Source organism: Adiantum capillus-veneris, chromosome 4 (assembly GCF_014529385.1).
Source record: "Adiantum capillus-veneris isolate H3 chromosome 4, ASM1452938v2, whole genome shotgun sequence".
NCBI classification, from domain to species: Eukaryota; Viridiplantae; Streptophyta; class Polypodiopsida; order Polypodiales; family Pteridaceae; genus Adiantum; species Adiantum capillus-veneris.
This window is the reverse complement of record NC_140934.1, coordinates 59,256,750-59,400,928: the sequence shown is the minus strand read 5'-3', so window position 1 is coordinate 59,400,928 and position 144,179 is coordinate 59,256,750. Positions and strand designations below refer to the sequence as shown.

Genomic DNA, 144,179 nt, shown 5'->3' with positions numbered 1-144,179 from the left:
AAGGAAGTAGAGGTTGAGAGCCTACACCAACACTCTTGGCTATGGAGTGAAAATCCAACCAAGAGCCATGCTTCAATGCTTAAGCTTGCCATCTCCTTCTTCTTCATTAATATGCTATTATGTATGCTAGCAACAAGAGTATGATAAGTGAGGAACTAATTCTTTCTCGTATGAAATGTTTCTTATTCCTCTTCCCTACCCTCATTCCCTGCTAGCTCTCTCCACCTTCGAAGGTGTTTGAGGTCTTGGGACTGAGGCTTGGTATAGTTAAAGCTTTCTTCAAGTTTAGGTTATGCTATGATGGTGATGCATGAAGCTTTCCATCTTCATTGCTTCACCTAGGTCACAAGGAACACAAAGAATGTATTGTAACAAGTCTCTCTTTATGGGAGAAATCATAATACAAATGCCTATTGGAGGGGGGACCGGCTCCACATAAATCCGGTCCTCAACTGTTGTCATGTTCTCTAAATTCTCTCTCTTGCAAAAGTATTGTCTATGCCAAGTTAACTAATTGCTATGATTATGTTGCTATCTTCAATTATGTCTACCCGCTATGCTCACAAAATCATTTCTTGAAAGTATTCTCATTAAATTCCGCTACTCTCAAATTGAATAGGCAAATTCCATTACATTGGTATCAGAGCATTTGGTTTCTCTTTTCTTGCTTAAGAAGAGAGGTCCTTAAGTAACCTATAAATGGTTGATGTTGTTAATTATAATAGAGTAAGTGGAACTGGGATCTAATATCGGTTTTGTTAAGCCCACTATGTAGGGGATGGTGCACACCTCGGGAGCTTTGGACTTAATAATGGAGTCTTTTTAGACTTGCCTACGGCTTTACCATTATTGAGCCATAAGAAGTCTGAAAGGAGCTAGCCCTTGGCAACTCTGCTATGTTAGACCTACTCCTCTACTCTCTATAATTAACCACTTTGAGCCGTGGGTGTAGATACTTAAGAGCCGATTTTCAAAGGCTAAGAGGAGTGGCAACTAAGGTTTTGTATTGCCAAAGCATACACAATAATCAAGAGAGTAGAATGAACATTGATAGCTTTGATTTTGCACATGAAGGTGCTAATGATGATGCTCCCATGTTTGTAAATTATCTCGTCGCTAGGTTGCAGCAAGCTATGGGCAACCCTGCTTTGCAAGCCGAAGTTACTCAACAACTTCGTGCTTATGGAATTTCCCTTCCTCTCCCAGAGGAGAGAGAGCTTAGGAGGCCTCTTGAAGAGACCCCCAAAAGAAGACTCTCTCCCATTCGAGAGGAGGAATCCAAAGAGAAAGAAAGCAAGGAAAGTCTAAGTTCTTCTGAAGAGGTGGCTCCACGAAGACGGCGGTCTAGACGATCGCCTACTCCTCCCAAGAGGAAAAGAGCAACCTATAGTCCTTCTCCTCATCACTCTGAAAGGCAAGAGAGGAAACAAAGGAAGAAAAGGGCTAGGGAGAGGTCACCCTCTTCTCCTTCTTCTTCACCTTCCTCCTCTTCCGATGAAAGTTATGGCTATTCTCCTAGAGAATACAAGAGGGGAGGACATCGCAAATCATTTCCTGCATGGCGAAGGTCACAAAAGCTAAAGAAGTTCAAGGAGGGAGGAAAGAGTATCTCTTTTCTCACCTATGATGGCACCTTTGGTGCTACCGACAAAGTGTTGGCCTTTATCCAGCAATTTGATGCGGCCTTTGGGGACGAGGGCTTCACAGAGTCCTCCAAGCTACGCCATGTAGCTATGCACTTCCAAAAATCAGCTCGTCAATGGTGGGCTAGCCTTCATGCCAATGGAGAAGCCCCAAAGACATGGAAAACTCTACGAGTTTCCATCATGAAGCAATTTCTTCCAAGCGATACTAAAGATAAAGTTCTTACCGAATGGCGCGGCTTGAAGCTTCTCTCTCATGATTCTATCAACAAGTATGTAGACAAGTTTTGGGATTTACATCTCAAAGCTACTGTCTTTCAAAAGATAGACTTTGCCGAGCAAAGACAGCAATTCTTTGCGGGATTACCTGAAGAGATGGCCGAATACATCAACTCTCAATGGCCCGGTACTATTACCGAAGTAATCCACCACACCATGGTTGCTTCACGCATCAATTTCCATCAAGGGGCTAGACGTAATGTCAAGCCCATGGAAAACAAAGATAAAAATGATGCAAAGGGGAAATCCAATGCTCAAAATAATTCCCAAGCCACTTCCAACAACAACAACAACAACAACAACAATCGGTCCAAGGAGAAGGGAGTTTACAAAGGTAAAAACAAACTCTCTCCTGAAGAGCTTGAAGCTTTTCGCAAGGACCATAAGTGTTTCAAGTGTGGGGAGCAAGGACATGGCTATCGTTCTTGCCCCAAGAAGAATACTCGCAATGAGACTCCTAGGGCTTCCACCATCGAAGCTCCAAAAGAGGATGCTCATTGCAAAGGATCATCACTCTCCTATGCTTGGGGAAAGGTAAGAGAGCATGATGCCTTCATCTTGTTTGACCCTGGCTCTACTCTCAACTTCATATCAATAGAGTTGGCCACCAAGTTGGGCATTCAAGCTTTTGAGATGGGAGATATAGTAACAGCCGATGCAGCTTTCAAGGGACAAAAAGCCTCCGTTACTCCCTTGATTGGGAAGTTGAGGCTTCATGTCCAAAGCTATGTCGACAAAGAAGACTTCTTCATCTCTCCTCTCCAACATCAGGATGTTATCCTAGGGGCACCATGGTTTGATCGCATGGCTGCCAACATGAAGTTCCCTGAAAGGAGAATTTACTTCACCTACAGGGGAAAGAACATGTATATAGATGCTAGTGAGCGTGGTCGCACTATTCCACTTGTAAATCCTCTTTCTTTTGATAAATCAATGAAGAGCTCAGTTTCTGCGTACATGATTTATGTCAAAGAGTCTTTAAAAGCTAATAATGTTTCATCAAATGAAAAGGATAGGAATCAAGAAGAGTTAGACTTTTCTACTTTTCTAAAAGGATTCCAAGATGTGTTCATCGATGATATCCCTATGGACCTACCTCCAAAACGAGGGGATGATGACCATCGTATTGAGCTCCTTCCAGGAAGCTCACCGCCTAACAAACCTCCTTATCGAGTCTCACAAGCTCAACAAGAGGAGATTATGAGGCAAGTACAGGAATTGGTAGACAAAGGGATGGTGAGGCCTAGTTCCTCTCCCTTTTGTTCTCCAGTCCTTTTAGTGCAAAAGAAAGATGGTACATACCGTATGTGTGTGGACTATCGAGCACTAAACCATATCACTATCAAAAACAGATTTCTCGTGCCTCGAGTAGAAGATCTGTTTGATAAGCTACAAGGCTCTACCTACTTCAGTAGGATTGACCTTAAGAGTGGCTATCATCAAATAAGGATAGTGGATGAAGATATCCTAAAGACCGCGTTTCGCACAACATTTGGTCTTTATGAATATCTAGTCATGCCTTTTGGCTTGACTAATGCACCAGCTACTTTCAATCGTCTCATGGAGAAAATTTTTAGACCATATCGTAAATTCACTGGAGTGTTCTTTGATGATATCATCATCTACTCCAAGTCTTTGGAGGAACATAAGCAACATCTCCAAGTGATTTTTCAAGCCTTGAGGGAGAACAAACTTTTTCTCAACCAAAAGAAAAGTGAATTCTTCCTTCAACAGATTCAATATCTAGGTCATATTATCTCTCACGATGGTATTCGTATGGATCCATCAAAGTTAGAGGTAATAAAATCATGGCCTAACCCAAGGAATCTACATGAGCTAAGAATCTTTATTGGTATGTGTGCATACTATAGACGCTTCATAGCAAAATTCTCTCAAGTAGCAGGACCACTACACGACTTAACAAAGAAGAACGTTAAGTTTGTATGGACTGCTAAGGAGCAAAATGCTTTTGAAAAACTCAAAGAGAAGCTTGCTTCCCAACCAGTCCTCGTGCTTCCGGATCTCTCAAAACCATTTGAGGTCCAATGTGATGCTTGTGGTGATTGCCTTGGAGCGGTTTTGCTTCAAGAAGGGCATGCCATAGCATATGAGAGCCGAAGGCTCAATAGTGATGAACGAGTCTTGGGCATTTATGAGAAAGAGCTTTTAGCTGTTCTACATGCCCTAGACACATGGAAGCACTACCTATTGGGGACTCCATTTATCCTACGAACCGACCACCAAAGTCTCAAGTATTTCATGACGCAAACCAAGCTTTCCGACAAACAAATGAGGTGGGCAAATTTTCTTTCACAATTTAATTTCCATATTGCTCACATAGCTGGTAAGCACAATCAAGTTGCCGATGCACTTTCACGACGACCAAAAGTTAATGCGGTGTCTATAGCTACTCACAATGATCTATCCTCTATGATAGATGAGTATGCTACTGACCCTGACTTTAGAGACATAATGTCAGCCCTTGCTTTGGGGAAGAAAGAGGAACCATTCACCTTGCAGGATGGTTATCTTCTCCACGGCAATAGGCTATGTGTTACCCATTCCCTTCGTGAGAAGGTTATGTATGAATCCCATGCTCCTCCATATGCAGGGCATAGAGGTATTCAACCTACTCTCCGAGGAGTAGAGACGTATTTCTATTGGCCTTCCATGAAAGTGGACATACAAGAGTATGTTTCAAAATGTGTAGTATGCCAAAAGACCAAGTATGATAGAGGGAAGCAACCTGGATTACTCCAGCCATTGCCTATTCCAAATTCACCATGGGAGAGTATATCCATGGATTTCATCTTTGGATTGCCCAAGTCTATCCATGGGAATACAGGAATATGGACAAAAGTCGACAGGTTTAGCAAGCAAGCACATTTTATTCCTATCAAAAAGACTATTAAGGCACATCAAATGGCAACTCTCTTCATATCTCAGATTTTCAAGCACCATGGATTACCCACATCCATCGTGTCAGATAGAGATCCTAGAATGACCAGTAATTTCTAGAAAGGTCTCTTTGAAAATCTAGGAACAAGATTGAATTTCTCTTCGGCCTATCACCCACAAACGAATGGCCAAAGTGAGATAGCCAATCTTACGATACTCGATCTACTCAAGACTTATGTTACCGAAGTAGATCAACACTCACAATGGGAAAAGTATTTACCTCTAGTAGAGTATGCCTACAATAATACTGTACATACTTCTACGGGGAAAGCACCTTTAGAGATCATAGAGGGAAGACCTAAAAGTCCCTTGCTACTCAAAGTACATGGGAAGATCTTCGCTGCCGATGAGTATAGCCGTGACCTACAAGAATCTTTTCAAAAGATTAGGGAGGCTATAGCCATCTCTCAACAAAGGCAAAAAGCTGCTGCTGATAAGCACAGAAGAGCCTTAATGTTCAAAAAACATGATTGGGTCTTACTCAAGTTTCCTAAGGCTTGATTAAGACAAACGACGGGCAAAAATCCTACGAGCCATCAAAAGTGTTATGCTAAACTAGCAAAAAGATACTATGGTCCTTTCCAAATCTTGAAGCCCATCAATGAGACGGCTTATCAACTCAAGTTGCCCAACCATTGGCTTATACACAATGCCTTTCATGTAAGCCTACTTAAGCCCTACAAAGGAGAGCCACCAATTGAACCAATTATTGAAGACCCTCCCGAAGTTGAAGACCAAGAAGAGGTGCTACAACCCGAAGCTGTCCTTCGGCATGAAGACAAGGTACTATGACATGGTAAGATAATCCGACGGTATCTTATTAAGTTCAAAAATTATCCTTTTGAAGATGCTAAATGGATGCAAGGAGTACAACTTAAGGATAGTATGAACCTTGTCAATACTTACAATGCTACATTAGAGTAAGAAAATGTACAAATTTCTTTAAAATGACTCATGTTTTTGTCTTATAAGACTAGTCCTCTTTTTAATTGTGCACAAATTTAACTAGTATGCATGCTTAGAATCATGTTTGTGATGACGACGTCTCTCAAACACCAAGTAGAATTTGTCACTCTACTTTGGAAGAATGAAATAGACTAAAGAGAAGACATGCTTGCGGCAGCTATGTCTCCCAAGCACCAAATGGATTAGTCATCCATCTTGGAAAGATGTCGTAGGGTAAAAAAGGGATCCTCTACCCGCTAAGTACGATTGACTAATGACTAAGGCTTTATCTCTTCTACCTCATAGTCGAGGACGACTATAATTTCAAGAGAGAGGTAATGTCATAAAATCTAATATCTAACCAACCCAAATGATTTTCTCATATTAAATTGATCACTTAATGTGGGAGAATAAATGGGAACAAGTGCTAAGATATAGATATGTGCTTATAGATCTATCTCAACAACGGGGCCAATAGTAAAGGGGCCCAAATGGGAGATGGTCTATCAAGAGCAAGGCTAACCAATGGAGCATAAGACCTTAGGGTTAGCTTCATTGAAGACCTCCAATAATGTGTGTAAAAGTCCTTTGACCTTAGGTAAGCTAGGGTTGAGCTTGAGGTGGGAACCCGGCCCAAGCTCGAGGTGCTTGACCTGCTTGAGGTGCTTGTCGTGCTTAAGGTGTTTGTCCTGCTTGAGGTGCTTGATTAAGGTGCTTGAGGTGCTTGACTTACTCCATGCTTGAGGTGCTTGACTTGCTACATGATTAAGGTGCTTGAGGTGCCTTGAGATGCTTGCCTGAGATGCTTGTGGGAACACCCCCTAGTCCAAGTGCTTTGTCATGCTTGATGACTAAGGTGCTTGAGCTCCTAAAGTCAAAAGCATCCCTACAAGAGGGGGGGCGAGCCCTTTTCCTAGGGATTAGAGAGAGAACACACACTCACACTCACAAGGGAAGCCCCAGCTTGAAGAGGCAGCAAGGATACATGTCAGGTCCCTACCCATGTTACCTTCATGTGTTGCTTGAAGCCTATTGGCTAGGCTTCAAAGGGGTCCAATGATAAATTACTTGAATTATCTAATTGTTTTTGCATTTATCAAGTCCTCTCTCTCAAAGGGGAAAGGGGGACACTTGTCCCAAAGCTACCCATGTTGCTTGTAATGGCTCCTGCTTGTGATTGGCTAGGCGTGGAGGGGTCCAATGAGCTTCAAGCATGAGCTACAAGGAGGGGTCGACCCAAGCAAGCTAGGGGGGTGCTTAGGGGGTATACTCACCCACACACACTCACAAACACTCTCATTGTGTGCTATGGAAAGTGCAAGAGCTCCCTCTCCAAGGAAGTAGAGGTTGAGAGCCTACACCAACACTCTTGGCTATGGAGTGCAAATCCAACCAAGAGCCATGCTTCAATGCTTAAGCTTGCCATATCCTTCTTATTCATTACTATGCTATTATGTATGCTAGCAACAAGAGTATGATAAGTGAGGAACTAATTCTTTCTCGTATGAAATGTTTCTTATTCCTCTTCCCTACCCTCATTCCCTGCTAGCTCTCTCCACCTTCGAAGGTGTTTGAGGTCTTGGGACTGAGGCTTGGTATAGTTAAAGCTTTCTTCAAGTTTAGGTTATGCTATGATGGTGATGCATGAAGCTTTCCATCTTCATTGCTTCACCTAGGTCACAAGGAACACAAAGAATGTATTGTAACAAGTCTCTCTTTATGGGAGAAATCATAATACAAATGCCTATTGGAGGGGGGACCGGCTCCACATAAATCCGGTCCTCAACTGTTGTCATGTTCTCTAAATTCTCTCTCTTGCAAAAGTATTGTCTATGCCAAGTTAACTAATTGCTATGATTATGTTGCTATCTTCAATTATGTCTACCCGCTATGCTCACAAAATCATTTCTTGAAAGTATTCTCATTAAATTCCGCTACTCTCAAATTGAATAGGCAAATTCCATTACACTAGGGAAAAGGAAATTGAAAGCTTACACAAGGCGGAGCAACGAAGAGAGTTAAAAGCGAAAGCCCCTATGTCAATATCTTTGCTAGGAGAGCAATCGAGTGCTCTTGAACTAGCGACCACTAAGGGTCAACCCATAGAGAGCCACATTGCATCTAGTTCAAAGGACACCCCCTAGCACCTCAAGCCTAGATGGAGAGTTCGTAAATGAGAACTGAGAGTACGAACTACAAACGAAAACTCTAACCGACCTATACACAGGTCACACCTATCACGTGGGTTGGTTAGATGTCCTACAATCCACAATGGGTGCTACTAGCATGGAGGATTGACAACAAAGAGTTTGTGAGGTCATCCATAGGGTTATTGAGCTAGAGAGACAGAACAAGGGGATCCATATGCCTTCAATGGGTCTCATGAGATTCTTGGATACAGGGAAGTCTAAACAACCAACCTTATCGCAAAAGGAGACTCCCTCGGTAAGTCCGATGGATCCCCCATATGTTGTTTCGCCAGGGGTCTCGGTGCAATCTGAGCCTACAAGTGATAGCTTTACTTTTCCAAGTCTAGCTCATCTTTCCCTTGATGACACCATGGCTACCATGCCTACCCCAATGATGGGCATGCCAAAGAACACGCCATGGACCTCATTTGTTAGTAAAGCACCACTACATGGTAGCTCAATGCCGACAACGGCCCCTACAAGTGTGTACCAATCGTATGCACCTATGGGTCATTGCACTCATGTAGCCCCTACCCCTCCCATTGTTTCAACAACCTACGCTCCACAACCACAACACCCAAGCTCTTATTTCCATGGGACCATACCGGCTAGCATTAGCATCCGACGTCTGTTTTGCCTAGGGCCACACATATGAACTTTGGACCGCCACATGGCACAACACCGTACCAAACGTGGAACCCAAGGACTTCCTATGTGCCAAGCCCAATGCCAACACCTACTCCACATGTAGTCTCTCGAGCACCTCCACCCACGGTTCCTGCTCACTTAGGTGACTTGGCAACATTTGCTCAAGCTATCGGTCGATCTAATGCTGAGAATATGCGTAACACACCTGATAGAGAATCTAGAAGTAAGGCATTACAGATAGCCAAGCTCACACAAAAAATTAGTGGAGATGGGGATGCAAGAAAGCATATCGAAGTGCTTGAACAAATATGCGATTCTCTAGGAGAACACAATGACCTGCATAAGAGTAATGCTTTAAGCCTAACCTTAAGTGGGAAGGCTGGGGATTGGTATAGAACCCTAAGGGTGCAAGAAAAAACGATTTACCCTACTCTTAGGAGACTGTTCTTAAAAGAATACATACGAGAGGGAGTGCTTTGGGGTGTAGCCTCTCAACTCCAGAAAGCCCAACGAGAGGAAGGAGAGTCGGTGAAAGATTTTATTAGTCGCTTGAAGCATTTGAATTCTCATTGTAATCCAAATGAGTGCTTCAATAATAATCAATTTCTTGATAGATTCATTAGGGTATTATGACATGAGGATATCTATAATAGCCTAGTCATTAGAGGTATCACCACTTGGGAAGCAGTCACCACCAATGTGATCCAATTGGAGGATAATTTAATGATTCAAGGAGAAAGAGTGCCTGTTGAGCCTAAATCTATTAGCTCGCAAGCATCATGGCATCAGTCGATGACCCTAAAGCCTACTGCTAAGGAGCCAAACTTAGTTTCGGAGAATATGGCATTAAAATTTGTTCAACGGGTCATATTCTATATTAAACCATTGAGGGCAGCCCGCCGAACAAGGCTCGACGCCGACAGAGAATTTCTCGTTTCCTCCTCCTCCATCATCTTCGGGGCCTTCGTTATGATACCTGAGATGACTTTAGCAGATCTCACCAAGGCCATTCAAGACAGTCTTAGAGACGATAGTGCTCCACAAAGCAATCATATGTATCCAAGAAGGGAGCAACAATGGTGCTCAGTATGCTATGGACTGCATAGTACCAGTGAATGCCCTACTTTTAGAGTAAAATTCAATGGGAACTGCAATACTTGTGGGAGGTATGGTCATCAAGCTAAGGATTGCATAGTATTTAAGCGCGCGATGGCCAATAGACCAACCTTAGCATGGGCAGACACACCTCGAGTGCCTTCATTGATGCTGGTCCCACCTCTTGAACAAACGTCACAACACATGGTCCCTAGGGCCCAAAACGTTGTTCAAACAACACCCTTACCACCTCCAATGCTAGGACCGCAACCACCACATCCGAGAATCACTTATGTGAATCAAGTGGGTTGTGAGTCATCTATTGCTTGTTTGGAAGGCTGTGAGGAAGATATAGACCCTAATATTGCCTATGGGATGGATGCGCTTGAAGAAAGTCCACAATACTACATGGAGGACTATTGGGGACAAGTCAAACATGTCTATCAAGTAGCTGCTCTTACTGCAAGAGTCCAAAATATCAGTTACACTGCTAAGAGACCACCTCTTCAATGCTATGAGTATGGAGGTCCACATCGTGTGGCCGAGTGTCCTATTAGGCTACAAAAGAACGCCACACTAATGCAAACCAATCAAGCGAGCATGCCTACAATGCCGATACTCATGTGTAATCGATGTGGCATAGATCATTTGATTGCCCAATGTCCAAATAATCCAAATGTTCCGAAGATCACACCATTAAATTTGATTGAGGTTACCGAGGAGCCATCACAAAGTACACATGTGGTACTGGTAAACGTACTCACACGATCGATGCTCCAAAAACAAGATTATATTCTTGAGGAAAGAGACACGGCATCAATTGCCCAATCTCAGAAAAAGAATAAAACACGAAGGAAGAGATCGCAAAAAGCAGCGAAGTCAGCAGACCCCAGTCCAAAGACCAGTTTAGGGACTGGTGACAACCTCGTATATATGAACGACGCTGAAGAGGATTCTAACTCAAGTGAAATCATGGAGACCAAAATGACCACTAAGATAGAAACCAACACACTAAGATAGAAACCAACAAGGAAGATCTTCATGAGCCACAATGGCCAGGATCCAAGAAGAAGATAGGAACTTATCCAAACCCTACAGAGGAGATCGAGCGAGTCAAGCAATTAAGGAGTTTAGTAGAAGATACCCAAAGGGATCTAGAACTAGAACCTAGGCAGATCCAGATTACAGACATCATGTTCCCTATGCAACAACAACCTCACCAAGTCCATAGATCCTTAGCCATACCTAGTGTCTGTTACCATATACATGCGGTAGTGATGTGTGTGAACACACTAGGACTGCCGGGGCATTTTTTCCCTCTTTAGGAGGTTTTTTCCCCCGTGCATTGTATATACGCCCATCACTCTAGGGCTATCTATCTTTCCATTGCACACCAAGTAATACACTCTCTATTGTGTGCCTTGAGCTTCCTTTGTATTCTCCAAGCTGTGTGTGTTTCTCTGCAACCCTAATTCCAACAATTGGTATCATAGCAAGTCACGCCCTCCCGGGCTTAGTCGCCAGTTGCTCCAGCACACGCCTGCTCACTTTCTCCGATTTCAGTGAGCTTTGGCGAGCGTTTGTAGGTCGACAAAATTTTGATTTGGGCTCATTTCGGCCTACGTTTCCACTACAGGTAGTACTGCACAGGCTATTTCATCATTTTGTGCAAAATTTCTGTCAGTGCCGTTTTCTGCATAACAGGTGCCTTATAGTCTTCTACCGTTTGTGCTATATAGTACTGGTTGTTCCCGCTCCGTTTCTCCTATTTTCGGTCAGTTTTCACATCAGGTGCAGCATTTACCATGGCTAACAACAACAACACAAATGTGTTCAAGATGTTTGCTGCTGAGGACAGGTTGGATGGGGACAACTACCCTATGTGGGCTTATATGATGCAACATGTTCTTGTGTCAAAGGGTGTCTGGAACATTGTGCAGGGCATTGATGTACGTCCTGGTTCTGAGGATGTAGGCGATGTTGAGGATGTTGCAGTTCTTGCTGCAAGGATTGCAGCTGTTAGAGTTGTTTTGCCTACGGCAGAACAAGCTCGTTGGGATGTTAAGGATGCGCAGGCTCATGCATTGATTGCGTTGTCTGTGAAGCGCACCATTTTTCCTCACATCCGCTCAGCAAAATCTGCAAAACATGCTTGGGATATTCTAGGAGGTCTTTATGCAAGCCGCAATGAGGCTAAAATTGCTTTGCTGCATAAGGAGCTGGAGTCGAGGATTATGCATGAGGAAGATGATATGGACACTTTCCTTGCTAGTGTCGAGGATATCAATGAGCAGCTTATTTCTGCAGGTGAAGTCATTTCAGATAGTTCCCTTGTGCAGACTGTTCTTGATGCCTTACCAGATTCCTACCAGACTTTTGCTAGTACTTGGAGACTGATGACCCAAGGAAATCCTGAAGTTGTCAAGTTTGATGCATTATGCACATTGATGTTGCAAGAGTCACTTTCTAGAAAAAACAGGACTAGGCAACGTGCAGTTGAACAGGCTTTTATTGCTTCTCAAAGAAAGGGTGGTAACAGTAATGCAGCCACTTCTTATGGTTCTGCTGCGAGTGGCAAAAATTATGTTCATAATGCTGCTACTGGCAGTACTTCGTCTGGTAATTCTGGTGATAAGGGCAAAAAGAAGATGCGTTGCCATTATTGTAAAGCCAATGATCACTTGATCAAATCGTGTCCCAAGTTGAACGCCAAAGAGGCTAAGAAGAAAGAGGGTGGTTCCAATGCAAATGCTGGTTTCACTACAAATGCAGCCATTGTTGAGTCTTCTGTGAAAGGAGACTGTGTTGCTGATGTTGATGCAGAATGGGCTTTTAGTGCAGAGTACACTTACAATCCTGTTGTCCATGATGCATGCTTGTCAGTTGCTGCAGATTCACATGTGTGGTATTTCGACAGTGGTGCTACAAAGCACATTACCTCACATCGTGAATTGTTTACCTCTCTCGAGTCTGTCCCTCATGGGAATTCAGTCACTTGTGCCAACAACGCCTCTTATCCAGTTCAGGGAGTTGGAAAGATTGTGCTCACTGCTGCTAATGGCAGTTCCTTCACACTTGTTGATGCACTTTATGTACCTAGGATCAAGAAGAATCTCTTGTCTGTATCCGCACTTGCTAGACTTGGACTTGTAGTCAAATTTGTGGATGACAGATGTACTGTTCATGACCTCAGTTTTGGTGATGAAATTGTTGCATCTGGGCTTTTGTGCCGTGGGCTGTATAAGCTCACTTTGTATGACAAGTGTGGACAAAATTTTGCAAATGCTGTCGCAGATTCAAGGGCTATTTCAGATGCAAAACTTTAGCATGCACGTTTTGGTCATCTAAATTTTGCCAGTTTGCTGCGTTTGCAGAAATCTAATATGGTTGCTTCTTTGCCGCCTCTTGAAGCACCTGCCAAACATGTTTGTGAAGGCTGTATTTTCGGTGAGATGCAGCGTTCTAAGTTTCCAAAGGATGGTTCAGTTCGGTCCACATGCAGGTTGCAGCTTGTGCATAGTGATGTTTGTGGGCCCATGCAAACTCCATCCTTGGGCAATTACCTGTACTTCGTGACTTTCATTGATGATTACTCCAGGCATGCATGGGTATTTCCGCTTAAAGCAAAGTCCGAAGTCTTTATGTGCTTCAAACAATTTCTGGCTATGGCTGAAAATGTCTCGAAATGTACTATGGGCACCCTCTGTTCAGATCGAGGGTGGGAGTATATGTCTCATGAATTTAATGCATTTTTGGCTAGTCGTGGGATAAAACACCAATGTACAGTGCCTTATACACCTCAGAAAAATGGTGTTGTTGAGAGGAAAAACAGGTCACTGACGGAAATGGCACGATGTATGGTCAAAAGTCAAGCTTTACCGCATTCTTTTTGGCTTGAGGCCATTATGTGTGCCACTTATGTACTTAACAGGTGTCCTACGAAAGCTTTGCAGTCTATTACTCCATATGAAGCTTGGCATGATAGAAAACCTTCTATTGAGCACATGCGTGTTTTTGGCTGTTTGGCATATGCTTTGGTGCCACTAGTGCAGCGCTGAAAATTGGATGATAAGGCTGTCAAATGTATTTTTGGTTGTTATAGTGCTGAAAGCAAAGGTTACAGGTTGTATCATCCGCAAAAAAAACGTATTCTGGTTTCTCAGGATGTAGTGATTGTGGAAGATTCTGTTCAGCCCTTGTTGTCATGTACTAGAGACAGTAATGTAAGCTCACAGGACATTTATGACACTTTGTTGCCTCTTTTCAGTGGTGGAAATACGAATGTAAGCTCCAATGAGGCAAATGTACAGCCTATGGGGGTTTCTGAAAATGTTTTAGATTAGCCTATTACTGATGCAGATGTACATGATGTACTTGATGAGGAAAGGGCTGAAAATGAGCAGGCTAGAGGTATGCCAAAATGGCTGGTGCACACTTTGCGTGACAGTAAATTGGATGCACCTTTGTCTAGTCGTACTCGTTCAGGCTCTCGCCATGCATCTTATGCATCAGATTGTTATGCTTTGGCTGTGTCTAGTTTACATGATCTTGAGGAGCCTCTGTCTTTTGATGAAGCACAGAATTCAGAAAATTGGATGACTGCCATGCAATCAGAATATGATGCACTTATAGAAAATGACACATGGACTTTATGTGATTTGCCTCCTGGCAAAAAGGCCATTGGTACAAAGTGGGTTTACAAGTTAAAACGCAAGCCGGATGGTGAGATCGATCGCCATAAGGCTCGACTTGTTGCAAAGGGTTATGCATAGCAAAAAGGCATAGATTATGAAGAGACTTTTGCTCCCACTTTTCGTATGACTACTGTGTGTTTTCTATGTGCATTGGCAGCTCATTTTGGTTGGGATGTACATCAATCATACATTGTTACTGCTTTCTTGAATGGTGACATATTTGAGGAAGTTTATGTAACGCACCCTCGCGGTTTTGTCATAAAAGGACAAGAGGACAAAGTGTGCAAATGTAACAAGGCTTTGTATGGGTTGAAGCAATCTCCTCGTGCTTGGTATGAGAAAGCTGACACTCATTTGGTCAAACAAGGCTTTCGTAACAGTCCAACAGAAAGCACATTGTATGTAAAGCGTGAGGGTGATGTATTTCTCATCGTGGTTCTTTATGTTGATGATTTGCTGATCACTGGACCAAATGAGAGACATATTGCTGAATTTAAGGCTGATTTGAATGCTACTTTCAAGATGAAAGATTTGGGGCTGTTGCATTATTACTTGGGTATACAGTTTAAGCGGTGTGATGGTGGTATTGCCTTGTGTCAGAAAAGTTACATAGAGACATTGCTATGTAAGTTTGGACTTGAGGATTGCAAACCTATTGCCATTCCCATGGAAACAGGTTTGAAGTTGAGTCTACATGATGCTGGCGATCCTGCTGATGTCACTCTTTACCAAACTGGTGTTGGCTGCCTCATTTATGTATGCAACACGAGGCCGGATATTCAATTTGCAGTCTCACAGGTCAGCAAATTTATGCATAGCCCAGGGTCTAAGCATTGGCAGGCTGTCAAGAGGATTTTCCGCTACCTTAGTGGCACTTTACATCTTGGCTTGTTTTATCCCAAGGGGGGATCATTGCCGCCAGACTTACATGCTTTTTCGGACTCAGATTGGGCTGGTTGTTTTGACACAAGAGTGTCCACAAGTGGTTTTTGTTTCATGCTTGGCAGTTCATGTATATCATGGTTGAGCAAGAAGCAACCTATTGTGGACACTTCGACTTGTGAGGCTGAGTACAGGGAAGTCTTCACAGCTACGGTTGAGTGTGTATGGCTCAGACGGCTTATGGCTGATTTGGGTGTTGGACAGGACACTGCCAACACTATCTACACTGACAGTCAGAGCGCATTGGCAGTTGCGAGGAACTCAGTTTTTCATGCTCGCACAAAGCACATTGAGGTGCATTACCACTATGTCAGGGAGAGGCTCTCAGCAGGAGAGATCAGCTTGGCTTATGTGCCAACACAGGACAACCTTGCAGATCTTTTCACAAAGGCATTGTCTCGTGAGAAGCTTGAAGCTTTCCGCAAAGCTTTGGGCTTACTCCCCTTTGTGGACTGATCCTGTCCTCATGGCATGGCACTTCCCTTTACTCATGTGCCAGCTCTCGTTCACCGCATCACTCCAGGGGGGATTTGTTACCATATACATGTGGTAGTGATGTGTGTGAACACACTAGGACCGCCGGGGCATTTTTTACCTCTTTAGAAGGTTTTTTCCCCCGTGCATTGTATATACGCCCATCACTCTAGGGCTATCTATCTTTCCATTGCACACCAAGTAATACACTCTCTATTGTGTGCCTTGAGCTTCCTTTGTATTCTCCAAGCTGTGTGTGTTTCTCTGCAACCCTAATTCCAACAGTGTCATCCAAGAAGAAAGCGACTTAAAGTCATGGGAAAGTGGGCATACTCACTTCTTGATGGAAAGAATGTTTACAGAGGAGCTACCTCATCCTATCAAAGAAATGGAGATCTCATCTTCCCCACGTGAAGGGGTTGAAGCCCAAAAGGTGCCGTTAAACATTTCCAAGTTGATGGATTTCATGTCTTCAGAAGTTAGAACCACCATCATGTCCAAACTATATAAAGACCCTAAGCTAGTCTCAGCTCTTCGAGCCTTCCTCAATGGAGAACTGAAGTTTGAGCTACCACAATTTGCACAAATGGATGGAGCTGGGGAGATTCCAATAGAGAAGGAACACTTAGATCCACAACCCAAACTAGATGAAAACCTTGTTATAGAAATACATGTTAACAAGTTGGGACAATACTTTGAGGGTGATGAATCCAATGCGACCATACCAATCACTACTAAGGGATTAACAGTGAAGGGAATCCTTGATGGTGGCGTTGGGGTTAGCATTGTGACTAAAAATTTCTAGGAGACTATGGGAAGACCTCACCTTGCGACCACAACCATAGTAGTGAAGATGGACAATGGGTCTATTGTTAAACCTATTGGGATGCTAGAAGATCTCAAGATCAAGGTCTTTAGACATAAAATAAGAATTACCTTCATTGTTATGGATTTCTCCAAGCACACTATGGCATCGGAGATGATCTTAGGACGTCCTTTCATGAGGGAAGCAAAAATGGTGCATGATTGGTCTAAAAACCATGTCTACTTGCAGTTCCAAGATTCTGTCATTCGAGTGGATCTTGTAACTGGTCAAGCACATCCTCTAGGAAACAGGTTTATAATTAATCATAGATCTGACACCACAGTTCACTCGACCCCATTGCAGTATTGTTACACGTGTAAAGCGGACACTGATGTTGGGGAAGATTCTCCTTATATGGATGTACTACTTGGGATGGCTGAGTCGGACAATGTGGATTAGGTCCACCTAGCCACAACCATAGACACTTGGGGAAACAAGGGTACAACCTGGGTAACACCTGAGGGGGATAAAATGCCACCACTCGTACCCTTAAATATGCTAGAAGCAATGCATATAGCTTCTGACAAGACTCATCCTAATATAACAAAGAAAACATACAAGTGGGTCCCTAATGCTTCTTTAGCGACTGTAGCTAGTGCCAAAAAATAGAAGCCTTATAAGAAACGTCCTACTCGCCCCAAAAAATGTAAGGAAACGTGGCAGTGGATTCCTAAACGACTATTGGAAGCCCAAGGCTACTATCAAGGAAATGATCAAATCTGGGTGCCAAAACGTAGATTGTGTTCTTACCTGTCACCTGACCCATGTGAGCCCAATCCTGTAGCTCCAAAACGAATTGACGATCGCGAAAAAAAAATCGCAGAATGCTACACACCCGCTCCATAGCTAGTTTGGGTACCGAAGAAAGAACGATTTGTTCCACCTAGCTTAGAAAGGGGGAATCCTGTGAAGCTTCTAGCTCCTCATGTAATGCATCCATAGAGGTAAAAGCTTCTCCACATCCTCCACCTACAATAGTGGATCTCTATGAAGCTACAAAGGAATCCACACCTCCCATTGTTCAAGATTCACATGATGAACCACTTCAAATTCGATCCTGGGAGAGTACCTTACCACCCTTGCAACTCAACGAGGCACCTAAGGTAATAGAAAACTACTGGCAAAAATCCTCACCTATTACCAACTGGAACACTTGGTTTCAAAGGGTGACGAGCACATTTCAAATAGTATGACCTACCCAAGGAAGGGGGGAAGTCTTCATTCACGTCAGCCTATTGAATTATTTCCCTCTTACCCTTCTTTCCCTGACCTCTCAATCACCAATCTTAGGGAATGTATATATAAAGCCTTATACTCACAAAAAACAAAAATAGTAAAGAGCAAGAGCACTTAGCAAACGAGTGTGCACAATAAAAGTCAAAGCATTGACTCAGACCTACACATTCACATCCGGTACACTGAAACAAAAACCTATGTCATCAAACACCTTTGATCCTCATCACTCGAGTGATGGAGGGTAGGTAGGATTAGTACAATAGGAGTGTTTTTGTTTTAGAGTTTAGTGATTAGCAAAGTTCTTTTTTCTCACTGATGTGCCTCATAGAGGTATTCTTGTGTTTCATAGTGTGTATAGGAACGTGTTGCTGTGGTTAGGATTTGGACCTTCATGGAATATTTCTCTCGTTCACTCTTCAAATCAAGCACAATCGTCAACACAAACATGTGTTTCTTGTCCATTAGCATGGCCCCTTATCTTTTTTGCATCCATGTTTATCTCCTTTAATTGTGATTGGTAGCATAATATTCAGCGCATTTGCTTAGTATCAAACATTAAATTCAATGTAATTTTTTGTCATAATTACTTGTCTAGGTTTAAAAAGCAAGCAGTTCGACTAAGCTATTTTGACCAAGCTAGAGGTTAGAGATCTTCTCTTAATACCATGGGGAATGCCTTCCTAATAATCAATGGTTACTTAGGTTCTTAATCCGATTTAAGCAGCATTTTGTGCAATGTACTAGGGCTTTCTAGTGGGCTTAGTCTCTATCGACCTGTAGCATAAGTATTATAAAAGGAGTTTACTAATGTGATGAGCCTGGGGAGGGTAACAGTGTTATATGACCCCCCAAAGTTACAAAATTAAAATGTTGAAAACGAACAAACAAAACAAAAAAATCAAAGTGCCACAATGTAAAATCTTAAGCTAGAAGCGAAATATTAGCTTGATTTGGTACTTCACTCACATGTATCGCCTATGGTACTAGAGCCCTAGAGGTTCCCAGTGTGGGCGCTTTTCCTTGAAAAGCAAAAAACCCAAGGCATACAAAATAAGCACACACATCAAAATTGAATCATTGTGAAAAGACTTTGGGGGGTCAAAGAAATAAGTTAGGCGATGATTTCATGAGCAATTCCTTTTATCGTTTCTTAACTACAAGGTCTTCTAGGTATAGCCTCTAATCAGCTCTCGGACATGAAATACTTGGCTCTCACGATTAAACAGCTTAATTGACCAGAGGAAATTGAGAAGCTTGCCCATGGTATTAATATATGATCTCCAATGCCTTTCGACTGTTAAATTAGCGACCCCAGACTTGTTTAGTTTTTGACCGTTTCAACTGTTTATGCGTTGGATCATATTACAATTTCATGTTTACTACTGACAAATGGTTTAAAATTTTGTTACCGATCAATTTGTCTGCCTACAACTGCATATGCTTTTCAATTGTATATGAGAATGAAATTACTGTGCCAATGTTGTTTGCTTTTGCAGTGACTGAAGAAGGCTAAGGACATTCATCTCAAATGCTCTTCCACCTCGACGAACAAACTTCAACTCAATAGCTTCCGAGGACGGAATCTACATCAGGAAGGGGGGCATGTTAACCACTTCTAGTAGTCATGTTAACCACTGGCGTCCACTTCTAGTAGTCATGGGCCGGGCTTATCGGTCCAATAGAAAAAGGGTAAGAGTGATCGTCGATGAGAGGCGCACTCTAACAGGAACATTCAAGGGTTAGTTGGCTAAGTATGGGCGCCCAAGTGTGAATGGAGCGAGCTCATATAAAAGTCACCTAAACCTAAAAATCATTCATTCTCTCATTTGTGCAATTGAGGAGTGCTCTTGCTCCATCTCCATCTTCTTCTTCTTCATCTCCTTGTGTGCGTGTGTGTGTGTGTATGCGTGCGAGAGCGAGAGAGCGAGAGAGAGAGAGAGAGAGAGAGAGAGAGAGAGAGAGAGAGAGAGAGAGAGAGAGTGAGAGAGCATTACGACAATAGCATGGTGGCGGCGAGGCGGTTGAGTGCAGCACAGCGGTAGCTCCTTCTTCTTTGCGGCGAGGAATCCTCCACGAAGGCGAGCGTAGGGGGGTGAGTGACACACCCTTGCTCTCTTGATCTTGCTAGATTAGTCTAGTTGTGTGCTTGGAGCCATTTGTGGCTCGCACACAGTGTATCGGCAAGTCCCTTGCATTGACACGTGCGATAGACGTGCACACATCGATATGAATGGGATGACTTAGGTTGATTCGCAATGTTGCATTGAATGTTTTTGCCACCTTGGTTTTGAACGATGGGCTCCATGTCAAAGAACACATCCAACATTTGTTTCATCTCAACTTCTTGGATTGTGGCATCGAGTCTTGGTGGGGTAGACTCCACCGGTGGCTGTTTGTTTGATATTCACCTTCTATGTTATTAAATTGGAGCAATATCTATTTGTGGGGGTTGACCACAGCAGCCTCTGGACCATGAGATCGACAACGTAGATCTTGCAATTGCTCTATAGGGAAGAGAACGTTATTGCATATGTGCTGATCACAGATTTATTGATTTCAAAAGATCTGATGCTTGCATTGCGCACAAGGACATAACATCCTATCATCCATAATTAATCTACCAATGATGCAATAAATTAACAAAACCCTCTTTTCATAAACCTTAACACATAATGCTCTATTTTAGAGCACAATTTAGAACACACCAAACTTCTATTTAAAGCAGTATTTCTTTAGAGCAATTATCCCTAAGCAGATTAGGAAATGAACGAACGCTATGTTTTTTAAGTTGATTTGCGTTATTTTTTAAGTCCTAAGAAAACCAAGAAATGGTCGAATGTTTGCGTTTCTGAAGATCGTTTGCGTTTCTAAAGTTTATTTGTGTCTGTGCGTGTTATTGAAGTACAATTGTCAAGGTCTGTTTGCGTTATTGAAGTCCATTTGCGTTTTTGAAGTGCACAAGCCATTTCGGAAGTGCGTTTGTGTTTTTTATACTCTAACCGCCCAAACACAGCCACATGCTAGCAACCAAACCATAAGCATCTTCGTACCGCCAAACCGTGATTGATGATAACCATTTTCCGCTAGCTCTAACTACCTCACATTATCTAGCCATGCCCGATCGCACACCTCGATCTAGAGGTGCACAAAGATCAGGACCGTCGGCTAATACTTTCATCTTTATTGGTCAATGCCTATATTCGAGGGTGCAACATAAGTACCCACCCATGTCTACATGACAATGCATGTAGATCCAGTAGAAACCCTAATCCAGTAGAAACCTAAAATTTGCAACCAAAATCTAAAGCTGCTAACCCTAGGTGGTTGACCCTAAGTGGCCTAAAACAGTCAAATTTCAAAGTACCAACACATAAGTGGCATGCCCTAATCGGATAACCCTAAGCGGTCTGAAATAGCCAGATTGCAAAGACCTAACACCTAGGCGAGTAGATCTAAGCCCTGAATTGTAAGCGAATTGAAACAACCCAACCGCTTACGCGCTATATACCCAAAGAGGATTAAATTATTGAAATGGCTAAAATAATGCGACACTAAGTTGATTTTGAGCGGCCAAATCTAAAGTCGCTAACTTTAGGTGGTTGGTCCTAAGCGGTCTGAAACGACCAAATTTCCATACCCAAAGAGGATTACTGAAATGGCTAAAGTAATATGATACTAATATCAACCGATTTATATCGTCTAGCCCTAAGCGACCTGAATCCAAGAACTAACACCTTAACAGCTAACCCTAAGCGGATTGAAACAGCCCAACCGCTTACCCTAATCTATCTACGTTAAGTAGATTACTTTAAGAGGCATTATTAGCACAAGTGACTGTATTTCCATGAGGGACATCCTTGAGAGAGGTAAACAAGTCACAATGAGAGATAATGTGCTTTGTAGCACCGCTGTCAAAGTACCACACATGAGCATTTGCAGCAATTGCTATACATGCATCATGGAAAAAAGGATCGTAAGTGCACTCTGCATTAAAATCCCATTTTGTATCTACATTAGCATCAAAATCTCTACATAGCTCCATTTGTAGTGGAACCAGCCTCTTTCTTCTTAGCCTCTTTGCCTTCGATTTTGGGCACTGCTTGATCAAGTGATCGTTAGCTTTACAATAATGGAAACACATCTTCTTTTTTCCCTTTTCACCTAAATTACAGACAAAGTGCTTCCAGAAAAATCATTAGGAACATGTGATTTACCACTTGCAAAAGAACCATGAGAAGTGGTTACATTGTTGTTACCACTTTTTCTTTGAGCAACAATAAAGGCATTGTCAAATGCACGCTGTGTGGCCTGGGTTTTTTTTTAAAAGTGACTCTTGCAATAGCAATGTACATAATGCATCAAACTTGACAACTACAGGACTTCCTTGGTTCATAAGTCTCCAATTGCTAACAAAAGTCTGGTAAGAATCTGGCAAAGCATCAAGGACAGTCTACGCAAGGGAACTGTCAGAACTGACTTCACCCCCAAAGATAATTGCTCATTGATATCCTTGATGCTAGTAAGGAAAGTTTCCATTTCATCTTCCTCATGCATAATCTTTGACTCCACCTCTTTACACATCAAGGAAATTCTAGCCTCAGTGCGGATTACATAAAGACCATTTAGAATATCCCAAGCCTGTTTTGCAAATTTAGCTCAACGAATGTGAGGAGTAATCCTGCATTTCACAAATAATGCAATCAATGCATGAGCCTGGACATCTCTTACATCCCAACAAGCCTACTCGACCGTAGGCAAAACAGCTCTGGCAGCAGCAACCCTGCCACCAAAACCTACAACATCCTCAACATTGTCTGCATCCTCAGAACTAGAGCACAACATTCCAAATCCCCTTTGACACAAGTACATGTTGCATCTTGTAATCCCACATTGGGTAATTGTCTCCATCAAATTTATCCTCAACAGTAGCAAACATGTTGAACACATCTATGTTGTTGTCAGTCATGGCGAATGCCTGCACCTGATGTGAAACTTGCCCGAAAAGAGGAGAAACGAAGTGAGACCAACACGTGCTATGTAGCACAACCCGTAGAAGAATGTAAAGGGCTTGTTATGCAAAAAACGGCACATCGACTAAATCGATTTCATGACCCAATGTTCAATATGGTTGTGGCAAGGAAGCTCTGGGTTGTCTTAGTTAGATGCAAACAGAAGGTCTTTCTCCAAATGCATTCACCCATGCTTGCACCTTGCAAACATGTGGCCTTACACAAGGCCTTCATAGGTATGTGAAAATTCATGATAAGATTGCTACTAAGCGGTTATTGGAGCGTGCTTGGTGGTACTTTGATCGATATGTATGCCAAATGTGGTGCACTCAAAAAGCGAGGTGTCCTCTCTTGAATCGCATTGGCAAGGAAGCTCTGGGTTGTTTTAACCGGATGGGAAGTGAGTGTTTCTCCTTAGGTAAAGTCGCTTTGAGTGTTTTTGTAGGAGGATATGCCCAACTGTGCTCTTTTATTGAGGAGGATGGTATCAAGGTCTTCACAAATGTTACATCCAAAGGGGATAAGATCTGCTAGGTTTAACGACGAGTAATTTTTTGTTGCTGATGTGGATTGGATTTAGATCAATTAGATTGTTCTAGTACATTCAATCTAGGTATCACTCTTCAGATGACAACAATGGTGGAGCACAGCTTGAAGCATATAATACCAGCCACCACTTGGCCATCGCTCAAATACAGCATGGGGTGACAATCTGCAATATCACAAGCCTACATAAAATCAACGGTGATGAATTCTATCCTATGTAATTATAATCTTTTTATAATAAGAAATCCCCTTCAACATAAACAAGAAGCATAAGTCCCCCTTCAAAATTGGAGGGGATAAAAGAGGTGGTGGAAGGGCACGTTCCCTATGGTATTATTATAAATGTGGAGAACAATGCCAAATCCACACCATACATATGTATCATGTGTATGGTCTTTTCTTTTTTTGATGTCCACAAGCATCCCAATGAACGAAATGCATCTCCCTCTATCTATAATTACAATGTAAATTTTCTCATCCACACATCTGCTAATGTGAAATTTTATGTGTGCTACAAGGTCGTAGAGATTTTGGAAAACACTTCAAGGATAGATGTTGCAAATCTTCAAAAATAAGTGATGGTATGAGGTGAAAGGTACAGCATCACTTTGCTTTTTTGATTCACACCATTTCCATAACACAACAATCAAGGCAAACTAGTTTTCTAGATAACATGATCGTGTGCTTTGTAAAGAGGTTAGACAATGGCAATATGAGACTCTTCATTGCTGAGACCACCTCTAATGCACTAATAACTTATTGATAGAAGTTGCTTACAATTATTCAGGACTAGAGAGGTGCCCTAATGACATAACATAGATTATTTTAAATCCCAATAGAGTTAGAAAATACTAAGCACCTAAAGGGCTCTAAAAGTAGTTGCCATCTACAATGGATAAATGACAGCGTAGTGTATTAACTATAAATTAATGACACCCAAATCACTTGATCAAGTGAAGTCAAGAAAAAACGTAGACAAAATATAGTTTATTGCATGGGTCATACATGTGCTCTCTATCTTGTGTCTAGAGATAAGAGACTTGTATATGAAAAAGAGAGTAGCTAGGGCTTCCATTGATCATGGGATGCTGATACCAAAGTGTAGGGAATCAAGGTAAAAAATATAAGTGGTATCCACAACATTTACAAGTGGATTTAAGCATGTAAGGAATAGACCTAAAATGGAAAGGGAGTGCACGCTTCATAGGTATACACAAAATTATATGAATGGAAAAATCGAACAAGAAAACACATGGTCTAAACACCCCTAGAGAGAGAGATATTTATTTTATTAATTTATGAGCAAAGCTTGTGAAGCACATGTTTGATTAAAGAGTGTTTGCATTCCTAAGTGAACCTACGTTACATGGCACACATATGGAAACAAATATAAAAAAAATAAGGAGATTCCACACACTAGCTACTTTCACAATGGTATTCAAGGTAGGTGGCACAATCCTCCCCAAAGGTTGTAATAACAAGGAAAGATTCGCTTTCCCTATATCTACACAAAGATGCAAGCTTGATCAAGCACACATATCATGTTCAAAATATTAAGAACTACTCTATCTAACTTACACACATGCATGCACGTGCGCACGCACACACACACACACACACACACACACATAGAGAGAGAGAGAGAGAGAGAGAGAGAGAGAGAGAGAGAGAGAGAGAGAGAGAGAGAGAGAGAGAGATAATTCTCTCAACCAAGTGGAAAACATGATCCAAACATGGACAAAAAATGCAAAGTAAGGGTGAACTCATATCTACATGTTTGGGTACTTTGAAATTACTCGTGAATACACAATGATAGAAGTCCCAGTAGAGACAATGATGGAGATCGTAATGGACATGATCAACACGATGATGGAGATTATGATAGACATGGTCAACATGAGAGAAGGTATGAAAAGCGAAGGGACCATGACAGAGAGGATAAATATAGAAGGGATCGTAGCTACTAGGATTGTGATTGAAAGATTCACAGAAAGCATGATGATGGGTATTCTAACAGTGATAACAATGATGAACATAGAGACTAGGAGGGATTAAGAGTATAGAAATCCTAGCTCTTCAAATGAGCAATTCAATGTTTATAGGAAAAGATATTCTACTCATGAAAAGAAGCTCTTTGGGTGAGGAATCTAATCTCTCAAGTATGAATCAACCTTCAACATGTTGCAAAGGGATTTCCAGGATTATCATCATGAAGGAGGATGAAAATAGCTCTTTTAGGCCACCATTAAAGATAATGAGTTCACCTGAGAGATGAGCAACTAACAGCGTCAGGGGCTTGGATGTGAGGGATTAGCCCAATTTTGATGATGATGGAATCATGTATCAAGAAGAAGGCAGTGAAGATGAGTTTGAGATTGAGCTCAATGAGGATGAATTAGCCTCTTAAGAGGGAAACAAGGTACTCCGTTGATATGGCATCCGTGAAGAAAAGGATATAAAATCCAGATTGTTCACTTGAGAGAGGTGCAATGACACAATGTGATTTAGCCAAAGAGAGGAGAGGGTTGCAAGAGAACAGCAAAGGATCATACATAATTCTACCCTAAGGGATGTGAATCATCCTTGGGAAGTTCCCATGGCATAAACTTCTTTAGATAAATCTCGAACCATCTACCTACATGGCAAAAAGTCCCTGTAACCGGCTACTAGGAATACTTTCAAAAAGAACCCTACAACCCTAGTTGTTTGAATATTTCAATTGTTCATGCAAGGTTCAATCCTAGCGAGTAGGCTAAAAATGTTGATCATTGTACTCTGTACGCACCTACGTGGGTTCAAACCTCACAGATCGTTTACATGCCTCCATGATACGTGGTGCTTAGTCACAATATGCAATGCTTAATCTCAATGCGTAGTGCTTAAACATTGATAATGATTATTAATTTTTTGAAATGAGCAGTATGTGTTTGTGCATCTTCCAGTTTAGGAAAAAAATCAAGTACGAAAGTGGACGACTTGCTAATCGGCCATCACGTTACCCCAAATGATACATAGTGGAGTAGGTATTTCCATGGCTATACATGGCTATACTAGATAGTGGAGTAGGTATTTCCATAGCACATGTATTGCCATAAACAACCAAAAATAGTTTGGGAATCTTGGGAAAAACTTCCATTTACGAAAACTAGAATGAAACTTCAACTTGTGGATGGGAATGCCAAAGAACCTATGGGATTACCAGAGAGATTTGTGGCAAAATTTTGTGGTATTGACTACCACATGTGCTAAAGTGGATTTCAATAAAAAGACCAACTATGATCCTATATTTGGAAGAGCTTCCATGAGGAAATTGCAAATGATTCAACATTGTGGAGATAACTACATACACCTCGGGCAAGTTGGTTCTATGAAGAGGATTAATTTGGAAGATCATTACTTGAAAGATTTATTCAAAACCCCAACTAAGGAATTTGACTCAGTATTACTGTAGATATAACATTACCATCAAGGTTGAATGCAAAAACACATCTTTGGATGTGTAGGGCTTTGGAAAATGGTAGTCTATAGAAGGAAGATTGCATCTTAAACTAAGAAGTCAAAGATAAAGCATATTTTCCAACCATTTGATTGGATTCAGATCTTGACAATGGATACGTGTGCTTTTGAATTCAAATGAGATTCCATGATGAGAAAGCAAATAAAATAACTTTAGATATAGTAAGTGACATGGGTACTCATTTCTTGAATGAAGTTCTTGAATAGTTGCTAAACAATTTATTATTATTCCTAACATATTGGCAACCTATCATCTACAAGCTAATGGCCAAGCAGAGTATACCAACAATATCTTAAGCTCAATCCTAGCTAACATAGTCGGTTTAAGAAGGACAGACTGAGAGATGCAATTGCAATCCACATTATCAAATTATAGAGTCACATATAACATTTAATTCTATGGATTAGATGCTATATTGTCCATGGAATTTTTGTCGCCAACCTTGAGAGTGGAAAACCAACTTGAATGGATGGGTCATGAACTATCAATCAAATTAGAAGAGTTAGAAAAATAGAAATTATAGGCACTGCTTATATCTATGCTAAAAAGGGAAACAAAAACAATCCTTCAATTCTCATATGATTACAAAAGAATTGAAAATAGGGGACTTAGTTTTAGTGTATCCTTAAAGCAATATAGCCCAAAATTTAAAAAGAAAGGGAATGCACCATTTGTGATTGAAGATGTCTCTTGATAGGGATATAAAGCTAGCCACTATGGTTGAGGATATCCTGGCCAACTAAATTAGTGGATGTAGATTACAAAAGTACCATTTTCCACTAACCAATAAGATGCTAAGTAGATTACATGCAGTCATAGAGCAAAAATTAAAGAAACAACATGTTATAGAGTACGCTAAAAAAGCATCCATCATAAGAAACTTGAAGCATAACTAATATTAAAGTCCGTGAGCTCAGAAGTCACATCTTTGGGCCAACAATTACAAAAGTAAGAGCCTCTCTTGTGGCATACTTAGCCATTGAAGCGAAGAATTTCTATAAAAAATGATCCATACTAAAGAAGGAACAAAGCCGTGGAAAAGCTGGAAGCACGGACTCAAGTGGCTCAACCAACAATTGCGAGTACAACAACCTCGACATTAGGCATGTCAAGGATGACATGACCTACTAGGAGGGGGGAATGTTAGCATCCAAGCAAGCAGTAGCAACCAAATGGAGACGTTGTGGAAATCCTCTTGCAATTATTCCATCTTATATGAGATTGGTCCCACCATTTCTCATCTTGAATTTTGTAATTCTCAATGTTATGGATGTATATCTGAGCCATTAGTGATTACTTTGGAGCATCCAGATTGCAATTACCTTATTTTTTGGCACTTAGATTTCTAGTTTGTTGACCCATGTTGTCTTGGGACTATATTTTAGACCTAATAACAAGTATAAAGCTCAAGTTTTGAACCATAAGTTTTATTGAAAAATATTTTTTAGAATATGACCATTGAGCATTTTGTGTTTGTGCAACCTTTATCTACTTAATTCTCCAACCTGCATAGTTGCATTTTTGTGGCCATGTTTCAATACATTGTTTGTGGCTCTCTTCAAGTTTTTTTGCATCATAACCTAAGATCTAAGTATCCATTTGAGATTCTGTGAGTCTCTATGGATAGAGCTCGACACAACTAAGCCATGGGATGCCTTGGTTGTGAAGTTGGACTTGCGGTTATAGTATGGCATGACATCTTCAAACATTCCCATCAAAGAAGAAGGAAGTCCTCAAGTGGCCCGTTTTATTGAGTCAAACACTAGGCATATTGCAAGAAGTTGAGACAAATGCCTAGTTGACCATGCCAATGAACAAAGTCTTGCTCTTACATTTACCTTTTTACGTGTTGTGTTTTCTCTTGATGAAGCTAGATCTAGAGCCTCCTTCTTTCCACTAGTAGCTCATATTGGCTCTATTTTCCTCCATTCCATTATAGGGAATCTACACAAACTCCATTTCACTTTCAAGCCTCGCCAAAACATGCACACTTGTAGCTTACAGAAATCGAGCTTGCAATGCACATTTTCATACAAGGCATTCTTCCTTGAGCCAATCCACTGCGAGGACGTCCTTACCTATTGTGGAGTGTCTTGTGCATTAAAAGAAAGCCTATGCTACCCTCACACTGCCTTCCTTGCCACATACGCCTTCGTCCCTCCTCACTGTCATGTGCTAGCTTCCCACCATGTTCACCCATTTTCCATCTGGCACTCCAATTTGTTTTGCTATTAGATCCAAAGGGGCACCTTCCAAGATTCCAACCAATAAACCTCTGCCCCAAAATCACTACCACATGCTGTATTTTTTAGTTGCCTTGGGTGTATCTCTAGTCATTAGTTTCATAGGCACAAATGGCTCACTCTGTAACATATCCATTGTAGGGATTACATCTACTAGGTTGATAGTTGCCTTGTCCTTTTTGGAAGAAAGCTTAAGGTATTGTGGAACTAGATGGTCTATACCACTCTCCCTAAATATTCTATTGGGAAGGTTCACCTTTGAGAAATATTTTAGTTCACTTAGAAACCCTTCATACTCATACACTTTCAAGAAATAAATGATCCCTTTTCCTTGATAAGCTACACCATTTGATGCCATATCCAATTTTTCATCTTAGTGTGGTTAATGTGCACGAGTGAGACCTGATTTGGCATTTGGGACATGTCTTTTAAATGGTTATAGAAAATTGTCCTTTGAAGCCAAAACAATTGCATCTATAATTATCCACACTCATGGGTCGTTGTAGTTGACGACACAAAAACCCTTCCATAAGTTAGTGTAAGCTTGAGCGTAGTGTAGGTTGCCAATATTGAATCAAGAGTTTCTTGTAGTTTAGTGATGTCACTTGGGAATAGCATCACAAAGTCACCTTGGTGCACATCATATGGAGAATCAAATCCTTGCCTTGATCTATCTCATTGAGTCCCACAAGAATAATTAGCAAGGCTGAAGAACCTTTTTGCATCTATTAAAAATTCAGCATAGCCTGTAGGGATTCTTGAGTTTTGGGCCAAAAAGCCTTTTCACAATAATCCTCGATATGTTATCGGTTTTCCAAGCCCTTAAGTAATGTATCATAGGTCTATAATCACTAAGCACTTTGGAATCATTTCCTAACCTGATTTAATACTTTAATTTTGAAAGAAAATAATAACTTGGCATGCTATAACCCTTCCCTAGTTTCTTCCCTCGCCTTAGACATGAATGCTCCCTCTGTCCCACTGCCACAATGAGCACACATTAAATCGAAACACTGCTTTCACTAACTCTAAAGGCTGCTCGCACACTAAATATGGTGAAGGTGGCCTTGGAAATCAGAAGCATGGATGTGACAATGTCATTGTCGTCACCTCTGCCATGCAGTGCATGTCGTCGGTGAACCTCGTGCAAAGCATCCTCCAGGTGATCACTTTTCCTCTATGCGGCCTCTTCTTGCCTAGTCTTGCCTCGTCACCGTGCAATGCCCTCCATCTGCATCTGCCTTCCTTGCCCTCTTTTCCACCATCTGATGTAGCCTACAGCCCAACACTCGCTCACTTCATTGTCTACCCAATGGAAACTCCAATTGACCACTGACCAGCATGATCAAACACGGCTGCCAACCATGGCTGCTTATTTCATCATCTACTGCTGCTGGTTACTTGGTTCACCTGATAGAATTTTTCAAATGCTACCATCATATCTTTAGGTTCTAAATCATGCAAAATTAAGAGAAGAATGCAAACAAATTTGTACCCATTCTTCACGTGCATTTTCATAATTGGATAAGCACTTGTCCTGTCAATACTGAATTTTAACAAAGTTTGCATAGAGTTGATTACCTAACATTCACACGAAACCATATTTAGGCATGGCAGGGTGATTGTCGAATCCCACCTTAAAAAGTGCTTTACCAAGTTTTAGACATAGTCGAACAAGAGAGCATTCTTTGCTCTAAGAGGTTAAAAGTCTCTCTTGATTGACATGTCAACAAAACAGGTGCTTAAATATCACTAGTCTTGAATATTGACTTGTAACAAAAGCCCGTTTTATCTCGCTATATGTGAAACATCAAATCCATATTGCTTCAATACAATTTGCAAAGCATCCAGTTTGGAAAATCAAAAAAAGGACTAGTAACGTTCTTTAAGAAGCTTTCTTCATCAGGCCATGTTGGCAGGAGTATATACATCTACGCGACGACACCAATGCACCATGTCCCCCTCCCCCGCCCAAATCCACACACACTAAAGATACAAATGTTATTAAAGCTCCAGAAAACTCCATCTTTGTTGGTGCATGTTCAGAGTAGGTTCGGCGAAAATCCTATTTAGACTCTTCTGGTAAGACATAAGCTGAAATTTCCGCCCCAAAAGATAATGTCTCCATAGCTTATGACAGTGTATTACATAGGTACAGCTAAGCCCGAATTTGATAATTATGCCATTACAAGCATGGGGTGGTCACACCCAATTGATGGCAAACAAAACTACCTCTTTCAATCCAACAAGAATCTGTGCAACGATAATCCTTTGCACCCAAACAATGCAACTGTGTTTGTGCAGAGTGCCCCTTCCTTTATAATGATACCAAGCCACCTGCAAAGAGATCAACACAATCCTGTATAAAACCTGACGAAGGCGCGAACAGTACCAAGGATCTCCACTCAGTGCTTGTTGTCCTTCTCAAAAGACAAGGAGTCTATTCCCTTTACAAGAGGGTCGTATTGCTTTGAACTTGATGCATTCTTGGCTACAGACGGTCTCTTTGGATCCGATGAGCTGACAGTAGACCTTTGTGCCGATGGTGTCCTCAAACTTGTTGGCATCAACCTAGTTGCTGACATACGAGACGGCTCCGCCGTATCACCAGATGTTGGCAGTTGGATGCCTGATACAGCTGGCTTCCGAGACGTACTTCCAGACCGGGGAAAGATTGTAGCGCGTGCCCTTGATGGCTCCCCTACCTATGAGAGTCAATAATGCTGGTATCACAACAAAGTCCGATGACATGCAAATTAGGGTTTAAAGTTGTTTTATAACAGAGTTTTGCATGTGGTTATCAATATGTGTCATCGAACCGCAAAGATCTCTGGACAAGCTTATCACAACAGAGTCTGATGCCACTTGCAGCTTATACCAAGCACTCTTGCTTTACAAAAAAATGTGCATAGCAGACCTCTTTGGGCACCTCCGCATCATCCACGCCTGAAATCTTTTGCTTAAAAGCGTCGCTTGTACCAGCTCCAATATTTGCTGCAGAGTTTCTCCTGCTTCCAGTGTTCCAAAGAGATTCTCGAGACTCTCTCACCTCTGTTCTTTTCATGAAAACATGAAACAAGAGCTAACTGAGTGCAGCTGTTATTCAATCCATTTCCGACTTCCAGAAGAGTTTGAAGGTAAACCTGGGGGCCTCTCAACACCAGCTGTGTTGGCAAAGGCAGCGGCAATCGGTGCAACATTACTAGGGCCTGCTGTTGCTCCACCCTACACAAGAAGGAAACAAGGCTAGAGCTGCTGCAGGAAAACCGAGGTCCAAATCTATGACCTTGTAAGTTGACAAAATCTGTACCCCTAAAGTAAATGGACCACCCGCTATTTGCGTTTGTTGGTACTTCAAGATAGTCCAGTCGAATACGTAGTCAAACTGGAAACCTGCAAATACATCAACACTCAATTACCCCTTTTGCCAGCACATTAACATGAAAGTCTGGACAGACCGACAAAAACTTTGGAAGTACTATCAACCTTCTCTAATAAAGAGATCACGAAAGATTCTTTTCAAATATGCATAATCCGGCTTGTCATCAAACCGCAAAGATCGGCAATAATGGAAGTAGGATGAGAATTCTGTAGGATAGGACTTGCATAATGACTACAAAAATACGTCAAACTTAGGTCAATGATTTGTCTAAAGCCCACGTGAAAAAAGTCTTAACCTAAATCAATATGTCACCTCAATTGATGTTGACGTCTTCTTCTCACAGATCCTCTCGTACTTTTGCTTCTTTGTATTAGCCTTCAGCCCTTGCCAAGGCAGGCTGGCTCAAGAGGAAAAACAAGTTTATTACCACACCAAAAGCAGCAAGCTTAATAGATACTGGAAGAGTCAGAAGCATACCTCCCCTTCAGAAAGTACATGAGGACGTAACCAAGTGACTCAAGGTCATCTCTGCGGCTTTGCTCTATCACAACATTTAACACAAGAATGCAGAGTCAGTAATTACACCTAGCAGGAAAGCACAATCTCCCCTCCCAAAAAAAAAGATGAAACCTCACCTATGCCAAGATGTGTGTTGACACTAGCATATCGAGCAGTACCTGTAAGGTTCTTGTTGTCCCTGATCAGGATAAATGAGAATTTTCATTATAAGTAGGAAACGCTGGAAGGATGCTAGATGAAAAGGCATTTAAGTTTTGTTCGCCCTCTTCAGGACAAATCTTGTAGAACCTTGAAAAAATGTCGGGCTTCGACTTGAAGCTTTAAGCCAAAAAAAGTTCAGAACACAGACACCTGCATTATACACCTGTAACACATACCTAGTTTTTATGGACATAAAAAAAAGTTTGAGCAACAAAATGGGTCCATGGGACTAGTTTCTTCCAAAGAATACTGCATACGAGCTCTGATGATGATCAAAATCAATTTCAAACACCACAATGTGCAAAATTGGCACAAGAAGAGGGCTGCCTGAAAAGATTACACGTAGAGAGTGCACGTGTAACGGAAGGGCACCGCGTGCCAATGGAAAAGAACAGACGAGACAAACTTTTAACCACTTCAACAACAACCGAACTGAAAGAGATGCGCGACACACGAGATGCGGAGTGGCGGAGTTCCACCCCAAGTGAGCACACCCCAAATGATGGCACCCCCTTCAGTATTTCTTTTATTGCTTCAACTCAATACACAGGAGGTGGCTCTGCTCTAGACCTGCTCCCGCAAGGATGCCAGAGAAGAGAGCCCACCCTTGTCGTTTAAGGCCCTAGGCCCATCCAAAAGCAGAACATGAAAAGCATACAATCTAAAAGCATCTGGTCTTCCAAAAGCAGCCAGCATATTTTCAGCAATTCCATACAACTGCCACATCATCAGCCAGTGACTTGGGCCCGATCGGACATGGTCCCATATGTTGGAAAAACTTTAATATGTGGCCCACTCAACCAGGATCTATAATTTGGTGAGAACTTCGTCTTCTGCTGCTTCTTCTAGGGTTTAGGACATCTGTAGAAAGGCTAGGATCTTCAGTGACTTGCACACTCCCTTCTTGAAAGAGAGTAATCGTCCGCGATAATAGTATATCTACAAAAAACTCAAGTTAGCTCAAAATATATATATATATGAGGGTCGTTCAAGGGACAATCAGTTTTCTCATTCCAAATCAGGGCTCTTGATATTCCGGCATAGCAAAATTAGCTATCACACCCAGACCACGTTGATCTTTAACGGGTGTCTTTATGCACTAAATTGCATACCCAAGCAATCTCACCCAATTAGGAATATTTAGTGTTGACACATCACAATGCACCACAAATGCTCACATATACATGTTACAAGACACAACGAACAGCGCTGTTGAGCACTCCTCCCAAACAGACAATCTTAGGCATGAAGCTACTCAACGACTACCTCGTCACTCCCCCCGCAAATAACCAAAAAAGGTTGGGCCATGAGCTCAGAGGACTGATACAACCAAACGCTCCCCAGACTGCAGCTTGAGTTGCTTGGAGGTTTCAAGCTCCAAGACACCCGGTCTACATCCTTCAAAGGTTTTCCATACAATGAAACACTCCCCAAACACCCTATCTGCGTCATTCCAAGGTTTTCCAACATACAACGAAACGCTCCCCAAACACCCAGTTTGCGTTGTTTCAAAGTTCAAGCATTATCAAACAACAATTCTTCAATTCTTCAATACTCCACACGAGAGATAACCCCAAATCATTGAAACCAGTAATAAAACCGTAGTCAAACAATTGTCAACTCGGCACCAAGACAGGTTTAAAACAAATTTTATTCATTCGGGGTTTTGTATGGATAGCCAAACTTTGAGGACGACTGGCTTGTCCTTCTGCATCAAGGTAGTCGTACGGTTCCGAATGTGGAGTGTTGCATCATTCTTGTCGTGCCAAGGCATACCCAAGAGAACGTCGCATATGCCCAACTTCATGATACGAAAATCTGATTTTCCATGGTACATCCTTGGATGGTTATTGGAAGAGCACCAATGAGAGGTACCAAATTCTGAGTTTTCCGAGTGGCTAACTCGGCTTCAATTTCTCGTCCTTGGGAATCATAATCAAGATCATAGTAGTCTCGTACGGTCCCGTACATTTTGTACGCATACGATGATGTGCGGTACTAAACGAACTAAAAAAATTTATGATGTACGATGACGTTATGTACGTTCAAATTTAAAAAAACAAATAATTCTCAAGTCTAAGGGCCTAAGGCTTAGGCCTTAATACTTACTTATAGAAACTTGACATTTGTATAGATTACAAGTTAGTAGTTACAATACTACAATGTAAAGAGTCAAGACTCAAAGACTAAAGAGAATGAGCATTACATAAACCAAAATGATCATTGAAATTTGATAAGTAGAGACCAAGTGGCAAGGGCTACAAAGTACTCAAAAAGTGGCAAGGGATACAAAAAAGTGGGGGGACCAAGTGGCAAGGGCTACAAAGTACTCAAAAAGTGGCACACCATAATAGAGAGACTAAATAGTAAAGTCACTAGTCACAATAGCCGCTTCCGGAGCCTCGCCGCACATAGGTCCTAGGAGCCTCCGTGGGTGTTGTTGATGTTTTGCCTCTACCTCTTGTAGCCTTGGCACCTCTGCCTCTTGTAGCCGATGTAACTCCATGGATGACGACCTTCTTGCGTAATCGTGTGCGAGAAACCCGGCGATCAATCTCCTCAAGCTCCAAGTAGAGCTCACGAAAAATCATTTGCTCCTCAGGGTCTTGCTCTTTATTGACACTCTTTAGAGTGTCAATCGTAAGTGTGAGCTCATCCACGTTGACCTATTTGACATTTACAACATTGGACAATGAAAACATAATTAGTATATTCAAACTAATTAAAGACTAGACTCTAGAGTATAGAAAATGGAGTGAGTCGTGATTATAATTTATAATTTATACCTGTCGAGCCATAGGCATCTCATGCATAGAGCGCAACATGCGTAAATTGGAGCGACAATAGATAAGTCGCTCTAATTGCTTCGTTGAGAGCTTGTTTCGGATTTTGGTGTGGATGAGGGAGTATGCGGACCAATTACGCTTACATGCTCCCGATGAGCAATCCTAAAACACATCAAGAGAGGCATAAGCTATAAGAGACTATAGTTGAACTTTGAAGAGATTAAGCACAAAATGTAAAAGTTTGAGGCTTGTCGCTTACTTGGCCAAGAACCCTCAAAGCAAGTCGTTTGAGAGTAGGCGATTGATAGCCAAAGCTCTCCCACCAAAATAAAGGCTTCACCAAGGATTGCCGCTTCCAACACAAGTTGGAAGTAAATGCGGTGCCTCGTTGGTCGCTATAGTTGATTACCTCTTGGAGAAATGCTCCAATGTCCTCTTCTTTTAGCACCTTAAAGAGGTAATTGTTGCGCTCCTCAATAAGCTCTTGATTTGCAAAGAGTTCGGGCTTCTTGTAAGCCGGATGCAAGAGAGCCACAAAGTAATGGATAGGTCTCTTCATCCAATCCCACCGCTTTGTGATTAGGAGGAGAATGTCGTCTCTCTTGGGAGAGTCCTCGAGGTAATCACTACAAGAAGAGAGAGGAAATGTACTAAGTAGAGAAACAAGTATGTAGAATTTAGATATATAGAGAATATATTATGTAATAATAAATATGTAGTTATACCGTGTTCCATCGGAGCCCCATCTAGGATTGTAGACTTCTCAATCTCCTTGTAAGCTTCCTCCATGAAGTGCCATAGAAGCCCAATAGTTGCCCCTTCCATGTCGGTCATGCGGAGAGCCTTGTACAAGGGCAAGATCGCAACGACAAGACCCTTAATTTCTTGCCAAAACTCCTCCTGCAAGCAAAGCCGTTGGATGGCTTTTGCATCTTGTTGGGAAGCGGCGGACTCTCCATTCATCCACTCCTTAAACTCATCGGAGACCATGGTCTTTTGTATTTTGTTTTGCACATCATAGAGCCGCTCTAGAAGTAGCCACATGGCGGCAAAGCGAGTGGCCGATGGCTTCTTCAACTCAAGGTCGGAGTAGGTGCGGTAAATGGCAAGCACCCTCACTTTGCCATTGATGAAATTGATGATGGAGAGTGCTTGGTTGAGGATATCTTTCACCCAACCTAGCTCCCCTATGTCTTCAAAGAGAAGGTCAAGGCAATGAGAGGCAAATGGAGTCCATACTATGGATGGAAATTCCTTCTCTAGCCTCTTACTCATTGCCTTGCAATTTGAAGCATTGTCGGTAATCACTTGCACGACATGCTCCGCACCAACCTACACAAGAGGCATTTGTGACAAGAAGAGTTAAAACTTAAAAATTAAAACATAGGACTCATTGGCAATTGCTCAAGACATAAAGGCTCGATTTTCGGTTTTACCTCAAGAATGGCTTGGCGGATGTGCTTCCAAATGAATGCCCCGGTCACTTTCTTCCCTCTCGAACCCGCATCCACCGCCCGTAAGAAGTACGTACCAAGAGGACAAGAAACAAGAATGTTGATGATGCCCCTTTTCTTGCGGTCGCTCCATCCATCGGAGAGGATAGAGCATCCATACTTTGCCCAACCCGCACGTACGGGCTCAAGTGACTTGTCAATCCTTGCCCTCTCTTCATCAAGCTTCTTTGTTCTCATGTCATGGTATGACACACCCGTCCACCCTTCGCATGGACCAACCGCCGCAATTGCTATGATCATCCTCTTCCATCGCTCCAACCGAAGAATGTTGAAGGAGAGATTGCATTCAATCACCGTGCGGGCAATCTCTATTTCCGCGATTCTTTGTCTCTCCTTGAGGAAAGACAAGGGGCCGGAGCATCCACCCACCGATTTCGCAAGAGAAGTTTGCTTTGCCATCTTCGGAGACCGGCCACCATCACTTGAAGACCCCTTGGACTTCTTGGACTTCTTGGAGGAGGCACTACCATCACATGAGGCCGCGGTGGCACCGGTAGCCATGGACATAGTTGGAGAGGCCTCTTCCTCCTATAATCGGAGCTATCAACATCCGGCGACACGAACTCATCCGAGGTGACTCTACCCTTGCGTGTCTTCAATGGAAGATACTTTCTCTTGCATTCCGCAAGGATATCTTCGGGGATATTAGGACATGGCCCCGCTTGTCCTCCCATCTTTGTCAAGTGGATGAGGAGACGGGTGACGGAAGAGGTCATAGCTTTTGGGCAATATTTACACCACCACTTGCAAGAGTTTTGCTTGCCCCCCACCCGCTCAAAATATCGGCAATGCTTCTCAAAGGCTTCATGAAAAGGAGGCGGCATTATGTAGTATGTAGCTAGTAGCTACTAGTATGATGTATGATGTATCAATAGATTAGAGAGAGAGAGAGAGAGAGAGAGAGAGAGAGAGAGAGAGAGAGACCCAAGGAAGCTTGAAGGAGAGACCCGTCACCCAAGGGAGCTTGAAGGAGAGAGATGGTAGACCCAATGGAGACTCGAGAGCTTGAGAGTTTCAATGGAAGCACATGGAGATGAGAGGGTAGAGCATTGAGAGGCTTAGGGCTAAAGCTTGTAGCTTGTAGTTGTAGGTTGTGCTGGATAACAAAGGGGAAGGGTTGCTTAAATAGGAGAGGAAGAGCATGTGAGGCTTGACTCTTGAGCAATGGGCATTGGCCCTTGGGCAATAAGCATGGCAATGGCCCATGGACCATGGGCTTGCATTTGGCTTCAAAACTGCCCGCAAACGGCTCCAAAAGGCCTACAAACTGGACGTTGCAAAACGGTCAAAAAGCTGCCAACGGTCATAAACTGCCGAAAAAAGTCACCGGACGGAACGAACGGAACGCACGGGACGGGACGGGTCCGGCCGGACGGAACGAGAGGTTCCGTTCGACGTACGAAAACTACCCTGATCAAGATCCATCTGCTTGAGCAAGTCGGGATGGATGAAATTCTCTATAGCTCCTGAATCAAAGAAGATCGAGGCTTTCAAGCCATTGATTTTGCCATAAGCTCGGCACAATTCATTTGAACTTCAAGGTTAATGCCTTAAATATACGGCACAAGTCCAATGATAGGTCGAGCTCCCTTAGCAGGAGGTAGTCGTGCGGGTCTATCTGCTGTCAGAGCTGAGGTTGCTCTGAGGATGTCTAAGCTCTTTGAGGACATGAACTGAAAGTAGGCCTTGTCTGAAAGCATTCAATGTAGCGGCTTTCTTGTAAGAGAGTTTCTCGTTGACGCTCTGTCAAACGAGGCCTTTGAGATTGACTTTCACGAGATTCCTGCGGATTCGTTCGTTGTTGCAGAGAGTTCTGATTATTTGTTGGGAGTTTCTTCTGTGATGAACTCTGGCTTCCCTTTCATGAGCTTGTAGCCGACTGTGGCATGGTCCATAAGCTCTCATATTGTCAATACTTGTTTAGACAAACAGTATTCCTGTAAAGATGATGGCAATCCAATGGTATAACGCTCGCATTGGTCCTCCAAGGAAATCAACTTAAAGAAAGACACTGGAAGGTGGACAACATGGTCTTCGTAGCAAGCATTTTCAAGTTGCCCCATTCTGATAAAATTTAGACTTCAAACAGGGAGGTCATATAACTTCGTGCAAAAATAGTCTTGAAAGCTTGCCAAGTCCTTGGAGCATGCGGTTGTGTCGCAATTGAACTCCACTGCATTGTTAAAGGTGGCAGCGGAAGATGCAATGAAGACAAGAACTAGCTTGTGATCTGGTGGGTACCTCGACTTTGATCTAGAACACCTACAAAGCCAAGCACATGAACAAGGCACACCTATGGGAAAAGAGATCACTGAAAGTGAGAGGACATCAGAGAGAGAGAGAGAGAGAGAGAGAGAGAGAGAGAGAGAGAGAGAGAGAGAGATCTCGGAAAGGCTCTCCATGCTGATAACAATCTGCTCATACAAGTGACCAAGGGTGGTCCGGCATAGAACTGCCATGCCCAATGGATAGACCCGAGGTGCACACAACTGCAACTGCCACTGACACTGCCAACTGCTCTTGCACACAAGACCATTGACACATCTCAACATGGGCATCACCTCCTACATGCTCCGAGAGCATAGATCTGGTGCATCTCCTCTTGGCTAGATCTAGATGTGGATCTAGATCTTGGTCGAGGAAACCTGCCATTGCATGATCGCAAGGGACACTGATAGGCTTCCCTAAGATGGTATTGCACCGTAGAGATGCTCTCCAAGCTCTGCTATTGTTGCCCACCAAAAACGCTAGGGCTGAGTGTTGCCCTCTGGCTGGGAGAGAAAAACGGTGAGCTGCAAGGGAAAAACGCTAGGGCTACCTGCCCCCTTTGCCCACTGCACATCCCCTAGGGGCGCCCTGTGTTCCCCAAAGCATGCACACACACTGCCTCCTCTTTTACTCCTGCCCTCACCTATATGCCCCACAAGGACCAGGTCAGCCAGCCAGCCCTCACAACCAGGTAATAAATGGAAAAAACAGGGAAAATATGGTGGAAAGGCAGTAGATGCCCAGGGAAATATATCGGCAGGGATGGGAAAAGTACTCCTACCCTGCAAGAGCTTAATGGCCATGGAACACAACCAAAACCCAAGGCTAAAAATGGCTAGACCCAACCCGACATGAGAAACCTACCTCACACTGGCCAGGCAGAGCCACAAAACAACCCCAAGTCCCTACCACCTGTCCCTGGGAGAAACTGGGACCGGCTGGATGAACCAAGAGAGATGCCTAAACTCTTTAACACCCCCTCTCAGCTCCTGGAAAGGAAGTCGGACCAGAAAGTTGGAGTGAGCAATATGCAACTATAAAGAGAGGGTTTCGTGGACGACGATATCTGCTACAAAACTGTGAGCTCAAACAATACAAGGTGCCATAGTATCATCCAACCACAACCCCTTAAAGACATCCAGGAAGTATTATGTTGTCTACTAAAAGTAAATCCAGCTCTAACAAGAATCTCCTCAAGCCAAGCGACTCACAAGTCGCACAACCAACATCTGCAGAAAGGTATTGTTGTTGACCACTCTAAGAGAATGCATCAAAACTGAGGGTAAAGGCATAAAATACTGGTATCGGGATCATTTCCACCTCTAAAGTGTCCACCTTCGAGGAAAGAGTCAAAAACCTACACCTCAGGTCATATACCACATGCCAAAATCTCCAAACTGCTACAAGAAGTCCAAGGAAAGGGACAAGCGAGGCTGCTATGTAATTATATGTCCAATGACGAAGAACCAAAGAACTGCACCAACCAACATAGACAATGATGAACTGCAAATTGTATTTCTAGGAGCTTCATCAAAACTGAGAGTAAAAACTACTATTAATCTTCCCGAGGGAGTATCACCCCACTCTCAAAGTTAATCGGAACAAACATCCAGCAGAAAGGAACACACATCAATACTGAGACTGTAGCTAACATAGCAAGATCAAGAGAAGATCTTGCTCCCAAGCTTTGCAAGAGAAGAACAAGGTGTTGTACAAAGCCACCAAATAGACTATCAATCATGTCCGCTGCACATGGAACCACAAGGACTGTAAGGAAGTAGTCCGCGAAAATTGACTCCCAAGCTGGCTCCACATCCCCCTCTGAAGGGAGAACACCCAAACAATGGATAACTGTCATAACTCTCCAACAGTCTCTGCCTGTGTAACTGGGTCACCCGTGGTAGGTGAACCCAAAAGGAAAATAATATGCTTGTGCAACCTGGAACCAAATTTGGGAGAACCAAGAAGACTATCTCCCCTCTTTGAAGAATGCAGGCTAACTGTAACTGATTCCTAGTCCAAGAAGGACTACTATCCACCTGTACAAAATAACATACCAATCTAAGGATAAGGGAAGTAGGTGTGTCTTGAATGGTACAGTCTCCAAGGATCAATCTGGAAGACGAGGCATAAGTATTGCTTGGCAAATGCACCCGAAAGAGAAACGGTCACACCACAAATCCGAAAGACGAGGCAATCACTGAATGGCTAAGAAAAACATCCGCCAAGATAATAATTGCACTATGGGCTCAAGCACACCATCCAAATCCGCAAGAAATGGGTAAGGAAACCAAGCACTAGAATACACCGTGCATGGTATTTCGATGAATGGGGCACTGGAAGGCGACTGAAGATAATAACCTGGAAGCCCCCTCTGAAAGATAAATATCCTCAAAAGTGCGCTCTAAGGTAACAATTGACTCAACCCAAAAGCTCCATAGGTAAAGCTGAGAACTCCCCAAAAGATAGGAAGTCCCCCTCTTGCTCAATCCTGGGAAAAGAAATGAGTACCACCAGAAAGAAATCTCAGATAACATGGAGTCAAACTGCTTCCTCTGTAACTGAATAGCAAAACCTGAATCTTATGAAACTCGAGACTCAAAGAGAATCACACCATCAGTAAACTCAGATTGCTAAGAATAGGAAGACCTAAAAGGTCATCACCTAAGGATCATGTTTACCAAAGAAGCAGTCGAGGTCCAAAAGAGAACCTAGCTACTCAAGCAAACTCCATGAGATCACACCAAATGTCCACCACTTCTCTGCATCTGCCAAGATCAAACCTGTAGGTACAATCCAATACAATATGCCAAACTGCATACAGAATCAAAAGAGCACATATACTCCCACTATTGTAACTTGCTTCCTTAACATCTTCATCAAAAACTGTCCTTTGTACTTGTGTTGAAGAGAATATATCCACAACTAAGTTGTGCAATCAATATCGAATAGACAACATGACTCCAATACTCAAAGTAAGAGTAAAGGAACCCGCTCGGGGAACAAGCCCGTGAGGAACACTCGGGCTGATTTGTAACATGCCAGAAAACTGAGCAAAATACTGCAAGGGAAGAACCTGCTATACTAGCTAGCCGTGGCCAAATCTACACACCTGAAGAAGGGTTGCCCCCAAGGTTGGAGCTCTCCAAAGGGATGTATGGAAGAAGCATCCGAATGTTGTTGACTACGGAAGTAGGAACTATATGTCCCCACCAACTGTCGACACTACCTGCAAACCTGTCATCCAAAGGATCTCGACAAATCTGTTGTCGATCATCAAGAAACTGCCCATAGAAGGTTGTAGACTTATCCCGAAACTGGTACTGACAAGCTCACAAGAAGTTGTAAAGAAGTGACCAAATCTGTAGGGCCACACTACCACCGAGGAAAGGAGAGAACACGGAGAAAGGAAGGGTCCACACTCCAACAAAACCTCCTCAAACTGGTGTCATTGTTGGCTAAGGGTCTGGCACCACATGCTCCACCTCTAAACCTCATCAAGGGAAGTCAGATGATCCATTTGTCGTACAATACCCTTCTAAGGTTAAAAAAATCCCGTCAACGTTACACAAAAACTCATCCATTACCATATCATGCACATAACCACTCCTCCAACATGGCATTTTATTTTTCCTCAACCTTCCCTATATCCTCATGCATAACCAAATCATGTTTTATTCTACCCATAAAGCATGGATTTAATTCAAGCATACTATGCTTGAGAGGCAAGTCATCACCTACATATGGCTTTTGAAGTAACTGAGGCACGAAAAACAAATCTTCAAAACTGTCCATTTTCTCAAGAACTGCCAAATTCTTTTATCAATGAAGGCATGGCTACTTATATCACCATAAACGCAATCATGCCATTCCTCATGGATAGTGTCCTCATCAACAAGGCCCACAGGATGCTTAGTAGCATCATCACTCTCTAGCATAGACTCAAACTTAGCGTGACAAGCTGCTGATGTTGTTGCACTAATGGAGTAGCAGATGACAAGCACTCTAAAAATCCAAATCAGCGCGCAATCCCGCAGCGGCATTTTCACTGCAAAACACGAACAGTACATGGACTGTTGTACAAGATCAAGAAGCACTCAATGTATTTGATCTTGGAACCATGTGTCACAGACTTGGGCACCCCAAGTCGGGAATCTGACACAACACACGAGAGAATCACTTAAAAATACTTCACTCTTTAATCACATTTCAATTTGAGTCGACACGGCCCGGCATAGTTCCGTGCCCAGAAATATTGGCCCCAAAATCTGGCGCCCATTTCGGTATTTCTTTTTTTATTACTGCTTGAACAAAGTACAACACCCGCGGGACCTCTGCTCTCAAACTCTGCGTTCAGACGCTATACAGAGTGAGGCCCCAAGGGTCTATTTATTCTTACAAGGAATGCCCCAAAAGCACTTGAACTCAAAAGCAACTTGTTCCAAAAGCATATGGTCCCAGAAACTGCCAACGCAAATTACGGAATTCCATACAACCTGCCACGCCATCAACTATCAGCATATAACACGAAAAATCCGTACGACAGCCAAGTTAGCAGTCAGCACAGATCGCGGACAATCCGTACAGCCTGTTCACGTCAGCATCCGTACTGTCTTTCATCAGTCCTGCTCGGGTGGTCATGCCCTCAATTACGCGTGCAGAATCAGACATAAGCCATAAACTAGTCTAGTAGGCACTGACTCTAAGTACCGATGCACTAGACGACACAAATCCAGCACTTGTACAAAGAGGACACTTACATCACATTCATATCATATCACATAGAATCCATTCTAATCTAGGACCATGATTCCTGGCAACGTATTTAGCAATCGCATCTAAATCTGCATCGGACCTCACTGATGTCGGACTGATTAATCCTACATTGCGATCATGTCCATAGACTTCTCAAGACCGAAATGCTGCACTCATTTCGTCAATCATTCCATCTGCACTCAGACGCAGTCATGTGTGAGTAATCATTATCCATCAAACATTGAGTTCATACTGAACAAAGTGTTTCAATCATTCAATTCTAGTTGTGTGGCCATCTCATCCCTCAGGAACTCTTGATGTGCTCACGACAATTCCATTCAATCATTCATCATGATTCAAAATTCGTGATTCTTATCGTTATCAAGTTCATTTTTGAGTTGTCATTGCTCCCAATTCGTTGTCGTCATCCATTTCACGTGTTATCTGCACATAAATAGCAAGTTTTTTCAAAAAACATTAATTTCATACAAAAATCAGAATCATCTTCGAAAATTCATAATTCAAAGTTCTTCATTTACACACTTAGTTCAGACTGAACACAGTGTTTCAATCATCTAGTCATCTCATCCATCCTGAAGTCTTGATGCACCTAGATCCCTGTGTAGCCATCTCATCCCGCAGAAACTCTTGATGCGCTAACCACAATATCCAGTCATCTCATTCATATGAGAACCTTGATGCACTAGAATCATTCCTCATGCATCATCATTCAAATTTCAAAACAAAAGTCATCATTTTTATCTTGAATCGACATATTCACTCCTGAGTTGTCGTTGCTCTCGATTGCTTTCAGATGTAAATTCCTTGCCATGTCATCCTCGATTGCATCTACAGGACAGGTAAAATCTCAAGTAAATGTTTCACCTCATTGCAAAAGAGTCGATGTCCGGCTCCATGCTTCCAAATGCTTTCATATGCATGTTCCTCGTCCCTAGTAGTTATCTGCACACAGATAACAAGAGCTTCCAAAACATTAATTCCAAATTTTTTGCAAAAACCCTAATTTCCAAAGTTTTTTGGATATAAGATTTGTTCGTGTCAGTGCATAGAGCTTGTTGAGAGGATCAACTTTGCCTTTTGTCGCATATCCAAATTCTAAACCGTTGAAGAGATTTTTATAGATCTTCTGGCAAACTTCCTTGCCGAAAATTTGTCATATTCTTCATTTTGCTCTTCAATTCCCGTGTCGGATTTCAACTTTTCTTTGCCTGCCCACTGAGAGATGTTATCTTTGTCAGATTCTCCGTGAAAACCCATGTGTAATCTTGGGTTTTTGATAGCTTATGCCCTGTAAGACAGAGCGATGAAGACGGGAGCGCGCCCAATGCACGATGAAGTAAGGGTGGGAGTCGCTAATAAATCCGGGGTCAGGACACACAGATTCTTCAATAACAATTTTCAAAGTGCCAAAGTGCTCTATCTGCTCTTTGATAGAACCGGTATGCTTTGAGAAAAGCACACACCTGATACTCTGATATACCACTGTCACAGACTTGGGCACCCTAAGTCGTGAATCTGACATGACACGAGAGAATCACTTAAAAATACTTCACACTTTAATCACATTTCAATTTCAGTCGACACGGCCCGACGTAGTTTCGTGCCCAAAGTATTGACCCCAAAATCTAGCACCCCTTTCAGTATTTCTTTTTATATTAATGCTTGAGCAAAGTACACCACCCGTGGGATCTCTCCTCTGCGTCCAGATGCTCTGCAGAGTGAGGCCCCAAGGGTCTATTTATTCTTACAAGGGATGCCCCGAAAGCAAAAAAACTCAAAAGAAACTTGTTCCAAAAGCATATAGTCCCAAAAACTGTCAAAAAAGCAGCCAGTGCAAATTATGGAATTCCGTATAGCCTGCCATGCCATCAACTATCAACGCATAATGTGAAAATCCGTACAACAGCCACGACAGCAGTCAGCACAGATCACGGAAAATCCGTACAGTCTGTCCACATCAGCATTCATATTGTATGTCATCGGTCTTTCTCGGGTGGTCATGCCACGTCATCAGTTTGTGACACCATGCATAACCTTTTTATTGCATAAATGCAGAGAAATTTGGGGTAGATGAGTATCTAGAAGGAAGCACAATCATATACACAAAGCATTTCTTGGCCCACTTCTCCATTCGTGGGTTCTCTTCACATACGTGCTCAAGGGTTTGTAAGACCACTGGACTTTCACATACAAAATTAGCACGATGGGATGCCTTGCTATGCATACCATGGTTTCACAAATATGATGCATTTCTTTGAGCCAAAGATCCCCATATCATTCCTTATTACAAATAACAGTGATTCACTTAGATGTGAAATTCAAGGACAAATTTTTCCTCGTTGTATCTACATATTTTAGTGTTTGGTCCACGTCAAAGATAAAGCTAATGATAAGCCACTAGAGGCCTCTCGCTCAAACAAGAAAAGACTAACTTTTTACTACAAAAGATTGTTTTTGAGGAGCCACCTCTTGAACTCCTAGTTTTGAGAGGCCCAAAGATGATGAAATCCACCCAATCCCCTGACCTCTTTTTTGAACAAGGCACCATCCAAACAGTAAAGCTCAACAGGATGAAACATTTAATCAGGCGACTGAACTCTTACAGCAAATACATCTAGCCCAGTTCTTCTCCATTTTGCTCTGAGTTCTACTTGTGCAGAAGGATGGCTCTTGGCAAAAGTGCTTAGATTACTATGTACTTAATCAAATCACTATAAAGAAACAATTTTAAGTTTGGCCCCTTAACAACATTTTGGATTGACTTCAAGGATCCTCTTGTTTTTAGTAAAATTGTGTCACAAAGTGATGACGTGGCGGACAACAGAAACCCTAATTTCTGCCAGAAACCCTAAAATTCCTGCAAACCCTAATTTTTGCCAAAAACCCTAATTTCTAGAAATCGCAGAGGCGGATTTTTTTTATTATTATTTTTCTTTTTTTTAAAAAAAATTTGGAAAATGATGAGCGACGCGAATTTTGCTTTTGCTTTTGTTTATAAAAAAAAAGAAAAGACTCTCTAAGAGAGAGAGAGAACTGATGCTTTTGATTTTAAAAGCTTTTGGGGCTCCGCTTTTGGGCATCCCTTGTAACCTTTAAATTAGTGGTGAGGGCCTCACTTCTCAGAGCATCTGGACGCAGAGTCTGAGAGTGAAACCCTAACCGCTCTCTTGTACTTGATTGATTAATACAAAAAGACATACCGAAAGGGGCGCTAGTCTTTGGGGCCAATATCTCTAGGCATGGAACTCCGCCGGGCCAGTGCAAATCTATTGTGATCTGTGAATTGTTTTGAAGTGGTTATTTGGTGCTGCCGCAGTTGATTCTTGACTTGGAGTGTCCAAGTTTGTTACAGTTGTATCAGAGCACGGCCGATTTCTCTTCTACGGGAAATCCGATCCCCAAATTTTTTTTTCCGCGGCACCTATGGCTTCAGGCAATGATCAGTCGACTCCCTCTCCATCTGGAGATACGGGCTGGGATCACAGCGAAGATTCAGACAGAGAGTATGGCCCGCCTCGGCCTACTCAGGCGGAGCAAAGAGAGATGGAGCGTCGTCAATTGATTGGCGATGCAACAAAGATGATGCTCAATTTTGCCAAGGACCCGAAGATGGCAAAATATATGAACCAGACCTCTTTGAAAGAGGTACAGATGGAGTGGCAGAGAACCACAACACCACTCCCGAAACCCGCTCTCAAGAAACCTTCTGCCTCCAAGAAATATACGGAGAAGGAACTGGAGAACGTGGTTGATGCACGGATTGCTCAGCTTTTTGACACGCAAAAGAAAGCCAAAAAGCACGGCAAAAAGCAGAAGAAAGGCACTGACTTCCCGGGATATTTGGGTCGTCGGTCGACATTTGACAAGGCAAAGAAATTGAAGAAGCGCGTCAAGTTTGAAGACCTACCCAGTTCTTCTTCTTCTTCTTCTGACAGTTCTTCTAGCTCCTCGGATTCGAGCGAAGAAGACAGAAAAGGTAAAAAGCGAAGCAAGAAGCAACGCTTTGGAAAGGGCAAGAAAAAGGCAAAGAAGGCTACATCTCGCCCAGAGACTGACAGTTCTACTGAGGACTCGTCTACACACAGCTCAGATTCCGATGACGGAAAGTTTTATGCGAACAAGAAGAATTTTTACAAAGCCAACCAGTATGACTTTCTCGAAGATAAAAGCAAGAAAGTCCGAGAGTTTAAGGAAGGTGGCCACTCGATCACGTTTGATACTTTTTCAGGATGCTCGGATGCTTCGAAGGCTGTGTCTTTTTTCAACAGTTTGACATCACTTTCGCGGGAGGACGCTATTCAGAGCACTCCAAGATTCGGAGAGCTGCCTCTTACTTTAAGGGGAATGCTCGTACTTGGTGGTCCACGCTTCTATTAAGCAAGACTGTGCCAGTTACATGGCTGAAATTCAAGAGGCTTTTTATTTCTTCTTGGTTGACTCAAGAGTTTGAGCGAGATATACGAGCTGCTTGGAACCATCTCCGGATGACCAAGAGCGATACAGTGAATTCTTATTGTGAAAGATTTTGGAACTCTTTTCTACCCGCCTCTTCATTCAAGAAGATCTCGTTCAAATAACAGATTGAGCGGTTTACCTTGGGTTTACCTTGGGTTTACCTACAGAGATCCGAAATCACTGCTTGGAATAGAAGTCAGCTTCTATTCAGGAGTTGATAAGTCATGCGAAGCGGGGCTTTGCCATTCACTCTAGCAGTTTGACCTACCCCACAGATAAGGCCATGACACAACGAGCCGATCAGACTTCTGGGAATGAACGTAGAAAGAAAAAGAGCAACCCAGAGAAAAAGGATGCACAACCCAAGCTTACTCCTGAGGAGAGAGCTCGCTTCATCAGAGAGGGGAAGTGCTTTGGATACGGGGAACATGGACATATTTCCGCGAAGTGCCCTGATACGGCACAGAAAGAACAGAATGAAAAAAACGACGACAGGTCTAAGAGTTCGAGAGCAGCTGAGGAATGTGGCAGAAAAGGCAGATAGAAAAGCAGAACTGATACCACATGGCGTGGGACCTGCACCGAATCTAATGAATGAAAGTACAAACTTTGCCGCTTTCGGGGCAAAGTGAAGGATCAGGAAGCTCTTTTGAAGGAGCCAAGGCCAACTTCTTTTCACTTGGAATTGGCGGCTCGATTTGGAACTACGCCCGACAGACTGACGCCACAGGCGGAGGTAGTTCGACTTGCACCCGGATGGGATGTTGCCATTACACCGAGCATTGGCAAACTTTGTTTGCAATGACAGGGGTGTTCAGGGCACGCGAGTGACGTTCTACTCGGGATCCCTTGGTACCACAAGAACTACGCCGTGGTTGACTACCGGGCCGAGAAAGCGACTTTGATAAATGAAGGGTAAAGCGACTTTGATAAATGAAGGGCTTAGAGATTGTACTTGATGAGCTTCAGTTTTCTTACTCATTCTTTTGGGAGAACTGAACGATGGATAAAAGTTGAATATGTTTTGACCTGAAGAAAAGAACGCCAAGATTTTTTTTTCTCCACGCTCATGCCGATTGCTTTTGAGAGGGCCTGAAGATCATACCATTGATCTGATATCTGGAAGCACGCCACCGAATCGGCCACCTTATCGTGTGAGCCGAGTACAGAATGAAAAGATTATGAACCCAGTGAAAGACCTCTTGGAAAAGGGTCTTGTCCAACCTAGTACTTCACCGTATTGCTCTCCAGTGTTGTTGGTTTTTGAAGAAAGACGGATCTTGGAGAATGTGCATCGATTATAGCACTCTCAACGAAATCACCATCAAGAACAGATTTCCGATTCCTAGGATCGATGATATACTCGACAGGTTACAGGGATCCTCGTGCTTTAGCAGGATTGACTTGAAGAGTGGATATCATCAGATCAGGATAGCGCCAGGAGATGTCTACAAGACAGCTTTTCGGACGACTTTTGGGTTATTTGAGTTTTTGGTGATGCCTTTTGGCTTAACCAATGCCCTGCGACATTTAACCGGATGATGGATAGGATTTTTCGAGAGTACAGGCTATTTGTTGGCACTTTCTTTGACGACATCATTGTTTTCTCCAAGAATGAGGCAGAACACAGAGATCATCTGCTTCAAGTCTCTCAGGCATTACGAGATCACACGTTAGTGATTAATGCAAAGAAAAGTGAATTTTTCCTACCAGAGATACATTTTTTGGGACACATTGTGTCAACAGCAGGAGTGCAAATGAACCCGGCCAAGATAGAGACTATCCGTGATTGGCCCGATTTGAGGAATGTCCATGAAGCTAGAAGCTTCTTGGGACTGTGTTCGTACTACAGGCGGTTCATACGAAAGTTTGCAGAGGTTGCTTCCCCTTTGCATACCTTGACACAGAAAGGAGTACCTTTTCCGTGGGGACCCACAGAGGTGACTGCCTTTCGGACATTGAAAGAGAAATTGACTACGGGACCAGATTTGACTTTGCCAGACTTGCAGAAGTCATTTGAAGTATATTGTGATGCTTGTGGTCATAGTCTAGGTGCGGTCTTGATGCAAGAAGGCCATGTCATAGCTTACGAGAGCCGTTTGTTCTCTAGGCCGGAGATGACAACACAGATCTATGGGAAAGAGCTTTTGGCGGTTATCCATGCTCTTACTCAGTGGCGGCATTACCTACTCGAAGCGGATTTTACTGTCTTTACAGACCATCAGAGTTTGCGCTACTTCTTGTCACAGAAGCAGCTTTCAGAAAAGCAGATGCGGTGGGCAAACATCTTGTCACAGTTCCACTTCAAGATTGTCCATGTGCAGGGACAAAAGAATGTGGTGGCAGATGCTTTGTCTCGGAAACCGTTGGTTTTGGCTATTTCCGCGATACATCATAGGAGCTTCGAGGATATGGTCGATCAGTGTGCCATAGATACAGATTTTGCAGATATTTTCACACGGATACGGGATGGGGAGACAGTAGCTAGATACTCCCTTCGAGAAGGCTACTTGATGAAAAAGACTATGTTGTGCGTTACACAGCTGTTGAGGGAAAAGGTTATGACTGATTGCCACTGTCCACCTTTTACGGGTCATCGCGGCATTGCTACCACCATGAAAGGGGTAGAGAGAGATTTCTTTTGGTGGAGACTGAAGAAGGATATGGAAGAGTTTGTGCGCAGTTGCTTGGTATGCCAGAAGGTCAAGTTTGACAGGCATAAGGCACAGGGATTGTTACAGCCTTTACCCATACCCACCCGCCCCTGGGAAAATATTGAAATGGATTTCATTTTTTTGATCTCCCGAGAATACAGAATGATCACGATGATTTTCCGATTACATGGCACGCCTGAGACGATTGTCTCCGACAGAGACCCCAGATTTATGAGTTTGTTTTGGAAGGCAATTTGGGAGAACATTGGCACGCAGTTGCAGTTCTCATCATCGTTCCACTTGCAAACTGACGGGCAATCTGAGATTGCTAATTCAATGATTTTAGATTTATTGAAGTCTTGTATCTCAGATCAGAAGACTCAATGGGAAAGATATTTACCTTTGGTGGAATTTGCCTACAATACCACGATACACTCGTCGACAGGGAAGGCGCCATTTGAGATTGTTTAAGGTGCAGCAAAGGTTCCACCCTTCCTAAGCACGAAAGATAAGATCTTTGAAGCGGATGAATATACGCGAGATCTGGATACGGCTTTTACCAAGGTTCGCGAGACTTTGCAGAAGTCTCAAGAACGACAAAAAAAGGCAGCGGATCGCCATCGTCGCGACATGAAATTGAAGGAGGATGATTGAGTGCTCTTACGTTTTGAGAAGGCACGCCTACGAAAGAACAAGGGAAAGGAGAGGCTTTTTCCAAAGCTTAGTATGCGATACTACGGACCTTTCCAGATTACTGAAAAGATAAATGAAGTCTCCTTCCGACTGAAACTGCCAGATACTTGGAGGATTCACAATGCATTTCATGTGAATCTCTTGAAACCTTTTAAAGGTGATGTGCCTGATGATGGGGAGCCTGATGAGCAACCCGAAGTGGAAGAAAACGAGGAGATCCTTGTTCCTGAACAGATTTTGACACATAAGGATACGAAGAAAGGTAAAGTCCGAAGGCAGTTCTTGGTTAACTTCAAGAACTTTCCTGCATTTGATGCGAAGTGGATGGAGGAGGAGGACCTAGCAGATACTCCTCGGATTGTGAAACTTTACCTCAATGTTTTGGTTTAGCATAGTCTACTCCAAACGGAACCCAGAATTCAGCTTGGCCGGAGATCTGGTGCAGTGGGATGCACAAGAGGGGAGTCACTCCACTCCTTTGTCAACAGATGCCTCGATTTTGATACTAAAGTCACTGATGTCTCTATGAGCTTCAGGGATACTGAGAGCTGACAGTATTCTGCTGGATGACTTTATGAAATGGAATTCCTGATTATGATACTGATTTGTTCTTGACTTCTTGTGAGTGCAGGAACTGATAGCCGAAATGACTGCAGCATTTTGGTCTGATTGATCTCGAATAGACATGGTTGCAATAGGGGTTAGTCAATCGGACATCGATGAGGTCACGATTGGACCTAGATGTGATTGCTAGCTACATTGCCGATAAATCATGGTCTAAGATCCGAATGAATGTTGAATGTCATGTGATGTCCTGTGATGTCTGGTGATGTCCTGTGATGTCGTGTGATGTGACTGTCGATTTTGTACATGTGCTAGATGTGTGTTCCTAGTACGTAGGTACTAACAGTCAGTGTCTGCTAAGACGGTTTATGGCTTTTGTCGGTTTTGCAGGCATAATCGCGGTCGATTACAATGCTTTCAAGAGGGGGGTATGTCACAAAGTGATGACGTGGCGGACAACAGAAACCCTAATTTCTGCCAGAAACCCTAAAATTCCTGCAAACCCTAATTTTTGCCAAAAACCCTAATTTCCGGAAATCGCGGAGGCGGATTTTTTTTTTATTATTATTTTTTTTTTTTTTAAATTTGGAAAATGATGAGCGACGCGAATTTTGCTTTTGCTTTTTTTTATAAAAAAAAAGAAAAGACTCTCTAAGAGAGAGAGAGAGAACTGATGCTTTTGATTTTAAAAGCTTTTGGGGCTCTGCTTTTGGGCATCCCTTGTAACCTTTAAATTAGTGGTGAGGGCCTCACTTCTCAGAGCATCTGGACGCAGAGTCTGAGAGTGAAACCCTAACCGCTCTCTTGTACTTTGATGATTGATTAATACAAAAAGAAATACCAAAAGGGGCGCCAGTCTTTGGGGCCAATATCTCTAGGCACGGAACTCCGCCGGGCCAGTGCAAATCTATTGTGATCTGTGAATTGTTTTGAAGTGGTTATTTGGTGCTGTCGCGGTTGATTCTTGACTTGGAGTGTCCAAGTCTGTTACAAATTGACATGAAGAATGGCTATTGTCACAAACCTGATTTCTCAAATAAATTACCACTTTCTTGAACTCACGTAGTATTTGGAGGGTTATCCCCCAAGGGCAAAAGGAATCTCTAACTTTATCTCTTGCTACAAAAGCGTGCATATAAACTGTCTTTGGGATAATATGTTAGCTTTTTATAGCATACGTTTATCTTACATAGAGATAAATGAGCTCAAAACCTAAAATAAGATAAGAGCACCCCGTTAATTGGATTTTTCCAAAGTGTTTGACAAATATGCGCTAGGATTTCATGACAACGTGTTGAAAAGCCCTTCATGGGGACCTACTTCAATGGGGTATAGGATAAGGGTTGTGTGTGCGCGTGTTCTTTCTTATAGCTTACTAGACTACATTACACACATAAATACAATGAGTTTAGAAGGACAACTAACTGTTGACAGAGGTAAGATAGACGATATGTTACAAAGCCTCAACACCCTACAAGTTGATTTAGCATAATTTTTGCAGCTACAACTATGTTAGTTGAGGCTCTCTTCAGATGGGCACAGATCTTTCTGGGCTCACGTAGACGTTGACAAACAGACCACCGCAAGGGCTATAGAGTCCTCACAATGACTGGTAGCATTGCCGACCATGATATAATGAGGTGCTACAATGGTTTTTATGATACATGACTAGAGGACCGAAGGTAGCCAAAGCCATAGAGATGTTGTAACAAACTTGGACACCCCAAGTCAAGATTCTACCATGACACAGCAGAGATTCACTTCAAAATAATTCAAAGATCAAAAGAGAGTCGACACGGCCCGGCGTAGTTCCGTGCCAAGAGATATTGGCACCAAAGTTTGGGCCCCTTTCAGTATTTCTTTTATATTAATCTTTGAGCAAAGTACAATTGCCCCGCTGGTGCTCGCTCTCAAACTCTGCATCCGCATGCTCTCCAGAGTGAGCCCCTAGGGTCAATTATAAAGAGTTACAAGGGATGCTAAAAGCAAAGCCCCAAAAGCTTTTCAAAATCAAAAGCAACTTATCCTAAAAGCTGCCAGCCCTCATAGCATAATTCCGTACACAGCTGTAAGTGCAAAAAGCGGGCGTCCGTAGAGTGCCATGCCAGCTGTTCATACACTGCAACGTCAACAGTCAACGCGTATCACGGGATTCCGTACAATTGTTGCCTCAGCTTGTCAACGTAAATGTCGGGAATCCGTACGGTCTACCACGTTACCCGCGTGTGTGTTTGGGCGCTGCCACGTCAACAGTTTGTGACATACCCCCCTCTTGAAAGAATTGTAATCGCCCTCGATTACGTCTACAAAACAGACAGAGGCCATAAACTGTCTAAGTAGACACTAACTATTAGTACCAACGCACTAGACACGACACATCTAGCACTTGTACAAAACGACAATCACATCAAAGGACATCACAGGACATCACATGACAAATCACAAAAAAGTCATTCCAAATCTCAAACCATGACCATCGGCAACGTATTTAGTAATCGCACCTAGATCCATTCCGGACCTCACTGATGCCCGATTAACTAATCCTTAATGCAATCATGTCCATAGAGATTTATGAGATTGAAATGCTGCAGTTATTTCGTCTTTCAGTTCCTGCACTCAAACAAGTCACATGAGAGGGTACAAATCAATCATATTCATTTTCGGGAAATTCGTGTCATAAAGTCATACAGCACACTACTGGTCAGCCCATTAGTATCCTTGAAACCCAAAGGGGACATCCGTGACTTTATTCAAAAATCAGGGTAATCTCTTGACAAAGGAGCGGAGTAACTCCACTCTTGTGCAAACCCGCTACACTAGATTCACCCTCGCTGAATTCGGGATTCTATCAGAGTAGACTATGCCAAACCGAATGCTTCAAGGTAAAGTTCCAAAATCTGAGGAGTATTTGCTAGGTCCTCCTCCTCCATCCACTTCACAGCCAATGCACGATAGTTCTTGAATTTAACCAAGAACCGCCTAATCACTTTACCTTCTATCTTTCTGTCCTTGTGTGCCAAAATCTGTTCTGGTTTCCTCCACTTCGTGTTGCTCATCAGGCTCCCCATCAACTGGTACATTGCCTTTAAAAGGCTTCGATAGACTCACATGGAATGCATTGTGAATCTTCCAAGTATCGGGCAGCTTGAGTCTAAACGAGACATCATTTATCTCATGCTAAGCTTTGGAAAAAGCCGCTCCTTCCTTTCCGTTTTCTTAGAAGTGTCTTCTCAAAACGTAAGAGCACCCAATCGTCTTCCTTTAATTTCAAATCTGCCTTCTTATGTCGTTCTTGAGATTTTGCTAAAGCCTCCCGGACCTTGGCAAAAGCAGTGTCCAAATTCCTTGTGTAGTGGTCAGCTTCAAAAATCTTATCCTTAGTGCTAAGGAAGGGTGGAACCTTCGGAGCATCTTCAATGATCTCAAATGGCGTCTTCCTCATCGAAGAGTGTGAATCATGTTGTTGTAGGCAAATTCCACCAAAGACAAATATTATTTCCATTGAGTCTTCTGATCAGAGATGTAAGACTTCAATAAATCCAGAACAACTGAATTTGTAATCTTTGATTGCCCATCTGTCTGCGGGTGGAATGATAACAAGAACTGCAACCGTGTGCAAATGTTCTCCCAAATAGCCATCCCAAACAAACTTGTGAATCACTGATCTCCATCGAAGACTATTGTTTCAGGCATGCCATGTAGTCGAAGATGAGTGGACCACCATGTTCGAGCATATCCTTTAAGAAAAGATGCAGCCCTCCTAATCTTGGAGTGCTCTGAGTAGTGCCCTCCAGAGAAGGCTATGTCAAACTGCCTAGGAGCATCTCGGAATCCAGAAAAGGATTCGAATTTATCGACTGTCCACCTTCTTTAAATTCTTTTGTTTTCGTGCTCGTCCTCGAGAAAGTCATATTGGCTGACTCTGTAGAAGTGCTTCTTCTTCGCATAAAATATGTGGTCATCGGAGTCCAACCTGTCAGAGGATGACTCCTCCGTAGAGCTATCAGAAACTCGTCGAAATCTCAGTTTCTTTGCCTTTTTCTTGCTCTTTCCGAAGCTTTGCTTTTTGCTTCGCTTTTTGCCCTTTTTCTCCTCCTCGCTCGAGTCAAAAGAGCTAGAAGAACTGTCAAAAGAAGAGGAAGAAGAAGAACTGGGGAGTCCTTCAAGGCGTACACGCTTGTTCTACTTTCTATAGATGCAAAAGAAGATTGACGGCCCAAATAACCAGGATAGTTAGTCCCCTTCTTGCACTTTTTCAATTGCTTTTTCAAATTATTCTTCGTGTCCAAAAGCTGACTGATCTGGGTCTGAACCACCTCTTGAAGTTCTTGTTCTGTAAACATCCTCGGAGAAGGAGGTTTCTTGATTGCCGGTTTGATTGGTGGTTCGGTGGCTTTCTGCCACTAAATGTGCACTTCAACGATGGATTGCTGAGACAAAAATTTTGCAAACTGAGGATCTTTAGCAAATTGAATCATCTGCTTTGTGCACTCGTCAACCTGTTGCCAACGTTGCATCTCTTGAAGTTCATACTGTGTAGGCCGGGGTGGCCCGTACTCTTCTTCTGTTAATTCATTTAAATCTTTTGCGTTGTCTCCTCCCGCCTCAACGGTTGCAGAAGAAGTCAATTGATTCGTTTCGGAATCCATAAGTGTCGCGAGAAAAGGGATCAGATTTATTGGTAGAAGAGAAATCGATTGTGCTCTTATACCACTGCAACAAACTTGGACACCCCAAGTCAAGATTCTACTGCAACACAGTAGAGATACACTTCAAAATAGTTCACAGATCAAAAGAGAGTCGACACGGCCCGGCGTAGTTCTATGCCAAGAGATACTGGCTCCAAAGACTGACGCCCCTTTTGATATTTCTTTTATATTAATCTTTGAGAAAAGTACAATTGCCCCGTGGATGCTCGCTCTCAGACTCTGCGTCCAGATGCTCTGCAGAGTGAGCCCCTAGGGTCACTTATAAAGAGTTACAAGGGATGCTAAAAGAAAAGCCCCAAAAGCTTTTCAAAATCAAAAGCAACTTGTTCTAAAAGCTGCAAGTGCTAAAAGCGGAATTCCGTACACTATTGCTAGCATAAAAAGCGGACGTCTGTAGAGTGCCATGTCAGCATGTCCGTACGATGCCACGTCAGCAGTCAACGCGTATCGTGGGATTCGGTACAGCTGTTGCGCCAGCCTATCAGCGTAAATGCCGAGAATCCATACGGTCTGCCACGTCACCCGTGTGTGTCTGTGTGTGTGTGTGTGTGTGGGCATTGCCACGTCATCAGTTTGACAAATGTGAAAGGAGATGCCACACCATGGGCCATATCCTCCTCGCCTCCACATGAAGAGACATCACCAGGCAGACAGCCAAGAGTAGCCTTTGCTGATAATGTGACCCTAAGACTCTACTTCAATATACGTCCTTCAATACATGCACTTAAATAAGGGCCCCTTGTCTCTAAAAGCGTGATAATAGGATGCACAAATCATATGCTCCATGACATCTCCAAACTTTCTATCCGTGTGCTTATCGACAACACACCTCCACTCCAAAAATTCACACTACATATAACCAGTATGAGAGAACATACATTCTCTGTTATAGCTTTGAGTTCAACAATCCTCTTTCTAAGAGAATCTTCGTAAAGGGCAGCCTCACCCCATGAAGAAGCTCCCAAGTAATGGTTACAAAAAAGAATTCACAAGCTGACAGTTTTCTACACTCTATAGGCATCAATCGCTGCTTTAATTCCTAGAGAGAGAAAAACTTCAGACACGGCCAGATGCAACAATATCAATCTTTGTACTTAATTAATTATTTACCAAAAATAAATATTTAATCAGTTGTATGCACATCAAAATAGAACTAGTAGTCCTAGGGCCTCATGTATGCCTAAATGCGGGCTAGAACACCTCAGGGAGGCCCTAGCACAAAAATACACTGAAGCCTTAATGATTGGGAAATTGGGCCTTCATAAGGGGTAGACAGTTGCCTCACATTTAAGGCTCAGAAAAATTATGCGCGTCAGTGCAAGCACACGAATGAGATGGGATCCTTAGAACAAAAATCCTAAGGCCTTCATTATTTTTAATAAGGCCTTAGTATAAGCAAATTAAATTAAGGGAAAATTCAAAATTACCAAAATACCCCTCAATTTTAAAAAAAAGTTCCCAATATACCCCAATTGTTTGTCTCATAAAATGCTCTTCCAATTTTCCAAAATTCCCAAAATACCCCTAGTTGTGAGATTAAGTTTTCTAAAGATTTAAAAAATATATATAAATATATAAATAAATAAATAAATATATATATATATATATATATATATATATATATATATATATATATATATATATATATATATATATATATATATATATATATATATCAATATATCATATATATATATATACTTCATATATATTTATTTATTTATTTATTTATTTTTATTTTATTATTATTATTATTATTTTGTAGCTTTTTATAAGGAGATTGGTTGTCTATCAATACAAGATGCTAAAACTTAAAGTTGAGTTGGTTATGTAGGCTTTGAAGATGATGAAACCTGCCCATAGGACGGTAAACCTTGGCTTTCACCCGAAATTCTTTATTTTACTTCAGATTTTCACACACAGAGAGAACTTTGCAAAGGTAACTTGCGACGGGAATTAACACTTAAAGCACACATGGCTCGGAAGCTACAATGCTCCGAGCAGACACCGATAACCTATAGGCCCCAAAATTGGCACCCCTTTTGGTATTTCTTTTTTCTTTAAGAGGGTAAATTACAAAGAAGAGTTCTGGGAATTCTTTACTTGTATCTAGCTAGATACCACCTTTCTGGTAAAATTTCGATAACATAACAGCCCCAAAACTTGCCCGAAACCAATTCCCCTGCTGGAACTCACTTCCACCGACAAAAACAAGACGGGCACCACGTGCCAATACAAAAGAACAAACTTTTAGCACTTCAATAACAACTGAACTGAAAGAGAGAGACGACAGCGACACGGAGTGGCGGAATTCCACCCCAGAGAGTATTAGCCCCAAAACTTGGCGCCCCTTTCGGTATTTCTTTATATTGCATCAACACAGTACAAACCGGTACTCCAAACTCTGCACCTTCTCCAAGAAGCATGCCAGAGAATGAGCCCTAGCCTCATATTTGAAGGCCCTTGGCCTGAAAAGCAGTTACACTAAAAAGCCTTTAAAACTCAAAAACTTCTGGTCCAAAAAGCAATGCCAAAAGTTGCCAGCGCAATTTACGAAAATCCATACAACCTGCCACGTCATCATGTAAGTGCAATTTTCGGAAATCTGCCACATCATCATTTTTGGCGTGTGTCCGGATCCTGCTTTATTTTAATCCTTTATGTCACTTCAGGCCCCATCGGACGGGGTCTCCATAAGTTAATAGGACTTCTTCTTCTTCTGCTACTTGTTCTTCTTAGGGTTTAGGCCCCTCGGCCGCCGGCATATGTAAGTTGGCTCCATTCTTTAGGGTTTTGCCACGTCAACAGTAATCGTCCGCGATTACAGCATATCTGCAAAACAACTCAAGTTAGCTCAAAAAAAAAATAAAAGAATCCGAGGGTCATTCCTAGGGACATTCCGAGGGACAATCAGTTTGCTCTTTTTATTAAGGAGTTAGCTTCTCCTTTCTGCTCTTTTGATTAAGGAGTTAGCTTCTCCTTTCGGCTATTTTGATCAAGGAGTTAGCTTCTCCTTTCTGCTCTTTTGATCAAAGAGTTAGCTTCTCCTTTCGTCCAGATCGGAACTCTTGATATTCCGACATAGTAAAATTAGCCATCACACCCAGACCGTACTGATCTTCCACAGGTGTCTTGATGCACTAAAAAATTACATACCCAAGAAATCTCATCCAATTAGGAATATTCAGTAATTGGAACATCACAATGCAACACAAACGCTCACATATGCATGTTACAAGACATAGAAACATAAAGCCGCCGATGAACACTCGCACCACAAATAACCATCCAGGTCCAGGCCATGAGCTGTTCAACGACTTCCTCATCACTCCTCGCGCAAATAACCTAAAAAGGTCCAGGCCATGAGATATAGAGGCCTTTTACAACCAAACGCCCCCCAGATCGCAGCCTACGTCGTTTGGAGGTGCTGAGAGTAACCACTACTCAGACTTCTTAATACTCCTCTCGCATAACCATCCAGGTCCGGGCCGGGAGTCAAAAACAACAATAGTCCCCCCGTAAATAACCACAAAGGGTTCGGGCCATGAGTAACAACAACACTTTTCAATCATTCAATACTCCCCACGCAAATAACCACAAGGATCCGGGCTATGAGTATGAGCAAGCATTATCAAACATCATTTCTCACTACTCCACCGGGGAGTAAAATCACCAATCAATGAAATCAGTATTAAAACCAGAGTCAAACAATTTAGATCGGCACCAAAACAGGTTCAAAACAGATATCATACATTTCAAACAAATTTCAAACAGGATCACCAAACTAGTTCTCAAATAGATTTCAAACTTAAAAAGCAATCTCGACATCAATCGAGCTCGAAAAGTCGACTAGCTTTCCATCCTGAAACCTGCACCAAAAAATAGGGTTAGGTTCATTCCATAAGGTCGTAGCCGAGCACAGCATGGTCCATTAGCTCTTGGATAGACATTGTTTCTTTGGCGGCGATAGTAGTCCCAAGAGGTAGCAATCACACTGAACCTCCAAGGTTATCAACTCGAGAAGAGACATCTAATGAGAGATGTCCAAGATATAATCTGCTAGGGTTTCGTAGCAAGCATTTCAGGATACCCCCCTCTGCCAGAAGTTGCACTCCAAATGAAGATGTCAGAAACCATATAGCTTCGGGCAAAATTTTTTCTTGAAAGCTTGCCAAGTCCTTGGAAGTGTGCAGCTTGGTAGCTATAGACATCTGCATGGTACTATCTCTCAGAAAAACAGCAGCTCGAAACAAATCTTGGATACTTCTCTTGCAAGCGATCTTAATGGCTTATTCCCTGTAAGACATGACCGGTGAAGACGGGAGCGCGCCCGATGCGCGATGAAGTAAGGGTGGGAGTGGCTAATAAGCCCGGGTTGGAGAGCAAAGATACCGCAAATAAAGCTATGTCTACTCTTTTGTGGGACCGGTATGCCTTCAGAAAAGCACACGCCTGATGCTCTGATACCACTGTCACAAGACGAGCACCACGTGCCAATAGAAAAGAACAGACTGAACAGACTTTTAGCACTTCAATAACAACTGAACTGAAAGAGAGAGAGACGACACACGACACGGAGTGGTGGAATTCCACCCCAGAGAGTATTGGCTCCAAAACTTGGCGCCCCTTTCGGTATTTCTTTATATTGCATCAACACAGTACAAGCCGGTACTCCAAACTCTGCACCTTCTCCAGGAAGCATGCCAGAGAATGAGCCCTAGCCTCATATTTAAAGACCCTTGGCCTGAAAAGCAGTTACAGTAAAAAGCCTTTAAAACTCAAAAGCTTCTGGTCCAAAAAGCAATGCCAAAAGCTGCCAGCGCAATTTACGGAAATCCGTACAGCCTGCCACGTCATCATGTCAGTGCAATTTTCAGAAATCTGCCACGTCATCAATTTTGGCGTGTCTCCGGATCCTGCTTTATTTTAATCCTTTATGTCACTTCGGGCCCCATCGGACGGGGTCCCCATAAGTTAATAGGACTTCTTCTTCTTCTGCTATTTGTTCTTCTTAGGGTTTAGGCCCCTCGGCCGGCATATGTAAGTTGGCTCCATTCTTTAGGGTTTTGCCGCGTCGGCAGTTTGTTACACCCTCTGTTTTCTGCCCAAAAACAGTAAATTCAGCACGCTGTATTTACTGGGTTTTGCCCTGTTTTCAGCCCTAAACAGTCCTTGAGCTGTCCTCTAACAGTGGGGCACTGTTCCCAATGATTCTGGCATCCATATGGCTGAAAAACAGTCCAGATTCAGTGCATAACCAGCGCTGAAAACTCACCTGTACGGTGAGATTATCACCCTTACCGTGCCTGCTTTTGGAGCAGCAGTTAGCTACTCTTGTTTCTGCTCAGAGAGGCTCTTGCCTCAGCAAAAACGCATATGCCCACACAACTGTACATGAGTCAAATGAAGAGCCCTCTTGTGGGGCATCACATTACTGCACATAGGGGAGAGAGAGAGAGAGAGAGAGAGAGAGCAGTGTAAGGTGTGTAGGAGATGACTTCTTGCACTACACTGTACATGAGAGGGAAAGCTTGTAGTCAATAGCTCTTAACCTATGACAAGCTTGCAAATGAGGCTCTCCCAGCTAGAAATCGAGCGCTACCTCTTGCTGCATGAGGAAAGTTCACCACAATGTGCCACTTGGCACATTTACAAGCAATTTCTCGCTTTGGGCTTCCCACTTAAAAATCTCCCGACCGGTTGCCCAGTTGACTTTACAGTAGAGTTCTAAAATGTTCCCCTTGTCATTCCAGAGGTAATGACGCGAGCAGATTTCATGGTCCAAAATAGCAGTTCCCTAAATTTTAGGGGATGCTGGTCATCTGACCATCTATCCCCATTGGGACCGAATCCAAAAATGCAATGTAGCCCAGCTGTCGGGTACTTTCCTTTGGTGACCCCACCTTGGCATTGTGCCTTTGTTGAGTTCACTTCCTAGTATCCACCAACATGCTAAGTGCGAGGAGGGGACCTACATGATCTTGAACTGAGAGTGGACATCCTTTTACTATACGAGTTCCAACGACGACCAACTTTCCGTCTACGAGTGAAACTACTGTTCACATTGGTCATACAATGTCCGACCATTTGCAACTTCAAAAAGAGTCTCAAAAATTAAACAAAAATCATTAGAAAGAAACCAACAACTAAGGTTAGCAATTGCCACATCCTCGTGATATACCCCCCTCTTGAAATCGCAAACGTCCTCCATTGCGTACCATAAATACGTGCCATTGATGATCTTGTGTAGTTAGCACTCTTTTATCATCACATGTATCCGCAAGAAAAGGTCGTAACACATAGATAGAAATGACTTAATGAGACCTTCATGCTTTTGCCATTTTCATCTATTACACTAAATTCATATGTACATTTGATGTGCTAGCTCTATCATTACCCCTCCTTTGCACACGTTGGGTTGGGGCATAAGTAGGCTGTAACCCAAAGGCTTCAAGATAAAGCTGCAATACATTTAGTGACTCTGAGAGTTCATGCTCTTCCATCCACTTTGCATCCATAGGTGGATACTTCTTGAGCTTCACCGAGTAGCGTCTTCCAACCTGTCCTTTAACTTTTCTGTCCTTATGTGCCAAAACTTGCTTAGGTACCAGGATCTCATCAAGTTCCTCAACTTCTGGCTTATCCTCATCTGGCATATCTTCTGGCACATAACCCACGAAGGGTCTTAGAAGACTCACGTGAAACGCATTGTGAATCTTCCACGCATCAGGCGATTTCAGCCTGTAAGCTACATCGTTGATCTTCTCAAGCACTTGAAAAGGCCCATAGTAACGCATGCTGAGCTTAGGGGACAGTCGTTTCTTGCCCTTCATCTTCTTTAACCTTGCCTTCTCCAACCTTAACGGAACCCAATCACCAGGTGATAACAGCAAGATTTACACGAGGTGATAGCCTTTTTCTGATTTGCTTGAGTCTTCTCCAAGGCAACTTTAATTTTCTTGTAAATTTCATCCATGTTCTCAACATGTCGATCTGCCTCAAAGATCTTGTCCTTTGTATGCAAAATGGGAGGAAACTTTTTGCAGCCTTCAACAATCTCAAAAGGTGCCTTGCCAAACGACGAATGCTGTCACGAGGACGTGGCAGTTATTAACCATGTCACAGAGATGTGGCAACTGCTAACCTTGGTTGTTGGTTTCTTTCCAATGGGGTTTATTTTATTTGTTTAAGACCCTCTTTTTGAAGTAGCAAACGGTCGGACATTGTATGGCCAATGTGAACGGTAGATTCACCCGCAGACGGGAAGTGGTCGGCATTGGAATTCGTATGGTAAGAGGATGTCTAGGCTCAGAGCAAGATCATATAGGTCCCCCCGTCGCACTTAGCAAATTGGTGGATACTAGGAAGTGAACTCAATTAAGGCGTAAAGTCAAGGTGGGACTACCAACAAAAAGTATCCGACAGTTGGGCCACATTGCACTTTTGGATGCGGCTCCAATGAGGATAGATGGTCAGGAGACCAGTGGGAGCCCAACGGAAGCATCTCCTAAAATTTAGGGAACTGCTATTTTGGGCCGTGAAATGTGTTCGCGTCATTACCTCCGGTATGACTAGAGGAACACTTCATAACTCTGCCGCGAAGTCAACTGACGCGTTGGTTGGGATATTTTTTAAGCGGCGAACCCGAAACGGGAAAATGCTTGAAAATGCGCCAAGTGTCACTTTTTGGTGAACTTTCCTCTTGCAGAAAAATGGGCGCTGATTTTTATGCTGGGAGAGGCCTCATTTGTAACCTGTCACAGGTTAAGAGCTATGGAGTGCTTCCTTTCCCTCTCATGTACAGTGTGGTGCTAGGAGTGATGCCCTGCACACTACACACTGCTCTCTCTCTCCCCTACGTGCAGTTATGTGATGCCCCACAAGAGGGCTCCTCATTTGACTGATGTACAGTTGTGTGGGTTCATGCTTTTGTGCTGAGGCAAGAGCCTCCTTGAGCAGGAACAGGGGTAGCTAACTGTTGCTCCAAAGCAGGCACTGGTGAGGGTCATAACCTCACCGTTCAGGTGCAAAATCAGCGCTGTGTATGCGCTGTAAATTCACTGTTTTTCAGCCATACGGACGCCAGGACCATTGGGAATCGTGCCCCACTGGCAGAGGACAGTTAGGGGACTGTTTGGGGCTGAAAACAGGGCAAAAACCAGTAAATACAGCACGCTGAATTTACTGTTTTTGGACAGGAATCAGAGGGTATACGCCAGTGCAAGCGAGTTCCAACAGGGGAATTGGTTTCGCGCAAGTTTTGGGGCTGTTATGCTGCCGAAATTTGGCCAAATCAAATGGTATCTAGGTGGATACATGTGAAGGATTCCCAGGACCTTACCTTGTAATTTACCCTCCTAAAGAATAAAGAAATACCGAAAGGGGCGCCAATTTTGGGGCCTACAGGTTGTCGGCGTCTGCTCGGAGCATTCTAGCTTCCGAGCCGTGTGTGCGATTAAGTGTTAATTCCCATTACAGGTTCTCTTTGCAAAGTGCTCTGTGTGTGTGTATAAAGTAAAGAATTTCGGGTGAAAGCCAACGCCTACCGCCCTACGGGCCGGTTACATGGTTCCTTTGCCGGGATATCAATCACTTTTTCCTTAAAGAGTGAGCCTGGATTGTTCAGGGTAAAGACACACAGTGCAAGAACGCGGGGATTACACTATGGCCGACAAGGGGAAGGGAATTATGGAAGAGGGTTCCTCTCCAAAGGACAGGCAGGAGATTCCTATGGTTTTTGAGATTGGCGAGAGCTCACGGCCACGTCAGTCTGTACCTCTTGTCAACGTGAATGTCCCTCCAGTAGTACAGGGCTTTATGACAGGGCAACTTGAGGATGATGCGTTTAAAACTCAGTTAGTTGCCGCGGTGAATGTCTTTTCGCAGCTGGTGCAGAATCCGAGGTTTATGGAATTCTTGCAAGCGCCAACAGTGCAACAGCAAAATAGGCAACCTACGCCGCGTACGGAGCTTGTTGAAGCTCAAGCCCAGGTACTTCATGAGGCGCAGGAGGAAAGGGAACACTCGCATGTTGCGGAGTCGGGGGCTCCAAAGCAGGTTCCTCCCGTGCTTGAACAGGTGGCTAGAGCGCCTATTCCACAGGTTATGCCAGTTCAGCCCGCCACCTTTCAGAGCCAGCATGCTGTCTTGAATGGACAGGGAGCTGGATACCAGGCTATGCACTCAGTTTTTCCACCACCCACGGTACATCCTGGGTATTTCGGGGGTGGATCAGTGTTCCAAAGTATGGCTGGTTATGCGCCTGGAAGTCAGCCGTACATGCCAGGAACAGTGTTCGGGGGTATGCAAGGCATCATGCCAAACCCCATGTATGGTACTATCGGCATGCAGCAAGGTTTCCATGGCAACCAGGGCCAGTTTGGGGTGCCACAGGGTCATTTTGGCATGGCTGGTTTTTCTGGACAGCAGCCAGATATCGCACCTCTTACGCAAAATGTGAATGGCCAAGGCGTGCCGATCATGCCTAGTACAGTGCCCATGTTGCAGACCATTCCGTATGACAACTTGGGGGCACTAGAGAAGCCGAAGGCTTACAAAGAAGGTGGTGCAGCAGTAAAGTTCAGTACCTTCAGTGGTTTCGAGGACAAGACAAAGGCACTCACTTTCCTCCAGCAGTTTGATACAGCTTATGCGGGAGGGAATTTTACAGAGGCCTCGAAGGTTAGGAAAGGTGTCACTTTCTTAAAGGACAATGCGCTTACATGGTGGACGACATTGTTAATGCAAGGACAGGCACCCGCCACTTGGGTTTACTTCAAGCAAATGTTTGCATCTGCTTGGCTATCAAATGAATTTGAAGCCGATGTCCTGACAGATTGGCACCAGCTTACGGCAGCTTCGTGCAAGAGCTTGCTGGAGTACAATAGGAGGTTTTGTAAAGCGTTACTCTCAGTGACCTCCTACAGATTTGTGCCATTGACAGAGCAGATAGAGAAGTATTGTTGTGGGCTGCCTAAAGGGCTTCGTGATTACTGTACAAAGAACAGAGTGGCTACCCTTACTCAGCTTATGGAAGTTGCGAACACTGGTCTTGCCCTGTTGAAAGGAGAGGACAGTGGATTTCCGAGCAGTGACAAAGGAGGGCAGCAAAAGAAAAATTCAGCGAAGAAGCCCTTTGTGAAGACGGCTCCTGATGCGTCACAAGGGTCAGAAAAGGCCACCAAGGACAAGGATTCAGCTGGGACTTCTGGAGCGCAGGCAAAGAAACAAAAAAGGAAGCCTTTTGTGCGCAAGTCGCTCGAGGAAAAGAAGGTCCTAATGGCTGAGAACAAATGCTTTATATGCGAGCAGCCTGGTCATATTTCTATCAATTGTCCACAAAGGAAAAGGCCAGCTGACTCAGAGGATAAAGAAGACCAGAAAGGCAAGAAGCCTAAACCCACAGCAGGTTTAGTGCCAGACATGGTGGGTGACAGGCCCAGCACAGATGCCAGTGAGTTATGCAGGGCATGGGGTAAAGTTAGGGATCAGACGGCACTCATCTTCTTTGATCCAGGTGCCAAAGCCAACTTTATCTCACCAGAGTTAGCTATGAAGCTGGGCATTAGAGCTGAAGAGATGGGGTACACCGCAGAGGCAGGGTTGGCATGTCCTGGCCACTCAGAGTGTGTTACTCCCATCATTGGAAAATTGCGTCTGCATATTCAGTCGTATGTGGACACTGAAGAGTTTTACATCATGCCGCTGGAAGGTTGTGACGCCTTGTTGGGGATCCCGTGGATGTTCCAAGTGCATGGAGTCTTGGATGCCTACAACAAAAAGATCACTGTACAGCATAAGGGCCAAACTCACATCTTGGATGTAAAGCTTAAAGGAGAGTCAGTCCCTATTGTATCTGCTTCTGCTATCACTTTTGTAATAAAGAATCATCTTTCTGTGTACTTGATTTTTGCACGTGATGTCTCAGATAGGGATCAATCAAATTTATCTGTGTTAGATAAAGAAAGGTCAGCATTTTTGCAAAAGTTTAGTGACTGTTTTTCTGATTCATTACCGTCGCAATTACCGCCAGAGAGACCTGAGGACCATCGGATAGATTTGGTGCCAGGGTGTAGCCCACCAAATAGACCTCCCTACAGGGTTAGTGCTGCGCAGCAGAAAGAGATTATGGGCCAGGTTGAGGAGTTATTAGAGAAGGGGCTGATTCAGCCTAGTTCTTCACCCTTTTGCTCCCCAGTGCTCCTAGTGCAGAAGAAGGATGGCTCATGGCGCATGTGTATTGATTACCGTGCGTTGAATAAGAATACCATCAAGAATAGGTTTCCTATTCCTCGCATTGATGATATTCTCGATCGTTTAGAGGGTGCTGCAATTTTCAGCAGGATAGACCTGAAGAGTGGGTACCATCAGATTCGTATAAGCCCAGAGGATGTGCACAAGACTGCGTTTAGAACGACATTTGGTCTTTATGAGTTTCTAGTGATGCCGTTTGGGCTAACAAATGCTCCTGCCACGTTCAACAGAATGATGGACCGGATTTTCCGCCCGCATCAACAGTTTGTTGGAACATTCTTCGATGACATGATTGTGTATTCGAAGAATGAAGAGGAGCATAGGCGTCACTTGACCATTGTGTTCGAAGAGCTGCGCAGTCACAGGTTACTTGTCAATCCTAAGAAAAGTGAATTCTTCCTCGAAGAGATCCACTTTCTGGGCCACATAGTCTCAAAGGATGGTGTTAGAATGGATCCCGCAAAGGTCGAAGCTATCAAGACATGGCCAGACTTGAAGACTGTGCACGATGTCAGAAGCTTCTTGGGATTGTGTTCCTACTATAGAAGGTTTATCAGAAATTTTGCAGAGATAGCATCGCCTCTTCACGCATTGCAAAAGAAAGAGGTCACTTTCAGATGGACCCAAAAAGAGATTTCAGCTTTTAGTCTCTTAAAGGAAAAGTTGACTTCAGATCCAGTCATTGTTTTGCCAGATCTCAGGAAGTCATTTGTGGTCCAGTGTGACGCATGTGGCAGTAGCATCGGAGCAGTGCTAATGCAAGATGGACGGGTAGTAGCCTATGAAAGCCGAATTTTGCAAGGGCCAGAGAGGACTATGCAAGTCTATGAGAAAGAGCTCTTGGCCGTGATTCATGCGCTTTCTAGCTGGAAGCACTACCTCTTAGGTGCTGATTTTGTTGTCCAAACATATCATCAGACCTTGCGATACTTCTTGACACAGTCAAAGTTATCCGAAAAGCATATGCGATGGGCAAACATTCTTTCCATGTTCCACTTCCAGATTATGCATGTGGAAGGCAAGAAGAATGTTGTGGCTGATGTGTTATCAAGAAAGCCACAAATTTCAGCTGTGTCAATTCCTTATCATCATGAGTTAGATGACATGAAGGAACAGTATACTGCTGATGAAGATTTTGCAAGGATCTTTGAACAGTTACAAGAGGGGCAACATCACGAGCACTACCTCCTCAGAGATGGTTTTATGATGATGCATGGCAGACTTTGTGTCACTAGGCCACTGCGACATAAGGTCATGGAAGAGAGTCATGTCCCACCGTATGCAGGGCATCGTGGCATTGATGCAACAGTAAAAGCGGTAGAGACGTTCTTCTATTGGCCTACCTTGAGGAGAAATGTGGATGCCTTTGTGCGAGCATGCATAGTTTGCCAAAAGGTCAAGTTTGACAGGCAAAAGGCACCAGGGTTGTTACAACCACTGCCGATTCCGGATAAGCCATGGGAAAGCATTGCTATGGACTTTATCTTTGATCTTCCAAGGACGCCAACAGGGAATGATGGTATATGGACCATTATCTGCAGGTTCAGCAAGCAGGCCCATTTTATCCCTGTCAGGAAGAAGATAAAATCTGATCAGATGGCACGCTTGTTCATGTACAATGTGTTTAAATACCATGGTATGCCACAATCGATTATCAGTGATCGTGATCCTCGCATGACCAGTTTGTTCTGGAGAGGATTGTTTGAGAACATGGGTACTACGCTCAAGTTCTCGTCTTCGTTTCATCCACAAACTGATGGACAGTCAGAAGAGGCTAATTCTACTGTCTTAGATCTGCTGAAATGCTATGTGTCAGATAATAAAGGCAAGTGGGAACAGTATTTACCTATGCTTGAGTATGCGTACAATAATACGGTGCATTCGTCTACTGGCAAAGCACCTTTTGAAATTGTTGAAGGCGGCAAAAAGGTTCCTCCCATTTTGCATACAAAGGACAAGATCTTTGAGGCAGATCGATATGTTGAGAACATGGATGAGATGTATAAGAAGATTAAAGTTGCCTTGGAGAAGACTCAGGCAAAACAGAAAAAGGCTGCTGATCGTCACCGTCGTGAATTGTTACTATCACCTGGTGATTGGGTTCTCTTAAGGTTCGAAAAGGCAAGGTTAAAGAAGATGAAGGGCAAGGAACGGCTGTTTCCTAAGCTCAGCATGCGTTACTATGGGCCTTTTCAAGTGCTTGACAAGATCAGCAATGTGGCTTACAGGCTGAAACTGCCTCATGCGTGGAAGATTCATAATGCGTTTCACGTGAGTCTTCTAAGACCCTTCGTGGGTGATGTGCCAGAAGATATGCCAGTTGAGGATCAACCAGAAGTTGAGGAACTTGATGAGATCCTGGTACCTGAGCAAGTTTTGGCACATAAGGACAGAAAAGTTAAAGGACAAGTTGCAAGACGTTATTTGGTGAAGTTCAAGAACTATCCGCCTATGGATGCAAAGTGGATGGAAGAGCATGAACTGTCAGAGTCACCAAATGTATTGCAGCTTTACCTTGAAGCCTTTGGGTTACAGCCTACTTATGCCCCAACCCAACGTGTGCAAAGGAGGGGTAATGATAGAGCTAGTACATCAAATGTACACATGAATTCAGTGCCATAGACGGAAATGGCAAAAGTATGAAGGCCTCATTAAGTCATTTGTATCTATGTATGTTACGACCTTTCTTGCGGATACATGCGATGATAAAAGAGTGTTAATAGCACAAGATCATCAGTGGCGTGTATTTATGGTATGCAATCGAGGACGTTTGCGATTTCAAGAGGGGGGTATGTCACGAGGACGTGGCAGTTATTAACCATGTCACAGAGATGTGGCAACTGCTAACCTTGGTTGTTGGTTTCTTTCCAATGGGGTTTATTTTATTTGTTTAAGACCCTCTTTTTGAAGTAGCAAACGGTCGGACATTGTATGGCCAATGTGAACGGTAGATTCACCCGCAGACGGGAAGTGGTCGGCATTGGAATTCGTATGGTAAGAGGATGTCTAGGCTCAGAGCAAGATCATAAAGGTCCCCCCGTCGCACTTAGCAAATTGGTGGATACTAGGAAGTGAACTCAATTAAGGCGTAAAGTCAAGGTGGGACTACCAACAAAAAGTATCCGACAGTTGGGCCACATTGCACTTTTGGATGCGGCTCCAATGAGGATAGATGGTCAGGAGACCAGTGGGAGCCCAACGGAAGCATCTCCTAAAATTTAGGGAACTGCTATTTTGGGCCGTGAAATGTGTTCGCGTCATTACCTCCGGTATGACTAGAGGAACACTTCATAACTCTGCCGCGAAGTCAACTGACGCGTTGGTTGGGATATTTTTTAAGCGGCGAACCCGAAACGGGAAAATGCTTGAAAATGCGCCAAGTGTCACTTTTTGGTGAACTTTCCTCTTGCAGAAAAATGGGCGCTGATTTTTATGCTGGGAGAGGCCTCATTTGTAACCTGTCACAGGTTAAGAGCTATGGAGTGCTTCCTTTCCCTCTCATGTACAGTGTGGTGCTAGGAGTGATACCCTGCACACTACACACTGCTCTCTCTCTCCCCTACGTGCAGTTATGTGATGCCCCACAAGAGGGCTCCTCATTTGACTGATGTACAGTTGTGGGTTCATGCTTTTGTGCTGAGGCAAGAGCCTCCTTGAGCAGGAACAGGGGTAGCTAACTGCTGCTCCAAAGCAGGCACTGGTGAGGGTCATAACCTCACCGTTCAGGTGCAAAATCAGCGCTGTGTATGCGCTGTAAATTCACTGTTTTTCAGCCATACGGACGCCAGGACCATTGGGAATCGTGCCCCACTGGCAGAGGACAGTTAGGGGACTGTTTGGGGCTGAAAACAGGGCAAAAACCAGTAAATACAGCACGCTGAATTTACTGTTTTTGGACAGGAATCAGAGGGTATACGCCAGTGCAAGCGAGTTCCAACAGGGGAATTGGTTTCGCGCAAGTTTTGGGGCTGTTATGCTACCGAAATTTGGCCAAATCAAATGGTATCTAGGTGGATACACGTGAAGGATTCCCAAGACCTTACCTTGTAATTTACCCTCCTAAAGAATAAAGAAATACCGAAAGGGGCGCCAATTTTGGGGCCTACAGGTTGTCGGCGTCTGCTCGGAGCATTCTAGCTTCCGAGCCGTGTGTGCGATTAAGTGTTAATTCCCATTACAGGTTCTCTTTGCAAAGTGCTCTGTGTGTGTGTATAAAGTAAAGAATTTCGGGTGAAAGCCAACGCCTACCGCCCTACGGGCCGGTTACAAATGCACTATATTGTTGTACGCATACTCAAGCATAGGCAAATACTGTTCCCACTTGCCCTTATTATCTGACAGCAGATCTAAGACAGTAGAATTAGCCTCTTTGACTGTCCATCAGTTTGTGGATGAAATGAAGAAGAGAATTGAGCGTAGTGCCTATGTTCTCAAACAATCCTCTCCAAAACAAACTTGTCATGCGAGAATCACGATCGCTGACAATTGATTGTGGCATACCATGGTACTTAAACACATTGTACATGAACAAGTGTGCCATCTGATTAGATTTTATCTTTTTCCTGAAAGGGATAAAATGGGCCTGCTTGCTAAACCTGCAGATAATGGTCCATATACCATCATTCCTTGTTGGGATTCTTAGAAGATCAAAGATAAAATCCATAGCAATGCTTTCCCATGGCTTATCCGGAATCGACAGTGGTTGTAACAACCCTGGTGCCTTTTGCCTGTCAAACTTGACCTTTTGGCAAATCACGCATGCTCGCACAAAGGCATCCAAATCTCTCCTCAAAGTAGGCCAATAAAAGAACGTCTCCACTGCTTTAACTGTCGCATCGATACCACGATCCCCTGCATAACTTTCTACCATGACCTTATGTCGCAATGGCCTAGTGAAACAAAGTCTGCCATGCATCATTATAAATCATCTCTGAGGAGGTAGTGCTCATGATGTTGCCCCTCTTGCAACTGTTCAAAAATCCTTGCGAAGTCTTCATATGTAGAGCATATTGTTTCTTCATGTCATCAAGCTCATGATGATAAGGAATTGACACAGCTGAAATTTGTGGCTTTCTTAATAACGCATCAGCCACAATATTTTTTTTACCTTCTACATGCATAATTTGGAAGTGAAACATAGAAAGAATATTTGCCCATCGCATATGCTTTTCAGATAGCTTTGACTATGTCAAGAAGTATTGCAAGGTCTGATGGTCTATTTGGACAACAAAATCAGCACCTAAGAGGTAATGCTTCCAGCTAGAAAGCGCATGAATCACGGCCAAGAGCTCTTTCTCATAGACTTGCATAGTCTTCTCTAGCCCTTGCAAAATTCGGCTTTCATAAGCTACTTCCCGTCCATCTCGCATTAGCACTGCTCCGATGCTACTGCCACACGCGTCCCAGTGGACCACAAATGACTTTCTGAGATCTGGCAAAACAATTACTGGATCTGAAGTCAACTTTTCCTTTAAGAGACTAAAAGCTGAAATCTCTTTTTGGGTTCCCAATGCGGGATGAAGTATGGGTGGGAGTGGCTTATAAGTCCGAGCTCGAGACACGAAGATTCTTTAGTAGACTTTCCAATAAACTTTTAGAAGCGACACCTTGCTCTGTCTGCTCTTTGGTAGGACTCGTATGCTTTCAGAAAATCACACGCCTGAAGCTCTAATGCCACCGTAACGGGGACAGGCACCACTTGCCAATGGAAAAGAACAGACTAAACAACTTTAAGCACTTCAAATAACAACTAAACTGAAAGAGATGCATGACACGAGACGAGGAGTGACGGAGTTCCACCCCAAGAGAGCACTGGCCCAAACGCTAGAGATCATTGGAGCCCCTTTTTGCATTTCTTTATTATTACTCATTTCCAAAGTACAACAGCCAAGGAGCACCTCCTTTGCAATCTGCGCATTGAAGAGTGCTAGAGAGGGCTCCCAAAGCTCATATTAAAAGGCTCAAAGCCTAAAAGCATCAAATATGAAAAACTGAACCAAAAAAACTTTTCTAAAAGTTAAGGAATTTCCTAAAAATCTGCCACAAATTCCGGGATATCCGTACAGGTGCCATGTCATCATGTTTTGAGGTTATAAACTTGTTTGATTTCGTTTCATGCTTCAGCCACTTTCAGGCACTTTAAACAAGTTTTCTTTGACTTTTGGAATTTTTAGGTCCCTCGGCCGTTGATCTGTGAGTTGGTTCTGTTTCTTCTTCTTCTTCTTCTTCTTCTTCTTCTTCTTCTTCTAGGTTCTAGGCCACTCGGCCGGGATCTATTCCATTGGTCCGAACTTGGTGGGAACACTTCTTTAAAAAATAGGCCACTCGGCAAGACTTTATAAGTTGGTAAAACATCTTTTGTTGGTTCTGCTTCTTTTGCTACTTCTTAGGATTTAGGCCCCTCGGCTGAGCAGGTTGACTCCGTTCTTTAGTAGCTTGACACATCAGCAATTTGAGACAATACGCGACTCAGAGAGTCAGATCTCAAGGATTACCCAGACATCTTGCACAGTTATGTTGACGCTCTACAATTGAAGTCAACTATTTAGAACGAAGAGGGATGTAACAATATCAGTCTTTGTAAATACTTAATTTATTTACCAAAAATAATTATCTAATTAGTTGTGTGTACATCACAACAGGACTAGTAGTTCTAGGGCCTCAAGTGTGCCTAAATGTGGGCTAGAACACCTCAGAGAGACCCTAGCAGAAAAATACCCTGAAGCCTTGGTGATTGGGAAATCGGGCCTTCTCAAGGAATAGACAATAGTCTCAAATTTTAGGCTCAACAAAATTACGCGTGTTAGTGTGAGCACAAAAATGAGATAGGGTCCTTAGAACAGAAATCCTAAGGTCTTCGTTATTTTTAATAAGGCCTTAGGATAAGCAAATCAAATTAATTTTAGTTATTTGTGCCCAGGCAAATGGCCAGACAAGTGTGAACAGGTGATGCACAAGCAATGCCAGTGCGACATTGCATCGGGAACCTTTAATATTCTCATGGGTAGAATTAGTGTTAACATTTGTGAGTTAGTTGCACTTTTTTTTTTGAAGTGACGTGAACTTTTAAAACTTAAAAGTTGAAAGGGTTTCAAAGTTTTAAAGTAAGTGTGCCAAGTGCACACTTACCCATGCAAGCTCTCTCTCACCCTCCCTCTTCTCCTAGCGCTCCCTCCTCTTGCTCCTCTCTATGTAAGTACAACACCCCTTCCTCTTGGGAGGTTGACAGTGCTCCTACCCCCCCTAAGGTGAGTGTGCTCTACGCAGTGGAGCTCTCCATTAAAGCTCATCTCAATTAGGGCAATTTTTAGCGGAGCACTCATAGAATCTCAATCATCTCTACTTATCCTACACATACACAAAGTTTGGTGCAATTCCATCTCGAAAAAGGACTCCATTTCGGCATTGGAACATGCACAAGTAAAAATTTCAAGTTATGCGCAGAAAATTACAGCAAGCATATGAGTAGTGCACTTTGTGTGTTTCTCTCTCGTGTTAATTGCAAGAATGATGAAGTACGAAGGGAACCAGTTAGCGGAAGATAGATTCTCAGGTTTGTGGAAGATAGACTCTCATTTGAGAGAGCTTCCAAAATCTCATAGAAGAAAATCCTCTTAGCAATTAGGGAGTAGTTTTCTCTCTCCCTCAGTCAGAAGCAGAGAAAGAACACGAAAGAATTGAGGACGGGTGTTTGCCCCGTTCCTGTGCTAGTAAAGATTCTCCCTTAGTAATAATGATATTCTCTTTATTGGGGGGGGACCAGCCCATCTTCTCGTCCCAATGATGTGTCAAACTTTTCTCTCACTTCTCAGTTCTCTTGAGTATATTAATTTCATTTAAAAGTTAGTTTACCCTTTCGTCTTTTGTGACACCAGATGTGGTAGTTCATTGACCAACGTAAATGGCATCTACAAGATTAGAAAACATTCATGGTAACCTAGCAGCTACTACGAAAATAGAATCATTGATGCTGTCATGTTTGCTCCATCCAGATCTATAGTTTCAAGAACAATCGCCATTGTACATGCAATTTGATGCAAAATGTCATTCCTGATGCAGCTCAAACTACAAACAAAAGTGCCATATTGGAATGCATGATAACATCATGCTTCACTAGTACTCAAAGCAATAAGCATAATCTGAGCAAACCTATATGGAATGTGCTGGTGAGTAGAAGGATCACGATACTTCTTGGCAAGCCCAAAATCAATAATGTACACCTGTTGACAAGGTACAAAAGAAACAAAATCCATGCTCAGAAGACTTGTTGGCAATCCAAAAAATGCATGCCGCATAGTTATCAAATGATGCAGAACACACCAAATTTGCTCGTCTACCAAGGCCCATGAGGAAGTTGTCAGGCTTGATATCCCTATGCAGGAAGCTTTTTGAATGTACATATTCGACCCTGTTAATCTGCATAAAATTGCCGCTTCTCATGAGTATGATTAAGCAAGGTCTCAAGACATCATACACCCTTACTCTGTTTATGTTTCTCAAATTTTTAATGAATATTTTGATTGCAGATAAAATGTGTCCATTATTTCCAACATTGCTGCAAAATAAATATGGAAAAATAAATGAGCATTTGATGTACCCTTGAGAGGCTACTATTAGGGCTCTCCTAGATACCTGAACCTGGTTTCAACAAATCACCCCCACCACAGCCACCATAGAGCGATACCCGCAAGCCTGGGCAGAAACCAAAGATGTGGGCTAGAATACAGATAAACTCTTTCTATCTAATGCTTGTGTTCAGCACTAAGCTTCATAATGGTTAAGTCTGTCCTGCATCTCTAGGTCAAAGAAATAAACTCAAGTATGTATGCTCGTAAGTGTGTGTGCGTGCGCGAGTGTGCATGTACACGTGTCTTTGTGTAACTACCATGAACCTATAACATGGAAGCAGATTGGATTATAGCTATGAAATCCCTACTCATGTCATTTGTGCCAAAGAGTAGGTGCAGGTCTATAAAGAATTAGTTCTCACAAAGTCTTTGTGCAAACAAAAGGGAAGTGTGTTGTAATGCATTCACACAGTGATGCCATAAGAATTAACCAATGCTTTAGTCAATTCCCAATCCAGCTCAAAACAGACAGCCCTATGCATGACTACTTCCAGCACGTTGCTCTTTTCTGTGACACAAATTTTCTCAGGACTTAAAAATCCTTCACTCCAAGCTAATGACAACTGTTCATGAGCCATTCTGCAAGGCGTGGCAGTCCTCGTTGCATTCGAACTATGAAAATGGAAGACATGGATTCACTTGTGCATTTTTGAAAATTTTTAAAAAAACTGCCCATGGCCTATAGCTGTAATTTCACACACTGCTCACATGCACTGTATTTTTAGAAGGTATTTATATGTACTGAGTACTTAACACTCAAATATGTGGTGCTATAGTCCCCGAACTTGATCGATGACAATTCCAGAGAATTCACTGGCTTGCCGCACTAGCAAACGCCTAAAAGCCTCTTTCTCAATATGTTAAAAAGGTCTCTATTGTGAGCCTCAATTGCTCCAACTAGGCATTAGTACTTTCCGCTTGTTTCAGCAAGAAAAATAATCAATAGAGGCCTTTATAGGTGATCTGGCCGTAAAAATTCATGAAAATGGCCAAAAATGAGGAGGCTAAGTGGTTTGGGTGTTCACTTCAAGCCGCAACGTGTTGGGTCCAATCCTCACCTTAACCTCCAGGGCAACTAAAGCGCATTACCACTAAAAAGTCTAGAAAATCATCAGCAAGATCAGTGATGCATGTTCGTATATACCAACCGAAATTTAACTCACTGCCAAGCACTTGCAAGGTCAGCCCAGCATAAAGGTACGAACCATCTGATCAGCAAGCATAAGAACCGTTTTAAGAGAAAACTTGCGACTGCAAAAGTTGAACAAGTCTTCTAGACTTGGACCTAGTAAATCAAGGACAAGTACACTGTAATCTCCTTCAACACCACACCATCTTATGTTCGGAATGCCAGCTGTAAAGACACGAGAAAATCATTCAGTAAACCAAAGGTAGAACAATATCACATCTTCATTCAAATATGTTAAAATAGAAACATTCACTACTTGTACAACAAATATCACAGTAAATGGAGAGTAACATGCAATGTAAAAAACTTACTTCCCCCTTGTAGGATCCTATAAATCTTTGCCTCATACAGCAACTGAGGATGCTTCATCTTGACACTTTCCTGAAATAACAATGCGCTTCGAGCTGTCAACAGTGTGCATGTTACACCAAAGTCTCCTCAATACATAGAATGGAAGTGAAGAAACTTGAAAGGCCAAGGCTGTCAGGTTTGTGACTATGTTGCAGTATTACATACACTCCTAGTTGCAGATACGCAAAGTGCCATGCCAAGGAGAACCCTTACGCTTGGAGGGTCACGACCCTTCGCTCAAGAGACGTGCCTCTTTGATCACTGGTCACACCCCTTCGCTCTATGGTTGCAACTCTTCGTCCAATGGTTGCAGCTCTTCGCCGAAAGGATGTGTCTTTATGTTTAAAGTCGTGTATATTCACCATGAGACGTGTCTTTTTCTCAAAAAGTCAATCTGACGATGCCCTTACTCTTATCAAGGAGCAGATGGCCACACGTTCCACAAGCTTGGCATCACTTCACATTCGCTTGGATCAGATGCGAATGCAAAACTCAACGAACCGATCATACTGCTTCTCGAAGTACATGCTACTTCGAGCCAGATCCAACAGATCAGGTAGACAATCGCGAACTTCAATTATTTTATAAAAAATTTAATGTTGCACGAAAGAAGAAGCTTGATGTTAAACTACCGGAACCGTATATCAATTATTTTATAAAAAATTTAATGTTGCACAAAAGAAGAAGCTTGATGTTAAATTGTCGGAACCGTACAATGGTCGCCGCAACAAGCACGTGCTGGACCAATGGCTATTCAAAATGGAGGTCTACTTGTCCAACACTGACTTAGTAGAAAGTAAAACAGTTGCACTTGCTAGTTCTCTGCTCAAGGACACAGCATTTCTTTGGTGGCAATGACGGGTTGCTGATGGTAAACACACACCTTCTTGTGATAAATTCCGGAGTGCTATTTGCAAGGCGTCGGAACCTGCCAGTGCGGATTTTCGTGCCCAGTCCTCTCTTTGTTGCCTAAGCCAGACACGTTCCTTGGCCACGTACATCACAGAGTTCCAAAGGCTAACTCTGGAGATAGAGACCCTTAGTCCCTCTGATAAACTTCACAGCTTTATCGACGGACTCAACCTGAACCTGAAGGACAATTTTCACAAATACAACTCTACCACCTTGGATGCTACAATTGCCTATGTGGAGCGTCTTGGCGATAATTGCCACCCTACACTGAATTTTCTCCATGGTGACGGATCTTCAAATAGCGCTCGCTTTTCACAACGCGATCGCAGAGAACGCTATAGCCAAAGTCAGCAACACCAATCTCAGTTCAAACAACAAGCAACAGCACCTTATTCAACTTCAAGGTTCTATTCTCAAGACAGACAATCTCAAAGCATATCTTCTTCAAATGTTCCTCCACTTGATCGTGGTAAAGGACGTGAATTTCTCAAGATCGGAATTCCAATACTCAGCAAGGCTCTTCGTCAAATGCTTCTTCGCCTTCAAAGAAGGAAGGATTATGTACAATTTGCGGTGGTCACCATAGATGCTATCAATGTCCAAAGAGACCAAATCCATCTAATTTGAAAAGAAATTCCAACGCGAAAACATCATCGAATGCTGAACAACCAGCTTCTGCTCAAGATAAAGGAAAATCAGTGCCAATACAATTCATGTCTCGACAGATACGACTATTCTTATGAAGCATGCTCAATGTGGTTCTTCAGTTTTGGAGCCTCTTTCAAAGCAAGTTTTAAGCCTTCTTGGAACTCTCAATGGTCGCTCCATCAGCGTTTTGATGGACAACAGATACTCTAATAATTTTGTCAACACTCAGATAGTTCAACAGCTTGGCTTGCCAACTCAGAAGACATCTCACTTATTTGATGTGGAATTAGCAAATGGATCAATTTTGACTTGTAATCAAACAGTTCGACAGTTGTATTTCGGTATTCAAAGTTATGCAAATCAACTCGATTTTGAAGTCATGCCTTAATCTTATTACGACATGATTCTTGGTCAGCATTGGTTATTCCAATATGATCCAGCTATTAGCTTTCAAGGACATACCATCAATTTGTTCAAAGATGGACGTGAATTGATTTTACATGGGCTTTATCATGCGGAACGAGTGATTCAAGCCTCACGTGTACTAGTCAAACGACATGATACAGTGGATTATGAAGCAAATACGATCTCTGATGCAGATGCAGAAATTGTTATTGATGTAGAATTTTTTCCAAGTGATACTTCGGTACCAAACAAAGATAAGGATATAGTTGCAGATTCTGAGTCTGAAGACGACTATGCTTTCTTTGATTTTTTGTTGGATAATGATATGCCAATTGCAAGTCATGAAGTGGCAATTTTTTAAGACAATTCTGAAGAATTTTGAGATTCATTATTGGAAGATGATTGCAGTCTCAATCCAAAATCCTCTCCAGTGATTCATAAAGTTGAAGTTACCCCATCTGAAGAGTGCCTTGAGAAGATTTCCTCTTCACCAAATGTTTCGCAATTATTGGAAAATCTTAAATCAAAAAAATTACATCGCATGAAGGATTTTGAAGATCAATCCCTTATTGCAGTCAACCTGAGTATGCCAGATTCCCCTTAAAGTCTTTGAATAATGTAATGACATCGGATTTAGCAGTCAAATCAAAAAGGTTTCGCAAGAAGCAAAGGTTCAAGACAAAGCTTTCAAATAACTCAAAGATTGAAGATTTTCGAAGATTCGATGCTTTTCCAAAGTTCTATCAACATCAAAAGTCATTTCTTTAACCAAGGCTCTCATTTTAAATGGGAGGGAATGTCACGATTGTGACTATGTTGCAGTATTACATACACTCCTAGTTGTAGAAACGCAAAGCGCCATGCCAAGGAGAACCCCTACGCTTAAGAGGGTCACGACCCTTCGCTCAAGAGACGTGCCTCTTCGCCAAAAGCCACACTCCTTCGACGACTGGTCAAACCTCTTTTGCTCTACGGTTGCGACTCTTCGTCCAATAGTTGCAGCTCTTCGCCGAAAGGATACGTCTTTACGTTTAAAGTCGCGTCTATTCACCATGAGACGTGTCTTTTTGTAACAAACTTGGACACCCCAAGTCAACATTCTACCGCGACACAGTAGAGATTCACTTCAAAATAGTTCACAATTCACACTTGAGTCGACACGGCCCGGTGTAGTTCCGTGCCTAGAGATATTGGCCCCAAAGACTGGCATCCCTTTCGGTATTTCTTTTTGTATTAATCTATGTTCAAAGTACAAGGGAATGGGTAGGTGCTCACTCTCAGACTCTACGTCCAGATGCTCTGAGAAGCAAGGCCCTGCCCACTTATTTATTGGTACAAGGGATGCCCAAAAGCACAACCCCAAAAGCATTCAACTTTTAAAAGCTTCCTAAAATAAAGCAACTCGCCCAAAAGCTGTCCCAAAATTCAGCCAGCGCAAAATCAGGAAATCCGTATAGCTTTGTCAGTGTAAAAAGCGAAAATCCGTACGACAGGCCACCTCAGCGCTGTCAGCGCTTTTCACACCGCAAAATCCGAAACCTGCCACGTTAGCCTATTGGCACTTGTCCAGGTCTACTGCCACTCTGTGAGTGTCCAGGAGCATGCCACATCACCCATTTGTGACATACCCCCCTCTTGAAAGCATTGTGATCGCCCTCGATTACGCCTGCAAAACAGATATAGAGGCCATATTCTTTCTTAGCAGACACTGACTCTTAGTACCGACGCACTAGGCACAACAAATCTAGCACATGTACCAATTGACAGTCACATCACAAGACATCACAGGACATCACATGACAAATCACATTCAAAAATCATTCCAAATCTCAGACCATGATTAATCGGCAACGTATTTAGCAATCGCATCTAGATCCAGTCGGGACCTCACACGTGCCTGATTAACTAATTCATATTGCAATCATGTCTTTAGAGATTTATGAGACCGAAATGCTGCAGTCATTTCGTCTATCAGTTCCTGCACTTAAACAAGTCAAGTACACATCAATCAGTATCATTTTCATTATTGGGAATTCTAGTTCATGAAGTCATACAGCAGAATACTGTCAGCTCAGCAGTATTCCTGAAACCCAAAGGGACATCAGTGACTCTGTATTAAAATATCGGGGCAATCTGTCGACAAAGGAGCAGAGTGACTCCCCTCTTGTGCATACCCGCTACACTAAATTCGCCCATGCTGAAATCGGGGTTCTATCGAAGTAGACTATGCTAAACAGAATGCTTCAAGGTAAAGGTTCACAATCTGAGGAGTATCTGCTAGGTCCTCCTCCTCCATCCACTTCGCATCCAATGCGGGATAGTTTTTGAATTTAACCAACAACCGCCTCATCACTTTACCTTTTATCTTTCTATCTTTAAAAATCTTACTTTCGCGCTTAGGAAGGGTGGAACCTTTGGAGCACCTTCAATAATCGCAAATGGCGTCTTCCCCGTCGAAGAGTGAATCGTGTTATTGCAGGCAAATTCCACCGAAGGTAAAACTTTTCCCATTAAGTCTTCTGATCCGAAATGTCAGACTTCAATAAATCCAGTACGACTGAATTGCAATCTCAGATTGCCCATCTCTTTGCGGGTGGAAAGATGACGAGAACTGCAACTGTGTGCCAATGTTCTCCCAAATAGCCTTCCAAAACAAATTCGTGAATCGGGGATCTCTGTAAGAGATAATTGTCTCAGGCATGCCATGTAATCTGAATATCTGGGCAACGAACAGTCTCGCTAAATGATCCGGCTTGACTATTTTCTTCACTAGAATGAAATGAGCTTGCTTGCTAAATTTGTCAATCACAGTCCAGATACCAACGTGCCCACTCTGTGTCTTCGGGAGATCAAAAATGAAATCCATAGCACAAGGGCGGGTGGGAATGGGTAAAGGCTGTAGCAATCCATATGCTTTATACCTGTCAAACTTCACCTTCTCGCATACCAAGCAACTGCGTACAAAATCCTTCTTAAGTGTCACGTGCACATCTAACCCTATGTGTACGTGGACAAGCTACTTCATGGCAAGGGTTCAGTTCAGTTCAGTCAGCCTAGTTTAGGAACTGTTCTAGCACCTTCGTGAGTGTTCGCAGACCGTGCATGTCCAGACACTTAAGAGTAGATGCATATCCTCTGGTTGCACACAGCATGATCATCTGATTACAGTCAAAACCCACCCATCAGGAGCATTTTTACAGTGCATAGACCTATGTTCCCTATTTTAGCCAATTTTCACTTATTATTTTTAGTGACTTTTGTTGGGAACCGGGTAGGGCAATTTAGCCATGCAAGTATATAAGAAACCCTAGCGCTAGCACTTTCTAGCAGAAGAGGCAACAGGAACCAAGCGGTCAGTAGGCACCTTCTCAGCAAGACCGCTGCCCCCCGGGCAGTCAACCTTGTGTTTTCAGCCATAGACCAAGATCAGCCTAGCGTTTTTCAACAAGGACAGACCTAGAGTTTGCAGACCGCCGATCAAGCTTGGCGTTAGCAGATTGCATCCGCAGAAGCCTAGCGTTTTTATAACAGGTCAGAATTCAGCCCTAGCGTTTTTGGAGCAGCACATCAGCCCGGCGTTTTGCAATCCTTCACGACAGAACCCCCAGAAGCATCAGCCATTTCAGTTTGCAGCAGTCAGATCCCACAATAGAAGTCCCGAACCTCGCAGATCTCACCTTCTCGCAGCAGATCCTCGCCGCACGATCAGATCAGCGAGCGTTTGCAGTGTCAGCCCCGAAAACGCAGATTTCAGCATCTGCGTTTTCAGCGTGTCGTCGTCGCATCGTCGTCATCGACATAGAGTCAGAATTCAGCAAATAAAGATTTGCAGATTTCAGCCATTAGCGATTTCAGATTCAGTCCGTCTCCTCGTCGTCCTCATCGTCGTCAAGTCCAAAGCATTGTAGAGATTTGTGCAATCAATAGTAGGCCCCTCTCGCCATAGAGAGTGGGGCCTTCGGAGGAGGGTTTGACAAGATTCTGGTATCGTATTCTTCTCTCTCCATCTCTTAGTCTCAGTACCTTCATTCACAGTGTCATTCACTTTGTTTGTGATCATTTGCACTCTCTCATTAAAGGAACGGAAGGCTCTCCCTTCCGTAAGTAAAAGGAACCCTTGAGCACAATTCGGAGCACGCATCTTGAGCGAAGTTCAACTTTCACTTCAGCTGCACCTTACATTGAGTCTCGGCCAAAACAAGTATCGCTCCACACCTTTCAAGGTGGTATCAATGCCGCGGTGACCCGTAAATGGTCGACAGTGGCATTCGGTTAGAACCTTTTCCCTCAACGACTGTGTAACGCACTACCACCTCCCCATTCTGTATTCAGTTGAATACATCTAAAAAATTTGGATATGTGGCGTACTGATCGACCATGTCCTCGAAGCTTCTATGATGGATCGCGGAAATAGACAAAACCAACGGCTTCCAGGACAAAGCACCTGCCACCAAGTTCTTCTGTCCCTACACATGGACAATCTGGAAGTGAAACTGTGACAAGATGTTAGCCCACCGTATCTGCTTTTCCGATAGCTGCTTCCGTGACAAGAAGTAGCGTAAATTTTGATGATCAGTGAAGACCGTAAAATCGGCTCCGAGTAGGTAATGTCGCCAATGAATAAGAGCATGGATAACCGCCAAAAGCTATTTCTCATATATCTGTACTGTCAATTCCGGCCTTGAAAACAATCGGCTCTCATAGGCAATGACTGTAACAAACTTGAACACTCCAAGTCAAGATTCTACCGCGACACAGCAGAGATTCACTTCAAAATAGTTCACAATTCACCGTTGATTCGACACGGCCCGGTAGAATTTCGTGCCTAGAGATATTGGCCCCAAATACTGGCGCCCCTTTCAATAATTCTTTTTGTATTAATCTGAGTTCAAAGCACAAGAGAGTGGGAGGGTTCTCACTCTCAGACTCTGCGTCCAGATGCTCTGAGTTGTGAGACCCTGCCCACCAATTTAAAGGTTACAAGGGATGCCCAAAAGCAGAGCCCCTAAAACTATTCTTTTAAAAGCTTTGTAAAAATAAAGCATCTATTCCCAAAAGCTTGCGTAGATTTTCAGCAGCGCAAAAGCTGGAATTTCCGTACAGCCTGCCAGCACTTCTTGTGCCGCAAATTGCGGAGGGTACGTACGAGACTGCCACGTCAGCATGTCATCGAAATTTCCGGGTGCTGCCAACCGGGGGGTGTGTGTGTCTGTTGCCCACTCAAAGTGTGTCCATAGGCCGGCCACCTCACCAGTTTGTGACACACCCGCCTCTTGAAGGCATTGTAATCGCCCTCGATTACGCCTGCAAAACAGACAGAGGCCAAAAAACTGCTTTAGCAAACACTGACTGTTAGTACCGACGCACTAGGAACAACACATCTAGCACATGTACCAATCGACAGTCACATCACAAGACATCACAGAACATCACTTGACATCACAGGACATCACATGACATATCACATTCAGCAGTCATTCCAATCTCAGACCATGATTAATCGGCATCGTATTTAGCAATCGCATCTAGATCCAGTCGGGACCTCTCAGATGCCCGATTGACAAATCCTTATTGCAATCATGTCTATAGAGATTTATCAGACCAAAATGCTGCAGTCATTTCGTCTATCATTTCCTGCACTTAAACAAGTCAAGTACAAATCAGTATCATTTTCATTATCGAGAATCCGAGTTCATAAAGTCATACAGCAAAATACTGTCAGCTCAGCAATATCCTTGAAACCCAAAGGGACATCAATGACTCTATATCAAATCAAGATATCGAGGCAATCTGTCGACAAAGGAATGGAGTGACTCCCCTCTTGTGCACACCCAGTGCACTAGATTCGCCCATGCTGAAATCGGGGTTCTATCGGAGTAGACTATGCTAAACCAAATGCTTCAAGGTAAAGATTTACAATCTAAGGAGTATCTGCCAGGTCCTCCTCCTCCATCCACTTCGCATCCAATGCGGAATAGTTCTTGAATTCAACCAAGAACCGTCTTATCGCTTTACCTTTTACCTTTCTATCTTTATGTGCCACTATCTATTCTGGAACGAATATCTCCTCGTTTTCCTCCACTTCGGGTTGCTCATCTGGCTCCCCATCATCGGGCACATCGCCCTTAAAAGGCTTCAAGAGACTCACATGAAAAGTATTGTGAATCCTCCAAGTATCGGGCAGCTTCAGTCTAAAGGAGACATCATTAATCTTTTCTTTTATTTGGAACGTCCATAGTATCTCATACTAAGCTTAGGAAAAAGCTGCTCCTTTCCTTTTTTCTTTCTTAGGCGTGCCTTCTCAAAACGTAAGAGCACCCAATCGTTCTCCCTTGATTTCAAATCACGACGGTGTCGATCTGCTGCCTTTTTGTGTCTTTCCCGAGATTTCTCTAAAGCCTCCCGGACCTTGGCAAAAGCTGTGTCCACGTTCCGTGTGTACTGGCCGGCTTCAAAAATCTTATCTTTCGTGCTTTGGAAGGGTGAAACCTTCGTCGCACCTTCAATAATCTCAAATGGCGCCTTCCCCGTCGAAGAGTGAATCATGTTATTGTAGGCAAATTCAACCAAAGGCAAAAAAATTTCCCATTGAGTATTCTGATCCGAAATGTAAGACTTCAATAAATCCAGTACGACTGAATTTGCAATCTCCGATTGCCCATCTGTCTGCGGATGGAAAGATGACGAGAACTGCAACCGCGTGCCAATGTTCTCCCAAATAGCCTTCCAAAACAAACTCGTGAATCGGGGATCTCTGTCAGAGACAATTGTCTCAGGCATGCCATGTAATCTGAATATATGGGCAATGAACAGTCTCGCTAAATGATCCGGCTTGACTGTCTTCTTCACTGGAATGAAATGAGCTTGCTTGCTAAATCTGTCAATAACAATCCAGATACCATCGTGCCCACTCTGTGTCTTCGGGAGATCAAAAATGAAATCCATAACACAGGGGGCGGGTGAGTATGGGTAAAGGCTGTAACAATCCCTGTGCTTTATGCACGTCAAACTTGACCTTCTGGAAAACCAAGCAACTGCGTACAAAATCGTCCACGTCCTTGTTGAGTCTCGGCCAATAGAAGTATCTCTCCATACCTTTCAAGGTGGTAGCAATGCCGCAGTGACCCGTAAATGGTGGACAGTGGCATTCGGTTAAAACCTTTTCTCTCAACGGCTGTGTAGCCCACAACATCGTTTTCTTCATCAAGTAGCCATCCCGAATGGAATATCCCGCTACTACCTCCCCATTCTGTATTCGACCAAATACATCTGCAAAATCTGGATCTGTGGCATAAAGATCGACCATATCCTCGAAGCTTCTATAGTGTATCACGGAAATAGCCAGAACCAACGGCTTCCAGGACAAAGCATCTGCCACCAAGCTCTTATGTCCCTACACATAGACAATTTGGAAGTGAACCTGTGACAAGATGTTCGCCCACAGCATCTGCTTTTCCAAAAGCTGCTTCTGTGACAAGAAGTAGCATAAACTCTAGTGATTTGTGAAGACCGTAAAATCGGCTCCAAGTAGGTAATGTCGCCACTGAGTAAGAGCATGGATAACCGCCAGAAGCTCTTTCTCATTATCTGTGCTGTCAATTCTGGCCTTGAAAACAATCGGCTCTCATAGGCAATGACATGGCCTTCTTGCATTAAGACCGCACCCAGACTACGACCACAAGCATCACAATATACATCGAATGACTTCTGCAAATCTGGCAAAGTCAAAACTGGTCCTGTGGTCAATTTTCCTTTCAATGTTTGAAAGGCAATCCCCTCTGTGGGACTCCTTTCTGTGTCAAGATATGCAAAGGGAAGCAACCTCTACAAACTTTCTAATGAACAGCCGGTAGTAAGAACATAAGCCCAAGAAGCTTCTAACTTCATGGACATTCTTCAAATCAGGCCAATCACGAATAGTCTCAATCTTGGCGCCGTCCATCTGCACTCCTACTACTGAGACGATGTGTCCCAAAAAGTGTATCTCTGGTAGGAAAAATTCACTCTTCTTTGCATTCATCACCAACTTGTGATCTCGTAATGCCTGAAAGACCTATAGCAGATGTGCTCTATGGTCTGCTTCATCCTTGGAGAAGACAATATGTCATCAAAGAAAATGCCAACAAAAGATTTGTACTCTCTGAAAATCCTGTCCATCATTCGGTTAAAGGTCGCTAGAGCATTGGTAAGCCCAAAAGGCATTACCAAAAACTCAAATAAACGGAAGGTCATCCGAAAAGTTGTCTTATAGACATCTCCCGGCACGATTCGGATCTAATAATATCCGCTCTTCAAATCGATCCTGCTGAAACAAGAGGATCCCTGTAGTTAGTCAAGAATATCATCAACCCTAGGAATCGGAAATCTGTTCTTGATGGTGATTTTGTTGAGAGCTCTATAGTCAATGCACATTCTCCAAGATCCGTCTTTCTTCAAAACCAACAACACCGGAGAGCAATAAGGTGAAGTACTTGGCTGAATAAGAGTCTTTTCCAAGAGGTCTTTCACTTGGTTCATAATCTCTTCATTCTGGGCTCAGCGCACTCGGTAAGGTGGCCGGTTTGGTAGTGTGCTTCTAGGTATCAAATCAATGGTATGATCCTCGGGACGAGTTGGTGGCAACTCGTCTGGCAGGCCCTCAGAAAAGCAATTGGCATGAGTGTGAAGAAAATCTTGGCGTTCCTTTTCTAGGTCAGACATATTTGTCCTATGATCATCATTCAACTCTTTCAAAAAGATCGAATAAACAAACAGACTAGATTTCATTAATTTCGAAACGGCCAAAGCCGATACAATCAGGATAGACTCGCCCTTAAGTTTAGCATCAAATACAATGGTTCGGCCCTTTTCAGTAGTCAATGTCGCTTTCTTCGCTCAATAATCGACCACGGCGTTGTTCTTATGGTACCAAGGGACTCCCATGAGAACATCACAACCTTCCAAGGGCATTATGTAGAAGTCCTCGTGCCCCGTTGCCAATGACAGGTGTAACGGCCACGTCCCTGCCGGGTGCCGCTAGAACTGCCTCTGCTTGTGGTCCCATCTGATCGGGTGTAATCTCGAGCCGCGCCACCAATTCAAGTGAAATGAAGTTGGCCTTGGCTCCTCCATCAAAGAAAATTAGGGCTTCTTGGTCTTTCACTTTACCCCAAGCTCGGCCAAGTTTTGTACTGTCATCAATCATGCTTGGGTCAGTACCCATGCAATCTGGAACCAGTCATGCTTTCATCTTGCCTTTTCGTCCACGTTCCTCAGCTGCTTTCGAACTTTTTGGCCTTTCTTCATCTTGTTCTTTCTGTGCCTTTTTAGGGCACTTTGCAAAGATGTACCCAGGTTCTCCGCATCCAAAACACTCCCCCTCTTTGATGTAGTTGACTCTCTCCCAAAGAGTGAGCAGGGATCGTGCATCCTTATCTTTCTGTTATGGGGGCTCTTCTTCTTTCCACTTTCATTTTTAGAAGTCTGTTTGGTTTTTTGCGTCATGATCTCATCTGTGGGTAAGTCAGACTGCCTGAATGTATGGCAAAGCCCCGTTTCGCATGACTCATCAGTTCTTGAATAGAATCTGACTTTTGTTCTAAGCAGTGATCTCGGATCTCTGTAGGAGTCCGCAGCTAAACCGCTCAATTTGTTCTATAAACGAGATCTTCTTAGATGAAGAAGCAGGTAGAAAAGAGCTCCAAAATCTCTCGCAATATGCGTCCAAAGTATCGTTTTTGGTCATCCGAAGCTGATTCTAAGTAGTTCGTATGTCTTGTTCGTACTCCCAAGTCAACCAAGAGAAATAAAAAGCCTTTTAAATTTCAGCCATTTAACTGGCGCTTTCTTGTTCAATAGAAGAGTGGACCACCATGTTCGAGCATTTCCCTTGAAGTAAGAGGTAGCCCTCTGAATCTTGGAGTGCTCTAAGTAATGCCCTCCAAAGAAAGCTATATCAAACTGTTGTATGAAGGCCAAAGGCCTCGAAGGATCTCGGAATCCAGAAAAAGTGTCAAATTTAATTGATTGTCCACCTTCTTTAAATTCTCAAGCTTTCTTGCTTTTATCCTCGAGAAAGTCATACTGGTTGGCTTTATAGAAATGCTTCTTCTTTGCGTAAAATATGTGATCGTCGGAGTCCGAACTATCTGAAGACGAGTCCTCTATAGAACTGTCAGAAATTGGGCAATACTTAGGCTTCTTTGCCTTTTTCTTGCCCTTTCTGAAGCTTTGCTTTTTGCTTCGTTTTTTCCCTTTCCTGTCTTCTTTGCTCGAGTCAGAAGAGCTAGAAGAATTGTCAGAAGAAGAAGAACTAGATACTCCTTCAAATATCACATGCTTCTTTTGCTTTGTTGCCGAGGCAAAAGCAGATTGACAACCCAAATAACCCGGGAAGTCAGTTCCTTTCTTTTTGTCGTGCTTTTTGGCTTTGTTGTTCACGTCAAAAAGCTAGGTAATCCGTGTATCAACCACCTCTTCCAATTCTTGCTCTGTAAACATCCTCGGAGTAGGAGGTTTCTTGAGTGCCACTTTGAGGGGTGATTCTGTGGCCTTCTGCCACTGGGAGTGCATTTCGTCGAAGGATGTCTGAGTCAAAATTTAGCAAATTTCGGATCCTTCGCAAGGTTGATCATCATCTTTGTCGCATCGTCAACCAATTGTCGACGTTCCATCTCTTCAATCTCCACCTGAGTAGGTCGAGGCAGGCCGTACTCTTCGTGAGAATCTTCTTCGTGATCTGTTCCCGCATCCACAAATGCAGAGGAAGTCGATTATTTGTTGTTGGAATCCATAAGTGCCGCCAGAAAAGGATCGCATTTCCCGGTAAAAGAGAAATCGGCCACGCTCTGATACCACTGTAACAAACTTGGTCACTCAAAGTCAAGATTCTACCACGACACAGCAGAGATTCACTTCAAAACAGTTCACAATTCACAGTTGATTCGACATGGCCCGACGGAGTTCCGTGCCTAGAAATATTGGCCCCAAAGACTGGCGCCCCTTTCAGTATTTATTTTTGTATTAATCTGAGTTCAAAGTACAAGAGAGTGGGAGGGTTCTCACTCTCGGACTCTGCGTCCAGATGCTCTGAGTTGTGAGACCCTGCCCACCAATTTAAAGGTTACAAGGGATGCCCAAAAGCAAAGCCCCAAAAACTATTTTTTTAAAAGCTTTGTAAAAATAAAGCATCTATTCCCAAAAGCTTGCGTAGATTTTTAGCAGCACAAAAGCTGGAATTTCCGTACAGCCTGCCAACGCTTTTTGCGGCACAAATTGCAAAAGGTCCGTACTGTACTGCCACATCAGCACGTCAGTGGAATTTCCGGGTGCTACCAGCCGGAGTGTGTGTGTATCTGCTGCCCACTCAAAGTGTGTCCATAGGCCAGCCACGTCACCAGTTTGTGACAATGACCTGGCCTTCGTGCATTAAGACCGCACCCAGACTACGATTACAAGCATCACAATAAACTTTGAATGACTTTTGCAAATCCGGCAAAGTCAAAACTGGTCCCGTAGTCAATTTCTCTTTCAAAGTCTGAAAGGCACTCACCTCTGTGGGTCGCCACGAGAAAGGAACTCCTTTCTGTGTCAAAATATGCGAAGGGGAAGCAACCTCTGCAAACTTTCTAATGAACCGCCGGTAGTAAGAACATAAGCCCAAGAAGCTTCTAACTTCAAGGACATTCTTCAAGTCGGGCCAGTCACGTATAGTCTCAATCTTGGCCGGGTCCATCTGCACTCCTGCTACTGAGACGATGTGTCCCAAAAAGTGTATCTTTGATAAGAAAAATTCACTCTTCTTGCATTGATCACCACTTGTGATCTCGCAATGCCTGAAAGACCTGTAGCAGATGTTCTCTATGTTCTGCCTCATCCTTGGAGAAGACTATAATGTCATCAAAGCAAAAGATATGTACTCTCTGAAAATCCTGGCCATCATTCGGTTACGGTCGCTGGAACATTGGTAAGGCCAAAGGGCATCACCAAAAATTAATATAAACCGAAGCTCGTTCAAAAAGCTGTCTTGTAGACATCTCTCGGCGCGATTCCGATCTGATGATATCCGCTCTTCAAATCGATCTTGCCGAAACAAGAGGATCCATGTAGTCAAGAATATCATTGATCCTCAAAATCGGAAATCTGTTTTTGATGGTGGTTTTATTGAGAGCTCTATAATCAATGCACATTCTCCAAGATCCGTCTTTCTTCAAAACCAACACCAGAGAGCAGTAAGGTGAAATACTCGACTAGATAAGACCCTTTTCCAAGAGGTCACTTGGTTCATAATCTCTTCATTATGGGCTCGGCTCACATGGTAAGCTGGCCGGTTCGGTGGTGTGCTTCTAGGTATCAGATCAATGGTATGATCCTCAGGACGAGCTGGTGGCAACTCACCTGGCAAGCCCTCTCGGCATGAGTGTGGAGAAAATCTTGGCGTTCTTTATCAAGTTCAGACATATTTGTCCTATGTTCGTTATTCAACTCTTTCATAAAGATCGAGTATCCAAACATACTGGGTTTCATTAATTTCGAAACGGCCAACGCCGATACAATAGGGACATACTCGCCCTTCAGTTTCACATCAAGTACAATGGTTCGGCCCTTTTCAATAGTCAATGTCGCTTTCTTCGCGAGATAATCCACCACGGCGTTGTTCTTATGGTATCAAGGACTCCCAGGAGAACATCACAGCCTTCCAAGGACATTATGTAGAAGTCCTCGTGCCCCAAATACCCCTGACAATGCAACCGAAGTTTGCCAATGACAGGTGTAATGGCCACGTCCTTGTCGGGTGCCGCTAGAACTGCCTCTGCTTGTGGTCCCATCCGATCGGGTGTAATCTCGAGCCGCGCCGCTAATTCAGGTGAAATGAAGTTAGCCTTGGCTCCTCCATCAAAGAAAATCAGGGCTTCTTGATCTCGGCAAAGTTCTGTATTTTCGTCAATCGTGCTTGGGTCAGAACCCATGCAATCTGGAACCAATCCTGCTTTCATCTTGCCTTTTTGTCCACATTCCTCAGCTGCTCTCGAACTCTCTGGGTTGTCTTCATTTTGTTCTTGTTGTGCCTTTTTAGGGCACTTCGTGGAGACGTGCCTATGTTCCCCCGCAACCAAAACACTTCCCCTCTTTGATGTAGTTGGCCTTCTCCTGAAGAGTGAGCCAGGGTTGTGAATCCTAATTTTCTTTTCTTGGGGGCTCTTTTTTTCTACGAAGTCTGTTGGGTTCTCTGAGTCAAGATCTCATCGGTGGGGTAAGTCAGATTGCCTAAATGTATGGCAAAACTCCATTTCGCATGACCAACAATTCTTGAATAGAAGTTGACTTTTGTTCTGAGAAGTGATCTCTGATCTCTGTAGGAAGTCCGCAGCAAAACCGCTCAATCTGTTCTTTAAGCGAGATCTTCCTCAAATGAAGAAGCTGGTAGAAAAGAGCTCCAAAATCTCTCGCAATACACGTCCAAAGAATCTCCCTTGGTAATCCGAAGATAGTTCCAAGCAGTTTGTATATCTCATTTGTACTCCCAAGTCACCAAGAAGAAATAAAAAGCCTTTTGAATTTCAACCATTTAACTGGAGCTTCCTTGTTCAGTAAAAGGATGGACCACCATGTTCGAGCATTTCCCTTGAAGAAAGAGGTAGCCCTCCGAATCTTGGAGTGCTCTGAGTAATGCCCTCCAGAGAAAGCTATGTCAAATTACTATATGAAGGTCAAAGCCCTCGAAGCATCTCCGAATCCAGAAAAAGTGTCAAACTTAATTGACTGTCCACCTTCTTTGAATTCTCTAACTTTCTTGCATTTATCTTCGATTAAAAATGCTTCTTATTTGCGTAAAACCTGTGAGCATCGGAGTCCGAACTATCTGAGGATGAATCCTCTGTAGAACTGTCAAAAACCGGGCGAAACTTAGGCTTCTTTGCCTTTTTCTTGCCCTTTCCGAAGCTTTTCTTTTTGCTTCGCTTTTTCCCTTTTCTGTCTTCTTTGCTCGAGTCAGAAGAGCTAGAACAACTGTCAGAAGAAGAAGAAGAAGAAGAAGAACTAGGTGGTCCTTCAAATCGTACACGCTTCTTCTGCTTTCTTGCCGAGGCAAAAGTAGATTGACGACCCAAATAACCGGGGACGTCAATTCCTTTCTTCTACTTTTGTCGTGCTTTTTGGCTTTTTTGTCCGTGTCCAAAAGTCGACTGTCCGTGTATCAACATCCTCCTACAATTCTTGCTCTGTAAACATCCTCGGAGTAGGAGGTTTCTTGAGTGCCGGTTTGATGGGTGGCTCTGTGGCCTTCTGCCACTGCGTGTGCACTTCTTCGAAGGATTGCTGAGTCAAAAATTTTGAAAATTTTGGATCCTTCGCAATGTTAATCATCATCTTTGTTGCGTCGTCGACCAATTGTCGACGTTCCATCTCTTCAATCTCAGTCTGAGTAGGCCGAGGTGGGATGTACTCTTCATGCAAATCTTCTTCGTGATCTCCTCTCACATTCCAAGATGCAAAAGAAGTCGATTGTTCTCTGTTGGAATCCATAAGTGTCGCGAGAAAAGGATCGGATTTCCCAATAGAAGAGAAATCGGTCGCGCTCTGGTACCACTGTAACAAACTTGGACACCCCAAGTCAAGATTCTACCGCGATACAATAGAGATTCACCTCAAAACAGTTCACAATTCACACTTGAGTCGACATAGCCCGGTGTAGTTCCATGACTAGAGATATTGGCCCCAAAGACTGGAGCCCCTTTCGGTATTTTTTTTTGTATTAATCTGTGTTCAAAGTACAAGAGAGTGGGTAGGTGCTCACTCTTAGACTCTGCGTCCAGATGCTCTGAGAAGTGAGACGTCCAGATGCTTTGAGAAGTGAGGCCCTGCCCACTTATTTATTGGTACAAGGGATGCCCAAAAGCAGAGCCCCAAAAGCATTCAACTTTTAAAAGCTTCTTAAAATAAAGCAACTCGTCCAAAAGCTGTACCAAAATTCAGCGAGCGCAAAATCAGGAATTTCGTACAGCTTTGTCAGCCTAAAAAAGCGGAAATCCATACGGCAGGCCACGTAACACTATTAGCGCTTTTCACGCCGCAAAATCCGGAACCTACCAGTCAGCCTGTCGGCGCTTGTCCGGATCTACTGTCACTCTGTGAGTGTCCAGGAGCATGCAACATCACCCGTTTGTGACACTTTTCATTTGTGTCTCTTCGTCTCCTATATAAGGAGCCTATTGTACTCAGTTTTGAAGCATTCATTCAATCAATCAAATACAAAAGTAGTCTCTTGAGTCTCAGTTTGATCTTAAGTATGAAGTTTTAAGTCTTAATTATAGGATTAGCACCACTAATCCTCACAAAGGCTATTTAGGCACAAAATGGTGGACGTCTTTTATATGATACTAGCTGGGTGGTACTGCGACTACCTCATGACCCGTGCGTTAAAGCAAGAAGTGGTTGGTACCTCTTGCACAGACAGCATGTCTGGATACACAATCAGGTTATATACCTTCATAAGGTCATGATAATTTGAGCTTCCGAATAATAAAAGAGGATAAAACACTCACAAAAATACAAAAGCAAGGGACACAAGAAAACAAAAGCAAGCTTTCTACTCACGGAGGATTGTTGATTCTTCAAGGTCCAGTGAAATGGAAAGACTACAGATTCTTTGTTCTACATGTAAGATAAAAAGTTATGTTCGGAAGCATTACCTTAACAACCTCGATGTGGATAGTCTTGAGTCATTTAGCCCTATTGTCTTCTATACACGGGTACTTTTCTTGGATTGTGATGGAGTTCCAAAGTGGGACTCCAAGGTTGTACTCGGAGCCTTGGACGTGGACAGGCCTCTTGTCTTCTCTTTGCAGCAAGCTCAAGAAGTTACTCCAATTTCCTAGCTGAGGATTGTTTATCTTCGTGATCCTCAGTCACGGTACTTCTATCTCATGTTGGCTTCTAGCATGGTGAGCATGTTTCAAAAGTATGTTTGCTCAATCAAGTCTTGGTGCAGGTTGGATCAGCCTCCTTCACATTTTCTCCGTATGGGGGACACATGTTTCTAGAGCCCAGCGGACACTGATGGTTGTCGTGCACACTTGATTGCAATAAGTGGACACAATTGCCTATCTAGGGCCTTGCGGTCCTCTATACAGAGGTGCACTTGAAGTAGTGGTGGAACGGACTTGCAAATTTCTTCACTCTTGGAGACCCTTGATCCTTGGTCTTGTTGTGCACCCACTATCGAGAGGGGATGTTAAGAGTTATGGAGGGCATCTCCTAAGCTTCCCATGTGGCTATGCCCAGCCTTGTGAGACTTTAGAATTCTAGAGTCTAAGCATCCTGGGGGATTTTCACCAGATTTGGACCAGAGGAGCCAATCATTGAAGAACCCCTAGAAGTTGAAGACACGGAGTAAATCATTGAACCAAAACCAATCCTTTTCATAAAGACCGAACAATAAGAAATGAACTTGTGGCATGAAAGTTTCTATTCAAGTTCAAGGAATTGCCAACAATTGATGCAAAGTGGGTGAATGAAAAGATCCTCAGACAGTGTGAAGAACATTTCAAATTCAGCAGCTGATTAAGAGCCGATAGGCTCTCACAACTCAATAGAAAACTAATTGAGAAAATATATCCTTTTTGCTATCAAGTTACAAATCCGTTTTCCTTCTTTAAAATATAATGTAGCTGGTAAGTGCACATGAGTAGGCCACTTATGAGTAGTCACACGTTATAGTGGACCACGCAGTGGGTTAGAACATAGATAATGCAGACTCCCATCTAGCTAACCGAAAATGTGAAGAACACGCTTACTATGCGTGTTTATTCATAGCTGAACTTAGATAAAAACTGAACTAAGAATGAAACTAGAAGACAAGAGACTTAGAGACTGAATGTATGTTGATTGATTGAAATGTGTTACAAGGGTGTTCTTATATGAAAACTGAAGAGATACGATGAAAAGATATGACCATAGGTCAAGAGACATAACTCTAGGCCAATAGTCGTGTCCTTTTGTTGTAGAGTTGTGACCCTTCGGCGAAAAGGTGCAACCATTCACTGAAGAGGCATGGCTATTTGCCGAATTATGTGTGACTCTTGGACGAAGACACGCATCCTTTGGAGAAACGGGGGTCTCGGATCTGGTGCATCTTCGTATCTGCAAAAGAATCAAGCGAAGAAGGTAATACAAAGACAAAGAATATGTCACAATCATGACATTCCCTCCCATTTAAAATGAGAGCCTGTGTCAAAGCAATGACTTCTGATGTTGATAGAACTCTGGAAAAGCATTGAATCTCCGAAAATCTTCAGCCTTTGAGTTATCTCAAACCTTTGTCTTGAACCTTTGCTTCTTGCGAACCTTTTTGCTTTGACTGCTAAATCCCATGTCATTGCATTGTTCAAAGACTTTTTAGAAGAATCTAGCTTAATCAGGTTGACTGCAACAAGAGATTGATCTTCAATATCGTTCATGTGATGTAAGCCTTCTGGTTCAAAATCTTCCAATAACTGTGAAATATTTAATGAAGAGGAAATCTTCTCAAGGCATTCTTCGAAGGGGGTAACGTCATCTTTATGAATCCCTAGAGAGGATTTTTGATTGAGACTACAATCATCTTCCAATAATGAATCCCAAAAAAATTCAGAATCATCTTCAGAAACAGTCACTTCATGACTTGCAATTGACATATCATCATCCAACGAAGAATCAAAGAAAGCATAATCGTCTTCTGACTCAGAATCTGCAACCATATCTTTATCTTCATATGATAACGACGTATCACTTGGCAAAACTTCTTGCTCGAAGTCATCTTTGTCTTCATAAATTGATTCAGGAGAAGTCGATGAACTCAAAAATTCATCAATAATAATTTTTGCATCTGCATCGAAGATCATATTTGTTTCATAATCCATTGTATCATGTTGTTTGACTTGTATACGTGAGGCTTAAATCACTCGTTCTGCATGATAAAGCTCGTGTAAAATCAGTTCACATCCATCTTTGAACAAATTGATAGTATGTCCTCGAAAGCTAATGGCTAGATCATATTGAAATAACCAATGCTGACCAAGAATCATGTCGCAGTAAGATAAAGGCATGACCTCGAAATCTAATTGATCTGCATAATTTTCAATATCCAACTACAACTGTCGAATTGTCTCATCACAAGTTAAAATTGATCCATCTGCTAATTCCACATCATATAAGCAAGATGTCTTTTGAGTTGGCAAGCCAAGCTGTTGAACTATCTGAGTGCTTACGAAATTATTCGCGCATCCATTGTCCACCAAAATATTGATGGAGCGACCATTAAGAGTTCCAAGAAGGCTCAAAATTTGCTTTGAGAGAGGCGCCAAACCTAAAGAATTGCACTAAACATGCTTCATAAGAATAGTCGTATCTGTTGAGATTGTCTTAACCACAGATTTTCCTTTATCTTTAGCAAAAGCTGGTTGTTCAAAATTCGATGATGTTTCCGCGTTGGAATTTCTTTTCAAATTAGACGTATTTGGTTTCTTTGAGCATTGATACCATCTATGGTCACCACCACAAATTGTACATAATCCATCCTTCTTCAAAGTCGAAGAAGCATTAGACGAAGAGCCTTGCTGAGTATAGGAACGTCGATCTTAAGAAACATCAAGTCCTTTACTACGATCAAGTGGCGAATTTGAAGGAGATCTGCTTTGAGATTGTCCATCTTGAGAGTAGAACCTTCAATTTGAATAAGGCTCCGTTGCATGCTGCCTGAACTAAGATTGATGCTGCTGACTTTGGCTATAGCGTTCTCTACGATCGCGCTGTGAAAAACGAGCAATGTTTGAAGATCGATCACCAGGGAGAAAGTTCCATGTAGGGCGCTGATTATCGCCAAGACGTTCCAGATAGGCGATTGTAGCATCCAAGGTGGTAGGGTTGTACTTCTGCACATCGTCCTTCAGAATTGGTTCAAGCCCGTCAATGAAACTGTTTAGTTTATCAGAGGAGCTAAGATTATCCATCTCCAGAGTTAGTTTTTGAAACTCTGTGATATACGCAACCAAGGAACTAGTCTAGGCTCAAGCGGCGAAGAGAGGACCGGGTATGAAAATTCGTATTGGCAAGTTCGAACGCCTTGCAAATAGCACGCCGGAATTTATCCGAGGAAGGTGTGTGTTTACTATCAACAACCAGTCGTTGCCACCAAAGAAATGTTGTGTCCTTGAGCAGAGAACTAGCAAGTGTAACCTTTTTACTCTCTACTAAGTTCGTGTTGGACAAGTAGACCTCCATTTTGAATAGCCATTGGTCCAGCACGTGCTTGTCGCAACGACCAATATAAGACTCAGGTAGTTTAACATCCAGTTTCTTCTTCTGTGCAGCATTAAAAATTTTATCGGTTGGATCTGGTCTTCGCATTCGTCCACTAAAAATTCAAAAGAAGATGGAAGCAACATTAATCGTCCAAAAAGTTGTAGGACGACTCCGAAAAGTGTTTTGCCTTTGCATATGATCCAAGCAAGTGTTTATGGATACGAGGCTTGTGGAAAATGCGGCCATCTACTTCTTAATAAGAGTAAGGGCATTATCTGATTGACCTTCTCCGTCCTAAGAAGTCGGCATGTTTACACCTCAAAGGTAACCCAAACAGGTGCACGAGCAGGTTCTGTGTCTAGAACAAGTTCTGTTGCAAGAGCCAGTTCTGGAACTGGTTCAGATTCTGGAGTCGGGAATCGGGAATTATGATGACCTCTAGCTCGGGCAGAGGTGAATCGGGAATGATGACCACTTCGTGTGTCCAAGTAGCTATGTACGATAGCAAAAGGTTGTGAGTGTGTGCCTGTGGAAGCTTGAGAGAGAGAGAGAGAGAGAGAGAGAGAGAACACAAAACGCTAGTGTAGGAGAAGAGGGGCGATCAGTCCCCCCACTCTGACTACTAGAGTAGAAGACCCAATACACAATGACCAGATGATGGAAGTGGGTAACCCCCCTGGCCCCATAAATAGGTGCCCAAGGAGAGGTAGAGCAATGCCTGGAACAATCCCCCACGACCCAACAAGAAATAAATGAAATATATGTGAGGGCGCCAGGACAAGGTGGACGGCCGGCCCCAACTCGGGCGGCCGGACCAGGAGTAACCTAGACTATGGGTGGCCAGCCCGGAGACATACTAGCCGTACAAGTATGCCCTAGACCTAAGTGAGTGAGCGTGCGGAAGCGTGAGAGAGAGAGAGAGAGAGAGAGAGAGAGAGAGAGAGAGAGAGAGAGAGAGAACACACAAACGCTCATATGAGGAAGAGGGGGCGATCAGCCCCCCATGACTACTAGAGTAGAAGACCCATACAATGTCAAACGATAATGAAATGTGTACCCCCCTGGCCCCATATATATGAGTGCCCAAGGTGGACGTCCAACTCATGTGGGCCGTCAGTCCCAAACTCGAATGGTCAAACAAGGTACAACCTATGCTATGGGTGGCCAATCCGGAGACACTAGCCATACAAGGAAGTGCCCTAGATCTGTGTGAAGGAGCAAAGTGGTGTAAGTCTAACACGCCCTCTCAGAACCTGATGCTGAACAAACCGCGTGAAGCCAAAGATGTGAGGCAAATGATGAAGATGTTTGTTGCAATGTCCACCGAAGGAGACTCCATGAGTGTAGCAGCAGTCTTGGGTGTCCCGACCGCCAAGAAATCTCCATGGAAAGATGTCGTCACGAGCAGTGTAGCAAATTGTTGTACTCCACCGATAGAGGGTGAAGATAATGCATGAAGGTCTCGAACTGAGCGTGAAAACAATTCCTTGTCATGAAAGAAGTGCCAATAGAGCTGCAAGTGTCCTGCCCAATAGGATTTGAGGTGTCTGTAGTCAAACCTGCTGGAAAAAATGAAAAAGCCCAGGAACCGTCATGAGAATGACTGGAAGCCTGCCAATGCATGAACCTATAACCCAATGTGGCCAGGTGGCTAAGCTGTGTAAAACTCCAGAAAGGCCAGATGTAGCAATCTACGCCATAAACGTCCTCCGAAACAAGGAAAGCCAGACTAAACAGTTTGCACTGTAGAAACTATCGTAAGCTGCAGCAGTCACCGATAGACCGCACGGACCTCCACCGGATGGTGTCCTGCCAGTAGGTAGGGTAATCCAAGATGAGGAGAAAGCCAGACTCAATATTAAGAAATCCTATGTGGCTATCTATAAACTTAGCGAGCGAATAAAAACTTTTTGCCAAAAGAAAACGAGAGAGGTGAGAGAGAGGGAGGGCCAAAGTGTGGCAGGGAGGAGGGAAAGGGGTAATATTGCAAATGGGGTTAACACCAAACGCGTTTCGCAATTAGCTCTTCAGTGGTGTAACCCATACAAGAGGTGTAGGTGGGTTTAAATAAGTATCCAACAAAAGGGTGGAGGGGATTCCAAGGAGGCAAGTACATAGTTTAAAGAGGAGAAGGCCTCTTCAGTTAGGGAAGAATAATCCCTTTCATGGGGTAGGAAAAAGAGGGAAGGGGGGATTTAAAGAGGGAAAAGGGGAGGTTTAAAGAGTGCAAATTACAAGGGGGTACCAAGAGGTGGGGACTATGACACAATTAAATGGAGGAAAGGGAGAGGGGGGGGGGGGGGAACAAAAAAGGTTGTTCCCTTAGAATAGGGGTAAGTGACCAAAGCTAAGGTAGGGGAGAAGTAGGAGGGGGAAAAGGAGAAGGGGAAGACGGGCTCTTACTTGAGAGAAGGTTGCCAAGGTTGGGCGCATTGAGCCAACAAATGACTGGTTTGGCAAAGGAGGGAAGTTCGGAGTTGATTTCTAGATGCTTAGAGAGAGGTTGGTTAATGGACCAGGCCAAATTAAGTTGGCAGGTAAAGGGTGAAAAGGGGATTTTGACAATGGAAGGCGGGGCATTCTTGAGGTTACCCTTCAAAAGGAGAGCAGGCCTGGAAGCATAGGTAACATAGAGAAAACATGCCTTTAAGAACGGTGCAGGGTAGCCTTTAGCTCTAAGCCGGGAGAAGAAGAGGTTGCGAATAGAGATAAAACCCTCAAGCGAGTTTTCTCTAATGATATACCTCTTGAGCTCTGATAAAATAAATGCAAATTTTTGATGCGTAGGGTGCCAAGATTGCCACGGGATGTAGTTGTAGGAGTTAAGTGGTTTTTGGTGGCAGTGTGTGTCAAAAATCCCCTTAGAGTGGAAAGAAGTCCCTTTGAAGAAGTGTATGTCCAAAAGCTTCATGTGAGGAGATGAAGCGAGTGATCTTAATGTGCTCTTGGAGAGAATGCTCGTAGCAAAGTGTATGGAGAACATACACTGAGTACACATATATAGTGGAGACTCCTATCTATATATAGCATAAGTGTGGGCTCTCTATATAGCTCCTACACTTTATTCTGGAAACAATGTTCAATATGGTTGATGAGTGCCCTGCAATCCAATTTTTTTATTCTCATACATCACTTTAGGCATCTTTATATAAGTTTCTATAGTGTCGCTATATGCGTCGCTAAATTAGGAACTATATATGTCACTTTTTAAGGCTAGAGGGGGGGCCATCCCAAACTCCAAAAGCGTCGTCTATGAATTTTTTAAAGTAAAGGAGAGAAGGGGAAGAGACAAGGTTCCCTCCTTCCTCCAAGGAACATAGAAAAAGACAAGCATACACCACCGCAAAGTTAGACCCCATCGCGGTGCCTTTAACCTAATGCCAAAACTTGCCTTGAAAAGAGATGTAATGGTGGTTGAGAATGAGAGAGGCCAGGGAAAGGATGAAGCTGACTTTTGGATAAGGAAAGAGACCTTGGATAGAGTTTCTAAGTACGTAGAGTCCATCCTGGATAGGAATGCTAGGGTAAAGTGACTCCACGTCAAAGGTAAAGAGAGTAACATGGGGGGAGAAAGTGATGGAGGCTAAGTCCAAGATGAGAGAATGAGAGTCCTGGAGGTGTCGTTTTTTAGCAAGGAGTATGGGGAAGAGTTGCACATGTAACCATTTCGAGGCATTCTCCAAGGTATACCCCTTGTAGGAACAAATGGGGTGGCCTACAAGGGTAGGTTTATGGATTTTGAGCAAAAGGAAGAAGGGACAGAGTTTGGGAAAATATTGAGAGGAGGAGAGGATGTAAGATCTTTCTTTGGAAGGGAGGAGATGAAAGTGTGAAACAATGGAAAGAAGAGTGGATTGGACAAAAGGTAACGGAGGTGAAGAGGTAGGAGTAGGTGAGAGGGTCCAAGAGGTGGCGTGGGGCTTCTTTATTGTACCAGGATTGGGAAAGGATGACGGGGCCAAGGTTCTTATCGGCTGGTTTGATTATAATTTTACGATCATTTTTGAGAGAGGAAATAGCTTTTAACAAGAAGGGTTTAGCGAAAAAAGGTGGGAGAATGATTAAGGAGAGGTTTTAAAAGGGAGAAAGTATCATCGAAAGAAAGTCGAAGGGTGGTGGAGTGAGAAGGCGGGTTCCAAGAGGGATTGGGGATAGAGAAGGAAGGAGAGAGGAGTGAATTTTTATTGAAAGAGGAAGAAGAGAGAGGGAGTGAATCTTTATTGAAAAAGAGTTCGAGTTGTAGGCTCCTCTCGAGATTGAAATAAGCTAAGATAGAAGAAAAAGGTGGAGGAGGGGAGGGGGGAATGTAGTTCAGTCCAAGGCCCAAAATTTTGCGCTCCGCGGAGGAGAGGGAGTGTTTAGCCAAGTTGTGAAAGGAGAGGTTGGTTATTTTATGTTCAAAAGAAAAGATTGTCTGCTAACCTAAGGCTACGATTTTTTAGAGAAGAGGGTTGGTGAGGGGAAGCCAATATTTCGACCTTTTTCAGGCAAATGTAGCAAATTGTTGTACTCCACCGATACAGGGTGAAGATAATGCATGAAGGTACCGAACTGAGCGTGAAAACAAGTCCTTGTCATGAAAGAAGTGCCAATAGACCTCCAAGTGTCCTGCCCAATACGATTTGTGGTGTCTGTAGTCAAACCTGCTGGAAAAAATGGAGAAGTCCAGGAACCGTCATGAGAATGAATGGAAGCGTGCCAATGCATGAACCTATAACCCAATGTGGCCAGGTGGCTAAGCTGTGTAAAGCTCCAGAAAGGCCAGATGTAGCAATCTGCGCCGTAAACGTCCTCTGAAACAAGGAAAGCCAGACTAAACAGTTTGCACTGTAGAAGCTATCGTAAGCTGCAGCAGTCACCGATAGACCGCATGGACCTCCACCGGATGGTGTCTTGCCAGTAGGTAGGGTAATCCAAGATGAGGGGAAAGCCAGACTCAATAGTCTACGCTGTGAAGGGCCCTCGAGAATGTGAGAGTGAGCAACGGAGAAAGTGTCAGCCACGCACGCCCAAAATGCTAGAGAGAGAGAGAGAGAGAAAGAGAGATATATATATATATAGAGAGAGAGAGAGAACACAAGTGCTCTACAAATGATGCTCTCAATACACAATCTGAATGACTACAAGACCCTAAGCATTCTATTTATAGAATCTTAGGTTGAGGTAGGGCAAAATGTGTAACTGGTGCCAAAACATAAAAGCCCAAATATCGTTAAAATGTGTGCACCCAACCAAGCTCAGAAAATGACCGGCCGGACACGTGCTAAAAGTGTACGTCCATGCAATCTACATGATGTGCGATGGGGGAAGACCGGATGCTGAGACAACACAGAAGAGTCGAAGGTTAAAAGCCTAAGTCCTCTGAGGTCCAGCCTTTGTGAAGAGTGTCTGCTGCATTGTCCGAACACACTCCAAATGAAGATCTCCAGTCAAAACCCGCTCCCGAACATAGTGATATTGCACCTCAATGTGCTTTGTCCGAGCGTGAAAGATAGGGTTCTTGGCAATAGCAATCTAACTCTGATTGTCGCACACAAGACGAGTTGTAGCAGTCTGGGAAAAACACAACTCTCCCAGTAATCTCCGTAGCCATACAGCCTCACAAGCAGCATAGCAAGCTGCTCTGTACTTCGCCTCTGTGGAAGATAGCGCAATGGTGGGTTACCCCTTACTGCTCCATGAAATGGGTCTCGAGCCGAGTGTGAAAACTGCTCCTATAATAGAGCGCCGAGTATCTGGATTTCTTGCCCACTATGAATCGCACCAACCAAGCAAGTTGCAACCCTTGGAGCAACCATGGAACACACCATGATCCAAGGTGTCGCTGATGTACCGCAAAGTACGTTGGGCACACTGCAATGTCGCTGACGAGTCGAGTGTTGAAGGAACTGAGGACAGAAACTGTGTCACAGATGTTTGGTCGGGAATAAGTCAACCATACGAGGCAGCCAACAACATTCCTGTAATGCTCCAAGTCAATCCATGGGGAAGGATCATGAAGCAATATGTCCTCTCCGAGCTCAAGAGGAGTGCCAATCGGTTTGCAGCTTATCATCTGGAATCTCTCAAGATGGCATTCGCATACTTCCGCTAAGAAAAGAAGATGTCATCTGGTGTCTGAAAAACCTCGAATCCAAGAAGCTAGTGAAGAAGCCCAAGATCAGTCATCTCGAAACGCGTCTCCAAAGCTTTCATGATCGACTTGAGCATGTTGGTCCATAAGCATGTGAAAATGAGATCGTCCACATAGACAATCACTATCGCAACCAAACAGCCATAAGAGACATATAAGGTGCAGCGGAATGAATGTTGTACTTTCTCAAGATGAGTGATCCATATTTTGCTCAAGGTTCCTTTTAGTTCTTATGGAAGGGAGAGCCTTCCGTTCTTAATGGAAAGTGCTATGATCACGAACAAAGTGAGTGGATATTGTGCGTGCAAGTGTATGAGACTCAAAGATAGAGAGAGAAGAGAGATACGACACCAGAGATGTTGTAAAACCCTCCTCCCAAGGCCCCACTCTTGTTGGCGAGTGGTCTAAGATTGATTGCACAAACGGGTACAATGATGATGCAAGAAACTGATGCAGGTCTCGGCTATGTCGACGATGACAACCAGGACGGCGAGGCCGACAATAGGGCTGAAAACTGTATGGTTCTAACTGCTGTCCAAAAACGCTCATTGCTGAAATCTGCTGCAAGTAAAACACGGAACTTCGGACTGACTTCATGCTGCTAAAAAAACGCTGAAATTAGGCTGATGAAAACGTTGATTTTCTGCTGTGTTTTAGGGCTGAAAGCGCTGCTGTACTGCTGCGATCTGATGCTGAAAACGCCAGGGAACAAGACCTTCTGGCAATCATGAAAAACACTAGGTGCAAGGGGTGGGCTGCGGTCAAGTATCTACTGAAAAACGCCAAGGCAAGGAGGTGGCTAACGATGATGCAAAACGCTAGGCTGTGTGAGGAAAAACGCCAAGGCAAGGGGTGCTTGGTGGTTCTTGCTGAGAGAGGGGAGAACCTGTCGCCAATGGCCTGCTGCTCTCCTGGCTCATCTGCCATTTAGTGCTAACCTTGGTTTGCTTATATATTTTCTTACCCAATTTGCCCTACCTACTTTCCAACAAAAGTCACTTAAATTTATAAGTGAAAAATATCAAAAATAGGTAAAATAGGCTAAATGCACTGGAAAAATCCCCTAACTAATTCTAATAGTTTCTCATGGGAATGCTTATGATCATGCTGTGTGCAACCAGAGGAGGATATGCATCTATACTAAGTAACTGGGCATGCACGGTCTATGCATACTCACAAAAGTGCTAGATCACTTCTAATCTAGACTGACTGGACTGACGGAACCCTATTATGCTGTAGCTTGTCCACGGTCACATAGGGTTGGATGTGTCACGTGACATCCCCTCTTTTTTAAAGTGAGGTACTGGTAGCGAGCTGCATGGCTTCCTTGTAGTGTGCCAACAACTCTGGATAATCCTTGAAAAACTCTTCGTCTACCCACACCGCTTCGTGGGTTCCTCGATCCTTGAACTTCAAAAAGTATTGGCTCACTTGCTTCTTCGAACCATGTCGAAACCGATGCAACAAAACTAGCTCCAGCTCCATGACTTCAGCTTCATCGATCATCTCCGGTTCTTCTTGAAACCGGCCTGTTCAATCCAAAAAGGGCGGTAGACTTTACTTCAAACCTTGATTTAGCTTTCACCCATTTAATTTGTCGTCCACTTTACCTGTACTTTCAAGACACAACAAAGGGGAGAGGGATACAAGCTGCTAGATTGCACATGTATGAGTAGACCGACACCAGATTGGCCCCTAACTTAGGCGCCCCTTTCGGTATTTCTTTATTGTTCAAAAGAGGGAATAAACGATGTGGATCCCTACAAGCTGCCCCGCACAAACTCGGCTGAATTTCCACTGTTCCGGCCTGATTTCGGCAGCATAACTATACTAGGACACTTCACAGTCAATATTCCCACGCATTGACTGACTTTCCCGACGCATACGAGCACTTTGCAAAACCTGGCGAGAATCTGCAGCACGCTGAATTCTCTGTTTTCAGCCCTGAAAATGCGCCAGATCGCCTGTACAGCGGTCCCCTTGCGTCCCCGAACCTCCTGGGGGTATTAGGGTCCGTTTAGGGTCAAAACCCTAAACCTGCAAAAATACACAGCAGGCTGTAATTTACTGTTTCGGGCTCCGTTTCGCGTGCCGGTCGCATCCGTAGCAAGTCCTCGAGCTCCCGCACCTGTAGGGCTACTTGCCTTTGAATCGGACGAGGTTTCGAGCGTGAAACCTCTCCGAATCACCTGTACCTGTGGGGGATTAGCCGCTAGCTAATCCAGTACCTATGCAAGAGGCTCTTGCCTCGGCAATCGCGCATGAACCCACACAACTGTACATTGGTCAATTGAAAAGCCCACTAGTGGGGCATAACATACTGCCAAAGGGGAGAGAGAGGGCAGTGCGTAGCGTGCAGGGCATCACTCCTGGCACCGCACTGTGCATAAGAGGGAAAGCAAGCACTCCATAGCTCTTAACCTGTGACAAAATCTGAAAATGAGCCTCTCCCATCTTAAAATTCAGCGCCCCCTTCTCTTGCATGAGGAAAGTGCACCAGAAGGTGCCACTTGGCACATTTATAAGCATTTTCCCGTTTCGGGGTTGCCGCCTAAAAATCTCCCAACCGGTTGCCCAGTTGACTTCACGGCAGAGTAAGAAAATGTTCCCTTTGTCATTCCGGAGGTAATGACGCCAACACATTTTCAGGTCCCAAAATAGCAGTTCCCTAAATTTTAGGAGATGCTGCCATTGTATCTTTCTAGGTCATCCGACCCTCTTTGTACACTGCGGCCACATCCAAAACTGAAATGTAGCCTCTGTAGCAAAGGATTCCAATTTGGCTAGTCAATGACCCCACTTTGGCTAACCATAGTCCTTGTCCAACCTTAGTGCTCTCTTGCCCTCAGGCCTGGACTCCCTCTGGACAGTTCCACACTAGCTATGCAATGCAAGGCAGTTAGATTTCCCGAGGGGTGTTTCCAAAAAGTGAAAGTAAATAGATAATAAGAAAGACATCAACAAAAAGGATAGATAGTAGTCACACGCTGGTGACATACCCCCCTCTTGAAATCTCAAACGTCCTCGTTTGCATCTATGTCGTACATGATCACAGTCAACATTGATGTATTCAACACCTGTCGACACATGTACGACACATACATGCTCATTGTCAACCCTGGTGTATTCAACACCTCGTCGACTCATGTATTGCCTACGTGTGAACCCTGTCTCAATGACATAGTGGTAGTTTCGCACTCTGCCATTGCTTTGAGTCACTAACTTTCCAATGACAAAATGGTAGCTGCACATTTTGCCATTGTCTTATAGTACACGTTGGATCCTGTAACACTTTCGAGCATACCCAAACCGACAGTTTAAGAATGCAGTTACACATGTACTCTTTAATAGAAGCAATTACTGTATCCTTGACAAACTGACAAGAAATACTCACGTCTATAGCACTAACCAAACTTTTGGACATTCCATAAGAGCAATTGCCAAACTGACAATCTGTACAGCTCTAACATTCATGTAATAGGTATTTCATTTGAGCTCACTTTAAATACCATGTACATCATTTGTTTCAGAAGCCATTGTCACACTGACAATCCATGTAGCTTTGAAACTCAAGGGGTCAAGGTAGGTTGCAAATCGAAGGCTTCAAGGTAAAGTGATAACACAGTTGGTGACTCTGCAAGTTCACCTTCTTCCATCCACTTAGCATCCATTGGTGGATAGTTTCTGAACTTTACTAAGTAACGCCTAGCAACCTTGCCTTTCACTTTCCTTTCTTTGTGTGCCAAAATCTGTTCAGGGACCAAGATCTTGTCAAGTTCCTCGACTTCCGGTTGATCTTCAACTGGCATATCTTCTGGCACATCACCCACATAGGGTCTGAGAAGACTCACATGAAACGCATTGTGAATCTTCCAACTATCAGGCAATTTCAACCTATATGCAACATCACTGATTATGTCGCACACTTGAAAAGGCCCATAGTAACGCATGCTGAGCTTTGGAAACAATCTTTCCTTGCCCTTGATCTTCTTTAACCTTGCCTTTTCAAAGCGTAGAAGCACCCAATCACCAAGTGAATATACCACTTCACGACGGTGACGATCAGCTGCTTTCTTTTGCTTTGCCTGAGTCTTCTCTAAGGACACTTTGACCTTCTTGTACATTTCATCCATGTCCTGAACATACTTATCTGCTTCAAATATCTTGTCCTTTGTATGCAGTATGGGAGGAACTTTCTTGCCACCTTCAACTATCTCAAAAGGTGCCTTGCCAGTTGATGAATGCACTGTATTATTGTATGCGTACTCCACCAATGGCAAATGCTGCTCCCACTTTCCTTTATGCTCTGACACATAGCACTTCAGCAGATCTAGGACAGTAGAATTTGCCTCTTCTGACTGCCCATCTGTTTGAGGATGAAATGACGAAGAGAATTTGAGCGTGGTGCCCATTCTCAAACAAGCCTCTCCAGAACAAACTTGTCATGCATGGATCACGGTCGCTAACAATCGACTGTGGCATGCCATGATACTTGAAAATATTGCTCATAAACAAGCATGCCATCTGATCTAGCTTTATCTTCTTCCTGACAGGAATAAAATGAGCCTGTTTGCTGAATCTGCAAATAATGGTCCAAATACCATCGTTTCCTGTCTGCGTTCTCGGAAGATCAAAGATAAAATCCATAGCAATACTTTCCCATGGTTTATCTAGAATAGGTAGTGGTTGCAATAACCCTGGTGCCTTTTGCCTGTCAAACTTGACCTTCTGGCAAATTAGGCATTCTCGCACAAAGGCATCTACATCCCTTCTCAATGTATGCCAATAGAAGAATGTCTCAACCGCTTTAACTGTAGCATCAATACCACGATGCCCTGCATACGGTGAGACATGACTCTCTTCCATAACTTTGCGTCGCAATGGCTTTGTGACACACAATCTGCCATGCATCATCATGAACCCGTCTTTAAGAAGATAGTGTTCATGACGTTGTCCATCCATTAGCTGCTCGAAGACCCTTGCAAAATCTTCATCATTTGCATATTGTTCCCTCATATCATCAAGTTCATGATGATAAGGAATTGACACAGCTGAAATTTGTGGCTTCCTTGACAAGGCATCAGCCACAACGTTCTTCTTGCCTTCCACATGCACAATCTGAAAATGGAACATGGACAAGATATTTGCCCATCGCATATGCTTCTCAGATAACTTTGCTTGTGTCAAGAAGTATCGCAAGGTCTGATGGTCCGTTTGGACAACGAAATCTGCACCTAGTAGGTAGTGTTTCCAACTTAAGAGCGCATGAATCACAGCCAGTAACTCTTTCTCATAGACCTGCATGGTCATCTCTGGCCCTTGCAAAATTCTGCTCTCATAGGCTACTACCCTGCCATCTTGCATTAGCACTGCACCAATGCTACTACCACAGGCGTCGCACTCGACCACAAATGACTTCCTAAGATCTGACAACACAATGATTGGATCTGAAGTCATCTTTTCCTTTAAGAGATTAAAAGCTGAAATCTCTTTCTGTCCATCTAAAGGTGACTGCCTTCTTTTGAAGAGCATGTAAAGGTGAAGCAATCTCAGCGAAATTTCAGATAAACCGTCTGTAATAGGAGCATAGTCCCAAGAAACTTCGGACATCATGCACCGTCTTCAAATTTGGCCATGACTTGATCGCTTCAACTTTTGCAGGATCCATTCTGACACCATCCTTTGAGACAATGTGTCCCAGAAAGTGAATCTCTTCCAGAAAAAATTCACTTTTCTTTGCATTGATGAGCAACCTATGACTGCTTAGCTCTTCGAACACAATGGCCAAGTGATGCCTATGCTCCTCTTCATTCTTTGAGTAGACAATCATGTCATCAAAGAATGTACCAACAAACTGCTGGTGTGGACGGAAAATTCTGTCCATCATACTATTGAACGTAGCAGGAGCATTTGTGAGACCAAAGGGCATCACTAAAAATTCGTAAAGGCCAAACGTCGTTCTAAAAGCAGTCTTGTGCACATCCTCTGATCTAATGCGGATCTGATGGTACCCACTCTTTAGATCTATCCTGTTAAACATAGCTGCTCCTTCTAATTTGTCCATAATATCATCAATTCTAGGTATAGGGAACCTATTCTTGATGGTATTCTTGTTCAATGCACGGTAGTCTATGCACATACGCCATGAGCCATCCTTTTTCTGCACCAACAACACTGGAGAACAGAATGGAGATGAACTGGGCTGAATCAGCCCCTTTTCTAACAGCTCTTGTACTTGGCCCATTATCTCTTTCTGTTGAGCCGCACTAACCCTGTTCGGAGGCTTATTTGGTGGGCTACTGCCTGGCACCAAATCTATCGCATGGTCCTCGGGTCTCTCTGGCGGTAATTGAGACGGTAATGAATCGGAAAAACAGTCACTATACTGTTGTAAAAACATTGACCTTTCTTTATCTAGCACAGATAAATTTGATTCATCACAATCTGACACTTCACGTGCAAAAACCAAGTACACAGAAAGATGCTTTTTCATTACAGAAGTAATAGCAGAAGCTGAATAGACTCCCCTTTAAGCTTTACACCCAGAATGTGAGTCTTTCCCCTGCTCTGTACAGTGATCTTTTTGTTGTAGGCATCCATGATTCCCTGTACACGAAATAACCAAGGAATACCTAACAACACATCACATCCGTCCAGTGGCATGATGTAAAATTCTTCAGCATCTACATAGGACTGGATATGTAGACGCAACTTTCCAATGATGGGTGTCACAGCCTCTGTATGGCCAGGACATGCCAAACCTGCCTCTGCTGTATACCCCATCTCTTCAGGTCTGATTCCCAACTTTGAAGCCAATTCTGGGGAAATGAAGTTGGCTTTGGCACCTGGATCAAAGAAGATAAGCACTGTTTGATCCCTAACCTTTCCCCATGCTCTGCAAAGCTCATTTGCATCTGAATTTGGCTTGTCGCCCACCATATCTGGCACTAGACCAGCCATGGGCTTCTTTCCTTTCCTGTCCTCCTTGTCTTCAGAATCAGTTGGCCTTTTCTTTGTAGGACAATTGTAAGCAATGTGGCTGGGCTGCTCACAAATAAAGCATTTGTTCTCTGTCCTCGGGACCTTCTTTTGCTCTTCAGACTTGCAAGGAAAACGTCTTTTCCATTTCTTCACTGGTCCCTTTTCTGATTCAGCCGAAGCTTTGCCTTTCCCTGCGTTGGCCGGCTCTTGAGTCACTTTAGGAACCTCCTTGGAAACATACTTCTTCACTGAATTTTTCTTGGTTGATCCTTCCTTGACGCCAATATTGAATTCACAATCTTCTCCCTTGAGCAAACCATTGCCAGTGTTTGCTACCTCGATGAGCTGCGTCAAAGTAGTGACTTTTGTCTTTGTACAGTACTTTCTCAATCCTTTAGGAAGGCCACAATAGATTTTTCAATCTGTTCTGTCAATGGCACAAACCTATAGGAAGTTACTGGAAGTAGAGCTTTCCAAAACTTCCGATTGTAGTCATCCAGATTCTTGCAAGTGGCAGCATTAAGCTGGTGCCATTCTGTCATGACATCTGCTTCAAAGTCATCAGATAACCATGCTGCTGTAAAAATCTGCTTGAAGTAAATCCATGTGGACGGAGCTTGCCCTTGAAGCAATAAAGTTGTCCACCATTGTCCCGCATTCCCTATCAAGAAAGTGGCTGCCTTGCGGACCTTTGAAGCCTCTGTAAAGTTTCCCCCTGCATAGGCCTTGTCAAACTGCTGGAGGAATGAGAGAGCCTTCTTCCTGTCATCAAACCCTGTAAAGGTCGTGAAAGACACACCTTTGCAACCTTCTTTGTACGGAGTTGGCCTCTCCAACGGCGTTAAATTGTCACATGGAAGTGACTGAAACATGGAAACACTGTTAGGGTTCATTTGTGTTCCCTGACCGCAATTAAGTTGACCTGGAAATGCCATATTTGGCTGTTGATTTGTAATTCCAGCCATACCAAAATTTGCCTGTGGCATCCCAAATTGGCCCTGAGTGCTTTGAAACCCTGGTTGCATACCCATGACACTGTACATGGGGTTAGGCATCATCGTTTAAGCACCCCCAAACACTGTTCCTGGCGTGTAAAACTGATTTTCAGGTGCATGACCAGCCATGCTCTGGAATACCGATCCACCTCCAAAATAGCCAGGGTGTGTGAAGGTGGTGGGAAGACTTGTTGCATAGCCTGTAGGTTGCTTCCCTGCCCATTAGAACCAGCTATAGGCTGCTGAAAGGTGGCGGGCTGAACTGGTACAGCTTGAGAGACTGGCATCTCAGCCACCTATTCTTGCACCTTAGGCACAGGTTGTGGAGACTGCATGTTCTCCGTCAAGTGTACAGGTGTTTCCATTGACTGTGCAGTATGAATCACCTGTGCTCGAGCCTTAACAGGCTTTTGAATATGATCCAGTGACCCAACTTGCTGAGACGGAACAGGAGGTTGCAGAAAGGGTAAAAACCTCGGAATCTGCATTACTTGTGTGAACATAGCCACAGCAGTAGCCAATTGGGTCCTGAATATATCATCATCCGTCTGTGGTGGTCTTGAGGACTCACCCACTTCATGTGTCTGTTGACCCTGTGAAGAGGAAACCTCTTCAGTCATATCATCTGGTCTATCAGCCATAATTGCTATTTCCTATGTCTGGTCTATTATCCCCTGTGTCTTCAAGCCCAATCTGACCAAGGCTCACTTCTATGGGAAAAAGTGATTTAATCCCGTCAATGGAACCATGAAACCGGCCTGTTCAATCCAAAAAGGGCGGTAGACTTTACTTCAAACCTTGATTTAGCTTTCACCCATTTAATTTGTCGTCCACTTTACCTGTACTTTCAAGACACAACAAAGGGGAGAGGGATACAGGCTGCTAGATTGCACTTGTATGAGTAGACCGACACCAGATTGGCCCCTAACTTAGGCGCCCCTTTCGGTATTTCTTTATTGTTCAAAAGAGGGAATAAACGATGTGGATCCCTACAAGCTGCCCCGCACAAACTCGGCTGAATTTCCACTGTTCCGGCCTGATTTCGGCAGCATAACTGTACTAGGACACTTCACAGTCAATATTCCCACGCATTGACTGACTTTCCCGACGCATACGAGCACTTTGCAAAACCTGGCGAGAATCTGCAGCACGCTGAATTCTCTGTTTTCAGCCCTGAAAATGCGCCAGATCGCCTGTACAGCGGTCCCCTTGCGTCCCCGAACCTCCTGGGGGTATTAGGGTCCGTTTAGGGTCAAAACCCTAAACCTGCAAAAATACACAGCAGGCTGTAATTTACTGTTTCGGGCTCCGTTTCGCGTGCCGGTCGCATCCGTAGCAAGTCCTCGAGCTCCCGCACCTATAGGGCTACTTGCCTTTGAATCGAACGAGATTTCGAGCGTGAAACCTCTCCGAATCACCTGTACCTGTGGGGGATTAGCCGCTAGCTAATCCAGTACCTATGCAAGAGGCTCTTGCCTCGGCAATCGCGCATGAACCCACACAACTGTACATTGGTCAATTGAAAAGCCCACTAGTGGGGCATAACATACTGCCAAAGGGGAGAGAGAGGGCAGTGCGTAGCGTGCAGGGCATCACTCCTGGCACCGCACTGTGCATAAGAGGGAAAGCAAGCACTCCATAGCTCTTAACCTGTGACAAAATCTGAAAATGAGCCTCTCCCAGCTTAAAATTCAGCGCCCCCTTCTCTTGCATGAGGAAAGTGCACCAGAAGGTGCCACTTGGCACATTTATAAGCATTTTCCCGTTTCGGGGTTGCCGCCTAAAAATCTCCCAACAGGTTGCCCAGTTGACTTCACGGCAGAGTAAGAAAATGTTCCCTTTGTCATTCCGGAGGTAATGACGCCAACACATTTTCAGGTCCCAAAATAGCAGTTCCCTAAATTTTAGGAGATGCTGCCATTGTATCTTTCTAGGTCATCCGACCCTCTTTGTACACTGCGGCCACATCCAGAACTGAAATGTAGCCTCTGTAGCAAAGGATTCCAATTTGGCTAGTCAATGACCCCACTTTGACTAACCATAGTCCTTGTCCAACCTTAGTGCTCTCTTGCCCTCAGGCCTGGACTCCCTCTGGACAGTTCCACACTAGCTATGCAATGCAAGGCAGTTAGATTTCCCGAGGGGTGTTTCCAAAAAGTGAAAGTAAATAGATAATAAGAAAGAAATCAACAAAAAGGATAGATAGTAGTCACACGCTGGTGACACTTCTTCTTCCGAAATGTCCTTTGGAGGTGTTCCCTGAAACACTTTCAACCAAGAAACATGGAAAACATTGTGCATTGACCATGAGTTAGGCAACTGCAATTTCATTGAAACCTCATTTATCTTTTTAATGACTGGAAATGGACCATATATACGAAAAGACAACTTGGGATACTTCTTTTCAACTTGCTTAAGACGTTGCTTCATGATTCTTAAATACATCCAATCTCCTTTCTTGATCGAAACTTCTGACGATGCTTATTAGCCTGTCGTGAATAAGATTCATGAGCCTTGCTTAGCCAAAGCTTCACACTCTCAGAAATCTCATCCAATGACTGACTTTCAGCATTGGCATCAGGCATTTGACTGACCGAGCGAGTCAAAAGTGACTGGAACGGACGGCCAAAAGCTGCCTCATACAGAGTTCGACCAATAGCAAAAGAAAAAGAGTCATTCAAAATAGCCTGTACCAATGGGAGATAGAGCTCCCACTGAGACTGCTGATGATACACATACAACTTTAAAACATCAAAAGCCAATTGATTGTTCTATTTGACCATCTGACTGTGGATGAAAGGCCGATGTAAAATTCCACTTAGTGCCAAAATTTTCAAAGAGTGAGCGCCAAAAATTGGACGTGAACTTAAAATCCCTATCTGAAACAGTTGATTTTGGCAAACCGCAGAAGGGGTACCAATGCTTAATGAACAACCGTGCTACATCTTGTGCAGTAACTGTGGCTTTACAAGGAATCAACATGCAAAACTTGCTGAAACGATCAACAATTGTCAAACACTGAGTGTTCCTTGAATGCAAACTTGGTGGTAGGTTAGTCAACAAATCCATAGAAATATCTTGAAAAGGTCCATCGGGAATAAGCAACGGAAGCAAGAGGCCTTGCTGCTTACCCCGAGGAGCTTTTACTTTTTGACATATAGTGCACTGTGTGACATAACGAACCACATCTTTTCGCATTTTAGGCCAATAAAAGAATCTTTCAATTTTTTTCAAAGTGGTGTTCATTCCCCTATGCCCACCCGTGAGAGAATCATGTGCATCATGCAATATGGTTGGCCTGAGAGAGGGCAACACACATAAACGTTGACGAAAAAAAAAACAATCCATCACGAATGAGATAGTTGCTTTGCCCTTGGGAAGCAAGAGCCTGCAACCAATGCTTAGCAAACTCGGAATCCGCATACTAATTCTTCATGCTGTCAAAAGACTCACCCTGAATAGAAAATGTGGATCTTGACTCAAGAGTCAAAATCTGTCCTTTGCGACTCAACGCATCTGCAACAGGGTTAGCTTTTCCAGGCACATACTCAATCAAACCTCCAAATTGCTCAAAAAATTGTGACCACCATGCTTGGCGATCACTCCAATGTGCACTAGGCATAGGCTGTAGCAACTTGAGGACTTGATGATCTGTGCGAACAGTAAACTCTCTACCATAAAGAAAATGCTTCCAATGCTTAAGAGAGTGAATGACAGACAAAAGTTCTTTATCATAAACTAAGTAATTCTTTTCCGCACTATTGAGCTTCCGGCTAAGGAAAGCTACAGGACGACCATGCTGTTGAAGCACAGCGCCTATAGCAACATTGCTCGCATCCGTCCATACCTCAAAGGGATCATCCCAAGATGCAAGGATAAGACACGGTGCTTCTATCACCGCAACCTTGAGAGCTACGAAAGCCTCAATGGCTGCCTCGGGCAAGTCTACGCGCTGACGGCGAGTCTTTACCCCTTTCAAAACATCAATCATAGGTGCAGCAATGCGTGCAAAATTCTCTATGTGCGAACTATATGCTTGACATAACCCAAGAAAAGAAGGCACATCATATGCAGTTTTGGGCAAATCCCAATTACGAACCTATTCCACCTTCGCGGGATCTAGCTTGGCGCCTTCTGCAGAAATGATATAACCCAGATACGTGACTTCAGTAAGAAAAAATTCAGACTTCTTAGCTGCAATGTACAATTGACACTCATCCAAACGAGTTAGTACCCTTTCGACATCTCTTTCATGTTGTTTCCACGATGCAGAAAAAATGAGAATATCATCCAAAAAGATGAACACACATACACCGACCATATCGCCGAAACGACCTACCATGAGACGATTAAATGTACCCACGGCACCTATCAATCCAAAAGGCATAACAATATACTCCCATTGCCCTCACTCGGTGCGAAAAGCGGTCTTGAAAATGTTGCCTTTGAATACCCGTACCTGATGGTATCCACTTTTGAGATCGACCTTGCTGAAAACCTTTGCCCCATTGAGCCTATCAATGATATACTCAATGCGAGGCATCAGAAACTTGTTCTTGACGGTCATCTTGTTTAATGCACTGTAATCAACACACACAAACGAGACGAACCATCCTTCTTGCGAACAAACAAAATAGTGGCAGCAAAAGGACTTACACTAGGGCATATGAATCCTCTAGCCACCAACTCCGTGAGTTGTCGCTCTAATTCTTCCTCTTGTGTCTTGTTCAAACGATAGGGAGCCTTACTGACAAGTTGTGTCCCCTCCATAAGCTCGATGCGATGGTCCTCCGGCCGCTCGGGAAAGAGACGAGGAGGAAGATGTTTAAACTTCGTAAACAACTTTGAATACTTAGCTAGAGCCTGTATGCTCTGGGAAACTGGAGCAGCATAGATGAATGCCGCTTGTGCTCCTCGTTGTAATTCACGCTTTACCTGCACATAAGAGATGAGGCAAACAATGCAAGCCCTCCTCAACACGAATGATGAGGGGAGAATCAGTTTTGGCATGTAAAGTGAGAGTGTTAGCCTCCCAATCAATGAGAGGGTTGAGTTCACGAAACCATCTTATGCCCAAAATCATATCACATCCTGAGAGAGGAGACACAAGAAATTTCCTACTGAAAGAAGCTTGTTGAACGGTAAACATCACATCAAGGCACTCCTTCGTGATGAGAGAGTCCATACCACGAGCGAAGCCGGAAACCTCGAAAGGAGATTTCTGACTAACCTCTAGGCGGGCTCTCTCAACAAGAGGGACTAATCACATCATGCATACTGTCTGGATCAAACAATATGATAAAACGTTGACCCTTTACATGACCATAACACTTCATGAGAGACTCATCAATGTGTGTGTCAGAGTCATGAGAAGATTCAGGGTGGTGTGTGAGAGTGCTTGTGGTTGTTGTAGGTGCCTTTTGTTCTTTAGGTGGGACTGTCTTAGGACAAGCTTTCTTAATGTGACCCTTGACGTGACATTGAAAACATCTACCTTCTTTAGCATAAATCACTTATTCTTCAGCCGTGATGTATCCTCCTATAATTCCTTGTGAAGCTTTTTCATCTGGGGTTAGCTTAGGTTTTGCAGGTGCTTTAGCTTTACCTTTAGATTCATTGTTAGAGTTCTTTTCCGAGGAATTAGAGGAAGAAGGGCTAGAAGAATGACCATTCTTACCGTTCTTACCATTCTGTGTGGTCTGAGAATTCTGAGAGGTCCCTTGAGAAGTCTTGTTCTCCTTAGGCTTTTCCTTGTTGTGCTTCATCTCTTGGGAGAGAGCAATCGCTACCGCCTTGTTGAGATCCGCGAGGTCAAAGACTTCTACATCAAACTTGATGTTTTTCTCTAACCCAAAGAGGAAAGCCTCCTTGCGCTCATAATCCGATTTGCGTAATTGAGTGCCGAGCTGCAAAACACGGTTAGAAAAAGACATGATTGGCATACCATGTTGCTTGAGATTGCGCCAATCTTCCTTCAATCGTGCTAGATACTGAGGAGGCATAAACCGCGCCTTGAGCTTGTCTTGGAAATCAGTCCAACCGATGGACACGGGCGTGAATTTGTCGGCTTCCTCTAGGTGCGCGACTAATTGTGCCTCTTGCTATGCGTGGTACCAACTGATGGCATCGCCGGCAAGGTACATAGCTGCCGTCAAAACTTTGCTATTTCCTGTCTTCTTAGTTGTCGCAAAATAAGCATTAAATTGATGCAACCAAGAATGAATAACCGTAGCATCCATCTTACCATCATACTTACTGAAAGTTAACTTCTCTGTGACTGGATGATTGGAATCCGCATCATGGCTTGCGCCACTTGAGGAACTCTCACAATCTTTGGCTGGTTCGAACTTCGAGGCAAGTACTTGTCGAATCAATTCTTGAGTGCGTAGTTCTCTTTGAGCCTCATGCTCGACCTCCAAGGCCACTCTTTGAGCTTCACGCTCAGCCGCCAAGGCCACTTTTTTAGCTTCACGCTCGGCCTCCAAGACCACGCTTCCTGTTGCAGCTTCCTCCTTTCTTTGTTCTTTTCTTTCTTTTCGTTCGTCGCGTTCGCGTTCCAAAGCAATGCGAGTCTCTTCTTGTTTTGCCATTATGTCCATCATCGACTTGACCATTGCCTCCATAGGATTTGGTCCACTTTGTGGCATAGATGGCGAAGGGGGAGGGTCGGAAAAATCTCTTGGTGGAGAGAACTCTCCGTCGCCTCTCTCATGCTCACCACCTGTATGCGAAGTACCCATTCCGCTTCGGGTGATGACCATGCACTATGATCTTTGGTTCTTAAGTCCACGAGGGACTTGGGTTCTTGAGGGTCTTGGATGCTTGAGGTTCTTGAGGTTTTCTTTCGCTTGCAAACCGTGTTGAGAAGGATCTTCTCTTTACCCGAGTTCTACTCCTTTCTGCGGGCGCACCCCTTGGCGGCCTTGCGCTCACACCAAGGTTGCTTTTTCCACCTCACGTCGATTGGCCGGCCGCTGAGTGCACGGTCTGCTCTCAATGAGTGAAAAGAGACACAAGGGGAGGCTGGACAAGCCCTTCTTTCTTGGGATTCCTGTCACTCTTCAAAACACGACTAGGAATCAATACGCCCAAGCGAACTTGGGTTCATGCGACCGCAACAAGCAAAAAAAAACTTGTGATTCTTGTGGTTCTTTCCTTGAGTGATACAGAACACTGCCAAAGCTCTGATACCAATGTAAGGTGCAGCAGCATGAATGTTGTACTTTCTCAAGATGAGTGATCCATATTTTGCTCAAGGTTCCTTTTAGTTCTTATGGAAGGGAGAGCCTTCCGTTCTTAACGGAAAGTGCTATGATCACGAACAAAGTGAGTGGATATTGTGCGTGCAAGTGTATGAGACTGAGAGATAGAGAGAGAAGAGAGATACGACACCAGAGACGTAAAACCCTCCTCCCAAGGCCCCACTCTCGTTGGCGAGAGTGGTCTAAGATTGATTGCACAAACGGGTACAATGATGATGCATGAAACTGATGCAGGTCCAGGCTATGTCGACGATGACAACCGGGATGGTGAGGCCGACAATAGGGCTGAAAACTGTATGGTTCTAACAGCTGTCCAAAAACGCTCACTGCTGAAATCTGCTGCAAGTAAAACGCTGAAATTCGGGCTGACTTTATGCTGCTAAAAAAACGCTGAAATTGGGCTGATGAAAACGCTGATTTTCTGCTGTGTTTTAGGGCTGAAAGCGCTGCTGTACTGCTGCAATCTGATGCTGAAAACGCCAAAGAACAAGGCCTTCTGGCGATCATGAAAAACACTAGGTGCAAGGGGTGGCAAGTATCTGCTGAAAAACGCCAAGGCAAGGAGGTGGCTAGCGATGATGCAAAACGCTAGGCTGTGTGAGGAAAAAAGCTTGGTGGTTCTTGCTGAGAGAGGGGAGAACCTGTCGCCAATGGCCTGCTGTTCTCCTGGCTCATCTGCCGTTTAGTGCTAACCTTGGTGTGCTTATGTATTTTCTTACCCAATTTGCCCTACCTACTTTCCAACAAAAGTCACTTAAATTAATAAGTGAAAAATGTCAAAAATAGGTAAAATAGGCTAAATGCACTGGAAAAATCCCCTAACTGATTCTAATAGTTTCTCATGGGAATGCTTATGATCATGTTGTGTGCAACCAAAGGATATGCATCTATACTAAGCGACTGGGCATGCACGGTCTACGAATAGACTCACAAAAGTGCCCGATCACTTCTAATCTAGACTGACTGGACTGACGGAACCCTATTATGCTGTAGCTTGTCCACGGACACATAGGGTTGGATGTGTCACGTGACAAGACAACATAACAATTGGAATCTGATGAGGTACGCCGTAACCCTCGCTTCACGAGAAACTGGTCAGTGTGAGGTACCACTGTTATGCAGCATGCTTCAATCCATACAATGCTTTCCACAACTGATAGACCCAATCCACCTTGCCCGGTATACAAAAACCCACGAGGTTGGCTCCACATAAACTTCTTTATCCAAATCTTCATTCAAAAACGCACTTTTGAGTCTTGACGTCCATCTGGAAGATAGGCCAACCTAAGTTGGCTGCGAGAGCAAACACTGTGCGTATGGTAGTCATGCGAGAGGTGGGAGCAAAGGTTTCGTCAAAGTCCATTCCTCGTCGCTGTGTAAAACCCCGAGCAACAAGTCTCGCCTTGTGTTTGTCGAGGGAACCGTTGGCCTTGTACTTTGTCTTAAAAATCCATTTCGTAGAAACCACCTTCCGCTTGTTGGGCCTTGTAACCAAAGTCCAGGTTTTATTCCGCTCGATAGCGTCCAGCTTTGGCTGTATGGCACGCTTCCAGCAATCATGCTGAAGTGCTTCCTCCACCGAGGAAGGCTCAACTGGTCAAGCCTAAATCTGAGACATGAGGGCAAAGTTCATGAACTCCGCATCATCATAGACTTGTCTCTACTTGAGGCGTGCAGAACGTCGAGGCTGTCCAGGGTTTGGCGAGTCTGGTAACTTCGTGACTCCAATGGAAGAAACCATAGCGTAAAGCCAACTAGGAACTAACTTCTCCTTGCGAGGTGGGACCGCCTCCACCGAAGGAGAACCATCATCCACATCAGAATCGGAATCTGATATGGCATAATCGAGTGAAGTAACTGGCTGCGATGTAGAGGGTATAGGAACAGAAACAAGGATAGGGGTAGGATCAGGTGTAGGAGGTGGACGAGGAGGAGGTAGGGAAGGTATAGGCTTGGATGCTGCCCCCTTTGCAGGTGTGTTGAAGAGCTCCATGAAAGTCACATCACGGCTAACTGTGGTGGTCTAGGATCATTAAGCCAATATCCATCAGACTCTCGTGAATAGCCCAGGAAGATGAGCTTCTTCGCCTTGAAGTCTAATTGTCGTCGCTTCTCCTTTGGCACGCCGGACACCCAAAAACTCGAAAATGTGAGACCGAGGGCTTGCATCCGTAGTAAGCCTGATAAGGAGTCATGCCCCGCAAAGCATGGCTAGGAGAACGGTTCTGGATGTAAACTGTTGTGTTGCACGTCTCTGCCCAGTAAACCCGGGGCAAAGAAGCATGTGCAAGCATCGCACGAGCCATCTCCATGATAGTCCGATTCTTCAGATCAACAACTCTGTTCTGGGAAGAAATGTAAGGAGTAGTCAGTTGGCGGTGGATGCCCTCTGACTTGCAACATTGTGCAAAGTCCTTCGAGGTGGACTCACCCCCTTTGTCTGAGCGAATACATTTGACGTGCAAGTCCTCCTTTTCAACCATCGTCTTCCAATTTCGAATGAAACTGAAAGCTTCTAACTTGAGCTTTAAGAACGAAGCCCAAGTGTACCTGCTGAAATTATCCACAAGCACAAGCAAAAATTGTGAGCCAGAAAACGAAGGAGTGCTCATTGGGCCACATAGATCAATGTGAACCAATGCGAGTGGTGCCGAAGCTCTGTTGAATGCCTGCTTCGGAAAGGCAACCCTGTATTGCTTGCCCATCTGGCAAGCCTCGCATACGCCTGATAAGGAGCATATCGCTGGTAAGCCCTCCACCATAGAGGTCCTAGCATCCTGTTGAAGCTGCTGATAACATAGATGTCCAAATTGTGCATTGCCATAGAGAAGAAGACTCCGTGGTCCGAGACAGAAGAGCAGTGAGGCGGTATAGAGAACCATCGCGCTCACCGCGTGCAAGGATAGTACCTGTCGTAGAATCAGAAATGGTGACTGTGCCACTCCCAAAGTGTATGTCAGCTCCCTAAGAGTCCAAACTCAACACAGAGAGGAGGTTGAAGGCCAGGTCCGGAACGTAAAATGCCTTCACTGAACTGAACTTTGGGTCTGAGGTAGAACGAAAGAGGGTAATCTGGCCTGTGCCAAACACTGGAATCTCATGGTTGTCACCCATAGTGACGGTCTGCCCACGAGTCTCCCTGAGAGAGCTAAACCAAGACTGTTGGGGAGTCATGTGAGTGGTGGCACCACTGTCAACAACCCAAGTACTTGACTACGATATAGCAAGAGCATGGTCAGTTGTCGCGACAAGAGCGGTCCCCGCCGTCTCATGAGAGGCTACAACTGCAATCGGGGCTGTCTGTTTCCCCCTGTTGGCCTCATCTCGCTTCTTCTTTCTGCATTCTGAGTCTCAGTGCCCTTTCTTGTAGCAGTGGTAACATTCGATGTCCTTGTTCTTCTTCTTCTTCTTACCTTTAGCTTTCTTCACTTTAATTCATAACATTGGAACAAAAAATTTCAAGTTACCTCATGCTCAGATACGTGTGTGTACCACCTTTCTTCCGCTTCCATACAACTCCAGGAGAGGGTTTAGCACGTAGTGGCGAGAGTGAGAGGCTCACAACCTTCGGGTCCCGAAAAAAATTTGCTCTGATACCACTGTGAAGAACACGCTTACTATGTTTGTTTATTCATAACTGAACTTAGATAAAAACTGAACTAAGAACAGAACTAGAACACAAGAGACTCAGAGACTAAATGTGTGTTGCAAGGGTGTTCTTATATAGAAACTGAAAGAGACGATGAAAACACATGACCATGGGTCAAGAGACATGACTCTAGGCCAATAGTCGTGTCCTTCTGTTGTAGAATAATGACCCTTCGGCGTAAAGGTGCAACCGTTCGCTGAAGAGGCATGGCTCTTTGCCGAACACATGTGATCTTGAGCGAAGAGACGCATCCTTTGGACAATCGGGGGTCTCGAATCTAGTACATCTTTATATCTGCAAAAGGATCAAGCGAAGAAGGTCATACAAAGACAAAGAATACGTCACAATCGTGACACAGAAGGGGCGCCTGTGGCTTGGAACTCTTGTGTATCAGGGTCATACTATAACGGACTTGGACACCCCAAGTCGGAAATATGGCACAACACACGAGGTAATCACTTATATAACACTTCACAAATTTAATGACAGTTAAATAAAGAGTTGACAGGGCCCGCCTACTTCCGTGCCCAGAGGTATTGGGCCCAAAATTTGGCCACCCTTTTGGTATTTATTTTTATATTAATGCTTGAGCAAAGTTACAATTCCCATGGGCCCTCTCTGCTCAGATGCTCGTCAGCAAACTAAGAAGGGGAGTGGCCCTGGGTTCATATTTAAAGGCCCATGGCCTTTCCAAAAGCAGTACATCAAAAAGCTTCAAACTCAAAATCTCTAGGCCCAAAAGCTGCCAGCGAGGATCGTCGGAATCCATACAGCTTGCCACCTAGCACAGCCAACGGAAAACGCGGAATATCCTCATCAGCATGTCAACGCAAGTTGCGGGTCTGTCCATACTGCCACAAGATATGTCCATACTGCCACATCATCATTTGTGAAACATACTCGCACATAGAAAGAATTAATGTCTTTGAGTGTGGGCTAGATCCGTCAAAAAAGACAATTACAATCAATGAGATAGCATGATCATGAAAGACTGTCAATGTGCATACATGCGATCTACTTGCATTGAATACATTTCTCTCTCCATCAACATCTTTGATTGATGTTCTAAAACTAGAATCATATAATACTCCGAAAGAGCTTTCATTTAATACTCATGTTGATATTCCTATTTCGTTTTGTTAGCAATTTTCCAAAGAAGGAAGGTTCTAAAGCTTCAAGAAGATTCTAGAAGATTTTAGGAGGATGATTCTAGAAGGACAAGAGAAAGGCCACTTGTTGCAAAGCTTCCAAGAGTTGGGACACTTGTTCAATCTTTTTGGCAATCGAAAGGGCACTTGTTGCAAAGCTTTTCAAAAGTTGTGACACTTGTCCACCTCTTTTGGCATGTGGTTGAACATTTGTCACAAGGCTCCTCTTTTCTCTTTCGATCTTGAGGCCACTTCACCTATAAACACAATACTTTCCCCTCACTTGAGCATAATCCCCCTTGCTGAATTTTCTGGCCAACATCATCTTAAGAAGCCTCTACACCACCCCTCCTCTCTCTCTTTACCTTGTTAGCGCACCCAAAAATCTAAATATTCAACCCTATTCTTGAAGTAATAAGCTTTTCCCCTCACCATGGGTGCAACCAAGAAAATGTCCTACTACCTTCTCTTCGAAATGGGCTGAAATTCCCTCTTGTATATAACTATACGTTGGCAAATTTTCTCTTATGTTTGCTTTATGTCTATGCATGCGCACACATGACATATGACATCTTGCATGATCTACGATTGTGAGTAACTTCAACTCACTCTCAGGTTGATTGTAGCTGAAATCAATCCTAAGGAACTTGGATTGAGCAGATTCCTTCGGAGGTTTGCCCACCTTCAACCCTCATTCTCTCTCTTTGGTGTTTGTTATATATATATAGTTTCCAATAACTCACTCTCAGGTTCATTGTAACTGAATTCAATCCTAAGGTACTTGGATTGAGCAAAAATACATTTTCCTTCCGAGGTTTGCCCACCTTCAACTCTCATTCTCTCTCTATTCTCTCTTTGGTATATATACACACACACACACATACATATATATATACATATACATATACATATATATATGTATATATATATATATATATATATATACATATCTATGTATATGTATTATGTATACGTATGTATATACCTAGATGAATCCAGGATAAGCCCAGATTCACCCTTGAAGGAAAGTGCAAGGTATAGACCCATGGTAGTCACCCACAAGACAATATAACCATCAGCTCCATCATGCATAATAGTGACTAAATACCATGACATCCCCACTAACGTCGTCAGTGCCCAATAGTGGGTGTAGAAGTAGGTACTAACATATGCTCCCAAACACAACACACACCACACGCACGCACACATGAGCATACATCAACACAAAGTTCAGCGTACTGAGTTTCTATCATGACTCCGGAGATCAAGGCAAACTCAGCCATAATAAAGCCTAGCACTAAAAGAAGCATGAAATCGAAAAAATTAGCACAAATGAGGTAGTTGATAGGGCATATGCACCACAAAAGATAGAAAGAATTAGCACAATATCAACTGGTCGTAACTCGGACGAAAACTTCACAATGTGAAGTCTGCATGTCCGCTATACGACTAAAAAATATACCAAGATGAATCCAGGATAAACCCAGATTCACCCTTGAAGGAAAGTGCAAGGTATAGACCCATGGTAGTCACCCACAAGACGATATAACCATCAGCTCCATCATGCATAGTATTGACTAAATACCACGACTTCCCCACTAACGTCGTCAGTGCCCAATAGTGGGTGTAGAATATGTATATGTATGTATTATGTATATGTATGTATATATATATATATATATATATATATATCTCTGTGTGTGTTGTATATATATATATATATATATGTATGTGTGTGTGTGTGTGTGTGTGTGTGTGTGTGTGTATATATATATATATATATATATATATATATATATATATATATGTATGTATGTATGTATGTATGTATGTATATTCCAAGTTTTACGAAGTAAATACATAAGAAATAGGCACTCTATAGCAGTACGAGACGCTTACATGCATAAATGGAATTTGAGTGTTGCCTGGCTTTTCTTCACACCATATTCTTGAGTCAAAAGGATCGATGGTGAATTTCGATGAAAAACTTGAATTTCCACTCAAAAATGGGTATATTTTGAACTTTTCCATTGTGAAAAGTATATTTACGAAAAGCTCTTTGGTTGGCAAGAGCGTCAAAAGCAATGCAGATGATGGTGAGAGCACGAGCCTAGAGGACCTATTCAATCTTTCGAAGATGGTGTGGCAGACAAGTCAAAGGTTGTACATTTGTGATACTCGGGCACGGGCATGTGTATGTTGGCCTCTGGGATTGTGAGCAGGACTCTAGAGCAAGATCGCTCAATGAACTATAGCTATTGATAGCATGCCCACACAGCATGGTGTATGAGGGGAGGAGCTCTAGCCTGTACAGCTGACACAAGCTTCTTGAGCCTCGCAGACACAAATGGCGGTTGTGCGCACTTAGTTGTTATTTGTGGACACAATTGTCCATCCTAGTGCCTTGCGGTATTTTGTAGAGAGGTGTACTTGATGCAATGGTGGACTAGACTTGCGGATTTCTTCATCATTCTTTAGAGGACCCAGATTCCGAGTCTTATTGTGTACCCAAGATCAGAGAGGGGGTGTTAAGAGTTTTGAACACCATCTCTTGGGTTATCTTGTGTAGATTTTGTGTAGGAGAGCTTCTTTGTGGTTGTGCCTGGCTTTGTTAGGCCTTTTTGAGTCTAGGCATCATGGGGGATTTTTCCCAAATTTTGTCCGGTGTGCCACTTGTGGCCCTTTTGTTGGGCAGCGTATTTTTATGTTTTTTGACCCTTCTTATTCCACATGGGTTATTGAGATAAGGGTCAGGTATTTTTGTTACTTCCCTACATAGAAAGGGGAGGGCGGCACCCCATTTCAGCATTGTATTGTGCAGCCTTGTTTTCTCTTCTTAGCCAATAGCCCTCTCTCTCTCTCTCTCTCTCTCTCTCTCTCTCTCTCTCTCTCTCTCTCTCTCTCTCTCTCTCTCTCTCTATGGCAAGGAAGGTGAACACTTTTCCTAAGGTTTTGATTTCACCATCATCAAAACCGATAGAAAGACCAACCCAAGTCGGAGAAATATCATTTGGACAACTACAGCAAAACAACAACAAACTTGAAGAGGAGTGGCATTCTGCCAAAGCAAAGAACCAGCAACTGAATCACAATCCAAGAAAGGAATCATCAAATAATGTCAAGCTTGAGAGACACAGTCAAGTATCAATTCACTAGATACCCGACCACATAGCATGTTTGTGTAAGGAATTATAGATCAAATTAAAGAGAAGCGCCTCCAAGAAGACAAGCTCATTACATTTGAGTAGAAGGTCTATCTCAGAGCTGGTAAGAGATGGGGGGGATAGAACAAAAGGAAGTTGGAAGCAGTAAATACAATCCAGACTATGAGATTCTTTAAAGAAAACTGAAGGGAGACATTCCATTCCTTGCCATTAAAGATTCCAGTAATCAGCATCAAAGGAAAGCATGTGAAACTTTGGTATCAACGTTTGCAGGATAAAATGAAGGTGGTGAAGCAGAGGAGGTTTTCTCGATGGACCAAGATCACTCCAGCACACCTAAAGAGCAGGAAACAAGAGCTTGCAAAGGTACCTGAGGCAAGAAAAAGTCAATTTGCGGTCTACCACTATGATAGAGCCATCATCAAAGATTTCTGGGGAACTAAAGCTAGAATCGACACTAAAGAGAACTGTTGAGGACATTTTTTAGGTGTGCATGTTATGTAGTATATCCCTCATGCTACATGAAAGCCTTCTATTTTGTTCAGTCAACCTTTCACTTTTATTGTGCCATCCATGGCCGCTCTGATATGGAATACAGTACATAGATGTACCTGATTTGTCCTGGCCTCCACAAGACATTCATAGAGCTCTTTTCTCTCATTAGAGAGAGATGAATTGAGCCACTAAGGATCGCCTTGAAGACCGGCATGGCATCTCTCTCTCTCTCTCTCTCTCTCTCTCTCTCTCTCTCTCTCTCTCTCTCTCTCTCTCTCTCTCTCTCTCTCTCTCTCTCTCTCTCTCTCTCTCTCCACACACACGACCACGTATACGCAATCATACACATCAATTCTCAATACTTTATAGGGGAGCCAAGAAAACATTACCAACTTAATGCCAACTTCCTCATTCGATTGCACGTTAACACCTACAGCACACCAAGGCATCAAATATCAGTTGCATCTCCAAAGCAGGGAAAAAACGCTGGCAGAACAAGACATCATCAGAAGATCCTTTTTTAACCCACTCATGATGCTCGTTCAAGATTACTCTATAGTAATGCGAAAAAAGCATACCGATATATATTTCTCCAAAAGATCCGCTCCCAATTTTGCGCCCCAGTCTGTACTTGTTGCCCACTCGGGGCTCCATGCCCAAAATCCTAGATCGTAAGAACTGCCCCTGCGTTATTTAGAAACTTGACCTTGAACCTGAGAATGTAACGAACGGGCCATTCATCCTCGTGCCAACAGTGGCAAGTGTGCAAATACCCAGCTACAGCAAGTCAGCATTTCATGGTTGTGACCGGAAGCTGTTGCATGCAAATAACTGAAATCATACTTCTGAACAGTTATGCTTCAAAAAATAGCTCTTTAAGGATTAAGATCCTGTGACATTGCAATTGTCCGAAGAGTAATATGATGGTAAAAATGAGATCCTTCTGATGTAAGTTCCTGCGTGATTTCTACATGCGGCGGTCTGATTTCTGCACGCTAGTGAGCATCCAAGACTTTGTGCTCTATGTACAGCCAGCGGTATAATTGCTAATTGGCAGAGCAGGTATACTCACGCTGGTGTGAGACGCATCTGTTCCATAACCATCTTCAACATACATGAAGAAAAGCCAACCTCATTTTCTGCCTTGCGCATTTGGGCGCCTGAAGCTACGGCCTTGCTGGGTTCTCCATCTGCCACACCGCATACTAATGGCACGACTTTGATACAGCCCCTTTGCCTTCGTATTCCTGCTGTGTTCGCTTTAATGGGTTGTTCGAATGAGAAAGTCTCGGATATACACCAGCCCGCAAAAGACACATTGTACTTATCAAGTCCATGGGAAACACCGATTCGGGGGGGGCCGGGGAGAGAGAGAGAGAGAGAGAGAGAGAGAGAGCGTCTAAGGGGGCAAGTGCGTGTGTGGAGAGAGAGAGAGAGAGAGCGCCAGATCATCCCATACCTTGCGTCAGGACGGGGCTTGCATCGCTGAGCGAGAGGTACTTCTGATTGGTTGCATTTCATTTCATAGACAATAAAACATATAGAATGGTTTTATAGCTATCTTCTTACCATACTATATCCAGATCCGTCTAAGGTTTTGGGAATGTATCTATAGGGCTTTTTCATGGCCAAACTTCCTAAAGGAGCTAAAAGGAATGTTCATTGTTGATTACCTTCACAAGGAGTGTTCCTTCAATTAAAAATAAAATAGAAGGGAAAATTAAACCGTCCCCCAAAAAAATCCCCCCCCCCTCCCCCCCTTCTCTCTCTCTCTCTCTCTCTCTCTCTCTCTTTGTCGTGGGGAATTAGAAAGCACCCCAAAAAAATGTAACGGTTTAATTTTCCCTTCTATTTTGACTCAGCATTAATTCAGATTCTACATAAAGCCACCTCCACGATTTGGGTGCTCTATTAGAAAACTTGTTATTGCAAGTTGCAATTTCTATATATGCATGTGCATAAGCCTTGGAAGTAACGTTCCTTTTCACAAACTTTTGCTAAAATGAGAAAGTCAGTGAGAAGGAACATCATCCCTTATAACTAGGATAACTAGGCAAACCCTTCATGTGACCATAAAGTTTTTTTTTTTAATCTTCTTTGTTCCTTTCCGAAACTCACCGTGTAGAGAACCCCCTTAGAAAATAGCTAAACCTCAACGTTTAACAACGAACGGGACTAGTGCCTTTTATTGAGTTGCTAATTTTGTTTTTACTTTTTCTCATAGCAATTGCTTTTTGCATACAATACATAAATAGGTTTCCTGCTCCCAACTCAAGCACAAGCGACCGATAACAATGGTCGGGATAGTGCGCAAACTTTACCAAACAAGAATGTATCCTCCTTCAACTAAACCTTAACAAAGCATATGATTGGATCTCCTAATCTTACACAGAATATGTCATGAAGGCTTTGGGATTTGGTCCCTGTATGTGTAAGATGGTACTCATTTTAGGAGTAGGTAGCTCCTCAGAACTTCTCTTTAACAATAGACTAGTGGGAGCCTTCGAAGATCAATCAAACAAGGCAGCCTTTTTGTCCCCCATCTCTTCTTTGCTATCGACTCACACCCCCTTGCGACCATGCTAGAAATAAGCATTGAGAAAGGGGATATTGAAGGCCTTGCTCTCCCAGGTAACAAACAATTCCTCGCCAAAATTTTTATTGATGATTCCCTGATATTCTTGAAAGCCTCCTCCCAAATTCTCAGAGGGGCCCCTTGAGATAGTATAGACATTTGCCACAGCAAATGCAACATTGAGAAATTGAGGCTGATCTCCCTTTCAAAGAATTACTCATTTGCCCATCAAAATGGTCAGGAGAACCACCTTGGGGCCCCACTAGGGACAAGAGTCTCCGACAAGTAAAAGTTTCTATGAGTCATGGAAAAAATAGGAACAAGATGAGAAGGTGGGAGTATGTGCTTCTCCCCTTCCATAGCAAAGATACTCAACCCATTCATGATCCCATATTTATCCTTCTTCTTGCCAATCTTGAAAATGACCAGAAGCGATTGGAAAGAGTTCTTGAAACCTGTGAAACGGTTTGTATTGAAAAAACAGGTCCAAGGATGTAATATAGTGGCAATAGTGGATTGCTAGACACAAGGAGTAGGGGGGAATTGGGATTCTCAACCTGGTGGTGCATGTGGAGGCCTAGTGTGCCAAGCTGATGGTGTCATTAACAAGTCAAGGTCAAGCCTGGGCCATTATGACATGGGATATGACAGACAAGTCAAAACTTTTCTCCCAAGGGGGTCCATGGAAAGAAGTAGACAAATTACTCGCTCCATTTTGGGCCAATGTGAAACTTGGCAACAACACAGGCGAACTAGTACACAAATGTGCCAAAGCATCAAAAACACTAGAATGTGGGGAGTCAACTAGATACTCCATCCTCGTGGATTTCAAAGATCGGAGGAGACTCTTTGAACCCTTATAGAGAGAAGTACCCAGAAGAGTAAATAACAAAGTTTAAATTCATCTTACTCAAATTCTAGGACCAAAGTAGCCTGAGTTGGAAGAAAACCGATCAGCTAACTACCCAGGTCCAACCTCAATGGACACAAAGGCCTTCTAGTCAACAGAGTGATTCATAGTTTGGGCTCTTTTTAAGCGCTTATCTGTGAGGTTGAATTTGAATGGAATGTTTGGCACTGGCCCATTGATAGGAATTTTTCTCTACCAGAAACAGTATGCCACTTTGGTTTGCACTTAGATGTTCTGCTTTTGCTATCTCAAGCAAGCCTAGAAGTCTAGAAACCTTTTGAGTTTTTGAAAGAAAATCTATGACGGCCAAGTTTCAAGATATCATATAGGACAATAACAAATGGATTTTCTTTTTTGGGAAAAACAAGGATTTATATGAGTGGAAGTAAGCCTCCTTGACCTTATATAGTCAGAAAGTGCTAGATATGGGCTCCTAGCTATGAGTTGTAACACATCTCGAACCGTTGTGTGTTAGGTAAAGGCGGTGTGCCTCACCGTGCTTTGCCTATGTCTATCGGCCAGTGTCCTCGGCCAGTGTCCGACCACCCACACTTATTCTTTATACATACAAAGAATTAGGAGCTCTCACTCACATTCTCACATAGTGCTCATACAGTGAGATTTGGGAGCTCCACCCACATCCTGTGTGCTCTCTCTCTCCCCCCCCTCTTCTCACTCTCCACACACACACCGCATTCGCGCACTCACAATTGGTATTAGAGCTTTGGCTTCGCAACAAATGAAGTGCTACAGAGAAGTGAGCTTTCGGCTATGGTGAGCTCGCTTCGATGGAAGCTTGAGATCGGTGAGCAACCATCAGATCTGTGCTCATGGAAGCTTGAGGGAAATTCCCAAGCTTGAGAGAAGGGTGTATTGTAAGTGTGTATGCTTTTTTGCAGCCATACTTGCAGGAAGAATGCAGATTTTCATTTCTGCAAGTCATTTTTCGGGCTCCAAAATAGTGTTTTTTCATAACTTTTGCATACGGAATGCGATTTATGCAAGGTTAGGGTGTAACCTGGGTTTTTGGCACGCTCCGGACACAATGGTGATGTCCATTTGGACTGATTTTGATCTCTGAAATTTTTGCAGTAGCAGTTGTTTATTGTGTGTCGAGGATTCCACACATGATTTGCTCTCGGATGTGAGAGTCGTATTTGCTGCAAGTTTCCTCACAGATGGGAGGATACGATGTACGATCTATGTGGTTTGATGCTCAGGGAGACTCATGTGATTGCAGTTTGAGCATAACAATGTATGCCTCAAGCATGTCTTTTGGCAGTCACAAGCAGAGCAGGTATTTGTGTACTAGATTTGCAGATGTTTGCAATGATGTATGCAAAGTATGGAGATTGGTGCATGCATTTGGAGTGCGGTTTGATGCACTTTGGTTGCTCATGGCTTTGAGCGTGCAGTCACTTTGGTTATTGGTTTTGTAGTCATTTTGCTGACGAAACTCTGGCGAAATTTTCTCAACAGTTTTATGTGCATCGTTGGTGCAATCGAGATTGCGATTGCTTGTAGCACTCAGGATTTGCGTGCAATGTTTTCCCTTTTGGGTGGTGCATCGCAAGCGTGTTTTGCTCTACATTTTTGGTCTTGAGTTGTGAGTGCTCGGCCATTTGGAGCTTCTAGTTTTGACTCCCAACTACAGGTTGAGTCTAGTACTCCCGCAGGTGTTGCCATTTGTAGTTGAGGACATCTTCCGCAGTGTTTTGGCTTGCCTACGAGTTTCGACACAAAAAGTGTCTTGAGCTTTTGCTTTGTATATGCTTTTGTGGGATAGTGGTTGGAGTTTACTTGCCATAGTTTGTGATCGAGCTTAGCTCTCACATTGACAGGTTTTGTCAGTTTGGACACAGTTTGGTGTTCTTGTACTCACTCTCGCAAGAGTGAGGAGTTGTGTATGCTACGGTTTTCTGGCACATTGTTCATTCATTGACACATTTTGGCAACAGTTTTCACTCACATATGTATGTCATTTGTAGCACCATTGAGTGATACTCCAGCTAGAGCGGTTTGGCTCTATGTATGACTTTGTGAGGTGATTCCGGACGAGTACATTCCTGGATTGGCCATTTGGACATTTGTTGTTGTCTCCATTATGATTTTCTATTGAGTTTGTGTACTAGATTTGCAGATGTTTGCAATGATGTATGAAAAGTATGGAGATTGGTGCATACATTTGGAGTGTGGTTTGATGCGCTTTGGTTGCTCATGGCTTTGAGCGTGCAGTCACTTTGGTTACTAGTTTTGTAGTCGTTTTGCTGACGAAACTTTGGTGAAATTTTCTCTGCAGTTTTATGCGCATCGTTGGTGCGATCGAGATTGCGATTGCTTGTAGCACTCAGGATTTGCGTGCAGTGTTTTCCCTTTTGGGTGGTGCATCGTAAGCATGTTTCGCTCTACATTTTTGGTCTTGAGTTGTGAGTGCTCGGCCATTTGGAGCTTCCAGTTTTGACTCCCAACTACAGGTTGAGTCTAGTACTCCCACAGGTGTTGCCATTTGCAGTTGAGGACATCTTCTGCAGTGTTTTGGCTTGCATACCAGTTTCGACACTGCAGGTGTCTTGAGCTTTTGCTTTGTATATGCTTTTGTGGGATAGTGGCTGGAGTTTACTTGCCATAGTTTGTGATCGAGCTTAGCTCTCACATTGACAGGTTTTGTCAATTTGGACACAATTTGGTGTTCTTGTACTCACTCTCGCAGGAGTGAGGAGTTGTGTATGCTACGGTTTTCTGGCACATTGTTCATTCATTAACACATTTTGGCAGCAGTTTTCACTTCACACATGTATGTCATTTGTAGCGCCATTGAGTGATACTCCGGCTAGAGCGGTTTGGCTCTATGTATGACTTTGTGAGGTGATTCTGGACGAGTACATTCCCGGATTGGCCATTTGGACATTTGTTGTTGTCTCCATTACGATTTGATGTTGAGTTTTTGCTCCAGTTATAGAGGAGACTCTACCAAAATTTTGTCAAATATGTATGCCTATTGTAGAGGCTAGTGAGATTGATCGTTTGCTCACCTTCTTTGCTTGAGATAGTGGTTTGCTCTTGGGTGGGAGAGTCTTGTGATCTCGAGCATTGTTTGCCATAGTTTTGGCATGGATATGGAGACGCTTCATAAAAGAGGCGGTTCTCGTTCACAATCGCGACTGACATATTGGCATTGCGGCCACGATGGGCATATTAGACGTCGTTGCTTCAGGCGTATGAGACAGCGAAAGAGGCAGATGCGTGGTTCTACTATGCGGACAGATGCTAGAGAGTATGCATGTGGCGACGGGCATGTCACTTTTGAGTCTAGCTTGCCTTCGGACTACTTTGTGTCTTAGGATAGCACATTGTCTACGCGTTTTCTACTAGACGAGCATGTAGTTTTTCACGTGACGCCACATCGTGATCTGTTTTTCTCTTTCTCTAGTGGGAGACTTAGTTGTGTGCAATTTGTTGATGGTTCAGCATATGACATAGAGGGTGCTGGAGATGTATGCATGTCTTTACCTAGAGGTGCATTGCTTATGCTACGAGATGTACTAGGACTTAGCCAGAGTCTAATTTTAGTGCGTCAGTTGTAGAGTAGTGGACATTGTGTACTGCTTGGAGAGTGGTCATTTCACATGCATAGGGGATCACTGGTGATAGCCAAAGGTGCTAGGAGTGGTCTGGTATACCCTTTGCATATTTCTGACACACGAGGCGGTGTAGTCTCTGTGTATTTGCAACCATGTTCAGAGCGAGAGACAAGGCGTGTCCCTTTCACGGATGTGCTGCATGGAGAGTAGGCTGTGCATTTGTCTTGTGGTGACGTTCACACAGACAGTGGTATCTCTGGGGATGCACAGCTTGGTCAATCAGTTGAGGTGACATTAGTTGAGCCAAAGACCAATGCATTGTTCTATGATGCGTCTGATACATTTGAGGGCGACATTATTCTTCATATAGTACTGTGTGATTGCAGTGGTGCTGAATTTTTGGTTTTGCAGTCATTCTCAGTAGATATGCCTTTGCCAGACGATGGTGACATGGTGATGCATAGTCAGCTGGTTCCTGATGAGGATGCATATGGCACTGAGATTGCTGATAGGTATAGGTTGGCACACATAGTGCATGTTTCATCGGATTTTGGGTCTCTCATGTCTGACCTTTTGGTCTCGTTGTGGAGCCATGCAGGTCGTCACCTGATACCTGCATCATGAGTGTCATCGTAGCTCTAGTCCTAGTGGTATGCATGTTGCATCTACATTAGAGCAGTTACAGAGTGAGCCAGTGGGCATAGGTTGAGAGCCTTCTTCTCTCACCTCTTGTATATACTAGTTGTAGGCTAGTCTTCTCGCCACTTATCGGCACACAGCCTTTAGTGGGAGAATGTTAGATAAAGGTGATGTGCCTCACCGTGCTTTGCCAATGTCTACCGGCCAATGTCCGACTACCCACATTTATCTCCTTATTCTTTATACATACAAAGAATAAGGAGCTCTCACTCACATTCTCACATAGTGCTCATACAGTGAAATTTGAGAGCTCCATTCACATCCTGTGCTCTCTCTCTCTCTCTCTCTCTCTCTCTCTCTCTCTCTCTCTCTCTCTCTCTCTCTCTCTCTCTCTCTCTCTCTCTCTCTCTCTCCCCCCCCTTCTCACTCTCCACACACGTACCGCATTCGCGCACTCACATTGTGCCCCCCATAACCTCCTCTGCCAACCTCCTTAGGAAATTGCTCACTGATTTTTTTATTATCTATTTGTTTTTTTACATGGGCCTTATGATGTTTCAGTAAACCACCCATTACTTTGCCTCTCACCAAAACTTTGGGGCTACCTATTCCAAAACGTGACATTTTATAACTACCACAAGCTTTACCTTGGGGTTTTCACAAAGCACAGCCCTTTTTTTTAAAAAATTTATCATCTCTACATTTGTAAATTTCATTTTTTATGCGCGAATATTGGAGACATTAGTGATTGGTTGGGGCTATGCCATTCCGGGTTGTAATTATCTTATTTGTCAACAATTAGATTCCCAATTTGTTGAGCCATGTTGGCTTCCAGATTTTAGACATTTTGCCAAGTATGAAGGTTGAATTTGTGATTTGAACCACAAGGTTTGATGAGATAAATATTTTTGAGTGTATGCTTGTTGAGTGCACTAGGCTTGTGCAACCTTTATCTACTTGTTTCTCTCGCACCTAGGTTGTGAATTTGGACCTACTAAAATTAGGATTAATGTTTAATATTATTTTTGCGATTTACCCTTATTTGATGGACAATGTACATGCACATATGAATAGTTTAACATTGTTCATCAAAGTCAAATCAGAATAAGAGGGGTGTCACTTAGAGATGCCAATATTTTCATGTGTTGAGTACTCTGCATTGGTGCACACAAGCTCTTCCTTGTACTATGGACTTGGCAAAATATTACATTGGGCGAGAATAACTAGAACCACAATAGGGGTAACCTGATATAGACAATATTCCACTCATTCTAAAACATTTCTTGTTTCCATTATGGTCCAATGTGTGCTAGAAACACTTGCAATAACAATACCTTTGTTGCTCGAATAGACTATATTCCATGTAATTTTCTTCTAGAAAAGGTTTTGATTCACACAAAAATTTAATTGTGCATGTTTTACATGATATGTTAGCACAAGTATCGATATATTGGCAACCACACCTTCAATAGTATTTTGTAAGTGGACACAAGTCTATCATCTTAATCAAGCAATCGGAAGGATACAATATAGGGAATCAACTTGTTCCTAAAACCTAAAAAACCTATAAATTGAAAGCTTTATTGGTAAATTAAATATATTTGAAGGTTTTTACACTAAATTTCTCTTTATTTTGTAGGTTTTTGCACCTTAAAATTTAAATTTAGAGTCAAGTGTTCTTCTTGTCCTTATTTCTCTAATATACATCTCTCTCTCTCTCTCTCTCTCTCTCTCTCTCTCTCTCTCTCTCTCTCTCTCTCTCTCTCTCTCTCTCTCTCAAGCACGCGCGCCCACACACACACACACACACACACACACATTTTGTCATTCTCATTGAGGTCTCTTCGTCCTCGCGCTGAATCAAAAAGTACACCAATTAAAACTAGTCATGCTTAGTTCTGCTTGTCCTAGGATTTTTTGTTACCATATACATGTGGTAGTGATGTGTGTGAACACACTAGGACTGCCCGAGCATTTTTTCCCTCTTTAGGAGGTTTTTTCTCCCATGCATTGTATATACGCCCATCATTCTAGGGCTTCCTATCTTTCCATTGCACACTAAGTAATATACTCTTTATTGTGTGCCTTGAGCTTCCTTTGTCTTCTCCAAGCTATGTGTGTTTTCCTGCAACCCTAATTCCAACAATTGGTATTAGAGCATGTCCGCCCGGGCTTAGTTGCCAGCAGCTCCAGCACACGCCTGCTCACTTTCTCCGATTTCAGTGAGCTTTGGCAAGCATTCGTAGGTCGACAAAATTTTTTGGAGGTCTTCTTAGGTTTTTGATTCGGGCTCATTTCGGCCTCCGTTTCCACTACAGGCGATATTGCATAGGCTATTTTGTCATTTTGTGCAAATGTTTTGTCAGTGTCATTTTCTGCATAACAGGTCCCTTATAGTCTTCTACGGTTTGTGCTATATAGCACGTGTTGTTCCAGCTTCGTTTCTCCTATTTTTGGGCAGTTTTCACATCAGGTGCAGCATTTACCATGGCTGACAACAACACAAATGTGTTCAAGACGTTTGCTGCTCAGGACAGATTGGATGGGGACAATTACCCTATGTGGGCTTACATGATGCAACATGTTCCTGTGTTAAAGGGAGTATGGATTATTGTCCAGGGCATTGATGTACGTCCTGGTTTTGAGGATGTAGGCAATGTTGAGGATGTTGTAGGTCTTGCTACAAGGATTGTTGCTGTTAGAGTTGTTTTGCCTACGGCAGAACAAGCTCGTCGGGATGCAGAGGCTCATGCATTGATTGCGTTGTCTGTGAAGCGCACCATTACTCCTCACATTTGTTCAGTGAAATCTGCAAAACAAGCTTGGGATATTCTGGATGGTCTTTATGCAAGCCGCAATGAGGAAAAAATTGCATTGTTGCGTAAAGGGCTAGAGTTGAAGATTATGCATGAGGAAGATGATATGCACACTTTCCTTGCTGGTGTCAAGGATATCAATGAGCAACTTATTTCTGCAGGTGAAGTCATTTCAAAAAGTTCCCTTGTGCAAACTGTTCTTGATGTCTTACCAGATTCTTACCAGACTTTTGCTAGTACTTGGAGACTTATGACCCAAGGAAATCCTGAAGTTGTCAAGTTGGATGCATTATGCATATTGCTGTTGCAAGAATCACTTTCTAGAAAAAAACAGGTCTAGACAGCCTGCAGTTGAACATGCGTTTATTGATGCTCAAAGAAAGGGTGGTAACAACAATGCAGTCACTTCTTATGGTTCTTCTGCGAGTGGAAAATCACATGTTCCTAATGCTTCTATTGGCAGCAATTCATCTCGAAATTATGGTGATAAGGGCAAAAAGAAGATGCGTTGCCATTATTGTAAATCTAATGATCACTTGATCAAGAATTTTCCTAAGTTGAAGGCCAAAGAGTCTAAGAAGAAAGAGGGTGGTTCCACTGCAAATGCTGGTTCCACTACAAATGCAGACATTGTTGAGTCTTCTGTGAAAGGAGACTGTGATGCTAATGTTGATGCTGAATGGGCTTTTAGTACAGAGTGTACCTATAATCCTGCTCTCCATGATGCATGCATGTCATTTGCTGCAGATTCACATGTGTGATATTTTGACAGTGGTGCTACAAAGCACATTACCTCACATCGTGATTTGTTCACCTCTCTTGAGTCTGCCCCTTATGGGAATTTAGTTACTTGTGCCAACAATGCCACTTATCCGATTCAGGGAGTTGGAAAGATTGTGCTTACTATTGCAAATGGAAGTTCTTCCACACTTGTTGATGCACTCGATGTACCTGGGATCAAGAAGAATCTTTTGTCTGTATCTGCACTTGCTAGACTTGGTCTTGTAGTCAAATTTGTGGATGACAGATGTACAGTACATGACCTCAGTTTTGGTGATGAAATTGTTGCATCTGGCATTTTATGCCGTGGGTTGCATAAGCTCACTTTGTATGACAAGTGTGGACAGAATTTTGCAGATGCAGTTTTGGATTCAAAGGCTATTTCAAATGCAAAACTTTGGCATGCACGTTTTGGTCATCTGAATTTTGCCAGTTTGCTGCCTTTGCAGAAATCTGATATGGTTGCTTCTTTGCCGTCTCTTGAAGCACCTGTCAAACGCGTTTGTGAAGACTGTATTTTGGGTAAGATGCAACATTCTAAGTTTCCAAAGGGGGGCACATGCAAGTTGCACCTTGTGCATGTGATGTTTGTGGGCCCATGCAAACTCCGTCCTTGGGCAATTACCTATACTTTGTGACTTTCATTGATGATTACTCCAGGCATGCATGGGGTATTTCCGCTTAAAGCGAAGTCCAATGTGTTTATGTGCTTCAAACAATTTTTGGCTATGGCTGAAAATGTCTCGAAATGTATTATGGACACCCTCCGTTCCGATCAAGGGAATGTCTCATGAATTTAATGCATTTCTAGCTAGTTGTGGGATAAAACACCAATGTACAGTGCCTTATACGCCTCAGCAAAATGGTGTTGCTGAGAGAGAAAACATGTCACTTATAGAAATGGCACGATGTATGGTCAAAAGTCAAGCTTTGCCGCATTCTTTTTTGCTTGAGTCCATCATGTGTGCCACCTATGTACTAAACAAGTGTCCTACAAAGCTTTGTAGTCTATTACTCCATATGAAGCACGGCATGATAGAAAGTCTTCTATTGAGCACATGCATGTTTTTGGTTGTTTGGCATATGCTTTGGTGCCACAAACATAGCACGGAAAATTGGATGATAAGGCTGTCAAATGTATTTTTGTTGGTTATAGTGCTGAAAGCAAAGGTTATAAATTGTATCATCCACAAACAAAGCGTATTCTGGTTTCACAAGATGTTGTGTTTGTGGAAGCTTCTTTAGCCCTTGCTGTCATGTACTAGAGAAACTCTCTCTCTCTCTCTCTCTCTCTCTCTCTCTCTCTCTCTCTCTCTCTCTCTCTCTCTCTCTCTCAATTGTTCCTCTCTATTTACTACCTTACCATCCTTGAGAGCCTTGAACTCTTAGTGTTGAGCCACCACACAATTAGATCCACTTTTCTTGTAGCATAGAATGCTGCATCTATCCTAGTATACATAAAGCCTAGTCGACCCTTTCCATCACTACTGTCGGCTTACCCTTTAATGGCCTTGCTGTTGTTAGTGTCTCAAACAGATGCCTGCCATGTGCTATGCAATACTCCTTAAATTTAGCTTACGGTTGGAAGTTTTGACACCCTTTTTATTTTCTCCCTCCAATGAAGTGAATCCTAGTGGAGTAGCTCTCCTTGCAACATTCCCAAAAATGCTATTAGAAAATCAAGGTAAAGATAGATATTCCAAAGTTGTTGGTGCTTGAAAAAATAGAGTAGGTGCATGCGACAATACTTTTTTAGAATATTGAGGGTCATCTCAGGGTTTTTTTTGCCTAGGCCTAGGGAGAAGGGGCTTCTATGTGGTCGTGTCGAGCCTTGGGATAATGTTCCCTAGCCTAGTGCCCATTCTAGGTCCAACCAAGTCAGTTTATAGGCCACTTACAAAGAGCAGCCACTTTATGGGATTGTGACTCTACACATTCCATTTGTTCCTGTGTGCTATATGTATAGTAGAGATACCCCTATTTTAGTATACCTTGGATAGATGTTTGTGGTCTATAAGGATTATCCCTACGATGTTGAAAATTCATCCTTTGCCTTCTCTCCCATTTCTCTTGTGTTTTCTCTTCTCTTCTCCTCCCTCATTCTTTTGTGCTCCCATACAATAACTCTCTCTTGCTAGGCGAAGAGAGGAACCATCTACCCCTTCTTCGGGCATTTTTTCGATCATAGGAAGTTCAAAATTTTCATGAGTACATCATTACAAGGGCATATTTGAAAATTTCCCTTCTAGAGTAATGGAAAGGGAGTACATTAAGATGCCCATCGAGAAAACACATGCATGGTATAGCATGAAAAATGAGAAAATAGTATGTACAATAGGAGTCTCTCTAATTTTCATGCCTATCCACAACTTTAGGGGGGAGAAAATTGACCTACACAAAGGCTTGTAAATATAAATTCTATTTATAATGTCACCAATTATTCTACCTTCTTATATTCTTCACGAAACATGGTGCTAAGCTACCAAAGTACACTTGTAATTGTTGCGGTAGTCTGTCATTAGAAGGGCAGAGTAAAAATATGCTCTTCGATAGGGAAGAGTACTATTTTGTAGTGCCTATCTTTTGAAAAAAATAGGAAAAGTAT

At 43.3% G+C, this 144,179-nt stretch overlaps 2 protein-coding genes across 4 annotated transcripts; both read right to left on the bottom strand.

Moving 5' to 3' along the window:
* Positions 1-31,159: 31,159 nt before the first annotated feature.
* Positions 31,160-131,845, bottom strand: LOC147459250 (serine/threonine protein kinase HRR25-like). 3 transcript variants are annotated; one of them, XM_086510542.1, is made up of 16 exons: positions 131,346-131,690; positions 131,047-131,131; positions 130,852-130,957; positions 130,663-130,703; positions 79,185-79,254; positions 78,890-79,038; positions 77,377-77,472; positions 77,206-77,276; positions 33,301-33,362; positions 33,143-33,206; positions 32,978-33,062; positions 32,770-32,896; positions 32,594-32,676; positions 32,427-32,508; positions 32,201-32,334; positions 31,160-31,988 (listed from the first exon to the last, which is right to left on the bottom strand). In XM_086510542.1, the coding sequence occupies exons 1-16, from the start codon at positions 131,423-131,425 to the stop codon at positions 31,689-31,691; spliced, it is 1,635 nt and encodes a 544-aa protein (XP_086366668.1). In that variant the 5' UTR covers positions 131,426-131,690; the 3' UTR covers positions 31,160-31,688. The 3 variants fall into 3 exon arrangements, with proteins under 3 accessions (XP_086366668.1, XP_086366667.1, XP_086366666.1); XM_086510541.1 differs by lacking the exon at positions 131,346-131,690 and adding an exon at positions 131,733-131,845 and having other exon boundaries at positions 130,852-131,087; XM_086510540.1 differs by having other exon boundaries at positions 130,852-131,087; positions 131,405-131,685.
* Positions 35,573-45,273, bottom strand: LOC147459251 (uncharacterized). The gene is given in 5 exon segments (XM_086510543.1): positions 35,573-36,051; positions 36,172-36,797; positions 36,932-37,503; positions 37,608-38,219; positions 38,222-45,273. Coding segments are annotated over 4 exon segments (1,878 nt in total). The 5' UTR covers positions 38,510-45,273; the 3' UTR covers positions 35,573-36,051; positions 36,172-36,391.
* Positions 131,846-144,179: the final 12,334 nt, after the last annotated feature.

Coding starts and splice junctions, on each gene's coding strand:
- LOC147459250 (XM_086510542.1), bottom strand. CDS start 131,425: ATGCGCAAGGCAGAAAATGAGGTTGGCTTTTCTTCATGTATGTTGAAG. Junction 130,704..130,851: donor TTTTGGAGAAATATATATCG/GTATGCTTTTTT, acceptor GGTGTGCTGTAG/GTGTTAACGTGCAATCGAAT. Junction 33,063..33,142: donor ATGTACTTTCTGAAGGGGAG/GTATGCTTCTGA, acceptor CTCTTGAGCCAG/CCTGCCTTGGCAAGGGCTGA.